The 144,179-nt window shown below is 35.7% G+C and overlaps 2 protein-coding genes across 2 annotated transcripts; one reads left to right on the forward strand and one right to left on the reverse strand.

Annotated features, from left to right (window-relative positions):
• The first annotated feature begins 18,199 nt into the window (after positions 1 to 18,199).
• Positions 18,200 to 82,838, forward strand: LOC145681575 (UNC93-like protein). The gene is made up of 5 exons (XM_081753210.1): positions 18,200 to 18,787; positions 25,363 to 25,570; positions 64,985 to 65,147; positions 67,531 to 67,798; positions 82,283 to 82,838. Exons 1-5 carry the CDS (start codon positions 18,202 to 18,204, stop codon positions 82,501 to 82,503), a joined length of 1,446 nt encoding a protein of 481 aa, XP_081609336.1. The 5' UTR covers positions 18,200 to 18,201; the 3' UTR covers positions 82,504 to 82,838.
• Positions 82,839 to 112,772: 29,934 nt separating this feature from the next.
• LOC145682099 (uncharacterized) lies at positions 112,773 to 113,438 on the reverse strand. The gene has a single exon (XM_081753694.1). It carries the CDS (start codon positions 113,436 to 113,438, stop codon positions 112,773 to 112,775), a length of 666 nt encoding a protein of 221 aa, XP_081609820.1.
• Between the last annotated feature and the right edge of the window lie 30,741 nt (positions 113,439 to 144,179).

Consider the following 144,179-nt stretch of genomic DNA (forward strand, 5'->3'; position numbering starts at 1 on the left):
TGTATTTTTAAGACTTGTTTTAAACATGTTTATTTTTATTTTATTTCATTTTTGTAAAAAAATCTGCCAAAAAAAAGAAAATGATCAAAAAGTGCTTCTCAATCAAAAGATTTCTTTTCATGTGAATGTTTTGATTTCTCGTGGCTACAGCAGGTCAGTGTATTGATCTGCAATTTCTTTTGTCTTTTTTCCCGCTTGTTTTTAACGTTTATTTTGCTGTTTAAATGCTTATCAGTTAACTTGAAAGAAATTGTCGTAGTCGAAGGTTGCACTTTTTATAGAACTGATAAAAAGGGGCCGCGGTGGCTCAGTGGTAGAGCGTTCACCTCCGGTGCTTGGGGTCCCTGGTTCAATCCCAGCTCGCGCCGTGTGGACTTTGTGGTGAACAAACACCGTGCTCGTGGGTTTTCTCGGGGTTCTCCCGTTCCTTCCCACTTTCTTCATTCCACCATTTCACTCACCTCTCATCATCACCGTCTTCTTTAGCCTAACTGGCATAACCGTGGGACGTAAAACTTAAAGATTTCATTTCAAACTTCTGATAAAAAAAAGAATTATCATGGAAACAAATGTTTGTGTTGTATTCAGAAAGCAAAGAGTTCTTTGTTAAATTGTGCTTCTGAAATATCGCAGGCATTCATTGATACAGTACATGTTGGTTCTCAGTCTTCGTACATACATACTTTAGAGCATCGTTTCCCAACCGGTGTACCGCGACACACTGGTGGGCCGTGAATGAGCCGCTGGTGTGCCGCGAGGAAACCGAAACAAAATTATTAATTCTATAGCAATCAAATTGCAAGATATAGCGAAAATGTATATTTGTATTTGACATTACTATAAACCTCTACTACGAATCTACAATTTTAAGTTTCATACCGTGTTACTTTTCTGTACATTTGTAATGTTGCAAAAAGTATTTGTTGTCACTGTTATGGCCATTATTGCTTCTTTATTGTTGCAGACTATTTCGTAATTTGAAATTTTAAATTTACACTCAATCTTTTCAACAAAGCAAACATGCATACAAATTACCTATATTTGTGTTTTAAAAGTAAAAGATATCTGTTTGTTTGTTCGTTATTAGTGATCTTCCTTAGTGAAAGATTGGATGCAGTTTTCGAAAAAGAAAACGTATTTTTAAAAACCTGAGTCCAACATTTCATTGGAATTGTTTTCTATTTTTAAATTAGAATTTAAAAAAATAAGCATAATGGTTTAATTACCACGGGGGAAAACCAGTGATAGAGCTTTCTTCTCTGTGAAAAGATCAGTAATCACAATATATATATTTTTGGTATACCGTGGTCATATATATCACGGTATTTTATATTTACAAATAATAATAATATTTATGAGTGTGCCACGGTAATTCAAGTTACACCTGTAGTGTGCCGTAAGTTGAAAAAGGTTGGGAAACGCTGCTTTAGAGAAAGAAAGAATCCGAAATGAAAGAAAGGAAAACTCATGACAAGGTGCAATCTAGAGTTTTATATGATTGCCGCTAGAGAGATGCGTCCGTTTAGAGGTCATCCGCCCTTAACCTCAATTTCAGATGTTGGGAGCAGTAATGCAGATTTAGAAACCCTTTGCTCAGCAAAGTCCACAGAAAACAATTGAAGTCCTTACACCGAATAAATACGGACCTCGATCACCATTTATATTGATCGTAAGGAATTATAGGCCTAAATTGCTCTCTTGTTTATTTTTTGACCTAGGATTTCAAAAGTGGATCTACTTTCAAGTTTCGGGCCTGCTTAAAATTCTGGAAATTGGGCCTAAGCAACGTTCCAATTTGATCATCTATATTTCCTCCGTATTTATTCGGTGTAAGGACCTTTAACTTGTTCTGTTGGACTTTGCTTATCAAAAGGTTTCTAAAACTGCCTTACTGTCCCCAAAATCTGAGATTCAGGGTGGAGTTGAGGCGGCTGCCCTCCTAGCCGCACTCTTGACTGCGAAGATATTACGTTTTGAAATAGAATCCATTTCCTGAGTAAAACTGAACCTTATTGAAAATGGACTTGGATCCATTGTGCTCGGAACGCCCCAAACATTACTTTTCTTTAATAAATTATTGAGTTGAAAAAAGCAACCAATTACATAGACTTGCAGAAGAAATTTTAAAGTTAACACAACGCGAAGTGTGCTTCAAATATTACTTTTCGAAAATTTATTATTTTAAAATAATTTTATTAGCATCAGTGTTCTGAAATAGTAATCAAATTTTGCAACTAAAATCTCACCCGCCTCCACGAAACGTGAGTTTAGCCCCTAAGGACATAACTAGAAAACTTTCAGAAACAGTAACTCTGAAATGACTTGTCTTAGGGCTAAAATAACCGCACAAGCGTATTTCTAGTAAACATTCTAACCTTAAAACATGTAAAATGATTCCCTTTGCATTTGAAATTTCGAATTGCAATCAAAGATGGCAGCCATGATGCTTGATAGCACCATTTGGTGTGTCAGACCACTTTCAAGTTTCATCATTTTCCCTCAACCCGTTCTCAACACACAAGGGTGGTGAGTACTTTTATTTCACCATGTATATTGATAGATTGTGTGAAATCGCCATAGTAGGTAGATTTTAAAATCTACCTAAAAAGCTTATTACAACTAAGAAAGTACTTATGAGAGTTACTGGCAAGAGGGTTAGTAAAAGGGGGTCGTGATATGAGAAAAGTTGTGAATCTATACTGAAATATTCTGTACCCAATACATTGTAGTCTTAACAGGGATAAAATAAATGAAAAGGTCGGTTACAAGCAGTGGTGCTATTCAGCCAGTTCCGACCGGTTCGCTAGAACCGGTTGTTAAATGTTTCGAGTACGCAGAACCGTTTGTTATAACCAGGCATAACAGTGAAATTTATCAAGTTATACCGAGGAACAGTAAATTTCAGTTTAACTATCTTTGTTTTTAGAAATTCTCAGAACTAAAGCGTTAAACATATGATTCCGAGAAACAATGTATAAGCGATTTATTTCTTAATTTCAAATGCTCAGATGTTAAGAATGAAAACTGGGATCACATGAGTGTACAATAGTGATGAGGGTTATTTAGGTCTACGTATATTTGAAACGCATACATATTATCAACACTTGCTGATCCATTGCTGGATTAAGATCTTTCCAATACTTTTTGACAACAATATATGTTGGGTAATTTGTTTCCTAGATATTTGCAGTAGTACCGAATTTCGTCACACCACCTTGTATTAGAATGCTGTGTAGATCGCTTCTTGTCACTTGTGGTATCCAGTAAAAAATTTGCTTTTGTCTACCTTGTACGGTTTGTTTCCTAAGAGAGTTATATCTATTCATCTATCTATCCTATCCATCTACTCTCTCTCTCTCTCTCTCTCTCTCTCTCTCTCTCTCTCTCTCTCTCTCTATATATATATATATATATATATATATATATATATATATATATATATATATAAACGATATGTATGTATATATACAGAATCAGTTGTTAAAGAATTAGAACAATATATGCTGGTTGCTAGTAAAGAGCAAGAAATCTTAATAAATAAGTTATTATCCGATTTTGAAATGTATGTTTAAAACCATGTTTTAAACTGTTCAAAATGTTTAAAACATGTTTTTTATTTCGTGTGTGTTTTAAAACATGTTTAAATCATTTTAAACGCCTTTTTTATGTTTTAAACACATGTTTTTTTGTTTTTTTTAAACTATTTTTTCCAACCCTGCTAACAAGTAAGACTTCCCAAGTGTAACACTCCGATTTTGATACAATTTGGCATTTAGATACTACACATCAAATAAACGAACACGTGCTTTGCCTCCACTCAACGCATCGGTTCACTCAACATTTTTTTTTCTTTTCAGGAAAATACGAAACACGTGTACCCTCATCTTACTTCTACAATATTTGTACACATTTCATTCACTTCGGTCCAATTGTTGCATTTCAGGCGTAAACTTTCATAATTTTGGGTGGGGGCTTTTGCCCCATAAAACAGTTTTTTCGCAGAAAATAAAAAAAAAACGTAATCGTTTATTTTTTGCCTATTGCCCCTACACAAAGTTTTGCAATTCTTCATGTCCTTTACACACATCTGGCATACTATTATTAGCACTTTTGATATTTCGTGATCAAAGGTTTGGAGGGGTCCGTGCCCCACCTAACCGTTTCTTCCAGGAAAATACGAAACCCGTGTTCCCTCATTTTATGTCTACAATATCTGTGCACAATTTCATTCATTTCGGTTCGCTTCTTCTTGCCTTTCGGGCGTCAAATTCCAAAATTTTGGGTGTGGGATTTTTCCCCCTAAAACCGTTTTTCGGCAGAAAATAATAAAAAACATGTGTTCGTTTATTTTATGTGTAGGATCTACCTGCCAAATTTTATCAAAATCGGAGTGCTACACTTGGAAAGTGTTACTTCTAAGGTGACCTTCTATTTTAATACTACATTTTAAATCATGTATAGGTCGCATTAGTTTAAGGTCACGTGAATAGTGCTAAAGCAAATGGTCAAACAAATCCCAACATAAATTGCTTGATTGTTGTCAAACACAAGAACTCAAATCTCTACATCAATGCAAACTGACATAGTGCTGAACTTCATGAAATGCACTCAAATTTCACATAAAAAAAAGAAGAAGAAGAAGAAACAGCAGTGTTTAGCAGACAGGGTACTTTCAAGTTGCATGACACTATTTAGCCCACATTTTGAGTAAAGGATGATAGTTACAGTATAAAACCCTTTCTTAACCACTGTAGTGACTCGATATCTCTCTCAGTGACTGTACTTATTTTCGAATCTCGAACCGCTATCCCCAGCGCTTTTACTTGAATTTTTAAAAAAATCATAAAGAACCGACGCTCCAAATCAGGCATTTTTACTGTTGGTCCACACAGCTTTGCACTCGCTATTCTCTCAGTTCAAGTATTTAGTGCCAATCGATTGGTAATTAGTTGCTTGACTGCATGTGCACGCTCAGCTCTCCAGCAGTGAACAAAATATACCAAAGTAGATAACTTATTGAATTTCACATACTAAATTTCTTTAGCTCTGCATTTCACACTACACTTTCAGTAAAATTCACCCATATGTTTCGTGTTCATATTTCTAACGCACAATCAGTCCATATTTTCTGTGTGAAAAATAATACTCGTAATAAGTGTTATATCTTATTTCTATTACTTTAAAGTTATTGTATGTACTGTTTTACAAATATCTCTGTTAAAATTTTCTTTGCAATATCTAAATACTTCTGTATGTTTATCCGAGTATGTTATCTCTTATTAAGATATCGTGTATAATGTCAACCATATCTTTGTGTGGTATATTTTACATTTTCTTCTCATTTCAGTTGAAGGGTAAGGGTAAAAAACAAAGAATGTTCATGTGTGTGCCTTAACGAGTGCTTTGGCCTATCTGTTGGTGACTATTTCACTGGGTACAATAACGAATGGACAGTATTTTTTTACTAAGCGATCGTTGTAGTAATTCAACCCTATTCATTTTGTACACTGTTTTCAATATTGAAAAGCCATTTTCTCGAAAATGTAGTTTTGTGACATTCCTTGCTATTCTCCCTTACGCTTCATGTTCATTAAAAGCAAACAGAACAAGACATGTTCATGAGTTTGAACTCCTCCATAAGAGAAGTGTTCGAATTGTACTACTTTTAATTTTTGAAATGACTAAATTTGTCATATTCGCTCAATAATCGTACTAGAGGTAATATTCGTTCTCCTTTGACTGGCTGGTTAATTGATTTTAAGATCCCTTTCCAGCATAAGTATGCTTTTAACATCCTTATATGAGACAATAAGGGCAAGCAACTTCACCGGAAATTGAAGCCAGAATCACACGCACAGAAAGCACGTACATTACCCTTTCGATCACAAATAAGCGATAGTCCCTTTCTCGTGTAAAATATTTTCTTTTGCACTTTTTCTTGCATTTTTGGTATTAGGTTGTAAATAAACTTTTGTTTCTTGGTCAAACGCAGACTAATCTTGTTTATATTTTTAAGTATAATTAGATATAGGATACTAGGCTTGTTAACCTACAGAGAGGCTAGCGATGTTTTTCCGTACACTCTAATGAACCTAATTACTATAGGTATCTCTCAGATGTTTATTTTACTTATTGATTTTATATTTTCTTGAATTTTGTCCTACGTATGATGGCACATAATGTACCTTTCAGATTAAGAGAATTTTTTTGTGGGTTGTATAAAATGGTTGTATTTAATGCAATTCAGAAGGCCTTATTTTATCCTGTTTCCAGAAAATATCTGGATTTAAAAAAAATCTTTATAGTAGCTTCTATATGGGCGTCGCAAACTAACCATAATACTTCGAAACTCTTCTGCAGAGAGTTCTCTCCCCCTTGAAATGATGCGAATTCCTTTCCTACGAGATGCAGAACAAATTCCTCCCACCTTTCTGTTCATCTAATCAGCACAGATTTTAACGTTTCTACCCTATCTTTTCCCTTCCCAATGCTGCAAGGAGGTAGGAAACTTTTATTAAAAAATCATGGTGAGAGCATGGTTACATTATAGGCATACCAAAGCCTTTAAAGGACTGTGCTATAAACCAGACGAAGCTATAAAGGTAACCAAGAAAGTTTTGTCGCTTTTGTGGAGGTCTGTGTTCTATTGGCCCTCACGCCGTGAGTTGAATCCGAATGAAGATAAGGTGAAAGTCAATTGTTGCTGTGGATATATCCAACATACTACCTGGTTGTGAAGATTCAGTTAAACCGTGAACTTGCGTAGGGACAGAATCATAAGGACGTGCATGCTGTACGAGATCAAACTGGGATCAAACGCCGCTTCAGGGGGACGGAAGATATGCCAGGCCTTTCGCGACGGCGTCGTGACTTTGCGGACAGCGCAGCGGTTGGTTAACAAGTTTAAGGACGATGAAGAAAAACTCGAAGACTCACCACGTGCCGGAAAACCAACACATGTATAAAATGAATCTTCAGGCAGCAATTGAGGCCAATAGTACCCAGACATGTGATGAACTGGGACTACAATTCAGTGTGAGTGAAGAAAGCATTCGGCAGCAAGTCCATCAACCTGGGAAGCACTACAAGTTGGGTCGATGAGTCCCACATGATTCGACTCCGAGCCAGAAGACAACCTGAGCAGACACCTGTGTTTCTTTGCTGTCTCGTCTGAGGAAGGAGCCGTTTCTGGACAGGATGTTGACATATGATGAGAAGTGGTCCTGTACCAAGCTACATGGCACCATCATCATTGGTTAGCATCTCATGAACCGGTTTCGAACCAGCCGAAACTAGCACTGCACCAGAAGAAGGTCCTCCTATGTGTTTGGTGGACAGATCGCGACATCGTGCATAGTTCTACCAGCTGGTCAGAGATCAATGCAATGTGTACTGTCAACAGTTGAGCCGTGTTAAAAAAAACTCAAAACTCTGGCGCCAGCAGTTCTTAATCGCAAAGGGGTCTTCCTGTTACAGGACAACGCTAAACTCCACATGGCTAGGATGATACGGGACGTCATTCTTCGACTTGGATGAGAAACATTATTGCATTCGCCATACTCTCCGGACCTTGAACTGTCCGATTATCACCTGTTCGATTCCTTGGTCAATCACCTTAGAGGACGCCAGTTCAAATCCCTAGTAGAGGTACAAAATGCACTTGATACCTACTTCGCTTCAAGTCTCACGAAGTTCTACCGCGATGGAATCCATGGCCTTCCAGAACGTTGGTAGAAGGTCGTCGATGCTGATAGGGACTATTTTTGATCTTCCAGATACATTTTAGATGATATACCGATGTTCGAAGGTGGTGGGTGAAAAAGGGACAGAACCTTCTTAGTTACCTTTATAGAAAGATCCAAGCTAGAACTCGTGGAATGAAGGGAAGGTCAAACACTGTCTCTTGCATTATGTTGCAAATCGTTTCATGAACAATAGTCATGAACATTAGTCATCCATATTGAAATAACTAAAATTTGTTTTTCGGCCGTTCGTCATTCGTGTACAGGAGTACAAATGTCCATTGTTTTTTTTAAAGATATATTTCTTTATATACATTTGAAAGGCACCTGACTGTGTATACATTTTCATAAAGCCGCCCTGAATCTCACTCAAATAAGATTGACTTTTCTTTGTTCTAAATTGTCTAGAATCACATACTGGAGAAAAAGGTTATTGCAATGATGTTTCTTCATTTTATGACTTTATGCTTGTGTTCATTTCTATAGTTTTAATTCTACAACTGAAAATTAATATTTGTACTATATCGATTCATGAGCATTGATGATACATCACTGCAATAGAGATCATTAACTATCAATATTTATTCTGTTTGATTTTTTGTAATTTTCATGAATTTTAAATAGACTTTGCGATTTGCACGGAGGCTCATTGGTAGAGCGCTTACCTCTGGTGCGTTGTATCCCTAGTTCGGTCCTTGGTCAAGTAAATTTGTGGTAGACAAGATCGCGTATGCGGGTTTTCTCGGGGGTACTCCCATTTCTTTCTACTTTCTCAATCGACCAATTCTTCCATCATTATTCACTTGCCTCAATAATCGTCTCCCTTAGCCTAAAAGGCATAATCGTGGCACGATAAACTTCAAGATTTAATTTTTACTATATCCGACATTATTACATAATTTAGCTTTGGCGACATTCTGTAAGATGTAGACAAATCTAGAGATCAGAATATATAACATATCAAATTCTTTCAATTCTTATAAGGAGCATTTGGTTTTATTTGTAAGGAACTACTTTTCCATCATCTGAACGATTAACCATGTACAGAATATGGGCTATATTCATGACCAATTTTACGCGTGATTAAAGTTGTACTAAGGATTTGGCTAACGCGTGATTATAATTTTCCTACTAAGAAGCACGTTTCTGATATTATCCAAGACTTATCGAAAATTGCAAGCCACGAATTTTTCACATGCATTATGAGAAAAAATGTTACACATAAAAGTGTTTAATATTATTTACCTATTTTCTACTGTCTTTGGACAGCCCTACGTAAGGTCATGATCTACCTCTATCGATATAGAATTCAGTCATGGATAACAATTAACATGTTGCACAATATGGAAATTATAATTAGGCTTTAATCAAATTCTTAGTTCGGCGCTAATCACACGAATAATCGTTTCTGAATATGGCATTATAGGTTTTAACCAAGGATGTTAACTGAAACAATTGACTGCAATTGTTACAGTAACTTTCCTTTATTGTCAATCAAAGATTATATCTATGAAAAGGCTGCTTATAATATTCTCTAAAATCGATATTGGAAAACATTATAAAATATTCTCTAATATCAATTCTAGAGCATATTAAATAACGCTAAATTATAAATGACTATAATATTCTATAACATTTAGCATACAAATAAACGGAAGAAAACAATCCTAATGTTTTATACAATACGCAAATTTATTCAAGGAAAAAGAAGCCAATCTCACTTATCAAGTCTGACTGCTACTCTCAAAGTGAAATACTAGTATTCAGTTAATTTATAATCATATTGAATGTTTATTCTACTAGAGATCACACAATGTTTCATGGGAAAGTGCTAACCTAGACGTATGATACAATAATCCATGATGTCAGAAAGGAAAGCAAATATTGCGTGAGATGAATGATGTGACTAGCAAATGATAAAAAGGCAGATATAATTAGATGACCGGAAATTATATTATTATGCTTTGAATACTGTGTTGCTTTCGTGCGTATTTAGTTTGGACTGTTACTTTCTAATGAAATAAGCATTCCAGCCATGTTACACTTTTTTTTTTTTTTAACTTTCGATCAATGAAAGGAGGGAAAAAATATTGTGATCATGAAAAAATTGAATTCCACTTTTCAACTCATTTATATCGGGTCATGAAACGTATTTTTAAATACTTTTCTTGGTCCATAGATACCGAAAACGTGGTTCTTCGATATTAGTCCGTCTCTTTATTTTGACTTACACTAGCCTAGAAGCCGTGTGTACTCGACCTCTTGGCCGTGGCCGTTTCGAATGATATGCATAAAGGCATCGAATGATATGCATAGAGTCATATCATTCGACACAGTTTAACCGAATTTTTAGCTTAAGGTTTTTATGTGATTCTCCAGAGGGGTTTCTTCAATGTTCATCGTACCCCTAAAATATGGGTGGTTTACTGAAGGTTGAAAATTAAAAAAAAAAAAAAATCTCAAAAACAGCTCCCACCATTTTGTTTATTTTCATAAACCATTTTTCAATAACAACTTCATGTTCTGGCAGGCCCGTATCCAGGGGGTTCTAGGGAGCCGCACCCCTAAATTTTTACTGCCCTCCCCAAAATTTTCAGGGAAAGCTTGCAAATGAATTATAATATAGTGATGAACTATAATATAGTTGGATCGGGCCCTCCTACATTTTTGGGCTTGCTACCGGCCTGTGTTCGGGTAATCATTTATCTGAGAAATATCAAGAAGGGGTAGGCCACTCTTGAAGGTTACTTGTTTTAGGAAAAGTATCTTCCTTAAAACGCACGCAATTTTGTTCATATTTCATAAATAAATATTTCATTAATAACCTGCCAATAAGATATAACTCATTCGTCAGTCTGGTCTTTTACCCCTACAGTGTTACAATAAATTTAATAAGAGATTACGGCTTGCTGCACATAAAATTGAATATCTCCGTTAGTTTGAGATACAGCAACATAACTGGACTCGTTGGAAACCTCTTGAAACGACAAATAACGAATACTTCAAGATATGTTCTCCTATATGTACTCCTTTTCAAGTTACTTACAGTTAAGTCTCAAAAAACAGATCAAAAATGCACATTATTTTCATTTTGAGGTCCTCTATTTGAAAGCAGCGACAATGTAAGACACATAGCCATTGCAAATAACAATTTCCAATGTGTTTTCTGCAAAATGAAGCCAGAATAAAGTTCCTATCTTGAAATAGAGAGTAAATATAACCAGTGAGGAAAATTTTCCGATTCATAAAAGCATACTCCACTTATTCCTACATCATTGTTTAGCCGTGATGTGAGGTGGAAAATTTTCTTCTATATTTTTCCGGAAAATTTTCCGTTCTAAACAAATTGTTTAAAAGTTAAAGATCGCTTAAAGAATCTGAAAATTTTCATGGCTCAGACAATTTTCAGTACTATGTAGAAACAAGCGAAAGAATTTTTCATGAATGGAAATATTTTCTGTCTTCTAAGGAAAAATTGAAAAACTTTTTGAGTCGAAAAACTTTCATTATTTTGAATCAAAAAGTGAAACAACTTTTTGTGAATCGGAAACTTTTATTGCTCTGTAGAAATAAGTGAAACTAATTTTCATGGAAAGGAAAATTTTCATTGCGATGCAGAAACAAGTGGAAAAACTTTCATAAGCCGGACAGTTTAGGATATTATGTATAGTGATGTTAGGTGGAAAATTTTCCACTATATTTAACTGCACATTGAGATATAAAATTCAATTCCTCTAGAGGAAAAAATTTTCAGAACAGCAACAAATTATAATTTTCCAATTAGCTTTCGGGAACCAGAAAATCTTCTAATATTTCAAGTTGGCAAGTAAAAATTTTGACAGTGTTTCTCTCTCTCTCTCTCTCTCTCTCTCTCTCTCTCTCTCTCTCTCTCTGTGTGTGTGTGTGTGTGTGTGTGTGTGAAGTGCAGGGAACATACATCGAGTTCGTAGAGAACAAATATCCCATTCCAATATTTAAAATTTAACAAGAAACAGAAAACAAACCTTTATGAATTTATCAATTATTTGAAAAACAGAAAATTCCACTGTTTCTTCACATATAGGCCTGCCTATGTAATGAAATAACTACATAAAATTTCCTTATAAAGATTATTTTTGTAACAGAAAATAAGAAGAAATGCTTTGATTTTATTGTGTTTAACACTCGTAAATCATAATTTCAATATTGGAATTTTGTATAATAAACATCTTAGAGCAGATATTTGTATCGTAAAACTACTATATTATGTATAAAAATGTATTGGAAATAATGACGATTCGATACAACAAGTACATACATATGTAAAAAAGAAACATGTTTTTTTATTTTGTAAATTAAAATGAAATTACTTGTTACTTTTAGAACACAGAGCTAATAGTGCAGTTTTTTTTTGTTTCTTTTATTATTTTATTGGAAGAACAATTACACAAATCAGCTTCCTTATTAGTTATATTTCACTTTCTCTTCTGAATGAATATATGAATAAATAAATGTTTATTTCCAGAACATGGTTAGTATTTGTTTTCATGAGTTACTTAAACTTAAATTTTGGATAGTCAAAAATTTACAGTAGGCACTTTATATTATCTCTACTTATTTATAAATGTTGCAGTATGTAAATCTAGAAAAGTAGTAAAACTATGAGAAAACTTCGTCTTACTCGTATTAAACGGACGAAATATAATTTTGTGAGAGCAAAGGTGGATTCTGAGGGAAGAACGCTTTGAAGGTTTTGAAACCTTTTTGAAGAAATGAAGAATCGTTAGATTTTCACTTCATGAAACTTTTAAGACAATATTTATTACCAATAAATTTTACGGCTAGCCAACGATGTACGAATAAGTGAAGTATGTTTTTATAAATCGGAAAATATTCATCACTTTTAATAAATTTAAATTTTAAATAATACATTGGGATATTTGTACTTTACGAACTCGATGTATTTTCTCGGCACTTTACATATACACACACACTCAGAGAGAGAGAGAGATAGAGGGTTGAATTGAGTTGATTTTGAGTTTAACGTCCCTTTCAGCAACGATGCTATATGAGACGAGACCAACTGATTAACGTGAAATCCAAACTACACGAGCTCCCGCCGAGAATCGAAGCAGGTCTTTCATGCCAAAGGCGCATATGATAACCGCTTAGCAACGAAGGAGCTCGCAGAGGGTGGGGGAAGAGAGAAACACTATGTAAATGTTTACTTCCCAACTTCAAATATTAGAAAATTATCCGGTTCTCGAAAGCTAATTGGAAAATTATAATTTCTTGCTGACTAACTTTCCTGTACAGAAATTCAATTTTGTAGCTCAATGTGCAGTTAAATATAGTGGAAAATTTTCCACCTAGCATCACTATATATAATATCCAAAATTGTCCGGCTTATGAAAAGTTTTTTCCACTTGTTTCTACATCGTAATGAAAATTTTTCGATCTATGAATATTCCTTTCACTTCTTTCTACAGAGCAATAAACCTTTTTGATTTACAAAAAGTTGTTTTACTTCTTGCTTCACAATGATGAAAATTTTCCGACTCAAATAGTTCTTCAATTTTCCTATAGAAGACAGAAAATATACATGAATAGGCCATATTCATGAAAAATTGTTTCGCTTGTTCCTACATAGTACTGAAAATTGTCTGAGCCATAAAAATTTTCAGATTCTTTAAACGATCTTTCAATTTTTAACATTTCTATACATGAATTCAATCAATTTTATAATTACTGAGGAATTGTTACTTGATTACTGATATTTTGTAGAACGGAAAATTTTCCAAAAAAATGTAGCTGAAAGTTTTCCACCTCACATCACTAAATATAACGTTTTAAAATTTAAGGGATGAATTCGCTCGGCGGTCATATTGATGACATCTTATAGTTCTTCCCAAGCTGGATTTTTCTGGACCTTGAGGGGAGTTGGACTTTGAGGAATACATTCTGAACATCTCTACTAATTCTCAGCTTGCTTATCAAATTATTCTGGTTGGGTCAATTTTCTGCCTAATTTTCCTGCACTGTTATAGTTGTTTCCTGTTTGCCAATCTGATTTAGTTTAAGAAATTAGACCGAGAATGTTTAGGGTTATGCCCCGTTGCTTTTATTTGAAATAATGTCTCACGGTTATGTCTCTTACCCTCCGCAGCCCCCTTACACAATTACACAAATCGATTAACAAGTCACGATCACGAAGAATTACAGAGTAAAAACATTTGAGACTCTTACTAAGGGATCAATACATCTTAAAAAAAAAACTAACTAACTAACTAACTCTATGGCCTATGGAACCCGGAGGTTCAATGCCGCGTTCACAAAAGCTCTCCACTGACTTCTATCCTTAGCTAACTGCATCCAGTTTCTACTCTGTATTCCAATCTCTGCGAGATCCATCTTAATATTGTCCTCCCATCTGCGGCTAGGTCTTCCTAATGGTCTTTTCCGATTGGTCTTCCAGTCAAGACTTTGAAAGCGTCTCTACTTTCTTCCATTCTAGCTACATGACCCGCCCATCTAAGCCTCCTAGACTTGACGACCCTAACAATGTTGGGTAAACCATATAAATTATGTAGTTCCTCGTTATGAAGTTTCCGCCATTCCCCATTCCCGTTCCTCTTGGGTCCGAATATTCGTCTCAGGATCTTGTTTTCAAATACTTTCAGTCTATGTTCTTCTCTCAGAGTAAGTGACCATGTTTCGCAGCCATACAGAACCACAGGCATGATTATCGTTTTGTATATTTTAAGTTTCAAATTCCTCGACAGAATTCGCGACGACAAGAGATTTTGAACCGAATAGTAACACGAATTCCCTGCTTTTAGTCGACCTTTAATTTCTCCGTGAATATGATTTTCCTCTGTTAATATTGATCCTAGATATTTGAAAGTATCCACTTTATCAAAAGTATTATTTAGTATTTTAACGCATCCATAATTTGCTGTATTCCGGTCCCGACGCACTTCCATGTATTTAGTTTTCTCTGCATTTACTTCTAAACCCATGTCCCTGCAAGCGTTTAATAAGATCTCTGCATTTCTTTCTATTGTTCTCCTATCATCTCCTATTAAATTTACATCATCAGCATATGCCATAACCTGGTGAATACCGTTCAACTGTAAGCCCTGCTTGCTATCTTTGATTTTCCTTATAGCGTATTCCAAAACGAAGTTAAATAATAATGGCGACAACGCATCTCCTTGTTTCAGGCCATTTTCGACGTGGAAGCTCGTGGACAAAAATTTTCCTACCCGGACTTTACTTTGGGATTCATTTAAACATATCTTAATTAATCTAATTAGCTTTCTCGGTGTTCCAAGTTCTGCAAGAACGTTGTATAATGTTTCTCTCCTAACCGAGTCATACGCCTTTCTAAAATCAATAAATAGTTGATGTACCGGGGTATTGTATTCCCACTTTTTTTTCGAGTATTTGACGAATGGTAAATATTTGGTCGATAGTTGATCGATTTCGTCTAAATCTGCACTGATAATCTCCAATAATTTCATCTGCGTATGGGGTCAGTCTTGCTAACGGAATACTTGAAAGGATTTTATAGGATGTTGACAGAAGAGAAATGCCTCGATAATTATTACAGTCAGTTTTGTCGCCTTTCTTGTGGATTGGAACAATGATTGATTCTTTCCACTCTTGTGGCAATTCTTCCTTGTTCCAGATAAGGAGAATGAGTTTGTGTATCTTGTTCCACAATTTTTCGCCTCCAGCTAAAATTAACTCAGCCGGAATTTCATCTACACCCGGAGATTTGTGTTTCTTTAATTTCTTTATAGCGGTTTCTACTTCTATTCGGTTGGGTTCTGGAATATACGGTTCTGCGGTGTGTATCTCCTTTTCTCCACGAACACTAGTTTTTGGTTGCGTGTTAAGCGTGTTGCGTGTCAATACATCTTAAGTGGTTCAAAAATTGTGAAAATGGTTGCTCGCCTATCTCCGAAAATTATAAAAATTGAAGTGTGACGAATCGTGTGCATGAGAAGGTCAATAACATTATTCACATTGTCGTATGTACAAGTGTTCCTGAATGGCGGCCATCCTTATTTGTCGGTGGGGTGCCAATTTTTGCATTCGCAAGCGTTTACAAAAACTACAGTTGCTCAGGGTGTACGAATCAGACGAACACGAAACAAAAACGAATGTTTAGAGAAAAGAGTGAGGTACACGGAGAATGTAACTTTTGCGTCTAAATAAATATGCAGGGTTGCAAACCAATACATCAAATCACCAGAAAAACTAGAGAAAATTACACTTTTAAGCGGACTGTATTTTGGAATGGCATAAAGTGAGGGTTTCATTTGTTTTGTGCTGAACACTATTGCATGTTAAGAGTCTGTAGAAATGTCCACAGCTATGATACTACTTTCACCATAGATTTATGGGAGTCCGAAAGTTGAAGTTTTTGATACTGATGCCATTTTGGGGGCGTAATATCTCAGGAGCCCCAATGGAAATCTAATCCAACTTACGGAAGTTAATATGTTCACAAAGTTGCGTTACAGCTATCCTAGTTAAATATAAAACTACATGAAATGACACCTTAGTGAATAAAAGGGTACTTTCAGTTGATGTGGAAAGGCTAAATTTAGCATGATTGTAGCTTTCAAGCACTAATCCGCAGAAAAATTGCCAAAAGTTAATATTTTAAATTTTTAGGGGGTCTAAAGGGAGGATGCAGAAATTCTCTCTGTTTTTTTTTAAAATAGACCTTTTTTGGACTTACAATCTCATATTTTAGGTACTTAGAATTGGAATAAAAACTTTAAATTCGGTATGCTTGTATATTTCCGTTAGCGTTATTTAAGTAAATGACCAAAAATAAAGATTTTCAACCGTAGAGTGGTTTTATGGGGAACTGAAAAATCTTCCCAATGTTATTTATATTGGACATCTTCTACATCCCAAAATGTTTAGGCACTTTCGGCAAGAATAGAATAATGAAATTTCTCATGATTGTAGACTTCGGACTAACCCACAGGGAAAATAGCCAAAAGTGAATATCTTTAGTTTTTAAGGTATCTATTGGGGAATGAAGTAATTCCCATGTTATTTAAATGGGTGTTTTCTTGTGATGCAAAATCTTATTTTTTAGATAGTTGAAATACGAAAAAAAAACCTTGACTTTTAGTAGAATTATAGGTTTCAGAGGTTCGAAGCCGTAGACCGACCAAACACGGGGGTCTGGGGGCGGAGTTCCAAGGTAGCCAAAGGCATGTTCATCCTATATAACGCAATCTTGTGAACATATTGACTTCCGTAACTGGGATTGGATTTCAGTATCACTTTGCTGATACACTAAGTGCATTAATACCACGGTCCACATCGACGACGTGTGTTTTGGATGCAAGGAGGAGCTAACTCCTTACTATACAGACGTGGCAATGATCATGGAGCTAGAAAGATGGAACAAACGCCACTAGCAAGCTTTTGCACAACTGAACACAAACAAAAGCGGGCCTAATTGTTGCACAATGCATAGTTTTTCAGCTCTAGCATGAAACATATTCAAACATTTAAAATTTTCCGGGCTACGACCATTGTCACGCAGGTGCTTTCTTCACGTATTTACCATGTGCTCACTGTTTTCTCCATGTAATATCAGTCATGATTTTCTTGCAATAGTTTATTTACATACAGAATTACTTGGTGGCATAAGCAGTAATTTTAGCATTTGCCCTCCTGAGATATTACGCCCCAAAAATGGCATCAAAATCACAAACTTTAACTTTTGGACTCCCTTAAATCTACGGTGAAAGTAATATCATAGCTGTGGATATTTCTACAGACTCTTTACATGCAATAGTATTCAGCACAAAACTTATGAATCCCTCACTATATGCCATTCCAAAATACAGTCCGTTTAAAAGTGTATTTTTTTCTAGTTTTTCTGGTGATTTGATGTATCGGTTTGCAACCCTGCATATTTATTTACACGCAAAAGTTTATATTCCCCGTGTGCCTCAGTTTCTTCTGTAAACATTCGTTTTTGTTTTGTGTTCGTCTGATTCGTACATCCTGAGCAACTGTAGTTTTCGTAAACGCTTGCAAATGTAAAAATTGGCACTCCACCGACAACAAAGATGGCCACCATTTAGGAACACTTGTACATACGATAATGTGAATGATGTTATTGACCTTCTCATATACAAGGTTCATCACACTCAAATTTTTATAATTTTCGGAATTGATCGAGCAACCACCTCTGGACCACTTCATATGGATTGACCCTAAAGGTAACTGTAAACTGTTTCCTTAACTACGAAGATACTTCCGGAAGAAATATCCCCGCCTACAGAACATATAAACAAACGTCATTGCAAAAATAACCAGATGTGTATAGATAGCTGTGCACAAATAGATATTATATTCTACAAATGATTATGTTAGAAAGAAAGAAAGAAAGAAAAATAACTTACACGTTTTCTTCTAGGCTTCTTCAAAAAAGTCAGCTATGTCTGAGAAGAAAGGTGCTGTCAACAAAGGATTTGAAGATGATGACGGGAAAATACTATCAGCACAAGAAAGCGCTCGCGTTACAGCAAGCCAATTTAAGCAAAGTGAAAAATGGCGTATCCTCAAGAACGTTGTTGCCCTTAGCATAGCCTTTATGGTGCAGTTCACTGCATACCAAGGCACAGCTAATCTTCAGAGTTCCATCAACTCAGATGCAGGACTGGGTACAGCATCTTTGTCATGTGTTTATGCTTCTCTAGTGCTAAGTAACATATTTCTTCCGGTCTTAATGGTGAAATGGTTGGGATGCAAGTGGACAGTTTGTGTGTCGTTTTGGTTCTACATTCCATACATCGCAGCTCAATTTCATGCCAATTTCGCTACTTTTATACCAGCTGCTTTACTAGTTGGATTTGGTGGAGGACCTCTTTGGTGTGGAAAGTGTACTTACTTAAGTGTTGCAGCTGACGTCTATGGTGAATTAACTAATGTTCCAGCAGATGTCGTTGTAGTAAGATTCTTTGGAATATTTTTCATGATATTTCAGTGTTCTCAAATCTGGGGAAACTTAATATCATCTTTAGGTAAGTTTTAAAAATGTATTCTTTCCTTTCTTAATGAAATTTTAAATTCAGCAATGAATGTCACTTTACACAAAAGGTTGCAGAACAAATAGGCTAGTTGCAAATATAAAGGAGAAAATAATAATCTATATTTAAGTCTAATCTTTATTATAACTTTTCCTTATATACTGAATGACTTCCTTCGTCTTTTTAGCATTTTCACGTTCCGTTGGAATTTTATTTTATTTCTTATTTTGTTTTAAAGCCTTATGCTGTGGTATTTTTACTTCATTTCCTTTTAGTATTTTTAATGAACAGAACTTTCGGTCGTTAGTCTTATCGCAACTGGGGCAAACAGCCTTGCTGCTGACGTTCCTATCAAATATCAACTAATCAATCAATTTCTCCGTCTTTTATTCCGTGAAACGTTCACATGCATATATCTATTTACTTATTTTGTACATTATCCAAGCTCTACTTCATTTCAAGTTTATTTTGTTGATACTTCGACAAACGTAAACCGTTTCCAACATTGAAAAATGTTAATATTATGTGAACTGATTAAATAATGTACTTGTAAACAAAAACAAGACGTTATAAGTTGCTAGAAATAGAATTGGCTCAGAGCTCACGAACTCTCGGATCATGACGAATTCCTGATATATATTTCCTTCACGCAACAGTGAAGTTATACATACAACATTAATTAATTAATGTTTCTCTGATACGATGAAAATATAGAACACATGAACATAATTTCCATTGTTTTGATTCATATATTATTACATAAAATGTTTTATCACAATCCTCATAATCTATATAAATATAACCGCCAATCAAAACAACATATGGAAGAATTATAACTAGCATTCCTACTTTTTGAATCTATCATTTTTATTATCCTAAAATATAAATTTAAAAGGAGTTTTGGAATGGCGAACGATAATACTATAAAATATGAAACAATGAATACAGATGTACTCATATATTTTTTACTTACTGAAGCTATTCTGTTTGGCGGGTGAAAGTGTTGAGAAAGTGGTGTAACTCACAAAATCATGAGAGATGAATTTTCTGAAAATGGTGTATCTTGAAATGAATACTACGTGAAAATTTATATCACTCTGCTGTAAAATTATATATATATATAAAAAATCAAGATACATCACTTAGCCCCATCATCGCTTTCCCTATGGCGATATTTTCACTCAACATAAAACAAAAAAATTAACAATATAACATATGTATTTATTGCTGTACTGAATTCTTAATGAGATTCAAACGATATTGTATAAGAATTGGCACATTCAAATGACGAATATTGTCCTTTCTCTTTAGAAAGTCATTGTTTTCATCCTTAGTCCCACTAATCGAATGGTGGTGTTCTATCTTAGAACATACGACCGTTGTACAGTCTCTCAAAAATATTTGCCTTTGTTAATACTGTTAATTTACCGCCACTTACGGCATTTTACACTGAATACTTCCAATATAAAATGGATACAGTTGAATCTGGAACTTCGATAATGAAAAGAAATAAATTATTTTCGTTTATTACTTGTTCTCAATTCATTATTGAAACGTACACACTATCGCTGGAGAAGACAACATTGGGATTGTAAGAAATATGCCTTTCTGTTTGAAGAGTTAAACAGAAAATTGACAAATTCATTTGATTGGAAGAGGCTTTATTTTGTCAACATGTGGAAATGAACTTACATCAGTACCGGAACTATTTGAATACAGTGAGAGAAAAATTTATTTTTCTTAAAATAAATGCAATAGACGATTCAACTTAACTTTAAAATATTACTAAATTATCATACCGGTACTATAACATATCAATGAAGTAAAGTTCTACTATAAAACCATTAGTCATACACACACACACAAATTAGGTTTGGGCCTAGAAATGTTTCTTCCACGTTTCTCGATCTTCAGCTTCCTCTTTTAATTTTCAATATTTTCTTCTCTCTTTTTCAAATTATTGATCACTCGTGTTCTCCTTCTTCGTATTCCTAGCTTTCGTTCCACTTTTCCTTCTATGGTGGTTGAAGAAGACAATTTCTTCGCAAGATGTGTCCAGTTCAATTGGCCTTCCTACGAAGGATAGTGGGTAAAAGGGTTCTCTTCTCTCCTATCCGTTTCAAAACATTTTCGTTCGTTACTCTCTGTCCATTTTACCTTCTCCATCTTCCTCCAACACTACATTTCGAAGCTCTCTCTATATTTCTTCTCTAATTTCCGTAATTTCCAAGTTTCTGAACCATACAATCCAATACTCCATATATAGCACTTGACCAACATCTTCCTTAGTCCAATTTAAAGGCTACTAGTTAAGAGTGACCCTTTCTTGTTGAATGCTTCTTTGGCTATGGCAATTGTCGACCTGTTCTGTTTGGTGCAGTCAGCGTCTCTCGTCAAAATACTTTCCAGATATTTGAAAATATTGACATCTTCTAGTTCTCTTTGTTCTACTCTAACTTGTAACGGCGCGTTTCCACGGGATATTCTTCAATGACTTCATGACTTTCCATTTTTCAATGTTGATTTCCATTTCATATCATTTCCCAGTGTTAACTATTTTGTCAATTATCTCCTGTAGTTCTTCGGTTCTAGCTATAATAGCCACATCATCTCCATACCTGTTCTTGTTAATGTTCTGTCCTCCAATCTTTAAATCTCCACTTCCCATTAACGCTTCCTTCGCTGAACATTCACTGTAAATGTTGAATTATTGGGGCGACATATTGCATCCTTGTCTGACTTTTCTTCCAATCTCCAGACTATTGGTTATTTCTTCATTCAAGCGCGAATACACTCATTTCCCTATGTACAGATTGCGAATGAGTCGTCCATCTGTCCCCTTACCCCCGATTTCTTGCTTTCGCCAATCGATGAAGAACAACAACAACTCTTCCTTTACGTCAAGAACTCGCTCTGATATAATTTTCATAAGTTCTATAGTATCTCTGATGCCTTTTCCTTTTCGAAATCCAAATTGATCTTCCTCCAGCATCTCTTTTATCTTACTTTCCAGCCGCCTCTTCAGTATGTGCGCAATAATATTTCCAGTGTGGGAAAGGAGGCTAATAGTTCTGTGATCGCTGCACTTTTTTTTAAACAATTACACAAGAGGACTGGTGTTTGGTCTTAACCGTACAAGGAATCTGTATGGTACCTCCAAGGCAACTTGCCTGGAAGCTTGCAGCCACCTCAAGAGTTAACTCCTCGAAAACCTGTGTTTCGGAAATTCAGAGCGTGTAGTTTCTATGACATGTGCGTTTCATTTAATTAAAAGCACAGAAGGCCTATTTATGATGAAATAAATACAATCAAAGTTGGACTCTAAGCGAATGAAGGAATATGTTTTTTACAGTTGAGTCCAGATTGTTACCACCAAGCGGGACAGGAACAAGGTACTTCAAGAACTTCTTCGAATTTTTAGTCATAATCGGCTCAGATTCTCCCTTATGTGAGACAATGAACCTTCATATCCTGGTGAATGAATTTCTTGAAAGTGAGGATATAAACTTTGTGAACTGGCAAGCGATGTCTCCAGATATGAATCATATACAATATGCCTTAGTTTCATTAGTCAGACGAGTTACTAATTGCCAGTTTCTAGCAAACAATAAAAGCTCACCATGTCGTCATTAACTGAATCAACTGCTCGTATAGTCATGCACCACATTACAGAGAGTATGCACAGGATAATTGGACGTGTATAGCCATTGGGATAGGCACTCCAAAATCAATCCCTTTTTTTTTTTCGTTGAAGAAATGTTCAAATTTTGTTACGTTTTTGATATGTCACTTTTTCAAATGAAAAATGTTAATTTCATTCTTCTACTTCATTGTATACCAGACAGCATTTTGATGTTTCTAAAATGTTTTATATAATGTTACATATTTAGTTACTTATTACGAGTATTATTCTCATGTGAATCAGAACATTCTCAAACATTTGCAGTACTACAAAATATATTAATCCTACAGTTTTTCTCAGTTCACTAATATTTGTTGTATATGAACAAAAACTGGTTTGGAACTGAACGACTGAAACTCACAAAACGTTTATTTTGGTCTTACAAATAGAAAGAACATGAGAAGAAACTATTAATGACATAACCAAGCACATGAAGAATTCACATACTTTACTCTTTGCAGATAACTTAAAATTATGTCCGCAAATTAAATCACTAGAGGACTGCAAAAATCTCCAGGCAGATTTGGAAAATGTAAACCATGGTGTCACTTGAATAAATTTAGTCTAAACATAAGTAAATGCAAAACTATCACATTTACTAGAAAATAAAAATATACAAATTATGTTTGTATTATTGAGAGGGTAAATCTTTGTAGATCGAAAAGTGTTAAAGACCTCGGTGTCACGTTTGATCCAAAACTGTCTTACGGAAATTACATCGCAACTATTGCAAACAATGCATATAAGAAACTTGGCTTTGTTTATCGTGTAAGTAAAGAATTCCGTAGCCACATGACAATTTTTAAATTATATTATACCTATATAAGACCCCAACTAGAATACGCTTCTGTTATTTGGACTCTCCATAATAGAAAATATACCCAAATGATTGAAAGAGTACAATGCAAGTTTTTGAAACTATTAATGCATAAAAAAACTGGATTGTACCCCGCATACATATCATATCTAGAACTAGGAAATAACTTTAATATACTGACATTAGAGCAACATATTTTTGTTAATGGTTTAGTTTTTCTATTAAAAAGAATAAAAATAAAATCAATTGCATAGAACTAACTCCTAATATGTTTCTGCAACTCCGACCTCTAGAACGTGGTTGAGCAATAGTAGCATGCTGTACTATAAGAAAGCACATACTGACATCCTATATAAATTCCATTTATGGAGCATGAGCTATTACAATAATATTTGAAAAAGTGTGAAGTGATAGATGTGTTCAATATGTCTGAAAGAGTGTTTAGGAATACAATTTATATCTGATAAGCTGAATTAGTGAGATAGTAAAACTTTCGGTATTTTTATGTAAAAAATGTCGTTTACCATATATGTAAATGAACACTGTAAATGGGCAGAATGCCTGTTGTGTTGTTATAATAAATAACTATGAAGGCTTATGCTGTAAGAGTTGAGGCATGCACACTTTTGAATAATTTCTGGCCGTAACCTATTTCTCAATACAAAACTGCACTCTATGTATAATTTCATGATGTATTTTATAAGTCAAACATCATAAACATAAATGTCATTTCGTGTGAGAGAGAAAGACAGAACAGACACATTCACACCAAATGTCAGATACACTAGAAGTATTAAAAGTTATTAAACGATTTCTCGAATTCAACAAATGTTTTAAATTGTTTTTTTATTGGATAATTTGTCCATTGGGTGATTTTTTGGGGTATTATTTTTAATCATTTTCACTTTTGGGAATTCGTCAATTGGGCGATCTGTCCTAGACCATTATGTACTTTTTAAAAAAATACTCTTAATAATAATAATAATAATAATAATAATAATAATAATAATAATAATAATAATAATTTAATTTCTATCAGAGATGGGCAAGACCACAGAAGTCGATGAACCTGTGGTCATCAAGGAAACTATGAGATAATTATAAAGTTTGTAAATGAGTAGGTGGGTCCTGAGTTTCTTAGAATTGAGTTGGATTGAGTTCTTGTGTTTTGCTTCTTTATGAAACACCAAAGGTATGAAGGATGGGACGTTTTATTGATCTGACGTAGTCGGAAGCTGCACAGATCATTATATAAGTTCAACTTTCACAGTATATGGCACTTCACACCACGTCATTTTGTCTCTAAGAAAGCTGAATTACAGATCATATCACCATCACCGGCACCTTCTTAAGAGATGAATGATGTGTGCTTTGCATAGAATTTATTATATTTTATTGTTATTAGTTAGCCACATAGATGGTTGCGCGATATTATGGTTGAGAGGTGTATTAGAATAAGAATCTCGTGTTCTTTCACAAAACCAACTGATTTCATTTCATCATAGTCTATTCTTATTATTATCTTAAATGAATGCGATTGGATAGTATTGTAGTATTCCTTTTTATTCATTATCTAATTTGATTTTCGTTAAACGGACTCTCCATCCTTAGCCATAAAGGATTACGTCCTTCTTTGACAGAGCTACAATCTGATTTTTTTTAAGAAAATTAAAACTCACAAATGAATGGCCTAAAATCAGTAGAAAATAACAAGAAAGTTTAAGATATCCTATAGTAAAGAAACAGATGTATAGTTTTAAATAAACGTGTAAGCAGAACATTGGATATCCTGTGTCAATTGCTTGATATTGCTTATAGCTACACTGAAATCGTTTACCAGGTGAATAAATGTAAAAACTAACAATCATGGGAAAATTGTAAGGCGTGTAGTGTAAGTATGGATGTTACGTACTAGTAGACTGCTATTTATGTTATTACTTAAAAAGATTGTCACTATAAATTCGTGCAGTGCGTTGGAAATTAATAACTGCGGATACTGAAGAAAATTGTACATTGTGTTTCTTTAAATATAATTATTCCCATTATAAACTTACATTTTGCATTTTGCAGTTCTTTCGTCTGGACAAACAGATACTGACATCACCAATACTGATATTGACACTATCTGTGGAGCAAACTTTTGTCATCAAAATGTTGGAGGAAATAGTAATCTGGATCGCCCGGATGATGCGAAAATCTATACAATTGCAGGAATTTATATGGCCTGCATGGTTCTTGCATCAGTCATTGTTGCAATATGTGTTGACTCACTGAAGAGGTACGTAGAGTGTAAGGCCTTGTATACATAACTAGGAATATAATACAAATGTACTTTCAAACTACAGTATCAACATAAAACAATGAAGGGTGTAGTCCATAAAGTTGAATTGCCAAAAGAATCAAATTGTTGGATAAAGACGTTTCAAATTTATAAATTGAACAGGTTAAAGTTACTGAGGTGTAAGCACAATTTTCTTTGTTTTCCAGATTATAACGCGAAGGATACTGTAATAAATTCGGAAACATAATAGCTGTTTCCCTTACGGAAAGAACTTCTGTTGTCATTTATTTTCAATTAGATGAAGCTCTGACTTAAGTTTACCGTTAGCAGATTGACTTATCTAGATCTGGTGTCTATTTAAGTATTTATTTTTGAAAAAGTAGCTTATACTATTATAACTTTAACCTCTCCAATGAATGTGAAAAATCTTTTAACACTTGCTAGAGTGCTCCTTATAATTTATCTTTATTCGAAGACTTTTTGCGTTTAACTCGTTAATAATTATTACGATGCTTAAATTATCTTGAGGAATATGCGTTAGGTAAGTTAAAACAAGTTCAGCGTGTGTTGTTAAGTTTTGATTACATCTTTCAAAAGTAGATATAATCATCGAACTTAAGTGATAATTACAGCGTTTGAAATCGTTTAATATCTGTGCAACATAAATTTAGATGAATATGCAAATAATAATAAGAATTTAGTAATCTTCCATGTTTGCCATCGAATCAGGTTACTGTAAAATGTCAAAATGTCAAACCCACTTTTCCCGTGAAATTGGCTTTATAGTTTGAAGTCAATTTCAAGTACCTAAAATATGAGGCTATAGGTCCAAAAAAAAAAAAAAAAAAGGTGGTTTTAAATAACATGGGGAATTTCATCATCTCCCCTTTAGACCCCCTAAAAGTTAAAAATATGAACTTTTGGAAATTTTCCTGTGGGTTTGTCTCGAAAAGCTACAATCATGCCAAATTTAATCACTGTAGCTCTATAAGAACTGCCCAATAGTTTTGAGGTGTAAAAGATATCCCATATAAATAACATGGAAAAGATTTTTCAGTTCCCTATAAAACAACTCTAAAGTTGGAATTTTTTATTTCGACTGATTTACTTAGGTAGTGCTAACGAAAACGTACAAAAAGGTACAAGCATACTGAATTTCAAATTTTTATTCCAATTCCAAGTACCTAAAACATGAGATTATAGGTAAAAAAAAGACTCATTTAAATAACATTGGGGAAATTCTTCATTCCTTTTTAAGACACCCTAAAAATTAAAAGTATTCATTTTTGTCAACTTTCATGTTGGTTAGTTCCGGAAAGCTACAATGATTCCAAATTTCAACCTTTCACGACAACCGGAAGTACCCCTTTAATTTATGTCAGTTCATGTAGTTTTATATATAGTTAAGATTTAGGGGTCTTAGTGATCCAACTGCAGCCCAAATGTATCTCTGAACTCTGCTTTTCCTTTTATCGCATGCAAATATTTTTTTAAACTTAAATTATGTAATGTACTCATGTATTTAAACAAATTTCTTCAAGATCGTTATCTAAAGCAACATCTAACAGATGGTTCAGTCGCTTTTGTGCTGGAAATTTCGATCTGCATCCAAGTTGCTCTTCGCAGTGGGCGACCAACCACAGGAAAAGTGGATGATATTGTCATAAAGCTCGAACAATACCGTCATTGAAATAGTTGTAACATCGAGACGACCATCTCCTAACAGTAATAGACTATTCGGGACTAGGAAAAGATACTCGATGTTTAAGTGCCAATGGTCTGACTATAAAAACATTTACTCGATCGAATTTCTATTTAAGAATCTGTACTGAAACAAGGAACTTGAGTGACTTCGAAGAAATTAGTCATGAGTAATAAAAAGTGGATAATTTACAACAATGTGAGAAAGGACCGAGATTGAAATAAAGAGAAGCTCCAGAATCTGTGACTAAGCCCACACTAACATCCAGGAAGATTACGTTGTGCGTTTAGTGGAATTCGAAAGTCGTGCTGCCGTCGGACAAAACGATAGACTCGAACTTCTACTGTCGGCAACTAGCGCGAGTGCACCTAAGAAATCAAAAGAAACTGCTGGAACTGGTCAACAGACAGTGTGTCGTATACCACGCTGACAACATTAAACCACGTACATTTACGACTCGTCAGAAATGGCGAGAATTTGGCAGGAAGGTTTTAATGCATTCACCGTATAAGTCAAAACTGACACGGTCGTTTCTATCTCTGCAGAATTCACTGAAGAGTGTTATGTTAGTTCCCAAAGAGGCCTGTGAAATCAAGTGTTACAGTTTTTAGACCGAAATCTACAGAAGTTGTATAACGACTGAATTATGATGTTGCCTTGAAAATGGCAGAAGGTCTTCTAACAAAATGGTGCATATATGGTTCCTTCATGTTCGTTTCAAATCGCTAAGCCTATAATCTTAATTGTGACAAGGTTGACTTTTTAGACAACTTCATATAGCTTATGTAACTAACAAGATTATAATTTTGAAAATGTTCTAGCTTACTAACAACACACAAAATATATTTTTAACCTTTAATATTTAGAGGTCATTTTTGAAGAAGTGAGCAAGAACAAATGAGTAAGAAGAAAGTCAAATTGCATCCTCTTTCTCTCCTTATGGTCTCGTTTTCCCTTTACTCTTTCAAACAAGCAATATCAATTAAACCTCTCAGTGACGCACGGATGGACAGGTGTTTAAATTTTACACCTTTCGTTCACATTTCGAAAGTTTCCATTTTAAGATTTTAAAAAAATCCAATCTGGATATAATAAATAAGTTGGAAGTTCTACCGTTTCAATCGTTGCACTGCAAATGTCAATAAAATGTATTGATGTGGGAAGTATGTGAAGAAGGAGGGGATCAATACCACATAAGTAGCTCGAGGCAACACGAAGGATTGAAACAACGGTAATACAGCTGCAAAAAGATCATGGATAGAGATAAGATTATGTTCACTATCTTTCTTATGATTTCAAACCAGCTAGATATACCAAAACGGTTTCATGATACGACAGTTTGTTAGTGTGATTTACTTTCGTTTTCATTGTATCTTAATAACCTATCTAGAACAGACCTATTACATTTGTTGATGTATGTCTTTCTTCGTCTTACTCTGAATCTAACAGTAAGGTCCTTTCTTAAAATATTTTGAACAACTAGATATATTGTTTGTTCAACAATTTTCTGATCTGTTTTTTAGTAGTGTTTGATTGTTTAATACGCAACTATTTTGTGTGTGTCGAGGTTTAAAATTATTACAAGGGATGGATAAAAAGTAATGGCAAAATTGTTATAATTTACAAATGACTGTATTAGAAGGGAAAATACGTTCTACATTCCTTCAATGTAATCACCCCCCATATCCACAACCTTCTGCCACACGTATCGAAGGCACCGTACTCCGTCAGCACGTTGTTCTCTGGCTATGTCTCGCAGCGACCGCCCTACGGCATTGAGGATGGCCTGTCTGGTGTTGTATCGTTGTCCGCGAAGTGGTTGCTTCATCTTGGAAAACAGGTCATAATCGCACGGACTCATATCCGGCGAATATGGTGGATGTTACAGAATCTCCCAGTTCCAGGCACGTAAAAGGTCCGTCACGGCGGTAGCTGCGTGACAGCGTGCATTGTCGTGCAAAATGATTGGTGTCCGTGCCAAAAGATCAGGTCGCTTTCTCCGAAGTGCGGGACGCAGATGGTGTTGCAAGAACGTGCAGTAATATGGCGCATTCACAGTCTGCCCTGCTGGTACAGCATGGTGCAGGATAACCCCTTGGACATCATACGCCACTATCAACATCACCTTCACTGCCCCCTGACTAGGGCGCACAGTCTTTGGCCGAGGGGAACCGGGATGCTTCCATTCGTTGGATTGGCGCTTCAAACATGGTTCGTAGGATCGAACCCAGATTTCATCAATGGTAACGATCCCGCCCAAGAAATTGACACCCTCCCTCTTGTGGCGGTCCAGCAATTCTTGTGCCAGTGCATATCGGTACCATTTCTGCACCTCGGCAATGACATGTGGAACCCAACATGCTGCAATTTTGCAAAAACCCAGGATGTCGTTCAAAAAGTGAAGCACAGTTTTATGGCACACCCCAACCTCTGCCGATAACTCACGCGCAGTCCACCGTCTATCCACGTCCAGCAAGGATGCGAGGAGCTGAATTGTCATGTTGTCCACTGGAGGTCGTCCAGAACGTTGGCGGTCTTCCACGTTCTGTCTGCCTTCACGAAACACTTTAACCCATCGAGCTACGGTGCGGTATGGCAACGCTGCATCACTACAGGCTTCCCGCAGTCCCTGAAAACATTCTCGTGCACTACGACCACGTGCCACTTCATTTTGATCCACGAACGCTGTTCATGTTTAGTGAACATTGTGTTTAGAGCGCTTCCACTCGCGATACCAATTTGACGCCACTGCTCTCGTTGACTGACTGACTCAACAGCGTTCCCACTCACCTAAGTTCCTCAACTGAGATTGTCTTCTCCGGTGCTGCCACCTCGCGGTTCTCCGTCACTAGACTGGCGCGTGCCGGCAAGGTTGCCAGTACTTTTTATCCAACCTATGTAATTGTTCTGCATACGTAAAAACTGTAAAATCGTATTCAGTTTTTAAGTACATATTTCTAAAGTTCTACAATTACTTTCTCAAATTTTGAACATATAGGTGTACCATGTAGATAATGATGTGGTATCCAACTTTAGAATATTTTCTGTCCTGTTCACAACTAAAAGAAAATGAAATGAAATCTTTGAGTTTTACGTGCCACGTTTATGCTAAAGGAGACGGTGATGAGAAATGAATGAATTGGTGGAATGATGAAAGTGGTAGGAAACGGGAGAACCCCGAGAAAACCCACGCACACGGTGTTTAAAGTTCAATTGGCGCGAGGTGGGATCGAACCCGGTACCCCATGCATCAGAGGTGAAAGCTTTACCACTGAGCCACCGCGGCCCCACAACTAAAAGAAAAGGAATATTTTTATGCTAAAAAAATAATAGAATTCTCTTAGTTTGCCAAGGCATCGATTGTATGTAACTGTATTTGCTTGTTCTTTCTCCCCAATATAAGCATATTTTTAAGTCTGATATTAGTTTACCGTGCTATTCTTGATCTCTTAAGCGAAGAAATATGAATAATTTTGAAGTCTCTAAGAAAATATACACCATGTTCCATGAAATTCTGAAATTTTAACTTAAGTTACCACGGAAAACCTTTTCAGTATCAGGATTATTACATATTCATGCAAACTTCCCAACTGCAATTAGGATTTACACTACTTCTACCTAAATGACCATTCATTAATTCGAAGGTCCATAGTGGCTCCGTAGCAAAGCGCTCACCTCTCGCTCACACCTCTCGCTCAGCTCTCTGAACAAACACCATGAGCGTGTTTCTCAAGGTTCTCCCATTTCTTCCTACTTTCGTCGTTTCACCATTTTCATTCATCTTATCATCACTTTCTTCCTTACCTTCGGTGCATAACATGGGACGTTAAACTTTAAGAAAATCAATTTGGAAACAAAGTAATAGAAAATAAATAATTAATTCAAATATAATCAAAGAAAGATAATTTTTACAAAATGTTATTATTCAAGAAATAATAGCATGCAAACATCTCGATCTATCGAATGATAATTCCGCTTTCGATTGCCTGAATAGCTATACAGAGCTCTACCGTTCTTTCGATTACGTAGTTCCCCCCCACCCCCCGCTCCCAAAAAAAAACTGATGAATTGATTAACAATTTTATCTCCAAACTTTAAAATAATCACTTTTGTAAGTTATTATTGTATAGGAGACAAGTTCATATTACTTATTCAAGCACATATATTTTAACATAATTTTGCTTGGACCTTGAGTTGAGGACTTTCATTAAGAAATATATTCTTTGAATCAAAACAATGCAACGATAATCACATTACACTGAGATAGTAGGGTACATACTTCATTCTTATAATGACAGACTGAGTTGATTTCAGATGTAGGAGTGGCTTTTTGACATCTTTGCGTCATTAAATAACAGCGTTATCTTCTGTTTACATTTGATTACTTGCATTGTAGAAAGTTATTTCACAATGTTGTGGTTTTAATAGTCAAGTACTTACATACTTTTTATAAGGAAGTCAACATAGTTTGAAAATGCTACTTCATCACTGATAAATTTGATAACTTATTAATAATGACATTCTAAGATTACTGGTTTCTTAGAGATAAATGATAATTAAAAAACACTGATTACACACCATTGTTCTAATATTCTAAACATTTTTATTCGTCTACCTAATTCCTAATCATCTTCAATCATGTTTTTTTTTTTCAATTAATCCTAGTCATCGCAGAATACGTGCCAAAGAATGAGCTCAATACGTGTTTAAACAAAAGAAATTGCCATACAATATTAAAAAATAAAGAAAATGTTATTGGTTGCAAATTTAGTTTTTCTTCCTTCAAAGTTATTTTCTTAGCCTACATTTTCTTTTCATCCTAGTAGGTTCATTGGCCTCTGTTTGCATAGTACACCCAGTGAGAAATCGAACAAGAGCGTTAAAGAATTATTTTAAAGATAATTAAAATTACATATTAACTAGTAAAAATACTTGAGAGTATTAGGAGAGGGTGGTCGGACTCCTTGACACAGCCCTGCAATATAAAATTACTACAATATAATCGGGTCTGAATCAGTGACGACGGTAAGGGAGAACAAGAGGGCAGATGCGCACCTCCCCCCACTGGGTGACATCGTCCATATCTCCGTCTGCACTCAGACATCTTGTGTTGTAATCTAGATTAAGTAATGTAAAACTCTTATTATCCGTATACAAAAAAATAGCAACCCTCAAAAAATGTTTCTGCTCCTCCAAGAAATAGAAGCTGGCGTTGTCACTGTTCAAATTCCTTACATTTGAAATTTACCAGCACAATTACCGAGATGTGACTATACTCGTGGAGCTAGAACCTCGCCCAAGTTTTTTGTTCAGGATGACCCAAAAATCACTATATGTATAGACACTGCAAGTATGTGAAACCTGCAGTGTGGTCCTGTTATCCAGCTCTCACTCGGAAATGATATACGGTAGTAGAGTACTTGTTCTGTGCGGAGCGATTTTATATTATCTGTGCTGTCACTAACAGCAATTGATTAAAATTCCTGTTAGTTCATACAAATAAATTATGCTATTAGGCGCCTCATAGCCATAGTGCGTATCACTTCCAACCTCAAGACAAGAGATACCTGTTTGTTTTTATATTTCCGTATGACATCTTGGTTACAGAAGCTAATTTATATTTGGCAGACAATCTAGACATTAGGTTTAAACCAATAAATTTAATATTTTACTACACTTTCCAGTTCCTTCATTCAACTCCGAGACTGCCAGTTTAAAATTCCCTGCGCAATCGTATTGTACTACTGCAAAAATCCCTCGAAAGCATGATTGCCAGTATACGCAAAACCGAGCAGAATTTTTTTGCTTATATTTTTATTATTTTATTATATTATTAGGAAATATCTCCTTAGATGGATTGCTTTCTATTATTTCAACTTACTAATAACAGAATAATATCCATAAATGTAAGGAAAATGGAATAAATGCGAAAATTCTTGAGTTACAGTATACGCGTTTTTTTTAAAGCATAGGGGTACTTCAGTCCTTGTCACTGTTTTCATTTATGACCACACAAATGTTGTCGTGATCGAATATTTTTCTCAAAATTTGTGCTGGTTTTGAGATCTTCGACAAATATCTCTCATAGCTCAGGGAATAAATAATGGCTGCAAAATAGGAGCAAGAGCCTACTGTTAGAAAAGCATTTGCACAATCACAACAATACCTAATGAGAGTTTTGTAAAATTCTGTATTTGGTTTTAGATTAAGCATTTGTATGTCTTGATGCGTATGTCTTGAATGCACTGTCGTTTTCAATATTTTGTCGTTGTCTTTAACATACTGCATATTACCTGTTTAATCCAACATTTCGGCCTAAAAACATATTGCTTGCTTATATTGGAAGGGCCCACAAAACAATTATTTCAAATATTTTTCGGTCATTCGAGGAAAATCCTCACGATTCTGTGCAAAAATAGATGTAAACACAAGTTCTCTTGCGTGCAATTTCTTCCATTCAACAAAGGCTGGAAAAGTGTTTTCGTTTCCTGAAGTTTTCGCAGATTTCATGATTGCGGTGATTGCAGAGTGGTTTTCATCTTGTGTCACATGCATGGAGCATTTATTGTGTAGAGAACTAGCAATTTTATCATACGGGTCGATACTAGCTATCATTTCATTGTCAAATATTTCATCCAACAGACGATACTTTTCTTTCAGCATTCCATGTGCAGCTTCAACTGCCCAACGAATTATTGTAGCAAACCTGTATCATTTGCTTCTGAAGTGGACAATTGTGATTTCTTGCCTTTGAATGCAGGCATAGGAACTTCATAACTTTGGTCCTCAATATAAGTTTTACAGGGTCTAAATTTTAATCCGTTGACTACTAATTTACTAATATAAAACATTCAATTCTCATGTAGATGGGGGTATTGCTTCCCTCCCAAAGATAAAATTGCAACAGATGCTTCTGACTGTCAGTATTCCCTTTTTCATGGCAAATTCAAACAACCATAAAGATTCATTGTTTCGTGTTAGTTTTAAAATGATAGGAGTGTTCATTCTTAAATAAACTGTTAAATATCAACAGTTTCACTATATCTCAAACTAGGGATGGGGGAGCAACAGGCCATCAAATGGGGCCTCAGTGAATTTGACACTTCGGGTGTAACGTCTCACTCATTCACGTAGCAAATATGTTAAAGCTACATCAATAGCTGTTCGTTTTGCAATTACTCCCTTATAGGTGTTGTATGGTTAGTTTTTGCTAATTTTGATCACGGCGTACCCGTGATACGATTTTGAAAAAAAATATATGTGATTGTAGGGTTAAAGCGACATCTAAAATTCTTTTTTTTTTATAATTGTGCTCGTAGACCATCATAGGTTAGAAGGGGCTCAAAATATTGAATCGAATTTTTTGAGAGGGGAAAATAGTAGAGGGAGCTGTTAATTTCTTCAGACAGATCCCCTTGTATACACCTATACATACATCGAAGTTTGAACAAAATCGATTGTGCCATTCTTGAGAAATAAATCGATCCCACGTTTACGATTTTGCGTCATTCCTCTTGAACCAATGAGAGTTGAGGTTTGAAACTTGAGGGATTAATGCATCTTGGGGATACCTACATACCACCCACTTGTCCTTCCAAGATTCATGTGGGGCCATTTCACTATACTTATCCACCTATGCCCTTTACAACCCTGAAATTAGTGCACGAATCCATTGAATGATCAATTAACTGTGTCCGCTCACACAGGTTTTCGGGCACGAAGATCATTATTCTTTCTTACCTATTCCAGAGTCTGAAAGTGTTTTACTGTATTACGCACAACAACATACATTATGCTTTCTAAAACAAAGAACATTTCATCCACGTCAAAATTCGCACGCAAGTTAATAAATTGCATTTGTACTCACAGTCATCATCCTACCAATCATACTAATTTGTATTCTTGTTATATTTTCCATTTGTATGCGGAGATGTATCAAGCGCTTAGTAGAAATGCTCTCTTCGCTGATCTAGTAGACTAGCGCACTCGTTTTCGGTGCACTAGTTCCCGTTTTGAAAGAGTTGGAAATAGGGTGCTTCGGATTCCACCTTTAGGGATGCGCTCGAGTCGAGACACACTTTGTAAAATTCGAGACGAGTCGAGACAAACGTATTTCTCGACTCGAAAATTCGAGTCGAGACACGAGTCGAGTCGAGACGGCTCTTAAAAATCTCGACTCGACTCGAATGTCTCGAAAATCTTTCTATAATTTTAATATTATTTTGAAGAAAGTATTCACTCAGAAACAGCCTTGAAACCAATTCCAGCTTTTATTCTTTCAGAAAGGTACAGAACGCATAAAATTAATAGTTAATCTTTAAAAATCAAGATTTAATTTTCAGCTCAATTCAGTTAATTAGAACTAATAGTTAATGTCGTTGTATTTGGTTGTACTGCAAATATAATGATAATAATAATAATAATTGATTATCTAGTTTGTATAAAACTATTATCCGTAGTCTAAATCTAGTTTTTATAAAACTATTGCGATAAAGTGAACTTCATAAATTCTCTGAATGAGCAGTTGGTAGTCTATAGTAATTTAGCATAGTATAATTATTGTGTTTTCGTTCCCATGAACGCAATGGGGTTACGTAACTTCTGGATTATTCGCTTGCCCAACTATTCTGAGGCTTTAATATGTTGCAGCATATCACGAGCTACGGATAATATATCATGTAACATTTTTGTACATCACATATTATGATACGAGACTATTTTACATAGTATATATCTAATATAAATAAAATAAAGAGTTTGTTTGTGTGTTTGTCTGTCTGTCTGTGTGCGACCTGGGGACCAGACGAGTGGACCGAGAGTTCCCAAAATTTGGTCACGGGTACCTTAGTCCAGGCCCCACATCAAGACGAAGCGGTTTTTTTTAAATTTCGAACCAGGGGGTCTCGGGGGGGGGGGACGTTTACTGGGACCGATCTGGGGACCAGACAAGTTGACCGAGAGTTACCAAATTTTGGTCACGGATACCTTGGTCCAGGTCCCAGTCTAAGGCGAAGCATTTTTGTCAAAATTGGAACCAGGGGGTCTCAGGGGGGCGTTTAGCGAGACATGTAGTAAAAGTAATCCAAATTGATCGACATTAGTGTCAAATCCATAGTTTTCACGGTCGCTGAGATCAATGGTGACACTTCCATCAGCGATGACTTGCAAATTCAGCTACTACTGTATGCGGGCCGGGTGTCAGCGGGTGAGTACCGAGACGTGTATAAATAGCCCATATTGATTGATACTAGTGTCAAATCCATAGTTTTCGCGGTCACTGAAATAAATGGTGATACTTCCACAGGTGTTGACTTCCAAATACAGCCCCCATGCGAAGAATGGGTATATTAAGCTAGTATTACAATAAATGGACTGCTTGGATGCCAAGAACTAGTACAGATAAGTACCATTCACTTCTATGAATAGGTATTTTTTAAAAGGATTTTTGTAAACACTAAGTTATAAAACAATGAACTACATACCGTAGTTATGGTTTTGGTTCCTAACATAAAAGAAATATGGATTGTTCATGAGATATTGAACTTCAACTTTCACTCCTGGAAAATTTCAATTTTGGAGTTAGGCCATTTGGCATCAAAGCAGTTCACTGTAAGATAAATACATTCCGCACATTAGTAACATAGTTGTTCAGGGGCCTTCGATTTCCATCCTCTCAAATGAAAGCTGAACGATTGCTTGATACATGCTGACTATATAGGAGAAATAGTGTATTAAGTTTTCGAGCTTTGGTGCGTATCCGTATTTACATTCTTATATTACTTTAAGTTCACACTCAAATCGAGCTAATTGTTTAATGCATTTCGAAAGCTTTTGTTTTTATGCAGCTCATTAAGGAAAATCTATTTCATAATCGTAACATTTATGTACTAAGAAACTATGAAAGTAAAGTAGACTCGACCTAGCCCCGTGGCCGCTGTGACTCAATGGCACAGCTCTCACCCTTAGTGTGTGAGGACTCTGATTCTGTGTGTGTGTGTGTGAACTCCGCGGCTAGTGTATGCGTCTTTGCCGTGGAAGACTCGGGTTCAATTCCCGGCGCGAGCTCATGTAGTTCGGATTCCACGTTAATCAGTAGGTCTACATTTCATATATCCTCGCTGCTGAAAGAGACGGTAATGTCAAAATCAACTCAACAATATATATGTGTGTGTGCTTATGTGAATTTCCTCGTGGCTGTATGGTTAACACATACGCCTTGATCGCGGGAGACTCTGGTTCGATTTACCGTGGAAGCTCATGAAGTTGTTACCGGTATCCCACTTTAAACTGTAGATCCATGCCTCATATAACCATAGATATAATATATATGCCTTTGATACACTTATTTTCCGACTTGGAAGCCATCGAAAATTTCCGGACACAGAGTCCCGTAGACCGAAAATGAGAAACATGGGTACAGAGTAAAACAGCCATAGAAATTTAAGCTTTTTAGGCTAACTTAATCCTTACATATAATGCAACTAGCTTGGCCAAGTTATAATGGAGGAAATGCTATCATTGCAACACTCTGAGAATAGAAAATGTTCGTCAGGTATTACTATCCCCCCTCTCCTGCAGAATGAAAACCCTGACTAAAACTCAATATATATATATATATATATATATATATATATATATATATATATATATATATATATATATATATATATATATAAAACTATTTTGTGTAATGTAACAAACAGTGGCGGATAGTATTCATGTTTCCTTACAGAGGTCCTTACGAGGGTTCGCTTCCATCTTATTCTCCCCAAGAACTAAGATAAATTAATAATTGCTATTACTTGTTAATCTTGTACAAAGGACGCAATTAAAGTCCCAGTGTAACACCCCTTCACATTTAGATTTTTCCCTGGAAGAAAACCAGCTATTATTGTTTCTTGATTTCTCAGTCTCACCTACATAAACATACGAATAGAATTACAGGATAGGACATGTTTAGAGTGCTTGCACGTGACATCTAACTATATTTCTCATCAAATGTGTCACAAATGAAAATTTCCGTTTGTACTGCCTCTATTTTCTGGTACATATGTTTCATTTATGTTATGTTGCTAAAATTCGTTAGGAAACAAGTACAGACTGCGCCTGTGTGCCTGACAAAACGTAAATGTACTGGATAATTATTTCTTCACTTTCTTCAAAAAAAAAAAAAAAAGTAACCCATCTCATGTCGGCTAACAAAAGGAGGTAGCGGACCAAAGATAGCCGTTGTTTACTTAAGGTCGTTACACAGCAGGGGTTTCATTCAGTCAGAGGGAAAAGAAAAAATAATTTAAGGTTTCTACATTTGTTTTGAACTGCAATATACTTCTTCCTTTTATTTTAAGAACCATTTCCTTCTCATTTTTCTGCATCAGAAAAAAAATGCAAAAAAATCACTAGAATGTGCCTATTTGCCCAAAGTACGTACTAGATCACTAGTTCAATAGTAAAATCACTAAATCTAGTACGAAATCATAAATGTGGCATCCCTGGGTTGGAGCGAAAGTAATGGTTGGAGTTAAAACTAGTCCGTATTTATACTGCGTTCTGTTGTTGAATTCAGAGAAATGTTCAAAAATAAATTCAAGAAGTAAAACACGATCCTACAAAAGACTGTTTACTTGCTCACTGGTTTTAGTATTGTGAACTGAAACTCAAGTGCGCAGTAATGTTGAATACTTCTGTCCCTTTCTACTTTACAACTTGAGGTGGGATGAGGGTCAGGATAGGTGATATACCGCTAAAGGAAGTCTTCAGTACAGAGTCGGAAGCGGTATGTACTGTTTATACTACTTACAACGTTACCCCCACATAAAATATAAATTCACCCTTTCTCCCTTCCCTTTTTCGAATACAATAAACCGACTCTTTTGCTGAAGAAAGATGCTAAAAGAAAATTGAAACATCTGTGTCTAAACTTTCTTTGAAGCGCAGTCTTTTGTATTTGTAAGGTTTTGCGAGTGTTTTCGAGATAGCCAAATCTTTTACCATGGACTCCTGCTGCGAACTGACCGTGAGTAAACACCCGATCTCGCTGTGCTCAATTTCTCTCGCACACGTGAAATGGGTTTGTTGTTTCCAAAACAAATAGGAAGTTACCTTTTGCTTTTGCATTTCTGCACGCACTCAGGTACCATTGTTGTTTTAATGATCAGAAGAAATATCAAAACCATCCGATATATATGATACGAAACAGCTAACAGAGGGAGGCAAAGATAAAAGTAGGCCTATACCAAGTTTTCCGCGTGGTACCATTATGGAGAATAAATATTTGATAAAATCACGTAGATGCGCTTAAACCTATTACATCTGTCCTTATAATTTTTCTGGTCTCATCAATTTCTCAGGAGAATACGTACAACATATGTCCAAATTCCATATATACTCTTTCTAAACTAATGAGTAAACTCATTAAGAACACCAACTGATATCAATAAACAGGAAAGAAAACAATACTTTATACTTCTATCATTTGGTACACATCTCTATGAAGCACAGCTTGTTTCTTTTCGAAATAGCTCCTTCGTGTCACAGCTGTGGTTAGTTTTATTTTGTGTTAGGATGAAAGAGAGAAATGCAACATTTGCTTCGCGGTGAAGTTATATATATTATTAAGATGAGCGGTGATAAGCGAGGTTTAACAAAGAGTGCCTTTCGGATGCACAATTTAACGGGTAGTTGCAGTCCGTGTTGAGAATCGAACCAAAGCTATGTAAGACATGTTAATATTGAGCTCTTTTGTGGTAAAAGTGAACTTCAGAAACGCACAAAAGACTTGAAACATCAAGCTAATGTAAAGCAATTGAAAAATAGCCTACCTATCGCTGCATCTTTTCTGTGGCAAGGAGCATGCAGTGCGCAACAACAAGAATCGACTTTTTTTTCGAACATAACATTCCCTCCCACACCATAAAAGACAATATAATGTTTGTTAAAAGAAAGCGCATATCTACCATACGACTTCCCCCCAGGACATATGTATCCATATGGTTTTTCTTCACTTTTCTTCATTAACGCTCCGTTTACAAAGGGTAGTAAGGGACTTCTGTAGTAATCTCTAATAACCACATCACAACTCTTAAAAGTTATTTAAAAAAATAGAAAACATGCACCATGGCAAAAATTTGTCATCACAAGTAATGATGCATACATGCCTTCTATCAGCAAAAAAAGTTTCATTGAAATTGGAGCCGGACATTTGAGTGATGTCCCTTGTGGGATGTGATTGAACGTGACGTCAGAACACATCGCCCCCCTTCCCGGAATTTACTGGAATTAGGTGACCTGAGTGAGCACATGTGGTGCCAGCTCTCTCCAGCGACCTATCAAGGATCATTGCGTGTATGCCAAGACGTGTCGCCGTTTTTATCCATGCCAAAAGTCGACATACTGACAATTAGGTAGGTAGTCATGATGGTTTGGCTGATGTGTGCGTATATTTTAACTCGTACATTTTGTCTCGACTCGAATTTCGAGACGTCTCGACTCGAATTCGAGTCGAGTCGAGACAGAGACTGTCGAGTCGAGACACGAGTCGAGACAGAAACATATTTTCGAGTCGAGACACGAGTCGAGACAACATTTTCTCGAGACGAGTCGAGACAGGCTTAAATCTCGACTCGACTCGACTCGAATGCATCCCTATCCACCTTACACCGAAAGCCCATGTCTCTCATATGCTCGGTGCTCAAAGGAGATGCTAAACTTGAAAAACAAACAAATGCTCTGTAAAAGGTACTTTCGCTTTGCCCTACTAGGTTATCCTATAGGTTTAGTTTAAAAAAAGCACATATAGAATAATAGAATTGACAGAAACACAAATCGTAGCGTTCTGGTAAGTAAACAAGTTTCGATCCTGCTGCTATTCTGAAAAACATTATTACTTCCGTACTTTTAACAATGTAGTACTTTTACATTCGCTTTGTTCGTCATGGTATCCGTAATGTCTATCAGTTTCCGAATCCCGTGACGAACAATGCTACCGATAAATAGTTGTGATGATATTTTGAATCCTTAATCTTGATTTTTTCAATTGCTTGTTATAGTAGTAGCATCGTCACGAATCTGTTTTGAGGGGTTTCGAAGAATGGGCTGAGTAATACGTTCCCAGCAAGATTCCGGATCTTTAGTTAATTCGACTCACAAACTGTGGATATTTGTGTCTACCTACACTGAAAAAAAGAGTTTGGTCAGATTGACCAAAAAATGGTTCTGGTGAATAAATCGTTTGGTCAATATAGTGCCACCCTAACTTTTGGTCACCAGCACAAAACCATTTGGTTACAACAATCTAGTATTTGGTTACCAGTACCAAATATGCATTTGGTACTTCTAATAAAATATATAGGATTTGGTTGGGAATGCCAAAATATTTTGTTCAAATGATCCAAGTTGTTTCTTGGGACTAAATAATTTTGATGTAAAACTAAACCTGCATTTAGTGAATTTAACCAAATGTCCTATATACCACATTTAATTTACCAATACATTGGGTAGCAATTACCAAATACTTTGGTTACAGGTACTAAACTGAAAACAATTAGTACTCCATAAGAAAGGCAGTGTAGAAAGTGATAAAGAAGTGTCGTAAAGCTGAACAACACAAAATGCATAAATTTTATACTATATAAAGTGTTTTCTACTATCCTCGTTTATGCGTATACCCACAGTTGCTGACGCGCCTGCTCCTAACGGACTCACCCCGTCCCTAGCCTCACTTCTGTGTTCCTGCCCTGTCTCGGTTAGCTACTATTCGTGTTTTATGCGCTGTAGTTTTTATGTCATACGTCCACACTGTATTATACTCAGCCCGGGTTAAATGTCGCAGATGGCAGCCCCTAAAGTGAACTTAAAATAGATTATTTTAAAATTTTCGTAGCTTTCATTACACGTTTGGTCGAAAAACAAGCGGGCGATCAACTTCGGAATAAATGCCATGGTTTCATAATACAATTTACGTGCTTGAGTAATGCAAATTTTATTAACGTATTTCTCAAGAAATATCGATCTCATAGATAAGTTTCACATATTTGGATTTCCTATGAAATGTGTTTTTAAAATTATATTTCATACTTCTCCGTAAATTTTAAATTTTGTGCATCTGTAAACTCTGAATCCGCCAATTATTTTGCAAACTTCTGTAGTTAGTATCACTTTATTTACCCTTTTCCGGAAGTGTCTAGTGGCAAAATAGGAATTGTCCCAAACCGCTCCTCCTACAATTTTTCACCCTGCTTTAGCATCGTCACTAGACCTGGGTTCCTTCATCTGTATGGCGGCCTATTTTTACACCAAATTTACGGCTACTAAAATAACCAATGCACATTACCTAATAGTAAAGTAAAGTAATATAAACGAAGAGGTAAGCTTACCTGTAAACAGCTCGATTAGATGTGGTAACAGGTCGATTATCTACAGCCAAACAAATACCCACTTTTTTATATCAAACGGTTTTCTGTTCCTTATGCATTAATCGTTCTACTAGCCAAGTATCCATTTGCATGATTACCGAGAAGTCAAATGATACGCGTGACCTTGTTACTAAATATTTCTGCCAAGTGAACTTTGTGGTGGACAAACACCGTGTGCGTAGGTTTTCTCGGGGTTCTCCCGTTTCCTCCCACTTTCTTCATTCCACCATTTCATTCATTATTCATCATCACCGTCTCCTTTAGCCTAACCGGCATACCGTGGGACGTAAAACTCAAAGATTTCATTTCATTTTCATTTTCATTTTTACTAAATATTTGGTCAGGAAAATCAAATAACTTAAAATTTGGTTGGCATAACAAAATTAATCAACCAAATTTTCTGACCAAAAAATATAGGGTCCTAGAGTACTAATGACCAAAAATGTTTGGTATAACTGGCCAAAGTTTGGTTAAAGTGAACAAATAAAGTGACCAAATGCCCTGACCAACAAAGTTGGTATCCCTGACAAAGTCATTTTTTTCAGTGCAACCACACAGATGTATGATGACGTATGAATAAAACAGATTATATATGAATAACACAAGATTAGATATGCTAGTGATGATTAATTGTAGATTTGGTTAAATATTAAGTGCTTTTTTGTGTATGTTTCCATATTTATATATTTCTTCGCTCCTAAGCTCAGTTATGCTAACAAATGATTAACGTAATTAATAAGGCTCGGATTTTTATGTGCTAAAAGCTGTAAAATATTTATTTTTATGCGCTAAAATGAAAAAATGTTTGTTAAAAATTTTTAAAAATAATAAAAAATAACAAGGAAAAGTATGGGAAAACGCCCAACATAAAAGAATAAATATTGATACTCGCCAATAGCTCCTATTCATCAGATGCCGAAGAAATTCCATGGGCATTGCAATGAATAACTAACGTCTTTTACAAACTGTAAATCGTACAGCCATGACTATTGTCACGGAATAATGCCTTATATTGAGAAAAGGAACCTTCTACATTACATGATGTTAACCTAGTGTATTTGAAAAGGGGCATATCACGATTATTCACACCAACAGCTTCATTTGTGTTTTGGCCTTCCTATACTTCAGATATTATACATAGCGTTTTATAGCCAATATTTTTCTCAAACAAATCCTTAAATTCTTTTTCTTGCGACCAACTTACGAAGCAGAAAGAATATTCAGCTTTCTTTCAATGTACTCTCCTTCTTTACTCGAAGTACTCAATAGGTCTCCCGTAGTTTCTAGTTTCTTTATAGAGCAAGTCAAGAAACCGAAATTGGAAGATATGAAAGCTAAGTCACATTTTAAGCTACTGTCACTCACTAAAAGAATGAACCATCGTCTGGGTTTTGTTTAGCTACTGCAGATACAAATGCTTCGAAATGATCCGCATACTATAGTACTGCGGGTATTGGAGGAAGTGAAAGATCGGGATTTGTATCTTTGAAAAACTCAATTTTAGTTTGCCATTTTACGAAAATGTTCCCCCATGTGACACTATAGAATAAAGGGTTCGAATTTTTTCACACAATCGATGTAGGGCGTGTACGACACATGTCACGTGAACCATGTTAGGGTAGCATATGGAAAGAGCTTTACCAGCTTTCCTTATATAAGGAGCATTATCAGTCAGATAAAGCGAAACATTGTCGTATTTCACACCATTCGGCCACAAAATGAGCAAAGAATCATCGAAACAGTCTGGCAACTGTCACGTGATTCATAACTGAAAGTTCTTTAGAGGCTAGCAGTGCTGTGCCTACGATTACTTCCCCTTCACCTACGGTCACTTGTCTTCCCTCAGTTTTGGCTTCAAAGTGCAAACCGCTCCTTTAGAAGCTCTTTGTTTGGCACAAGTTACTCCAGCACTGATAAACAGAATTTATGAGGACACTGTTTCTACAAGTGGGAAATTGCTTGTAAATACGATGGGTATATTTATGTAGCCTATTCTTATCCCTATGTTAACTTTTTTCAAGCGAAAGAAAAAAATCCTTGTGAAGTTTAGAATAAAATAACGAAAAATTATTAAGAATATGTATTTATAACAAAAATGTCCGAAATATTTATTTACATAACTTTCTAAAAGAAAATATGTATTTTTATGTGAAATGAAATTTAATTTACAGTTGCAGACTCTTAATTGGGATAAAAAACTTTGTTTTGGGCATGTACGTATTTGAAAAAAAAATGTTTTTACCTAAAAATTCGGGCCTTAGTAATTAATTATTAATTTGATAAGTCAGTACTTATAATGATATTTAATTAATTAATTGTAAATGCGTAAATATTGTATCGTATCTATCGATGGTTCTTTCCAGCATCTTTGCTCTTTTATTTTCTCCTCTTCTTATGTTATAAATCTTGTACCTAGCTCTCTGGAACATAAGTACAGGTGTTGAATTATTACGTAGTAACTTGATTGCCTTCAAGGAACGAAAGGAAAGAAGAAAATATGGTGGTCATGAAAATAATCGAAAATGAGATTTTAACGGGTATAAACGTTTCATAGCCTATACACTGAGAAAAGAATTGTAGGTGGCGTACTTAAAATGGTAACTTACATGCGTAATTCCTGTAGTGTTTGGACTCAACGTACAGCAGACGTATAACTGAAACCGCATATTTGATAATCCGTATAAGTGTTCCATCTATACGTACTTTCTGTAAGAAACAATATAGGCTTTCAGGATCTCACATGTAGGCTGTAGTAAGGATGTAGTAAGCAAGGGGATACCTTATATTTGTACAAAATACCGCTGTCCGGAGATACTGAATATTTTCTCAGTATAGATAAAGAAAAATTGTTTTCTCGACCTTTGTCCGTCTGTTCATATACGATCTACAATCACCTAGTGGTCATACTGTTTAATGTATATCAACCAAATTTTAAACTTATTTTTTTTGTCATCTTCCAGGTGTTCTACAATTTTCTTCCTTCCTCTAAAAATAAGTATAATTTACTTAGGGTAAAAATAAGAAAATGTTATTTTTTCAAAAACAGCTCTAACGATTTTGTTTATATTTCGTATGTTATATTTTTCGAAAACAACTGCATTACGTGGTATGTCTTTTCTCTGTTAAAAACCATTCTTCTTGTGAGTTTTCTTTCTTGATGATTTTCTCAAAAACAGCACAGGCAATTTTCGTTCATAGTTCATAAATTAATATTTTATTAATAACATTACAATACAGCATTGCTAATTTGTTTTGAAAATGTATAAGGGATAGCTTATTTAAGGGATAAACTTCTTTCGGACGATTTTCTCGAAGAAGACTCCGGCTATGTTGTTCACATTTCACTAATAACCTCACAATATGGCATAACCCGGAAAGCTCTACATAACGTTTATTTTTGGTTTGAGCATTTTAAGAGCAACTTTCTCAAAAAATAACTGAGGCAATTTTCTTCACATTTGATAAATAAATATTTCGTTAATATTCTGACAACACTGCATAACTCATCTGTTCTTAAAAATCTACTAGGGGTACTTTATTGTTGGGGATAGGTCTTTTTCCAGATGATTTTCTCAGAAACGGAACAAGCCGTTTTCATTTTTATTAATAACTATAAAATTGTGTAAATTATTCCTTACGAAAAAATCACAAGGTGTAGTTCACTCTTGGGGTTGAATTTCTTTCAGACTACTTTCTTGAAAATGGCTCAGGCGATTTTGATCGTATTTTGTAAATAAATATTTCATTTTTTTCTTATAATGTTGCATGAATCATTCCATGGACACATCCATAAGGGCTAGTTTACTCTTGGGTGAGATTCTTTCTTGAGATTTTTGTAAAACACCACTCATGCAATTTTATTATTTTATAAACAAATATTTTATTAATAACCTTAACATATGCCATAAGTTATTTCTTATGGAAAAGTCTGCCAGGGATAGTTTACTTTTGGGGATAAATGTTCTTTTTGTGAAGTTTTCCAAAAATGCCTTATAATTTTATTCCTATTTCACAAGAAAATGTTCCAATAATAACTGCAACACAACATGATTTAGTTTAAGAAATTGGAGCGAGAAAGTTTGGTGTGGTAGTCTGTACACTGAGAAAAAAAAATGTAGGTGGCATACTTAAAAACGTAGGTTACATTCGTAATTCCTGTAGTTTCTGGACTTAACGTACAACCGTATATAGCATCCTGCAGCAAACGTATAGCTGAAAAAGTATGTATTATACGTACTGTCTACATAAGTGCAATGACGTCATTCATGTGACGTCATCTACAGTAACAAGTATATACGGAGGTAATATCTAGCTTTGTGACGTCAGGATCGTATGTAGCATGTGGGTTAATAATGACGACACTCACTGACTATCAGGACGGAGCGTAATTTCAAGAAGTATGCAATATACGTTCTGTACGTGTGTTTCTTGCGTTCAATCCCGAGACAGCATCTATATTGTACTTGTGCCCCGTACGTACGACTAGATACAGTGTACGTATTGTACCTATGTATTATACAGATTTTCCTTATGTCGCACACAGCTTGTCCCGATACAGCATACAGAATATCCGTATGCACCATACAGAGTGCACATATGCAGCTTACAGACTGTCTGCATGCGGCATATAGATTACACGTATGTCGCGTACAGGCTGGCCATATGTAATGTATGGACTGGATGTATGTAGCTTGTAGATTGTCCATATGAAATATACGGATTTTACCTGTATCGCATACGTATTGCCTTGTTGTAATATATGAATTGGACATATTCAGGATCTAGATTGTACGTATAGTGCACCATTATTGAAGTGCTGCAACATACTGAGAAATGCATGATACATTCTTACTGTAATGTTGCCACATATTGTTTTTCTCTGTATGGAAACAAAAATAGCTTAAAATATGGTTGATCTCCTTTGTGCCAATAATAATAAAGATAAAAATACTACACTTTTCAAATTTTAGTTTGGAGCAGTGAAACTGTCCAGAGAAATGTATTTATCTGCAGGGTGTAAGTTTGGACTTCCTGCTAATTCTTTGGAAAGCTACTGCAAAGCCAAGTGTTGAAAAGTGGCACAAGAGTTAATTTTAAAATTATTGGCACAAAGGAGGGTAACCATATGTTAAACTATTTTAGTTTTCATACAGAGTAAATCAATATGTGACAATATTACTGTAAGAATTTATCATACCTTTTGCAATAACTTAGTTGCAGCACTTCAATAATAATGCAAAATTCACAGCCATGTACAATCCTATGTTCAAACTCAAAAAAGACTTACGTACAGTCATTTATTAAGCCGTTATCATCCATTGCTTGTACAGTCACGAAAGAAAATATTCTTCAGTTGACAAAATTTGTTTTCCTAAAAACTCAACAATAAATTAACCTATCAGAGTACCGACTTTGGCAGGTTGTCAAGTTATAACTATTCGAAGAATAACAACAAAAAGATCCAAATTAATTAATTTGTTGCCGACCTATTGGCAAAAGAAAATTTGTCAACTGTCAAATACTTTCTTTTCCGTGTGTACTATATACAGACGACTTTACCTCATTCTTTTCCTTAATAATATCCTCTTCCAAAATGCAGTTGTTACCACAAGAGGCGTGAATAGGATTTTCCAGAAATAACTTCTATGAACATTTTAATTAACAGATAAGTTATTTTTTAAATGAAGCTATAATTAAAAACATGGTGTCAGCTGAAAACGTTTTTCCTCACAAGATGATTCCTAAACAGTACTCCCCATTAAAAATGCAACTTCAAGGAGACAGGGTAGCTACGCCAAAGTTCCCAAGCCGATATCTAATAGTAAGTGTCGAATATGCTTAACCCTTAACATACCAAGCGGGGTACTCTAGGGACCCCAGAGAGTGATATTTGGTGATACTGCCGCAATTATAAGAATCAATTTATTCTCGATTTTTATATGTATCCTGCAACCCTTTGAGATATCAATTACATGATTAGATCAACGATGCGTTTCTTTAAAAAATACAAAAAATAAAAACACACTTCAAAATGTAAAAACTTCATTGTTAAACCTGTGTTTCAGATTTACGAACACACAAGTATGAAATTGTATGAAGAACTGAAAAGTGTTCAAATATACATAATATTTGACGTCAACAATGTTCATTTAACTTAAGTATGCTTCTAGACATCCAAAAAATAATAGTTGGAGTAACCCTCTGCAATACTATGTTGAGAAATTAAAATAATACTTGGGGTCCCCAGAAGACTCCAGCTTGGTAAACAACTTTGACGACTTAGGCTTGCTACGTTAAGGGTTAAACTTACCGCTGTATTCGCTGTGTGACAACGTGGTGATAGCAGAGCAGAACTGACCCAACATTGACAACCAGAACGACTGTAACACAGCGAGACATCGAGAGGATGTTCTCTTCTGGTATGGTAAGCCATGCGTCTTACGATCCAATGCCACAGCTCATCAACTGTAGCTGGCGGAGTTCACAGGTATGAGAAGCTGTGCAGCCATCGACCAAACATATTTATCCTTCCCTGCTCTACACATTCTGCAAATTTGGACTTTCCTGGATGTATCCTTCTTAGTTCAACATTTTAAGTAACGAGCAGTGTAATAGTCTCATACATTATTTAAAGAAAGAGCGATGATTCTCAGAATTACTCGGAAGTTTCTAGTTTACAATTATATACATATATATATATATATATATATATATATATATATATATATATATATATATATATATATATATATATATATAGATAGATAGATAGATAGATAGATAGATAAATAGATAGATATAGATATAGCTATATAGATAGATAGATGTACAATAATTTAAAACGGTTATATCAAAGTTTGCATTCAGAGCACAAAAAGAAGTATAGCTCTCGGAACATTGATTTTAGCCAGATAATACCACTAGTAAACTTAACCACACTCAGTACCGTTAGTTGCTTGGTATTGTCTATGAGGCAGAGATCATCGTATCTCATTGCGTGTAGATTTTTGTATTTGTTTAACACTAAAAATTGTTTGTCGCTAACCGAACCCAGTAACATATATATACCGACAGGACGTACGTTAGTCACAAGGTTACATGAGTGAAACACTAAATTATTCGATTGACACTTGCGGCCTTGTCAACACTAGAGAAAGGTACAAAGTGATTAAATAAATACGAAACATAGTACATACAAAATATAGCGATGTATGAAGTCTCCTTTTCATACGATTTGGAGAAAGGATACATCTGTAGAGAGCAACATAAATGATTTCTCTGGATAATTTGGATTAGTCCAGAATTCGAACAAAAATAATTTTGAAATTCGTTAAGTCCAACATTTTTTCTTTCTTTCTTCGGATTCTCAATAAAGTTGACTACTGAAAAGCTGAGTTACAGATTTTATGTTAAAACATATTCACTATACCATTGCCTTATTCACAGAACAATACATTAGTTATTAATGTATGACTGAAATAATAGTGCTTCGTGCAGATTTACTTTATCCAATCGGAATTGCACAATGATAGAAAAAAATGTTGCAAGGTATAATGTTCTTATTTACAGAGAAAAAGAGTTGAAAAGACCTTTAACTAACAAACATTTTCTTTAAACAGACATACATTTATTCTAATTTATGGAAGAAAGAAATAATTTGCGGAGCAGTATATTTATTAAGGTTACATATTTGTACAAAAGAATGTAAATACAATCGGGTCTGTCTTCAGAAAGGACGTGCTTTTAGCCACAAATTACACTGCTTCTTTTCGCTGTCTTTCATGCAGAATCCTGGTTTTGTTTTGATACATGAAATACCTGAAACAAAAATCCAAAAATATTTAAAATGTTACATTTTAAAATATTTAACATTTTTTAGATTAAATGGACAAAATATGTTCGGTCAGGTATGGACTTTTGGGTTTCTGGTAGAAAAATGATGAATTAAAAAAAAAGTGTTTGTTGATGCTGAACAACTCGAAATGTATTACTATGCAAAAGTAAGTGGGTACCCACTGGCGTTCGAGGTACCATGGGGTACCTAATATGTCTGCATTTTTAGATATGTGGAAATATATGTCTCTAAAATGTAAAGAACTGATATCTGTTTAGTACAGAAAACCGCAACTCGGTAAGCCTTATGGATACCGAGGTATGGGAAAATAAAGGACAACACCATAGAAGTGTGAGTTTTGCGTACTAGATTGTGCAGTTTCGAAAACGTAATTACTGAGGGCTATCAACAACCTCAAAAGTAGTTTCAATTCAATACACTACACACACGTCCTTATGGGGGTTTTCGGGTACTATGGCATTCGCAGACCTCCCATTTCTAAACATTCTAAAATATATCTTAATAAACTTATAAAGAACGTTACAGGTGTGTGTTTACCGAAACCGCAAGTCGGTATGTTTAACAGTTACCGAAATATGGTGAAATAAATAGGAACACCATAGGTATGTGGGGATTCCATACTTGACAGTAGTTTAGAAAATTAATGAAAATATGACTAATGGCTATCAAGATATTGTCAAATAAAGGGAGGACCCACACAGTTATGGGGTTTTCGTGTTAGGTGGTGAAATTTCCGAAATCGTTCATGAAATCTGAATAAGCACCAGTAGCAATTTCATCCTAAAGTAACTGGGTATTTCCATGGGGTTTTAGAACATCATGGGTCTAAAAAGATTAAGTTTTAAAAGCTTTGGAAAATATAATTTGACATTTGTAAAGAGTATTAGAAAAGAGAATAGAGTTACCCAAAACTTCCAGCCAGTACATCTTACAGCTAGAGAGACACCGTGAAATAAAAGAGTATTAGATCTTGAAATTTCATAAAACAACTTTTGATCTTAATAAAAGTTAAATAAGATGGTACTTATATGGGTTAAGTGAGTACCTCACACTCGTCAGGGCAATTCCGATCGAAAGATTAATTCAGCTCGAAGTTTTCTTCGGGTAAATCCAAGCGTGATAATTCCTAGCGTACAAAAAGAATGAAAATTCTTTGTCAATATCTAATATAGCAACCGAGATATAAGTAATTATGTATTTTACGAGGTCGTAAAAATGGAGACCCACATGGATTTGTACTGTTGAGTCTTTGCTGTAAGAAGAAGAAATTTCAGAAAACTACCGTATACACCTTAATAGACAATTAAATGGGTGGAGGCACGGTGGCTTAGTGGTAGAGTGCGTACCTTTGGTGTATTGGGTCCCTGGTTTGATCCGTGTCCAAGTCAGTTTGTAGTCGACATTGTATTCGTGGGTATTCTCGGTGTACTCCTTTCCTCCCACCTTTACACTCCATCAATTCTATCATCAACATTCACTTGCCTTAATTTCATTTTAAAATTAAATGGGCAGTTAAGTGTGATCGTATCTCTGTGGATTAAGAGAATATTCCAGTGTAGTTTCTGCAAAACATACTAGGTACACACCCCACCACTAAGTTACTGTGTCCTCACTGATTTAATTGCATATTAAGGTATATACAGTAGGTTTCTGAATTTCTTTCTTATAGCAAAGACCCAGAAGTACAAATCCTTAAAGATCTCTATTTTTACGTCATAAAATAAATGACTCGTTATATTTTGGTTACTATATTAGATATTCACAGGGAATTTTCACTCTTTTACACAGCTCGATGAACCTTTGGAACTGCCTGAAGAAAACCTAGAACTAATCTTTCCATCGAAATTGTACTGAGGTACTTACTTAACCCATAGAAATACCATCTTATTTAATTTTGTTGGGACCAATAATTTTTCCGAAGTTTCAACATCTCATACTCTTTTATTTCATGGTGTTTCTCTATATGTTAGATGTACTAGCTGCAAGTTTTAGGTAAATACATATTTCTAATACTCTTTACAAATGTCAAGTTATATTTTCAAAAGCTTTTAAAATTTAATCTTGGTAGACTGTAAGATGTTCTAACACCCCATGGAAATATCTAATTACTTGAAGATGGAATTGCTACTGGTGTTTATTAACTTTCCATGACCGGTTTCGGAAATTTTATCATCTAATACGAAAATCCCATACCTGTATTGGTCCTCTCTTTATTTGACAATATCTTGATAGCCGTTAGTCATATTTGAATTCATTTTCCAAATTGTACCTTCAAGTATGCAAGCCCCACATACATATCGTGTCGCTCTTTATTTTCCCATGTCTCGGTATCCGTAAGGCTTACCGAGTTGCAGTTTTCGGTAAACAAATATCAGTTCTTTACATTTTAGACACATGTATTTCCATATATCTAAAATGCAGAAATTAGGTACCGCATAGTACCCCTCTACCCCATTGGGGTACCCACTTACTTTTGCATACCAGGGTAAAAACACCAGTGGTCGTTACTTTAAGGTTGAAAACATACTCTTTTGTCTCTTCTGTGAGCACCGTGAATCGGTCGGAGCTGTACCATAGTTGGAAAGAGACACTGATCCTTCCTATATATGACCATGTAGTCAGAATTCAAAATCGAATAGCCGTTGAAGGAAAAACAATATTTTAAAATCCCTTGTATTGCACCGGTAGTAGTCATCTCAAAATCGAAATGTTCCAGTGGTAGTTAGGGTTTTGTACCAGTGTTCGTCACTCAAATAACTTGACATAATTTATTCAGAAACGCACTGTTTATCAGTTTAAAATTAAGAATAGAGTATAAAGTACTAATCTTAATAACTGTGCATCACTTTTGGCACTCAAGAAAGAAAATAAAAAAGTTTTTACATACTTTTTAAAGCAATTTCAGTAAGAAAAATGTTAACTGAATTCAAAAGTTAACTGTATATTATTTTAACGTTAAGAGTACAATATTAATTACTATGTTTAATAACTATAGTGACTTTAAGCACTCAAGAATGAAAATAAACATGTTTGTACATACATTTTTAATACAATTTGAGAAACAAAATAAGTTAACCGAATTCAAAACTTAATTATATATCACCTTAAGATTAAGAATGGACAATAAAATACTGAGGTTAATAATAATGCATTAGTGAAGAATGAAAACAAAAATGTTTTTAACTACCTATATTGTATTTACATGTTGTTATTTCTCATTAACATGCTTTTTGATAACGCACGATATGGGCTAGGGGTACGCACGAGAAATGATTTGAGACTGTCACCTCTCGCAAAGGTGTCGCGAAAGTTGTCTCGTCTCGAAAACTGTATCTGTTTCTATTGGAAGAGCTATGTCTCGTCTCGAATTTCGTAACAAAAATTCGTTACACATGCAGTTTTGTGTAAAAAGTGAAATGTATAAATACAGGAGAGAAAACATTGCAGACAAACATTATGTTAGTATATTGAACATACTTTTTTGTATGTGGTGCAAAATATCTTCATCTATGGGGTTACTTTGCACCAAAGTTTATATGAAATGAAATCTTTGAGTTTTACGTTCCACGATTTTGCCGGGTATGCTAAAGGAGACTATAATCATGAGAATGAATGAAATAGTAGAAGGAAAACTGTGAGAGAAAAGGGAAAACCCCGAGAAAACCACACACAGTGTTTGTCCAACACAAAGCCCATTTGGCACGTGCTGGGATCGATCCAGGAACTCCACGCAGGAGAGGTGAACGCTCCATCACTGAGCTACCACGTCCCCAAAAACACAACCTCAGAATATACTTCATATAGAGTAGAAATGAAATGAAATCTTTGAGTTTTACGTCCCACGATTATGCCGGTTAGGCTAAAGGAGACGGTGATGATGAGTAATGAATGAAATGGTGGAATGAAGAAAGTGGGAGGAAACGGGACAACCCCGAGAAAACCCACGCACACGGTGTTTGTCCACCACAAAGTTCACTTGGCGGGGATTGGGATCGAACCCAGGACCCCAAGCACCAGAGGTGAACGCTCCACCACTGAGCTACCGCGACCCCTCATATAGAGTAGAAGTAACAAGATGTAAAAAAAAAAAAAAAAAAAAAAAAAAAAAAAATTGGCCCGTCTGGAGGACATGTAAGCTAAACACCAATACAATTGTTACAGATTTATTTACTTGCACTGTTTAGGCTGAACATCGCAACACCAATATCATTATGTCACATCCTTTCAAAAGTATGCTAACTGCAACGTAGACCTGCTTTGCTTCGTAATGTCCAAATAGTTGATTACTGTGCTCGAAAGCAGGCAAGTAGCATACAAATTTATGATGTTGAAGTCGATATTTTTCACAGCTATGGAGAAAAGACATGAAAACGAAAAATAAAAATAAATCTTTGTTTTACTTCCTACGGTTATGCTATGTATGCTGACAGTCACAAATGAGTATTGAAAATTGATGATCTTGGAATACGATTTGGTGGAATAATGAGGGGGGGGGGGGAAATAGACATTGATTAAATATAAAATTGAAAAGAAATAAGGGCCTGACGCTCAAATATTTATCTATCTGGCAGCCATCTTGATCCCTCTAAAATATCATGAAGTACTTGATTGATTCTAAACCCAATAATAGTAATAGTAATTATAACAATAAACACAGAATATACCTAGATATAATTTACGCACCTTGAAGTGTAGAAATTAATGATTGCAATCCTCAGCATTCCAATAGTTCTTTGGTTTCTCCAAATGAAGATTCGGACATCGGTTTTCTTCTCAAGCAATAATGGGGTACAATAATCAGTTGCAGTCTAAAGCCAAGTCACTAAGTTAAGCATGAATATAAAAGATTTTGTGTTAAATATTTCAATGTAAATTTCATGAAATAGAATTCATTAGTTAGTTACATACAAACTCTTACGCATGTAAGTCAGAATCTACTTGTAATAACTTGTAAATTTAAACAAACTAAATTATACTACAGTTATAGGGACATCAAACATATATTCCATAAGATATATAGGGTGTCTCAAAAGTCCCCTGACATTAAGTAACTCGATTATTATCAGAGTTACAACAAAATGTAATTGGGAAACCGTCTCCAAATATGATGTTTCCAATGTAAGTTGAAGGAATTTTCAAAATCGGATGAGCCGTTTGGCTGTACACTCTTTATGCGTCCAATGTTAAATGAAAATGCAACGTTGCCATTTACCTGGACCCACAACATAAGTGAATGAAGTTACTGATTTTTATGCTAACATGTCGATGGCTACCCCCATTTCAAACAGTAACTTCATTCACATATGTTGTGGGTCCAGGTAAATGGTAACATTGCATTTTCATTCCACATTGGGCGCATAAAGAGTACAGCCCAAACGGCTCCTCCGATTTAAAAAGTGTTCACTTTAGAATGAAAACAACATATTTAGAAATGGTTTTTCCTCTTACGTTTTGTTGTAACGTCAGAGGACTTTCGAAACACCCTGTATACATCATACGAAGTTCCTTTCTAAATTCTACACGGGTGTAGTTTAATTGAATGTGAGATGGGTGATACACATTAGGCCGTTTGGAAATACTCTCACAGACGGCCGCCATTTTGGATTAAATTTGTTTGTTATAAACTGGTGGGTAATGTGATATATATATGGCCACAGGCTAGAATTTTCTCAGTATGTCAAATATGCAATCAGATTCCATGGAGCTTAATTTAGTGAAAAGTTATTGCCAATTGAACGTTGTATTTACCTCTTTCTTCTAGATGTAGAACCATACCGTTAGCACGTGAGGAATGCATCGAAATATTCAAACTGTGGAGCGGGAGGAGTGCCTGTACAGTGGTTACCGATTGCAAACAGAATCATCCACAATGTGACTGTGTTACATGTTGCAGTGTCACAGTAATTAACTAAATTTGAGGAGACGGGCACATTCGTGAACATACGTCGTAGCGGACGATCGTAGAGAGCTACAGATGAAGCAACGCCTACGGCAGTGCTGACTTCTTTCTCGATGTGGCCCCAGAGGAGCACACGTCATTTATTAATGCAATGTGGGTTGAGTCATAGGGTCTGCGCGTGTATAAGTGCATCCGTACAAGGTGCAAATGAAGCAACATCTCCACGAGAACGATGTTGATCGCCAAGTGCAGTGAGTAATTATGTTTAACATTTTTATGCAAATACTCTTTTCAGATGAAGCTGACCTCTACGTAAATGGGAAGGTTAATAGGCAGAACATGCACAATTGGTCACCTGACAACCCCGCGTGCAAGACCCCTCCAACATGACCAGCGCAAAGAAAATTAATTATGTTGTTGGCAGACAAATGAGGAATACGTCTAATCAGTCACTTTTTCATTCCATAAAATTAACTGCGGAATAATACCTCACGCTCGTACAGGGATAGATATTGCGAGCTGCGATGCCCGAGGATGGTACATTCTCGCAGTTTTTTCAACACCATGGCGCTTTCTTCATTATGGATTCGTATTGCGTCACTACTTGAACAATTTTCTAGAACATGGGTTGATCGACGAGAGGCAGTTGAATGGCTGCTCGATCACCGGACCTAACGCTGTTCAATTTCTAGCTAAGTGGAAAAGTTAAGGCTATGGTTTGTGCAGTAAATATTCATAATTTTTATCATCTAGAACAAAGTATCGCCATCGTCTGTGCACAAATTTGACCCTATATCCTACTTTGTGTCCACAGCAATTGGAAGAAGCTTCTGCAAATGTTTATTGCTCAGTAGGAACATGTAGAACATATACTATAACCAGGGGTAAAAGTGGACCTGAAAAGGTGGGGGGACGGTAGGTAGCGGCATCACTCCACGCCGTTCCTCCTGCCTATCTCTGCCCATTGTACCATTTTAGGATCTGGGGGACGTCCTACATATTTTTCGAGGTGGGGAACTGCGTCCCCCGCGTTCCCCCTCGCTTTTACCCCTGACTATAACAGGGAAATGTGTTCGAAGTGGGAAAAATCAGAGGCGGTGTGTTTTATTACGATTTTGACTCGACATATCGGCTATCTAAATGTTCAAATGCAGTGAGGTGTGAAGCCTACAAGATTGCATTTCTATTTACATAATGTCTGAAAACCACTGGAAAGCTTCTTTTAGTTACGGAGAAAAAACAGAGAGACTGATCCATCCATCGTGAACAACTTTCTGGAAAAAAATAAATAAAAATAGCCCTTACCTTGTATCAGAGAATTATACACGAAAGTGCTCAAAAACCGACTTTCAATATTAACAATTTCCAGCGGGAAAACTCCTGGACCACACACTCGAATGAGGGGTATTTCAAACTCCCGTAAGATCTGCCCCCACAGCAATCCCCTAAATCCGCCCATGCTCAAAATACGACGCTTATAAGAATTCAGACAAGACGACACATACATACATACGAAAGAAGCAATTCAATACAGCACATCAAAATATAAACTAGATGAACTTCTTTGAAAACACCTCATTTTACAAACAAAAGGTAGAAAAAGGTAAAAATGTCAGTATTGTCAACTTAGAATCTACATAAGAAATAAAATCTTTTTATGTGCAAAGCTATTCGTCAATACGTATAAAAAAGGGATTTATTAATGGTATTTAGCATTTATTCTTCCGTGAAGGTTTATCTTGATCACTAAAAAACCAGAAACGGTATGTCTCTATCACTGGAAAAAAAAAAAGAAGGGTATGACATACCACTACATATAGTCTCACTTGGTTCACTGCCAATAACATTTCACCAGAATAAGTTACATGATATCTGATTGCATATTTGACATCCTCAGAACATTTTAGTGCATGGCCATGTATCACACTACCCACTTATCGTCCGTATTACAATTTCGAATCTAAGATGGCGACCGTCCGCGTGATGTAATCCGAAAGTATCCCTCTGGGCCTAATGTGTATCTCTTATCTCGCAATCAATGTAACTACATCCCTGTAGTTTTCAGAAAGGATGACAAGGGACTTCTGATGCATCCTGTATATAATAGTTGTATCAATAATGACGGGTATACCGGCTAGGCTAAAGGAGACGCTGATGATGATATAATGAATGAAATGGTGGAATGAAGAAAGTGGGAGGAAACGGGAGAACCCCGAGAAAACCCACTCACACGGTGTTTGTCCACCACAAAGTTTACTTGGCGCGAGCTGGGATCAAACCAAAGACCCCAAACACCAGAGGTGAACGCTCTACCACTGAGCCATCGAGGCCCGACAGGAATATTTGTTGAAGTCTACTGTCTTCTTCAGTACCAAGGTTACACAAAAATGAGCCTATGGTTTTGATGGAATTCGAACCAACATTATATGTATACTCTCTCAGCGAGAATCAAAGCTGGCACCAAGTTTACATATGCGCGCGCATTGTATTTTACTTATATAGCTCACAGAGCTATGGGCGAGCAAGCAAGGCACGTGCCCCGGGCGTGTGGTTGGAGGGGCTACTAAAAGAGAGGTTATATATTAGTACTTTTCCATTTTGGTGTTTAATACTTTTCATCAGAGTGCGAAATCATGAAATCAAAGTGTGGGAGACTGAAGGACTGAAGAGAGCGAGAGAGAGGGGAAAAAAAAGCTGCGCAGTCTTACACTTCAAAGAATTGTAGTGAAATGAGGTCAGAATTCAAGATGACATTCGGATGCTTGGCACGAAGAAAAACATTGCAAGCAATTTTGAAAAAAAAAAAAAGAAAGAAAAAAACTTAAATAATGTGATATATTTTGTAGGCTTTGGATATGTATGTTTTAGTTGGCATCAACAATTATTGGTGTGTTTTGTCACAATTGACAGTTTAGCGAGAGACTAGGCTAACTGACAATTTTAACTTTCTGAAAGAAAAGGAAACAAATGAAAACAGCACGTTTCAAAGGATACGACTGATATTCATAGTTTGGTTTAGTATACAACAGGGGTGGATCCAGGATGGACTACTGGGGGGCGGTGGGTTGTAATGCCACTACTTACAAGATAGAGCTACTTTTAAGAGATTCAACTCTGGGTGGGTTTTATTTTATATTAAAATACACAAAGTTTCCTCTTCTTGGGGGAGATAGACCCTCCCTGGATCCGCCCCTGTCTCAGGACAAGCCACACAGACAAGTGGTTGAGGCAAAGGTCAATTAATGACATTAGTATGCTGTTCCGTCAAAATCTCAATCTTGACCTGGATGTAAGTTAGCCTGGTCTCTCACTGAACCCCTCAATTGAATGTTTAATATGTAAATTAGGCACTTCTACATCACAAACAGTAAATATAACCTACCTTATTCTACGTTTTTAAATGCATTTCTACAACTGATTGTAACTTTAAAGGTTCTCGTGAAGATTAGCTGGCGGAGGTTACCTAACATAGCCATGAGTTATCAAATTAACAGTTGTGCTTCGTGGGTGATGATAATGATCCTGAGGTTAGATGTTAAATTGGACTCGAGAGCGGAACAAGGGCTGATCTTATTCGTGTCTCAGACGGGGGGCATGGAATGGAACGAATATGAAAATAAGGTTGCTGTAATAGTTTTTCATAGGGTTTGTAAGATTTTCGAAACACTTGGCATTTTTTTTTTTATCAAGACTTGACATTTTTTAAAGATAAAAATCAAGACTTGGCAATTTCAAGTTTCATCCCCCTCCCAATCTTGTAATGCTCGCTACGCCGCTGTAAGCAATGCATATTTTCGACAATATTCGTTGTTCATCTGTTTCCGCTGGGTTCCAACGTGGTGAGCTGCATATGGGACTTTTAATAGTGTTATTATAATGAGAAAGAATTGTAAATTATGTTGATGTTCCTAAAAGAGGGAAATTGAAAGAGAAATTAAATTAAAAATAAATAAGGGAGAGAAAAGTAATTACTTGAAAATAAAAATAAAGTCTTTGAGTTTAATGTCCCACTATTATGCTGTTAGGCTAAGGGAGTCGGTGATTAAAGCAAGTTAATGATTATGGAATATTTGGTGAAATGAGAAAGTGGGAGGAAACCAAGTCCCCGAGAAAACCTACGAGCACGTATATGAAAATGAAGTAAAACATACACTGGACTATGCTTTCTTTGTCTAGCAGAGTCATAGTTTGGAATCGAAAATGTGTTTTGAATCCTTGTATTTAGAGATTAAGAGTGTAAGTAACGAAATCACTTAATACATCCATTAAGATTTCGGAAAGCGAAATCTAAATTTAGGTAAGCTAACTCCATGTACTAACTGCTTGCATCCGCTTCGTACATTGTTCGAAGGGTCACGAAGCAAATCACCTCATTTAGTCTACACATACCTAGTACTAGCGTTAATTACCTGCTTCGTTGGGTGAAAATAAGAAAACCAGTAATACATGTATGTTACGTTAGTCAGTCACTTTTTTTACTATTACGAAACGCTCTCTCATATCGGTTATTTTCGATCATTTGTAAGATCCGTCTCCCCTCTTTCCCTCCCCAAGTTGCTTGGCTGAATTTTGATTTAAATAGTATCGGAAGTGTCACTGTCCATTTCTGCGCCCCCGAAAACAATGGATTTAGATTAGGATCAGTTCACTTAACTTAGTAAGCCTACAGCTTTGGCGCGGCTCGACTTGTTGGAAAGCAATCCAAAATCTAAACAAATATATCGATGTCATTGGGGTTTACTAAAGTGTGTCGTAAGTCAAGAAGATTGAGAATCACTGCCTCGATTATTCACTTCAATTAATCATCAAACTCCTTTAACCTGAAGTATATAATCGTGGAATGTTCAATTAAAATTATAATTTTATGGCATCTAGAAAATGCACATATCGTACATTACGTTACATTACCATTCAATCGCAATAGGTTATTACAGACATGTGGTTGGCTTGAAGCTTAGCGTCCTATTCAGCGCCAAGACTGTGTACTACCTACACCTACAGCATAATATGGAATCCTACTCGCATGATCTTCGATCAAGATTTGAATCAACGGGAGGATGAAGATTTTCCCTCTCGTCAAGTAATTTCCCCAACTCGCCAAAGAATTTCTCCCTTGCCGGGAAAATATGTTCCCTCATTTCATATTTTACATATTATATACTATATATTATATCTTGCATCACTGAGAAATAAAAGGCTTGGATTGTATATCTGAAAAGTCGCCCCCTCCCCGCAGGCACGTAGCCACGATTTCGCAATACGGAAGGTCTGTGACGAAATACTGTGGTTATCACACCAGGGGTTCAATCAATCTGAACTATTTTACTGACAACATATCCATATTGATTTGTTAGGACAATAAAATGAGGATATGTTAGTAAGTATTTTAATTAAAGAATTATGAAGAAATCTTGCGTAAAAGAATAGAAAAAAGTATTGACAAAGACATAGTCTTCCAAGGTCATTCGAACTCGGTTCTTCTCGTCTTCTTTCTATTTCTCTTATCTTAGTTCAATGCCGTCAAGGATAGCAACGAGATCTCTTTCTGGAGTAAAGACATCCTATAAAATGGATTAGTGTTGCCGCGAAATTCAAAATGGTTCATATTATTGGTAATTCTGGGCATTGCTTAAGTTCTGACAGGCTATCTGAAAGAACCGGTTTATCGATCGTCATTTGTAGTCCATAGGGTTACTGGCGCAAGTCCCGGGGGGATGAGGACATGTCCCCTCCAATCTTAGAACTGGGGGGGGGGACTTTCCCCTCAATAATCCGATTTGAAATGCGTTTTTTGGAGAGAAATGTGATGATTTGTGTCCGATTGCCACAAAGGAAAGTAAGATGAAATTGATGTCCCCACCCCAGAATAAGCCTTAAATCTGCCCACCTCACAATTTTGAAGACAACTCTGCTCCCCTGATCCTCCGCAGCATTGTTTTTCAACTTCATAATTTGAACATCCTTAAAAAAATTATGAGAACTGTCTTACCCGTCCCTCCCAATGTTGAAGACAGATTTGCGCCGCTGCATACGGTTAACATGGAGCTAGATGGAATTCGGAATGTTCCGTTATAAAAATATCCAATTTCAACTTGATCCGCCCCCCCTCCCGTTTCCTCCACACAAAGCTCCTCGTAAGAAAGAGTAACCAAAACGCTTATTGTAGCTTTATATTTTTGAGGCTGATTCATCTGTTTCTTTCTGTTTCATCTTTCCTTAATATTTTTCATTTCTGGATCCGAAGGGGGGGGGTCTGGACCCACCCCTTGGCTACGTGCCTGCTTCCCGTAAAAAGCTTCATTCGAACCCTGAATCAAACAACTCCATCTGTAAAGCAGTGCTGAGTTGATTTTAATATCCTTTTCTGCAACGAGGCTGTATGAGACGTGGACTTACTGATTAACATGGACTCCGAACCACTCCCGCCGGGAATCGAACGCGGGTTTCCCACACCAAAGGCGCGTACGCTAACCGCTTAGCCATGAAGGAGCTCATATCTATAGCAGTGTAAGCAACAACAACAACAACAAAAAGAAAGACACATACATATTAGAAGTTTGCGCAATTGGGGATCAAAACATTCTCAATGAAGTATGAGAAATAGTAAACGGTAATCAAAGTGGGCTTCTGCTTATTCTTTACTTCGTTAATACTTAATTCCTTCTAGAAATAGTGAAACAATACTATGAAGACACAGTACTTAAACATAATCGAAAGAATAAGACAAGGAAACAGAGTAATTTCCGACTAATTAAACTAGTCATATATACTATACCTAACTGTTACATTGTATTTCTTACCATATTACGAAAGCGATATAACTTTTTTACCAGCCATAGAAGCTGGACGCAATCCAATACTGCAATTTAGACGCTGTAACGAAAGCTGCAAGTCAAACGCCTGACACTCAACTGTGTAATAGCTGTTTCAAGCGGCCTATAACTTATGACCTTGAAACTATGTGCTAGTAACCAAATTAATGCCAAGGTACGATACAAACACCCCAACTTGCCACAATGACGTCAACACAAGGAAAAAAAGAAAAACATCTAATTTTTGGTTCCAAAATTATGAAACAATAATAATAATAATGTAATTCTCAGGAACTCAAACATTAGTTAACTAGAGAACATAACAAGCAAAACAAAACAAAACAAAACAAAACAAAAAGAATCTTAAACGTGAGCTCTCCCTGACTGCTGTTTTTAAATTTCAGTGAGGCTGTAAAATATGTTTTGTTTTATTGTTAAAAAGCAAAAAGAAAAAGAAAAATAAAGAAAGAAAGGAAATAAATTTTGTTGCAAATATCCTAGTAAAAATAGGTTTCCTAGACACAAGTGGCTCCGCGTAGCGTAGTTGCTAACGCTCTCGCCTTCGGTACGAGCGGACCCAGGTTCGATTCCGGTAGGGGCACTCGGTCGAAAAAGTATCAAAAGCTTTTAAGTCCAGACATCCTGAATGAGGCTTTCTTGGGTTTTCCTCATTTCATACCAGGCAAATGCCGGGTAGTACCCAACATATAGGTCCCAGGCCGTTTGCTTCCTTCCCTTTCCCCGGATAGTGTGCTCACCGAGGGACGTCATAACTCACATGTGACGGGCTAACAAGGTCATTGATGCCGAAAGCCCAGAAATCTAAATCCTAAATCTTCACTACACAAGAAAATGTTCGCGCTGAAAACGGTTTCTTAGCAATTATGTTAAGCAGTCCTGTAGTAAATCTCCATCAAGTAATAAACCGTCACATATAAAAAGGAAAGAATAAACACATAACATTCATTTTGCGTACCTTGAAATGTAAAAAGTTACAAAACATTAATATTCAAAGATTTCTCAAAATTCAGATTAACCCATTTCTTTCTCCTCAACCATTAACGAGTTACAATAGTAAGAATTGTGGTCATAAATCACATTACTTGTTTAGTACTATATTAAAGCAAGTTATACTAAAGGAATATATAATTAATGGAATATTTAACTAAAGTGATAATTTACTATTGCACTTACCCAGGCTTTTCTTTCCTTCCGCTGTTCTTTTCCGTTTGTAAACAACCTCGTTTATAAACCAGCTCGCAAGCATACGACAGTTGTTTCATGACGTCATCTATGGTGCAAGAAAGAGGTGTCTATAGGCGGTCAGGACCTCACACACAGATGGACGTATATAACATATAGCTGAAGTATTTAACATACGTATACGTATATAAAATACGGAAGATTGTTAGATATCAGACATCCTGCAGCGACATGATATAACATCCAAGCGCGTTAAAGGCAGTAGCTGTGTAGCATATGGATAAAGTACGCTCCGTACAGATTTCCTTAGTAAACATAACGAATCCTTGTATTTGTACAATATACCGCTGTCCGGATAATGGATTTTTCTCAGTGTACCTTTTATTACCTTTTAAGTCACCATAGAATTAAATATTTTACAATATGTTGGTACAGTGAATTCACACTGGCCCTTATCTATGTTCTTAGTACGAAGAAACCCCAAAAGACATTATTCATAATCAGCTGAAGATCATTATTTTCTATAGGTACAATGAAGGAGGAAGAGAAGGAAGTGGAACAGGAATTACTGGATTGCGGCTTCTAGGAGCGACTGTTAAATTAGTCCGCACAAGGAGACAGCTCCTGCTCATTCCTATAACATTTTGGTTGGGATTGGAACAAGCATTTATTGGCGCAGATTTCACGCAGGTAATCGGAGTAACTACTTATTTAGGAATAATACAAATAATTCTATAGGTTAAAAAACAGGTTCATCACTGCAAAATCAAACGTTCGACACTGAACCTTTTGTGTGTGTGTGTGTGTGTGTGTGTGTGTGTGTGTGTGTGTGTGTGTGTGTGTGTGTGTGTGTGTGTGTGTAAAACCAACCAGAATTGTTCTTATCCACTTTTATACTATCCATCATCACAACTTTTATCCCTTCTTTTCTTTGGCCTTCCGAACTGTTCTACAACTACAAATTCAATATCGTATGAGGATTAAAAATTAGGTTTTCACGTCTCTAGAAACGTGTGGAGTTACACAAAGAAAATACATAATATTCAAGATTAGCGGAATAGTCGCTTTTGTTATGCTACTGTAGTGAACGAAAGTTCTAAGTTTAACAGCCCAGCTTAATTAAAAAAGGGAAATTTGGAAGAATGTCTCAAAATTTTTCTCTAAAATGAACTTTTTTTATGTTTTGCTTCCTCTGGAGTGGCTTAAGAGAAGAGTACATAATACTAGTGTACCTTGAAAAATACAAGGTATATTCACAAGTATTGCAGTATTGTAGTACACAACATACTCTATTTATTACAATTGATTAATATTGGAAGTATAGCTTGCCGTGTTGGACTGTCTGCAGCCAGCTTCCTCCCAGTTCTTTGCTTCCATATTTATATTACTTCTTGTCCTTAGAGGCAAAAAAGGCAGTCACTACTGTTTCCACCTTCTCCTTGTTGGTTGTGAACCATCGTGATTTCAGAAAGTGCTTTATGGACTTAATAGGTGTAATCTGAAGGTGCATGGCCAGGACTATATATCGGGTGTTGCATTTGTTCGATCCCAGCTTTTCGTTGGATTTTTCAAACCAAGTGCGACCCTTTCCGACAACCAGTTATGGAAGTTGGCCCTTGCTCAATCACAGTTTTTGCACATTCAGATTTCGGAACAACACTCATCATTCGTCCCACGTGACTATCTGTTTGAGGAAACGCACATCACGTGGATTTTGCTAGAGTTGTCAGCACACATCTCCTCTCCTCTGGGTATGAGCGGAGTCATCTCATGTGATACAATGGGGTAGCTCCTAATGGTTTTTCGTGAGTTCGTGAAAGTGACGCACTACAGTTCACTGGTTCACTGGAACATGCCGAGTTGGTTTGACAATCGTCGTGTGATGGTGGATCAATTTTTCACGTTGTGCAATAGAAGTGTGTATCTACGTTTATTGTTCAGTACGTGTTACGATCATCATCGTCATAGGTATTCTGCCTTTATTGGCAGGTCACTTGCCGCAGCTAAGAAGCTTCCATGCTCCACGGTCCTCCGCTAACCTTTTCGTCTTCGCGTATGATCTTTCTGTGTTAATATCATACATTAATTGTAGTCTCTTTCGCCCCTCTCCCTCTCTTTCCCACCACCATACCCTCTAGGACGTCCCTCATGATACAATCTCTTCTTAGGCAATGTCCCAACCAGTTTCTCTTCCTCTTTCTAATAATGTCTAAAAGTATTCTTTTCTCGTTTACGTGTTACGAGATCATTTATTTTTTCGCGTTTAATGAGATCATGTTCGATCACGAAAACGGCATGCTATTTTATGTAATATTTTCTGCATGATATGCAGCTTTTCATGGAAACAAAGGAATTTTTGGTGAAAACAGAACATGGAAGTAATTTTTCTTAACTCCAAGCCTGCTCTCCATCATCACTTGAAAAGTTATTACTTATAAAGTAACAACCAAAACTACGAATTATTGTTCATTTAAAGTTTGAAAGGGAATAACTGAGTAACTATTAGAGAAAATTACAGCAAATTTAGTCATGTAAAACATTACACTCAAAGCATTTTATTATAGCCCCAAGTATTGTTTAGTGTTTTAAATCTTTACGTTGTGAGGGTGTTTCACTATCCCCATCACTGTTTCAAAAATAGCCTCAAATTCAGGGGCTATTTTGAAACATATGTTTTCATTATTTCCAGAAAAACTAAGTGTGATAACGAAAGGCACCTGAGTTATTTTCAAAGGTGTTTGTGTAAAATATATAATGATATTTTTTCATGTTTTTAACACAAGTAGTTTTTGCTGTACACTCAAAAATATGATTTTTCGTTTCACAATTATGTCACTTGACCCTATGCTCTTGCTTACTTTTGGCCAACTTTAAAGCCTAATTCGAGAGCAAAAGGAGAAGAGAAAGGAAATAAGGCTTAGAACTGCATTACGGATGTATGCCTAAAGTTATACACCCACTTTCTCTGAAACAGTTTTCGATTTATTACTTACATAAGTAATGTTAAAAAATAACTTACATGGAATATTTAAAGCTGGCTATATGCATTATACATATGTTAATCTTATTTCAGTCGTTTGTATCGTGTGCATGGGGCATTTCCAGAGTTGGTTACGTGATGATCTGCTATGGAGTGGTGAACGCAGTTTCAGCAATAGCCCTCGGAGCTCTTGTAAAGGTGACTGGGCGTGTTCCTGTCATTTCCTTCGCTGCCGTGCTTCATATAGCTCTTCTCATTGTGATGCTCACCTGGAAGCCAAATCCAGATCAAAGCTATGTGTTTTTCATTATTTCAGGTTTATGGGGAATGGGAGATGGAGTGTGGTTAGCGCAAATCAATGGTAAGTAAGATGTTTTAGGTTCAGTTTAGTAAAGAGTTTTGTGACGAAGTTTTTAATTCCAACAGTAATAGTAATCTGCGGTCATTGCAGTATTCTAAAAATACAGTTCAACTCAAGGTTACGAAACATTCACTTCGCGAACTAATTGCTTTACTAGCAAGTTTCGTTATAATTTTTACCTTGTCTTACAAAATATATTTCGGGCCTCATTTAGTGCTACTGAGGGTCTTTAAAGAGTATAGGCCTAATGTTATTTTTATTCCACATTTATTATTATAGAAAAACAGTTGAAAATGTAACAAAAATAAATGACTGTGGCTATAACAGATTAATTATGTTTTCATTAATTTTCATGGGAAAAAAATTTCTAGTCACCAACATTTAAATTCACAAACAGCGTCATGGAACGAATTAAGTCTGTAAACCTGTGAGTTCATTGTTTTATTTTTGGTTATACATACTTGTACATTAACAGCCAGATAGTCACATACACAATCTAAATTTATAGTATGCTTTAATATTCCTTAAGCGTACCACGTCACAGTCCTAGTCCAAATTATACCAGTTTCCCGTGTCCAGTTTTCTTTTCAGCCCTAGACTACATTCACCCGCATACAAGGAATTTTCAAATCGATAAGGACATCAATAATAAAATAATATAAAGTCATCTCTTGCGGAAATAATGGGCAGAAATACCGATATTTTAATTTATGCTTTTTATAAAGTCCCACAGCAAAATCGGAACTTATTTTGCTTGCAACGAAATAAGCTATTAGAATTTCTTGAATGCCTACTTCCTTTATCTTAATATATATAACTCAGAGCTCGAAAGAGGGCTCAGTTTCATAGTCATTCCTTAATTACGGCCATGTGTCAAATTGTGTTTAGCAAGAAGCTTCAGTGCTCTATTATGCACGATAACTTTTGAACGGAAGCCAATTTTTAAATTCTGTCTTTTGAGGAAATCTTGCAGTTTAACGTTCAATGATTCTACCGTTTAGGCTAAAGAAAACGGACGATTAAGGCAAGTGAAAATGATGGAAAAATAAATGGAATAAAAATGTGAAAAAATGAGAATGTGGAGTACTCCGAGAGAACCCACGTATACTACACTGTCCACCACAAACTCACTTGGCCGGGGATCGAACCAAAGATCTCACGCACGAGAAGTAAGTGCTCAACAACTGAGCGATCGTGTGCCTTTTGCAATAGATAGGTAGAGTGATTATCTTTGCCTTGTTCGCTAATGAAATGAATCTGTTAACACTCTAATGGATAACGGTGACACGCCCACCTGTTTTACACGATAACCTTTGAACGAAAGCGAATTTTTGAATTACGTTTATTGCAATAGAAAGCTGCGACGATTATTTCGGCCATTTTTTTTAAATGGAGTCAATCTACTAACAGCTTCATAGGTAACGGTGATTTTAACGATAACTATTCATATCTCACTTTCACCTGTTGAAACAAAGGTAATAGAGGCTATACAAGTTCCCTTAGACAGCGGCGCCTTCAACATTGTGGGGGATGGGTAAGACCGTTCCCATATATATATATATATATATATATATATATATATATATATATATATTAGGGATGGCCAATTCCGGAATTTTTACTTTCCGGAATCCGGAAAGTAAAATCGGAAAATTCCGGATTTCGGAAAAATTCCGGAATTCGGAAAAATTCCGGATTTCGGAAAAATTCCGGAATTCGGAAAAAATCCGTATTTCGGAAAAATTCCGGAATTCGGAAAAATTCCGGAATTCGGAGAAAATCCGGAATTCGGAAAAATTCCGGAATTCAGAAAAAATCCGTAATTCGGAAAAATTCCGGAATTCGGAAAAATTCCGGATTTCGGAAAAATTCCGGAATTCGGAAAAAATCCGTATTTCGGAAAAAATCCGGAATTCGGAAAAATTCCGGAATTCAGAAAAAATCCGGAATTCGGAAAAATTCCGGAATTCGGAAAAAATCCGGATTTCGGAAAAATTCCGGAATTCGGAAAAAATCCGGATTTCGGAAAAAATCCGGATTTCGGAAAAATTCCGGAATTCGGAAAAATTATTTTTTCTTTTTGTAATCCTAAGAATTTTGTTCAAATGCAAACGAACAAATTTCCTTTTTGTAATCCTAAGAATGTATGATGCAAGTTAAGCTGAAACTTATATCTTAAAGTATACACTACTCAATCTTCCCATGGTTAATGAGATGTAGTCCAAAAGTACGATGTACTCCTAATATTTAATTTTTGTTTTACTGTGATATTGTCCAGAGGTAAGACATATATTACACTGAGATAAACAACTTGACATAATGAAGATGTTATCATACGTAGTTTTCCAGAAAATCGTGAGAAACGATTTTTTATGAAGTTAAAATATGCGTCGCTTGTTGCCAGTGTAATGCAATTGATAACTTTTATGCTGGAATAGTCTTCTTCTTCTTCTTCTTCTTCTTCTTCTTATTATTATTATTATTATTATTATTATTATTATTAATCGTTTATGTACTGTAAAAGAAAAATATGAACCGTTAAGTAGTATATTTTATCTTGTTTTTTGATATCTTCTAACAGTAATAACAAATTGCTTGTAAATACGCAATGATTATCAAGGACAATGGCATATTAATGTAAGGACTACTCTGCAGACTAGCAATAAACAATAAACAATAACATAAACAATAGTCCCAAAAAAAAAGTAACTAACTTGGGCACGTCAGAATATTCGCGAGAATAATGGGACGCATTGAGACTAGCAAAAAACGTGGTGTTATTATTACTCAAAGGGCCGTACGATGGAGGCTTTAACGTTAATGTTAATGGCACCAATGAGCACTTACTTGCTCTAATGGTTAACCTCACTTTTGAGATGATTCTTAGAAGTGGGCGTGTTGGCATGCAGTTGGAGTACTAACGATTTGCGTCACTATCGAACACTAACGTAGCACTAGCGACGTTTAAAGTCGAAATTGGAGTCTGACATAAGTGGCTTGTCAACTTCACGGACATTATATTTTCCTTGAATGCGAGAATTTTGCGCCCTACCACAAAAATAGGAAAAAATGCACTCGCAATATATTTGCACTGGAATGTTTGCGCCCTACCCCAAAAAGAGGGGAAAATGCGCCGGCTATATATTTGCACTGGGATGTTAGCGCCCTACAATTCAACTTATTATTGTATTGTGTAAAGTAACTTCCACTCGCACTTGAACTAGGCTTGCCTCTCATCGTCTCAGTGAGTTACTCCATCCGTTATAATATTCCGAACAAATGAAAAAAAAATACAATTTTAGTTCACTAAAGGGCAATCCATACAAATACAATTTTTCATTATACTACAAAATTTACAATAAACGTATAAATGACTGATATATAATTATTTATTAATATAATCAAAGAGTATAATTTAATCTACAAAAGGCTGTTTGGCTCTACCCAGATATCTCTGTTCACAATCCTTGAGAGTTGTTTGGCTTTTCAGGACACAAAATATAGAAAAGAAAATGTAAAGTGAATGTAAAATCAGTTCAGTAATATTATCAAGAAAACTATGTACAGTGTGTTTACTTGCTGGAATTACACTTCAAACACACAATTGCGTTCAGTCGTTCTTTCAGGAAAAATGTTCCGGGGGGCACATTTAGTATTCCGGAGGGGGGTCACTGCTGGTACTATTCTATTTATTATTATATTATAGACGTATTATTTTGGTCTCCTCCGAGGGGGCACTCTGAGAGCTCTGGGGAGGCCAGTGTTCCCCCAAAATCATCTCTGGAAGAAGCAGTGATTGCGTTGATCCGTTGTGTTCTTTTGGCTTATATTGAAGTTTATTCTCCCCTTATATAGCCACAATGAAAATAAATCACAAATGGCATGGTTGTGGGGGGAGGATTGTTTATGCTGTAATGTCAGCCCCTCCGAGGAAATGCGTAAGCTCCAATAGGTTCTTTTATTTCGCAGGTCTCAAACTTCCCGGTGGAGGTACATCGCAGGCGCAATTTTCCCTGTTCTTGAGGTAGGGCGCAAATTTCCCAGACGCAAAATTCTCGACACCGTTCGAATGACCTCGGAAGACTATATCTTTTTCAATACTTTTTTATAATTTTTTACTCGAGATTTCTTCATAGCTTCTTATTAAAATACTTACTAATATATCCTCATTTTATTGTCCTAACCAATCAATATGGGTATGTTGTCAGTAAAATATTTAGATTGATCGAGCCTCTGGTGTGTAACCACAGTATCATGCCCCCATTAGAAATCTTGGCTAAACGAATCAATATATGTTGCCAATAAAATAGTTTAGAATGACTGAGCCCCTCATTATTTTCAGCAGATGCACAAACTGGGTAACATGCTATCTACATGAATGTTATATATGTCGATTACTGGAAACCGCTTCTCGCTATCTATTACCATATTTACTATATAATGATTAACGTTAAAACCGGAAATGGTTGATTTGTACCGCTTCCGGTTTGAATATTACATTCATCAGGGAACTCGATTCTTAACTATTGACTCTGTACATCATGGCCAAAATTGATTGGTAATCCATCAGATAGTTCTTGAGACTGTTTGTTTCACTGACGGACAGAATGAATATATGGCTATAGAGTTTTGATAAACTAAATTCGTTAATGAGTGATGATGGAACAAATATAAGAAAGGGAACCAAGAGTACCACCGGGAAAATTTTCGAACACAAAATTAGCCATCGAAAACCCACATGTCCTGGGTTAGAATACCATAGATGAAAACTCTACCACTGAGTCATCAATCACCCGCTTATTAGTTTTGTTAACTATTATATTAATATAAATTAATGAATGCCTGCTTATGTTAATTATTGAACAATTACATTGTATACTTCGTAAAGTCAATTTGTATTTACTGTACATACAGTGAGCGCAGAAAGTGTTCGTACACCTATGCTATTGAAACGAGAATGCCTGCGAAAAAGAAACAGAAAATTTAAGAAGTGTAATAACACACACAATATGAATAATGAAAACTAAGCTTTATGAATATATCAATAAAGAACCACAAAGACAAGTTTAATGGTCAGAAAGTAAATAAATTCCGTAGAAAATATATAGAGTAGACGCAAAAAGTGATCGTACACCTGACGTACGAATACGAAACAAAGATACCACAACTGGGGTTCACTAGTATTCACCTGAGTATACACCTCTGTATAGCATGACGAGTAACAGAATGAGTTTAGTTGTGAATAGGAGTGAAAAAACTGCACGGTGGGCTGTCGAAATGGGAAGCAACCGAACAGAAACAAATGAGGAGACAAGAAAAGTAATTATTAAAGTGCATAAGAAGGGTAAGTCTTTGAGAAAGATAGCAAACCTCAGGGGCAGATCCAGAGGGGGGCGATCGGGGCCATCGCCCCCCCCCCCACATGAGGAAACTTTCTTATTTTATATATAAATAAACCCATCCATAACAAGTTTGGAGCTCTTAAAAGTAGCAGTATTACTGCCGACCGCCCCTTCCCCAGAAGTCCGTCCTGGATCCGCCCCTGTATAGAGTAGCCACAATCGAGTATTTTCCGCTGTATGTTTGGAGTCGTTGTCTTGCTGAACAATAAATTGTTTTCAAGAACCATCTTCTGCCCACTAGTATGGAGATATTCCTTTAATATGTTAATATACACTTTGTAGATCATCACTCCATCGATAAGGTGGAGACGACCCACTCCTGAGGCACTCATACAACCCCAGACGAGCACGGACCCTCCTCCGTGTCTTACTTTAGAGACGAGATTTTGAGGATTCATCTCTGTATTCACCTTGCGCCATACCATACGCCTCCCATTGGACTCGATAAAATTAAATTTATTTTCGTCCGAAAATATGACCCTATTCCAGAAAGAAGCCTGATCCCTTATCTTTATACTCTTTTTCAAACTTTAGTCTCTTTATACGATTTGTCTTGTTCACCCAGAACATTTTCCTGGCTATCCGACCATGATACCCTGCAAATATTCCGCACTGTACTGGCTGATACTTTAACACCGCGTGTTTCCAGATCCGTTGCCAATTGCACAGCACTACTTTTTGGAACCTTTTTTCTTTCCCTAATAATGTAACGTTTAACTTGTTCACTCAACACTCTTGGTCTTCGAGTTCTTTTTTTATTATTTTTTTTATGGTTTCGCACAGTGATAGAAACATTATACATCGCAATTATTGTTTGTACTGTTGAACAAGGCCTGTCTGCAAGGTTTGCCAGGGGCGGATCCAGGACGGACTTCTGGGGGGGGGCGGTCGGCGGTAATACTGCTACTTTTAAGAGCTCCAAACTTGTTATGGATGGGTTTATTTATGTATAAAATAAGAGTTTCCTCTTGTGGGGGGGGGGGCGATTGCCCCCTCTGGACCCGCCCCTGACTCTATAATACCTTGAAACAGCTTCGCACACCTCCCCAATCCCCAGACATGAACCCCATAGAACATCTATGATCTGTTCTGGAGACAAGAATCAGAAGGCACAGCTTGTCTACTAAAGAAGGCCTAAGAAAAGCTATTCAAGAAGAATGGGACATAATCAGTCCCGAAGCTACAGAACTACGAACTACTACAGGTGAAATCAATGCCACGAAGATTACAGACAATCATTAACGCACAGGGTAATCCCACAAAATATTAAATAACGTAATATACTTTATAAGCATTAATTCAAGCATAAGTGTACGGTGACTTTTTGCGTTTACAAAAAAGGAATTCTCTCTTTTCTTCTGAACAAAACAGTGATTGTGTTTGTTTGGCCTTTCTCTTGTATATAGAAATAAAATGTATGAATGTGTAGTCTTAATTCTGGTTATATATATATTTTTCCACCTCCCGTTCTCATGCTAGCTGTTTTCAATATAAACTATGCACGGTGTACGAACACTTTCTGCGCTCACTGTAGGTATGTTGACAATAAGCGAATGTTATTAGAATATTTGTTGAGATTTATTTTCCTTCACTGCCTTTCGCCTGATTAAAAAGTAGTTTGCAGTGCTTTGGAGCAGCTGCAGGTGGGAACGCGATAATGTTTGAGACATACCGGCGACTTTTTTCTGTGTGAAAATAAGATCTTTCTCATAAAGTAGTAAATAACTGCAGTAGCAATTGTCTACGTAAATGATAAAGACATATCCAACTACAAGAAATTAATACAGTATATATAGCCTATTCATTATTGTGTTTCTCTTTTAACAACTACTAGCTAAGGATGGCCAATTCCAGAATTTTTACTTTCCGGAATCCGGAAAGTAAAATCGGAAAAATTCCGGATCTCGGAAAAATTCCGGATTTTTTCTGAATTCCGGAATTTTTCCGAAATCCGGAATTTTTCCGAATTCCGGAATTTTTCTAAATTCCGGATTTTTTCCGAATGTCGGAATTTTTCCGAAATCCGGAATTTTTCCGAATGTCGGAATTTTTCCGAAATCCGGAATTTTTCCGAATTCCGGAATTTTTCCGAAATCCGGAATTTTTCTGAATTCCGGAATTTTTCCGAATTCCGGAATTTTTCTAAATTCCGGATTTTTTCCGAATGTCGGAATTTTTCCGAAATCCGGAATTTTTCCGAATTCCGGAATTTTTCCGAAATCCGGAATTTTTCCGAATTCCGGAATTTTTCCGAATTCCGGAATTTTTCCGAATTCCGGAAAGTAAATTTTCCGATTCCGGAAAACAAAATTTCCGGAATCCGGATTCCGGAAAATTTTGGCCATCCCTAATATATATATATATATATATATATATATATATATATATATATATATAATTTAAGTATTGGGCGTGACTCTTTCTTTATTTCACGGCGGATTTCTCACGTAACTCGTCTACGTGGCAGCATTGTAAATCTGTGAAATGTGGCAACAATGAGATTCCGCGAGCTGTGTATGGGTCTCGTGTCTCAGTGTAGCCTGGCTTACTGTTTGTGTTGTTTCGTGCGACTTACTTCTTATGGTGCTGTTTGATCCCGACGATATTCAGTGCAAGAGCGCGTGTTTCTTGTGAAATAGTATTGGATGAGAGATTTCTTTGACATGTCAGAATACGTGAACTCACAAAACATACGCTTATGGAGTAGTGACAACCAGCATGCAGTCCTTGAAGAACCTCTTCATTCACAGGAAGTAGGTGTATTCCGTGCATTATCACAGTAGCGCATCATCGGGCCAATCTTTTTCATGCTACTGTTACCAGTGAAGTGTACCAGGTGTTGTTTCATGAATTTGTGCAACATGTGATACGTTTAAGGCGAGTATAGCTGCGATGGAATATTTTCTCCTGCCAGAGTGATTTTCAACGAATTTTGGCTCCCAGGTCACCTGACTTGACAGCTGACTTTTTTCTGTCGGATCACCTTAAAAGTAATATGTACAAGAACAAACCACGCACATCGACCAGTTACGTAAGAACATTCACCATAATTTGATTTCATACCGTCTTCTTTTAAAATTTTTATAACACTTTTCCCTTTTACGAGTGGGACACCCAGTATATTAGGTGATGTAGAGAAAGTGGAAGTTGGACAGAAGTCATCACATTTCTTCCCCAAAACACACTTCAAATCGGATTATTTTGAGAGACCGTTCTCCCAGTTACAAGATTGGGGGAGACATGTCCCCCTCATCCCCCTGGGATATGCGCCAGTGCCCTTAGATGGCAGCAAACAACCTTCAACTTTTGACATTTACTGGATAAAGTTAAAACGTCTAATGTGTGATCCTTATTACTATCGACCAGAGTTTATCAACCTCTCTATCTTACTTTCACTTAACACACAATAACTGGTAGTTTTCTCTCTTCACTCAAGTGCTTCTGGATGTTATCTGAATGAATATTGTTGCGAAACCAACACTTTGGCATTCGTGTTTATCTCAATAATTTCCTTATGTGTGGGAAGTGACTCCTTTCACAATCGAAGTCAAGATAAGTTATTGATAACGGGAATTTGTGTTAATAATTACGCTATTAATTTATCGTGATTGAATATATCGTATGAAGACATACTATTTTTATTCCTTATCTTGTATTATATTGTTCTCAGATTATTTTAGAATTGTTAGTAAACATTACTGCGATTTTATGTTTAATAGCTTTGGTAATATCATACAATCATACGTCTTTTATTGACCTATTATCGGCAGAATTAATGATAATTAGAATAATTTTAATTTTTGTCGTTGGTTTTAATTGAAGTACCGTATTTATCCGACTTTTTTTTTTCAAAATATATCCTTCGGCTTTTGGTAAAGTAGACGAAACTTTTTGTGGATGAAATTGGAAAATGTCACCAGAAGCCGCCACAAGTAACTTCTCGTCGTGAGGCAGACACGGTGTTGAGAAATCGGTATATTTTGCAATATGATAGAAGTAGGTTTGAAGATACTTGAGAGAAATTGTTTGTCATGAGTTTAGAATAGAAGTTGGATCTAGACAGTGTTCGTAGTTACAGGGAAATTTCCCTAATGTAGGGAAATTTCACAGTTAAATTTATAAAAATGGGAAAAAGGGAATTTTTCGATAGAACGTGAAAATCCTAGAAAATTCTCCCGCTGACTGAGTGACCAATATACATGTTCAAATTTTCTTTGTTTTTTCAGAGATAAACCAATAAAATAGCAGCAGTTTGTATGTGTGTGTGCTTATGTTCAAAGTACCATAAATTGCACCCATAGATGGCTGGGTGAATTTAAAAAATTGAAGGAAAAAGTGAAAAAGTAGAAGCAGAAAGCTAGTCAATAAAACAAATGTGGTTAGCACTTCCTTTAATACAACTAAATTAATGTTATCATGTAATTTCTGTCATTTGTAGTGAATTCTCAACAAACTAGGGAAAATTTGATAAGAAAAGGGGAAAAAATTGTGTCAGTTGAGGGAAAGTTTCTTCAGGAAACCTGCAAACACTGATCTTAGATCTCGAATGCACATGATAGCACAGCAGACAATACTCTGTACGAAGACAATAGCAAAGAAGCAAGTGTTGATGAATCTGAATACCTGATGCTGATGACGGACCAAACTATTAAATAATAGAAAATGAAATGAAATCTTTAAGTTTTACGTCCCACGGTTATGCCGGTTAGGCTAAAGGAGACGGTGATGATGAGAGATGAGTGAAATGGTGGAATGAAGAAAGTGGGAGGAAACGGGAGTACCCCGAGAAAACCCACGAGCACGATGTTTGTCCACCACAAAGTTCACTTGGCGGGGGCTGGGATCGAACCCGGGACCCCAAGCACCAGAGGTGAACGCTTTACCACTGAGCCACCGCGCCCCCCTATTAAATAATAGAAAAAACGATTTGTTATGCATTGTATGCATTTAATATACCGGCTCGTACAAAGATGCGTGTAACTTACATTTCTTAACCTATCTGTAAATTGGAAAAGAAAATTCAACATTCCCATCCAATTCAATGCAATATAAGATACCAAACAAGACATTCTTGCATGTGAAGTTATATTTCCTAATTTAATCTACCTACATAATATTCTGTGATCTGATTCTAACCCATTCCACCTAAATAATTCAATTTCGATGGAGGTGGCGCTAACCATTATCTTCCCCCGAGAAGTTCATCGGGTGGTCTAAACTCATGCCCATGTTCAGCACTAACGATTCTTTATATTAAATGTAAAATTAAAAAATAAATAAATAAAAAATAAACATGAGTGGAAAAATACCTCTTTCCAGAGTTATAAACGACAGAAAATGCAAAATATCATGTTTTCAAATGCCTTGGGTTGTAAACTATGGACCTTATCGTAAGTGGTTCAAGCAATTATACGGAACAGATATGCACTTTAAATATATATGTTTTACAATCTTCTGGTACCGGCGAAACGAATTGCATAATAGAAGTTAGGGCACGGAAATACACTTTTCACTACTAATTGAGCATTCGTTTCGTCAGTAGCGGATGATTCCGAAACATATCGATGTTTAAATAGAGCGCATCACAGTTCCTGTGTAATTCCTTGCACCGCTTCCGTACCGATAATGGTATGCTGTGTCCTATAAAAAAAAATAATATGAACCATCTTACGTGTACGTTCATATCTAAATTACTCAGTCCGACATGTAGCTTTCTTTTTCTGCATAAATGCATTAGTCCAATTTTCAAATATATACCTAAATATATATATTTAAATATTAATATTTAACGATTGGATTAGTTTTATAACATATGGATTCCATCAACAACGTAACTAAGTTTCCCTCTGCTGATCGAGGTATGTGTTTTATTCTCTATGAAGGCTAAAATATTTTGCATCGCACCCATGTTCTATTTAAAATCCGGAGTAAACAAGGGCGTCTGTATGATTGATTCACGGAACGCAACTGGCAGAAGTCCTATTTGCAGAACATTCATCTTAAACATTAATCTGGCAAAAGTCACTTCACTGCCTTTTACTCAAATGCACATAAACAAGAACTAGCAAACTCTCACGTTCTGCGCAAGCGCAGGACACTATTGTTGTCTGAATGATTGAAATGATACAAAATTAAAAATATTAATGGCTAGCAAAGTAGTTTCAATAACACTTTAATAATATCTTTTAATTAAGAATTTCTCGATAATTACTCAAATTTACGACGTCCTCGAATCTAAGACGCACTCCGATTTCGCTGGGTTAAATTAAGAAAAAATAGTGATATGTTCCGTTTTTACTATTACTAATGCGCTCTTTGATATTGGTCATTTTAGGTGATTTTTATATATTCCTCTCCCTTCCTCATGTATAACCCAATCGTTATATATCCTTTGAACAACTCTCGTATGTGCGGGAGCACTTTTTAGAATCAGTGCGCACCGAGACAAAAATCTTGCAATTACAATGCTGCAAAGTTTCTCGCTCACAAGTTTTCTATGTGTGTCTGTGCTTGCTCGCCCACTTTTCTCTTCGTATGGCCTAATATGGAAGAAGAATTCGGCTCAGCTTAGTTTTATCTCCCTCCTGCGCAAGCTGAATTGCGAGACTAAAAGGTAGCACCGGACTATATGTTATAATGTGCATATTTCGTAACAAATATTGATTATCTATATTGTCATGTGTTTAAATGTGATCAATACACTCTAAATGATGCAATTTCTAATCAATCATTCCTATCAGTGAAACAATTCTCTAAAAACTTAATGTTTTGTGGAAACTACCTTTCGTTGTAATAGTGTATTCATCCGTCTTAATTGTAAAAGAGAAGTGTGACGCTTCAAAAAGCGCGAACAGTGGGAAATGGGAGCTGATGAGAGAACGATGACCGTAATAAGTGTCTTCGACAAACTCCATTCTAACTCATTTTGCACAATGCAAACATAATAAAAGTAGTGTTTTTGATATTGTTAAAAGTAGTGTTCTATTTAATTAGACATTTCCAATTTAAAATTTATATAAAAGAAGATGATTAAACCGAGTTTGATAGTTGAGTTGATCAATTGTAACACCTGCCTGTAGCAGAATCGCCATCTACAAGGAGACACTACCAGAAGAAGAAAGACATCTAAAGTTCTCATGATGAAAGAATAAATGGATTGTGTTTACATTTTAATCGTCAATTCTTCATACCGAAATTATGTGCGTAACGCGGACAGTGCAACCGGTAATCATAATCGTGCGCGGAGTTCGACCGTAACCGTTGGGCCAAGAATTAAATAATAATACCCACATAGTGCAAATTTGTAGTGTAAAATTATATTTGTGCGTACAAGTTAAAAGTGTTATAATAAATCAGTAGTCTTTACATTAGTTAATTTTCCTTTGGTGTCATTATAGTTAAGATTTACGATAAAAATCAATTGAGTTAGATTCATTAAATTGTGTAAATAGTGTTGTTGGTGTATTTGATATGAGATTTATCGTGTGTTTATTATTAATATAAGTTTGTGATGTTTTATTAATCAGAAATATCCCAGGTAAGATTTGAATACAATTATGTAAACTTTACATTGATTTGTGTGTAGAGCAGTTGATGTAGCATAGTACAACTTTGAGCTAGCGTTGTTCCAGACTAACGTCATCTATGTTGAAAATTTGATCGAGATCGGCCAGGTGGTTCAAGAGTCATTACGTTTTATTTATTTTTATATATCTCTCCCCTCCATTCCTCCTACTCTAAGTTCTACCGTCAAAGGGATATAATAAAAAAAATCCCAAGTCCGAATCTCATCTATGTTGATAATTTGATTAAGATCGGTTCGGTGGTTTAAATATGATTAAGTCACAAAGACAGTCACTTTTATTTCTTTTTTACATATATGTCCTCCCTTCTCCTCCCGTATATTGTGTCGTCAAAGTATAATTAAGACATCCCAGGTCCGATCCTTATCTATATTGAAAGTTTGGTTCAAGAGTTATTAAGTTTTATTCATTTTCATATATTTACCCTCCTCTCCTCCCCTCCGCTAACTTCTAGCATCAAAATGAAACAATAAAAAACTTTCCAGGCCCGATCCTCATCTATGTTGAAAATTTGATCGAGATCGGGCGGGTGGTTCAAGAGTTATTAACTCACGAACATGGTCACATTTTTTTTATATTTATTGATTTACGACGAAAAGATATACAAATATCTCCTCCTCCTCTTTATCCCCTACGTTGTTTCGTTAAATTGAAATGGTAAAATCCATCCAAGGCACAAACGTCATTTATGTTGAAAATTTGATCGAGATTGGTCGTTTGGTTCAAGAGTTATTAAGTTTTATTTTTTATAATTTTCCCTCCCCCTCTCCTAAGTTATACCGTCAAAATAAATAGCTATAAACACTCCCAGCCCAGAACTACATGTACGTCAAAAATTTGATCGAGATCGGTTGGGTGGTTCAAGAGATTAAGAGTCACAAACATAGTCACTTTCGATTTGGATCTGAAGTTTTTTGTTCACAGATACCGCTATTAATATATCTAGATTACCAAACATGGATTTATCACAAAGTTACTACTGAAATAATTACAATAAAGGGGGAAATACACAATGGGACAAACGTATAATTGAAGCAAGCGACGTAACTGCCTTTCCATTTCCCACATTGTTAGAAATGATTTTCAGTTTTCTTTGAACAAAAGCCGAAGATTTGTCTCTTTCTGTTGAAACTTATTAATCTCTGCCTTGCACAGTTCCATTGGCTCCTATCTTTCCTGTTTGGAAATTTAGCATGCACAAACTACATAAGAAGTATTGTTGTACTTTAGCTCATGTAAATCAAATGGCCAAGGGATTGGTTTTCAGTAAGTAGGTTCTGATAGGAGCACAACGTTATTACGGTTCCAAAGGAAGTTGTATGCCCATATGAAAATGGAATGTTTATTTTCCTTGTATTGTTCTCATGTCCTTATATGTAAAACAGTTAGTACTTCCAAGGGGGCTATTATCCCTTCTTATGAGCGCCCTTGATAGTGAATGGGAAAATTAATTTCAAACAATTAAACACGACATTTATTTCTTATGTTACTTTTTCCAGCTTTTTGTGGTATTTTATTTCCTGGAGATGAGGAAGCAGCCTACAGCAACTTTCGCCTGTGGGAATCTTTGGGATTCATTGTGGCCTACGCCTACAGTTCCCATCTATGTACAGATGTGAAAATTTACATTTTGATTGTTGTGCTCGTCTTAAGTATGGTTGGCTACTTTTTTGCTGAGTATTTCCATAAACAGAACCAAAGAAACATGGTAAAGAATTAAGACTAAATATTGTATAAATGCCCAAATTTATATGCAGTATTTATTTTAATTAAAATGTACGGAACAGTCGTAGAATAAACTATTCTTTTATGTATTGACTATAATGTCTTGTATCATAAAGAACATCACATTCTCTGAAGGCGTATGACATTATTAAAAATAATAAAACTACAACAACAAGACAGAGATGTGACTCTTAATTTCTAAACTGTGCATTAATATTGAATCTTTTCTAAGTGTACTTTTTTGTTTTATTTTATACAGATGACTAAAAATACATGACAATATTGCAAAACTATTTTTTGTTAAAATGCTGTATTTTGGATATGTTCTTAGAACTTAAGATGAGTTGATAATCAGAGTCAGAATAATAGTTAGAATTGTACAAATAATTTCATAGTTAGTAATCTTATGGTAAATGTTAATTAGTAACATTTTTGTACATAGCTGCATTGCTTATCTATATTTATGCATCTGATTTTTATTTTCTTGGATCTAATAAATATTTCCATAATATTTTTCTTTCATTTTGAATAACATATCTCCTTTGTTTTTTCTTCTATAGAAAAATTCGTATTTATACAATAAAACTAAAGTCCACGACGTTACAGCAAGTCGATGATCAGGTAAATGTATTTTATGTGGGTGATGCATTATCAGCGCATTTTCAACATTGCCATTGATTCTGGTTTTCTAGACCAAAGTTCGATTTTTCTTAGTACAAGTATCTTCTCAATAACCAGAAGATGCTGTATAAAATCTGAGAATTATCTCTACTTAACAGGAATCGTAGGCAGTAACACGTACACGAGAGGCACGCAAGCTAACCAATTTTTAAATTTCACACTAAAAGTATTTACAGCATTTTATAAATTATAGGTATCATTAAAACCGAATATTGAATTTAACTAAGAATTAGTTTTAACGGTAGCAAACAGAATTTACTGTCAGAATGAGTATAGAATATCTTAGCTCGAATATATTGTATGTGAAATGCACGAGCTAATCCTCTCCTGAACAACTGTAGTACAAAATTATGTATAACATACAGTAAAATCTAACAGCCAACAACATTTAATTTCGTATATGGCAACAATCTGGGAACAATATTATTGATTGAAGAAGTGCCTATGGCTTTCTATAAATTTTAGTAAACATATAAATAGCTTTGGCCCCAAAAGAAATGAATGATAGAAATGGGTTTGGCAAACTCTTTCGTGGCTACAGGGTTAGTTACGCGCTTTCGGCATGAGAGACACTGGTCTGACTTGCGATTTTAGCTAATTTGTTTCAGATTCCACGTTAAGCGGTCTTTACTAAGCTGATCTTCACTTTTAAAAAAATGTAGTGAATAGCTTGGAAACAATGAAGAATATCAAGAAGACAAAAAATGGGCCATACAGTGTTTAGAAAATATTATTAATTAAATCAATAACTGATGGAAACCGTTTCGTATAGACAATAAATTTGGGTTTACACTTTATGACGTCATAATTGTTGGGCACCCAAACTTTAACTCTATAAAAATGTTATGAAAACTATTATTAGTTTATATAATAGTGTTTTGTACATGTTAAGTGGCTTACTTTCTAAGATTATGATCTTCCTCATTGTCTTTAAGTTATTCAATAAAATTTAAAAAAGTATGTGGAAATGAGCTTAAGGAAAATTAAGTTAAAGATTTTCATTTCATATAACATTGTTTCTGGAAATGTCAAACTACAAACCCGCAAAGCAACCAATTGGGCTTGGTATTCAGGTCCAGACATTGAGTCAAAGATTCACCCTGTTTATGTGTCGTTTGTGCAGAGGACGAAACAAACTTAAGAACTATTCTATGGATCGACATCAAATTTTGTCAAAATATAGAGGGTCGAAAGTTAGGAGTCCAGTTCGTTTGAAAACAAAATGGACGTCGAGATTGGGAAGACACTCTAAGTTGTCGCCATTTTGAAATATTTAGCCATCAAATATGTCAGTTCGAGAAACAATTAGCCATCAAATATGTCAGTTCGAGAAACAAACTAAGCCAATTGTTAAATCTAATATTTATATGTCTTTCGTTAATGGTTATTCAATATCGGACTTCCGAAGGGAAGACGGATTAAACTTAATGAACGCTCCTGTAGCGACAACTCCCAGTCATGACCTTCCTTCAGTTTTAATTTAAAATAGAGAAAGAATGAGAAAGGATTATAGGGAAGTCAAAGGGAAAGTAAGGAAAGCAGAAGAAAAAAGCGTGGTCACAAGATCTTTTAATATTATCTTAGAGATAGTGGAGGACAAAAACAATTTTATAGGATAGGTATATTGGATGATCCATGGTGAAAGCAGAAGATAAATAGGCGGCTGCAGATATGAAAAAAACCTACCTAACCCTCAAAAAATTCCTACAAAAGGTTTCTCAACGGTTTTTTGTAGTATCAAATGTGCTGAATAACATATTAAAAGTTTACCAAAATTTGACCACGGGAAAGGCCCAATTTTCAAGATTGCGTCCAAAATGGTTGTTAACCCTTTTACAATTTCAGGCTTTCATTCAAGTAGCTACTGAATCATCACTATTTATCCTAGGATTATGGTTCGTGCATCATTCTCTTCAGAATAAAACAAGCTTTCAAGTGGTGCCATCCAAATGTGTGCATGGCCTACGTGGAAAGGGAAATTTAGAATAATTCGAGAAATTTCCCTCTTAAAAATCCCTTTTCTTAAGTTTTGTGGCCTCTGAAGCGGCTCCGGGTAAGAATATACGACCCAAACCTTCCTAGAGAAGTAATATGAGATATAGACTATGTACGTGCCAAATTACATTGTGAAATATTTAGTAGTTACGACAGAATAAAATATTTACCAATATCCTACTGTTTGAATATATCTAACCAAATATATTAGTAGACAATAAATAACAAAACAACAAAAAAGACTTAAACCACCAAAGAGAAGTGCTAGATAATCTTAAGGTCCTTCTAACAGACAAATAAATTGTATCTTCTGCGGTATTACAGTCACACCAGGAAGTGCTGGTATTAGTTATGTGAAAACAGAAGTAATTGTGAACAGTATTATTGAATGTTGTAATAGTCATTCAGATGAACGGGTGAGTTTCGTGAAAGGAAGAATAGAATATTATGGACATTACCTGCACGTCGCTGGCTGTGTTTACCATCACTCTTGTAGCAGTAATTTTCGTTCTGAGCTTTGCATACTGCTACAGTTCCATAAATACTAAGAGGTGAAACGCAGTATATCTGGCCGACCCAAAAGCAAACATTAAGAGCAAGCATTCATCAAAGTTCGATCTTATCTAGAAAATAATGACGATGAACCCTTTCTTTCATACCTGATTTCCTGTAAAGATTGTTAAATGGTATTTTGTAGGTAAAATATAAAGTATGATGACCGGGAAACCAGTACAGAGGGCTTTACGTGGACATCTCTTGTTAGACAGATGTCTCAACTTTCTAATTGTCTCAGATCTAGAAAAAACAGCGCATAATTTGTCACTAGTGAATGAAGCAGAAACGCTATATTCATCAATGATATTGAAACAGATTACAATCGAAAGTGACATAAAGTCGGATACGCTGATCGAAATAAAGAAAATTATTGACACAAGAAAGACAGAATTTGGCGACATATCAGAAACAAGTTTACTTTGGGCAAACTATCAGAAAATGTTCCAGGTTGCCCGATCACTCGTCAAAGCAGATCGCACAGGGTCCTGGATGATGCACCTGCAAGCGGTGTTAGACTGTCTGCCAATATGCTGCTGCTGAACACTATAACTACCTAAAATCTGCATATATCTATGTGCAAGGAATGAGTCAACTGCAGAGCCGAATCCTGATGTCCGCATTTGCCAAGGAATTCCATGTGATTCGCCGCAATAACCAGTTCTGGGCAGGCCTTAGTCCAGACCTAGTAATCGAGCAGACATTAATGTGATCCTTAAAGAGCAGTGGCAGGTTGATCTACTGAAGTGGCATGACTGAAGAAATGCGTGCTTTGTGGACAATGTCCACACCTATCTCATCTCAATATCACGATGCCATGCAGGAATTCAATAGTCTTACATACACAACCAGTCATCAGCATCGAGAAACAACATTGTCAAGGATGAAAAGAGATCACTGAGACTTGGAGAAGATTAAAGAAAAACTTGTAACCTTTATGTCATTCTCACCAGACTCTTCTTTGAGAAATATTGTTACGGGTGTAATTGAAAAAGAGGATGTCAATGTGCATAATTCACAGATGATCAGGAAAAATATTGTACAAAATATAATTGGAAAACCAATTTTAATGTATCATTTAAAAGAAAAGACCAAGCAAAAACCCTTGCCAACGAGTCCAGCATTAAAATTGACAAAGACAGAACCATTGATCCTGCTTTTCTCTATCAACGATTTTTGGTTGTCAAAAACTTGAGAACTTTCTTTAGAACGTGTATTGAGCTATGAGCTCAGTCCATTTGCAGTAGCCATGTTTGACGCCAAATAAATTTCGTAAAACTGACAAAACTCAACTGGCTCATACGATTGAGGTGTATATTACTAAGCAATCTAAACAAGCTATTATGGATTCGGTTTCAGCAACTGAACATTATGTGTTAGATGGTAGTTCACTTTTTCATCGGCTGCCTTGGATAAAGAGCAAGAGTTATGGTGGCATTGCACGTTCATAGGTAGAATTTACCATAAAACATAATGGTAAAGCAAATGTTATTTTTGACTTTTACGAAGCTAGTCCTTCCTTCAAGGATAATACACATCATCGAGGAGGCCAATCACCCATTTCGCTATCAGCTTCAATGAAGCAACAAAGTTTCTAGGGGGAAAAAGATGATTTTCCTGCTACAACTAGCAACAAACAGGAACTTTTCACATGATGGCACAAGAACTGCAGAAAAGTGGCTGCAGTGTTATCAATGCATCAGGAGATGCAAACGTAGACATCGTCAAAGCATCTGTCAAGTCATCAGAGCAACATTCAACAACATTGATTGGGGAGGATACAGATTTACTCATCCTCCTTCTTTATTGTGCTCAGTTTGATAATAAAGGCCTATATTTTCGTTCGGACAAGTCTACACTTCATAAGATATATGACATCAATGAAATGAAACGTGTTCTGGGTGGTAATGTATATTCGCAACTGTTGTTCATTATGCTTAAACAGGATGTGATTCAACTTCGCACATATTTGGTGTAGGCAAGAAGTCAGTATTCCAAAGATTCATAAGCAGTGAAAAAAAATCAGAACTGTGGAAATGTGTTCCTGGTGCCACATGAAACAAAATCTGTTGTAGCATCGTTAGGGGTAAAGGTAATGGCTATCTTGTTTATACGCAGAAGTACTGACCTCTTTGCGCTACCAACTCTTCAGTAAAAGAAAAACTGTTTCTTCCATGTCACCCATCACTCCAGAGTGCCTTCCTCCTATTGAGTCCTCTACAAAATACCACAGCTTTAAAGTTTATTACCAAATCAAGGTTTGGATCAGAAATGACAGTGATATGAATGCAGTTGGTTGGAGATGGAAACTATGGCACAATCAGTATATACCTGTTATGACAGATACATCTGTTGCTCCAGAAAGTCTTCTTCATATGCTTCACTGTAATTGTTCAACTGCCTGCTTAACAAAACGGTGCAGTTGCAAGAGATATGGACTACCATGCACATCTGTTTGCAGACCTTGCCAAACAGAAAACTGAAAATAATTTCAATGAATCTGTTTGGGATGAAGAATGTAAAAAGGACTATTCGTAAATATGTTAATGTTTAATAAAACTTATATTAATTTTGTGTAAACTAAGGACAAAGAAACTATTCTTTACCATTTAGATGTAACAAATGTATTTTAAGACTATAAAAAATACACATCAAAAAAATTAGAATGAAAACTGAGGAAACAAAATATTTTGAATGAAATAGTATGGGGAAAAAATCTTACAATGATTGTTTGTAAATATGTTAAAGAATAATTCTGTTATTTTTTGCTAAAATAAGAATAAAGAAAGTACTGTTTAGAATTTCGGTGTAGCAGATGTGTGTTAAGTCCATAAAATTATGAGTACACACTAGAATAACTTTTGTACGATGAAAACTGTAGGATGTGCTATTTATTGCCTACTTATAGGTTCGGTTAGGTATATTCATAGAGTAGGATATTGGTAAATGCTTTGTTTTCTCGTAACTATTGAAGACTTCAGAATTTAATTTCTCACACATATTGTGTATTCATCATAGTAATTTTCTAGAAACGTTAAGGTAGTGTATTTTATCTGGGGCCGCTACAAAAGATGCAAAACTTCTGAAAAGGGAATTTTTAGGGCAATTTTTTTCGAATTATCCACAATTTCCCTTTTCACGTGTATCATGGACGCATAGAGATGATACCATAGGAAAGCTTGCTTCATTCTAAAAATAATGAGTTACGAATAACAATACCCGAATTAATAGTACTGTGTTAGAAACTTTTATGTTCTGTCGTATTTATTGTCTACTTGTATATTTGGTTAGATGCATTCAAAGAGTAGGATATTGGTAACGTAACTACTAAAGATTTCACAATGTAATTTGGCACGTACATAGCCTATATCTCATAGTACTTCTCTAGGAAGGTTTGGGTCGTATATTCTTACCCGGGGCCGCTTCAGAGGGCGCAAAACTTTAGAAAAGGGATTTTTAAGAGGGAAATTTCTCAAATTATTCTCAATTTCCCTTTCCACGTAGGCCATGCACATATTTGGATGGCACCACTTGAAAGCTTGTTTTATTCCGAAGAGAATGATGCACGAACCATAATCCTAGGATAAATAGTGATGACCCAGTAGCTACTTGAATGAAAGTCTAAGATTGTAAAAGAGTTAACAACCATTTGGACGCCATCTTGAAAATTGGGTCTTTCTGGTGGTCAAATTTTGGTAAACTTTTAATATGTTATTCAGCAGATTTGATACTACAGAAAACCGTTGAGAAACCTTTTGTAGGAATTTTTGGGGGGTTAAACCGTATTTTCAGCCGCCTAAAAAGAGGAAAAAGAAGAAATACAAACAACAGAAAAAGTTCGGGATAATTATCGAAATACAGTAGAGTGATTCAAATGAGTACTAAAGGTACTTCATATATCAATTCTATTACTTGAGAATAGAGTTTGAACTGTTCATGTTGAGACACATGTTCCCTCATACAACTCTGACCTGCATTCAGGTAACTGCACAAGTTGGAGGTACCCTAACCCAGTCCAGATGATAAGTGCTAAGCTAATTGTTTGGTTTGTTGTTTCTGATCATTAAATAATTTTCAACCATTTACTGACTTATGCAGCGACAGTCAGGGGAAAATATCTAGGTGATAAACGTGTCTTATATAAATCGGAGTTCTTGAAGTTTGAACAAACTGTTATTATATCTAGTTTCATTCCGTTGCTTTGGCTTGCCTTTCAGAGCCGATTTGAATTTATCAGAGATTAGTTACCTTCGTGATCTCGATCATGACTCAAATGGAAACACATTTTCCAATTAAACGTATACATAACAAAGATTATTAATTTAGAATAAACTTTAGAATTTACTACTTAAAACTAGAAGTACCATTCACTCAGTCACTCATTCATACCATATTTGACAATGTATTGATACAAGTAAATGGGTTAAATATTGCTTTGAAAGGAAACTATCACCTAGCTACAGTTTCGTAACATTTATTCATTTACTAATGATTTGAACACAAGAAAAAATGTTACACACACACACACACACACACACACACACACACATATATATATATATATATATATATATATATATTAGTATACATTAGAAAAAATAACATCTCCATACATAGTGGTAGAATTAAACAATTCACCCACGACAACTGAATTGAGTATTCATAACTACAGATCGAATCTTGTTAGTTTTTTAAAGGGTAAATAAAAGGAAAGAAAATATTTCCCTTCGCGAGTATATTTTCTCGACGTGCTAAATAATATCATTTGTTTTGCGTCTTCATATTTCACTGATTAAGCGTCCATGCACGCAGTATCTCCTTTTCAATGTCCACATACGATAATACTTATTCACTTTAAGGTAACATATACTAGATTTACATAGTCATTAAATTATATCGTATTCGTCTTCAAATCACTTAATTTTCCACTATTCATTTCTGAATGAACTAAATCTTTATTCTTATCACTTAAATAGGTGCATAGTCCAGATTGAGATTTATTGAATATATCAAAATTGGACTATACTGATACAATTTAGAAGCACGGTGAATTAGTAGAATTTTTTATTATGATCGATGTCGTGGGTGGATTGTCATAGAAACTTGGAACTATATTGCAAACATTGCTTATCATTGTTGCGATGTGGTTACGGTCACTTAGATGAATACTATTCGAAGTTGGAGATTCATAAGCAGCGGAAAGAGGAAATAGGGATACAAGTGTATAGGAGAATTCTGGGTCCACAATGTTTATGAATACATTTGGTATTAGTCATGAGTCACGATAACCTGCCTCTTCATTACATGCACCATGCAATTAATAAGGTGATACATAGATGTTAGATACACACACACACACACACACACACACACACATATATATATATATATATATATATATATATATATATATATATATATATATATATATATATATATATATATATATATAGGTTGAATTATATCACAAAGAAAAGAATGATATTTAAATACAAGGCGGTCGAAGTCATGAAAACTATAGAAACAAACATATTGGTTATTATTGCAATCGATCGGGGAAAGCAATGAAACCCTTCATCTGAATCAAAACGACGTATTTTAATATCATACTATACTCTTCAGCATAAAATATAGATATATTACATATTAATAATTCAAAATACATATATTTACTCATCTTTTACAATTTACAGTTAAGTATCCCGTTCACTATACTCTTAAGGTTGCGCAAATAAATCACACACAACAAAGAAACTCGACAAATGTAATGAGTAGCCGCACGAAATCACAGAATCATATGTAGGCCCTATATCTTGCTTAATCCTTAATGATTCAAGAATAGCAGGTATTAAAAGTTGCAGGCAGGCATGACCGAGAAATATTATACACTGTGCAAAGTAAAACAAGTAAGTAGTGCAAATCGATTTATAGTATTAAAAGTTTGGCAGTTTACAGTACAGAACAAACAATTTAAAAGACTTTAGCAATAATTTCGTGGACTCACACACATATAATCAGTAGGTATTCATTTCTAATTCGGTATCGAACAAAATTGAACGCAATGATCGTGATTGTGGTGAAGCCCGAGATATGTCATATTTATATGTCATGGTTAAGAAGTAATTGCGTGAAGTATTTTAATGTTATTTCACTGTTGAGAAAGTGAAAGTATAATTAAATCATCCACCGGACAATCGTCCACGACATATTTATAAGGGGCGATCAACGTTCGTTCCATGAATTATTGGTATAGTGTGTAGGAGGATATTGTTTGTTTAATAGTGTGTAATGGCTAATGTCCCTGTGTGTTGGTGTAGCAATGTTGTTGATACATGTTTCCGTTTTGCGGTATAACGAGTGAAAGATGGCGTTCTAGATCCCCAATTCGTCCAAACAGGACAAGAGTGCCGTCATCCACTTTCTGAGTGCCGAAGGTCGTCAACCAGCTGAAGCGTTCCGGCGTATGAAAGACATGTATGGTGATGCATGCGTCTCCAAAACAACAGTGGTGTATTGGGCCAGAATGTTTCGGAAGGGGCGTAATCAACCGGTGCCACAGAATAGGAGGGTGCCACAGAAGACCCGAGTGAAAAAGTGAATGCGGGTATAGCTTCGGATAGATGCATTAATATTCAATTCATAGTGAACGCGTTAAACATGACTTATTGTAGTCCTCAGAAAATTGTGAAAGATCTGGGGTAGCATAAAGTGTGCGCGAAGTGGATCCCCAGGGTTTTGGAAGACCAAAAGTTGGAGCGTATGGATTGCGCCGTTGAACATTTGTCACGTTATCATTTGGAAGGTAATTACTTTTAGCTGCACATTGTTGCTGAGGATGAAACTTGGTGCCATCATTTTGAACCGAGTTCAAAGTCTTTCAATGTGCAGTGGAAACACCCTTCATCTCCACGTCCCAAAAAGTTTAATACGCAACAGTCTGTGGGGAAGTTATGCTGTCTGTGTTCTTTGATTGCCATGGATCATTATTGTTCGACCTCAAGGAACCAGGACAGTCCATTAACGCCGCACGCTACTGTCAGACCTTGACACATGTACGGAGAGCCATCAAAAACAAAAGGCCTGGTTTATTGACCGTTACAGTCATCGTGTTACATGACAGGGCGCGTCCACACGTTGCAAACCAAGTGTAGGATTCGTTTCAACGATTCAAGTGGGAAATGTTGCGACACCCACTCTACAGCCCTGACCTTTCACCTTGGGACTTTTTCAGAGATTTCAGTCTGACGCTGAGGCTCAGGACGGTGTGCGTGATTGGTTTGATAGTCAGCTGTCCAAATTTTACATGGACGGCATTTGTAAGTTAGTGACACAGTGTGACAAGCGTCTCAACGCTCATGGGGACTTCTTCTGAACAATATTTTTACTGCACGCTAACCATAGACACCTCTAGATAGTGTACAAGCTTTCGCTCGAAATAAAATTTATTTCATGAATTATGACTACTGAATGGGTTTCAGTTGATCGCCCCTTATGTATATAACCCTTAGAATTATAACTTACAACATCTCGTGGAAATAAAAACAAATATCTAGATAATATCTCTAAGTTTGCATCAGTCACGCTAAGTAGTTATAAAAATTGTCAAGTTAAAGAAAGGGAGGGGAGAAGGTTTTAAAAAATCTTGTCAGAAGATAAAAGGATAGACAGACAGAAAGAAGATAAAGATATACAGAGGAAGATAGAACAAGAAGAGTAGTCGGACTATAAAAAATGTACAACCATTGTGTTGATTTCAAACCAAAAATATTTCTAGGCCGAAAAATTGGCGACCTTCACCATACAAGCCTAAAATGTCCACTCGGAGCCCACAACTATTCTGTGTCCTGGGATATGTTACAAAGAGAGTAGTTATAAAAATTCCCCTTTCCAACATGCCCTACTGTCGCCGTATCCGGTTGAACGTCTTCCGATGTCCAGGTTTACACCAGAGTGGTCTTAGTGCTCTTAATTTAGAGATTTCTAGCAAAAAGAATCAGACTCCTGAGAAAACTAAGAAGATTTTGATCAGAATATAGAGAAAAATAGTTTAAAGTTAGATAGTATAAACAATCCTAAACGGGATAGCCAAAAAATAAAGTATAAATAAAAATAATTTTGTACTAGCGAGTTGCTTTGACGAAACCTTACTAGCGCTCCCAATCCCGCAAAGGCGCGAACCTTGGACGCCTGGTTGCAAATAATTTCATACCTAGGTAAATAGAAAACAGTAATACTTCCACAATAAAGAGGGGAGGAGGTATAATGGCGTCTGGTAGAGGAAAATAAACTTCTACCAAGGGCGCCCATCAGGGGGAAAGGTGGGTCGCTCGCCCCTCCTAGAGGAAATTGTACTTCAGAATATCGAAAATCCAACAGAATTTTTACATTAGTTACAGCAAAATTTGAAACTATTTTTGAAACGTCGCTTATACTTTCCCCCCTGGAAATCACAACATGGGCGCCCTTGACTTCTACCATAATAAAAATAATATATTATTCACTTTTATCCATCCCGTTACTTATGTAAACAGTAACCGACTTAATTCCGTAAAGATAACATTGAAGAAAGAGAAAAAAGTTTAACAGCACACCAGTACTATCACGAGTCAAAAATTAAAGGCACACGCATACTTTAACTGCACAGCCAATTCATTCACTAGATTATACGTTTTGTAATTTCCTTTAAAATGTACAAAAATATTTAATAAACAAACACTACTCACATCGTCAGACTTAGTATACTGTTCATGCATACAAACATTACAGATCAGATTCACTTGAGTCACTAAAATGCGTACATGGGGCTAAATGTAAGACAATTTACGAAATACTAGTCGTTTCTAGCAACACTATTCCTTTTATCACTCGACCAGTTCATTTCACTCGCATTAAATAATTACGATTACACAGACAAGTTACAAGGTGTAAACATAGCCAACCATGTAGACAACGTTAACTTCCATACGAATTTCTCAATGTCGGGGTCACTGCTCGAATATTTACTACTATGCACAAACAGTCACACAGCTGTTATTAAATCATGACCCTAACCCAGCGTTTCCCAACCTTTTTCAACTTGCGGCACACTACAGGTGTAACTTGAATTCTCGCGGCGCACCCATATATATATATATATATATATATATATATATATATATATATAATTACCGTGGTATTTTAATGTGATTACTAATTTCCTTCTTACAGAGAAGAAAGCTCGATCACTGATTTTCCCCCGTGCTAAATCATTATACTTATTTTTCATTCTAATTTTAAAATAGAAAACAATAGCAATGAAATATAGGACTCGGGTTTTTAAAAATCCACTTTCTCTTTCGAAAACTGTATCTAACCTCTAACTAAAAGGGAAGATCACTAAATAACGAACAAATAAACAAATCTCCTATACTTTTAAAACACAAATGTAGGTAATTTGTATGCATGCTTGCTTTGTTGAATTTATTGAATGATATGTTAAAATTTCAAGTTACGAAATAGTCTGCAACAATAAAGAAGTAATAATGGTCATGACAATGATAAATACGTTTTTCAACATTAAAAATGTACAGAAAAGTAACACAGTATGAAATTTAAAATTGTAGATTTATAGTAGAGGTTCATAGTAATGTGAAATATAAATATACATTTTCCCCTGTCTTGCAATTTGGTTCGTATAGAATTAATAATTTGTTTCGATTTTCTCGCGGCACACCAGCGGCCCATTCGCGGCACACCAGTGTGCCGCGGCACACCGGTTGGGAAACGCTGCCCTAACCAGTGGCAAGAAGAGTAAACTGGGCTCACATCTACTACAAGGTGTCTTATTATTCAACTACACTTACTATATCTTATCTTAACTATATATAAAACTATATGAGCTGACATAAATTATTGAGCACTTCCTCTAGGGTTACAATAATTAAATTTGGCATGATTGTAGCTTTCCGGAACTAACCGACAGGAAAATTACCAAAAGTGAATAGTTTAATTTTGGGGGGTTTAAGAGGGGATAAAAATTTTCCCATGTTATTTAAATGGGCCTTTTTGGACTTATAATCTCATGTTTTAGGTACTTAGAATTGGTATAAAAACTTGAAATTCGGTATGCTTGCACGTTTTCGTTAGCTATACCTAAGTGAATCATCAGAAATAAAAGTTTGCAACCATACAGTGGTTTTATGGGGAACTGAAAAATCTTTCCCATGTTATTTATATGGGACGTCTTCTACACCCCAAAATGTTTAGGCATGGCATGATTGTAGCCTTCGAGGACTAACCGTCAGAAAAATTGCCAAAAGTGAATATTTTCAATTTTTTAGGGGTGTAAAGGGGAATGAAGACATTCCCATGCTATTTAAATTGGCGTTTTCTTGGGATACAAAATCTTTTGTTTTAGATAGTTGAAATAGGAAAAGAAACGATAGAATTGTGGGTTTAAGGGGTGTGAGGCCGTAGGCCGAGCAAACACAGTGTGTGGGGGCGAAGCCCCCGGATGCACAGATTCAGGAAATATGGAAGGCAAGTTCACGAAATTCACTGTTGATTGAAAGGCCGGTAGATAAGAAATTCGAGGCCATAGGCCGAACAGACTCGGGGGTCTGGGGCGGAGCCCCCAGCTAGGCGAAGGCTAGTTTTCAAATATAATTACTTATTTATATTTATTTATTTACGTTTCGTATCGTAGAAACTCATACTCAAGACACCCGATTCTTAAGATGGATCACCACCCAGAAGTCAGTACACATTTTAGCTCATTCCCTTAACTACTGCGCATTAAAATGTTACATAATATAAATATTGCAGTATAAGATAATTATGTTTCAGTTTCAACACAAGACAATAATTCATTTGGTTGTGTCTTCTGATATCGAAAAAGCTAACAAATAAAAGAAAATATTTGATTCGTTTTACAATGAGCACACAAATGGCACTTGCTGTTAGATCTTACTAGAAATGTTCAATTTTATGAAATGTTTATTTGAGTGTGTAAAGTACTTTAAAGTAACGATCTTATTACAAAATAGATATATTGCTTGACCATTTTTCGTGTTGTGTTTCACATTTTATTTAAATATTAATTTACATTTAAGGAAATAGATTTTGAGAAGAAGATTGCGCAGAACGCCATAAAGCGTTCTTGCCAAATTTGTACGTTTAATTCCTGGATTCTAGCGTTGCAGTTCGAGAAACGGAACTTAGCTGTGAATTGCGGTAAGGGTCGAAAATAATTTCACCAGTAAGAATCCAAGCAGTATTCCATGATTTCCTCCTTTATTATCTAGCACCAGTAAACACTTGACACTACCTGGCAATGCCATACTATTCAAGCAATGTTTAGCATAGCACTGAGAATACCTAGTGATCCACCTTAAATATGTCCAAAAACTATATACGTCACTTCAAATAAATACTTTAGCCACTTGTTATAACAAATATTCACATTATTCAATAAGAATGATGGAATAGGGGCTATAAACTTAAATAAAAATTCTAGAGCACTGACCACTACACAGGAAATTTGCACGAACCAAAATTAATTTCTGCCAATATGAACGAGACCATACATTTACACGCTGCAGCTTGATAAATGAATATATGCAAACAAAATTTAGTATTATTTACTAATCTACACTTCTAACATGCACATTGCCGTATGAAACGATTCATATTTCTAAACCGTACTCATTTATAAATGTATATATTCTGAAAATCAAGCAGTTGAGTATTCTCAGAAAGAAAAAAAATATTTAAATCTATGAAATAGCAATAATTCCGGTATTCGACGACGGGAGTAGAGTTCTGAATAACCAATCCTAGTTAAAAATATAAGCAAAGTTTAATTTTATTCGTTATTAGTTTATTTGACTACTGAACGTATAAAAATTTTTAGGATAGGTCATCAATAGGGTACTTTATCGATTTAATTACTCACGGAAATTGTAGCCATCGAATAATCCCTGATATACTTAAAAAATAGTAATTTTTGACATTGTCCAGCTTCTTAACTATTTTAGTAAACAAAATACCCGCGTTGTGCTATTGTTTCACCGCATCAGATGGCACTGTCAAGTGAAAATAAATATTTGTCTTGGGAAAATGCGCTGTGTACTATTAACGACAAGCTACGTACAAGGGCGCCATTAGGCTACGTAAATTTCTCTGTAAATTTAGGGGGGAGCATTCAGATGCAGAAGGTATATATAAGGATTTTAAGACAAATTGCATTCAAATTATGCCAAATATTGTATATTCATAAATACAATAGGGGGCCAGATGAGCCTTGGGGGCAGGGCTCCCGGCCCCCCAGGATCGGCGCCCTTGGCTACGTATTGTATATTATGAAATAAATATGCAGAATCACGACAGATGTGATTTATAAATTAACTAGCAGCGTTCACCCCGCTTCGCTGCGGTCACCCCGGAACGCAATAAACTTTGTTACTTAGATAATTTTTACTTTTTCGCTTTCAAATTGCAGTAAATGTTAACATTATAGCGCCTGTCATTTATGTTAACCCGCCGAGTGACCCGCTTCGCTGCGGTCACCCCGGAACGCAATAAACTTTGTTACTTAGATAATTTTTACTTTTTCGCTTTCAAATTGCAGTAAATGTTAACATTATAGCGCCTGTCATTTATGTTAACCCGCCGAGTGACACGGTCATGCGGGTTGCATATAAATACGTTTATTTTTATACCTATGATGAACTAACAAAGGATTTGTACGTTATGGACACTTGAATGGTCAATTATCTCAAGACACTGGTAATTAAAAATTAAAGTGATATGATAAAAACCATCTAGGGTCCAAATCCTAATAACCCCCCAAAAATAAAAGAAATTGGTTCAGCCGTATTAGCGTGATGAGGGAACAAAGGATTTGTACGTTCTCTTTTATAATATAGATTGTTGTTGTTGTTGGATATCCAGTGTAAAATGGCCTCTGAGCTGTATCTGGTGATTGTTAAATAAATAAATAAAAAGAAATAAAAGAATTACTTATTAGGTTAAGTCGAAAAAGATGAATAATTTTGAATTCAGTAATAGATTGTCATTAAATAAGTTAGACCTACTAAATATTCTCACACATACCATACATCTACATATCACAAGTACACACATATAAATACATATTACTACACGAAATAAAAATCTACATATCTACAATAACTACGGATACACTTTTGTGAAAATCAGGGGTTAAAGTTGGGCGTCCGTTTCCAGCGAAATTTTTAAAATTTACAGGAAAGATATGAATAATTTGATCGTTTGTGTGCTTGATAATATATAAGAGTCTCAAAAAATATGTTTATTTGTTATATATAAGCGGTTATAAACATGGGATATACGGCGAGCGGAGGAAACTACTTGGCGCAAGGTAACCGAACAGTTGCATTGTGGGAAAGAAACGAGCATTTATGTTAGCAACATGGCGAATTTACAAGGGCAATGAACTAGCAGTTTTAACATTTGTGAAGCAATACGTTGATAACGAGCAAAATCTTTTAAAAGTTTGTGAAGAGCACGGATTAATGAACCTAATAACAAATTGCAGAAAGTGTGGAAAGGAGATAACAGCGAAAAAACTTGACGAAAACGGACGCCCAACTTCGGAATAAATGCCAAAATGAGCACACCTTTTAATCGGCTGTGATGTAAAAGGAGTGATAATTAAGACTAGGTGCTCCTTGTACCTAACTAACCCATTTTCTAAATTATTTTGCTGAAATTAATCACAGTGGGATAGGTTATAGAAGATCCTCTTCTGAAGTGAAAGGAATCTTTACGTCCTTATTCAACCCATACCGAGTTTTGGAAGCTAGGCCAAATGAGAGTAAATAGGAGTCCCTAGTGGAGTTTACTCGGACATTTTAATGTTTAGTTTCAGGAATTCAAAAATTAAGTACACTGCAATGTTTCCCTAGATTACAAATATACTACACACATACAAAACTTTACATGGAGAGGTTACCGGATCTGATCTGCAATAAAAGAAAAAGGGAAAATTCTGAAGTGACTTTTGAATCTCCAAAAATTTAGTCTGAAAGCTACACAACCGTAAAAATAAATCCCTTTAATGCCAATCCTATTCAGAACTATTTGTATCCCTTAACATTGTGTCTGTTATATGGGACTCCAATATGATATATTTTCCTTTTTATTTTCAGAATAAATCCAATTGTTTAAGACTTCATAAGCTTCCAAATGGTTCATTTTCTGATTTAGACTAGTGTTACCTGTATATTCAGCGGTTTTCCTGCAAAATTTAGAGAATTTTCACAGCGGCGATGTGAAGGCTGATTATTCCACGATGACTCTCAAACAAACATGAGATAAAGACGCGCCAATTTGCTGAGGTTGCATCTAGTTCCCAATCACAACGCAGGAAATTCGCTCGGCGGGATTATAAAACGAATAAAAAATTGTAAAACCCGGATCAAAGCAGATTTTAGCAGGATATGGGTATCTCATCGGGGCGAAGGGGATATAAGGTAACCCACAGAATATCGGATTTGTGAAAAAGTTCAGAAAATTCTATCCAAGTACTGACCTATGAATTACATTGAGATAATAATGTATACTGTATTTTCTAATTATCCAAATGAGATGCCCATACACGAAAAGTTACGGAGAAAAATAATATATAAATAAAAGAAATTATTTCCCAAAAACCTATTTTTTAAAAATTATTCTGCAACTTCTAAATTATTTCTAAATTAAGTCCATTTAAAAATTTCAAAATTAATCTATTTAATATAAACGTACAAAACATTTTGCTTCAAACAGCTTGTTAAATGACAAACCATTGAATGTTTCTTCCACTATTGTTTTTTAAAGTATCTACATTATCAGTATTTTCACCTTCCTAAGACTGAAATTCAGAGCGAAAACGATCAAACATATTAAAGAAAAAGAATCGGTAACATTAACAACTTTAAGTTCAGAAGAATAATTTAAGGCAAATATTAATAAACTAACTTAGGCTATAGTATGTAGAGAATCCTAGGAACAGATTCAATACTAAAGCAACATTTAAAGATTAATATTAATATTCTACATACTCCTGTCGAGGCTCAATACTCTTTCTTGCACGGTGCTCCAATTGTAGCAGACCAGATTTAAAAATCCGGAAAACTGTTCCTCGGACCATTGTTCTGTAACACTAGTCACCTCCTTATCAGATCCAAACAGTGTCCTTTCAACTGTTCTTTAAATTTGGAGAGTAAGTAATAGTCTGAAGGAGCCAGATATGGGAAATAAGGAAGATGATCTAGACATTGATTCCCTAGATCATTGAACGTTAGTTGTGTTCACAGTGTTCAATAGACAGGGATATTGTCCTGAAGGAACAGAATTCCGTTCTTCAATTTTGCACGGCGTTACACTTGTGAGTAATGCAGAGTGATACTCTGTCTCAAATATCTGACCCTAGGACAAGCAGTATATGAGTACGACTCCATCTTTTTCCCAGAAGATGATGAGAATGAATGAAATTGTGGAATGAAGAAAGTAAGAGAAAATCCAGAGAAAACAAACGCACATGGCAGTTCTCCACTATAAAACCCACTTGGTTTATATAACATAAACACGAAAAATACAATTTTTCCTTAAACCAAATATAATATTTTCAGAAAGGTAAATATCACAGGTTCATGTTTTTGTTGTTTCTTTCTAGGTTTTTCTCGTTAAACGCGGAAACGTAAAATCTGGGTTTAAAAAAACATTCAATTAGCAAGTCTATTTGCTTCACCCGCCATTTGGTAAAATATATGCTCCGTACAATAATTCGTAGCAGACAAATAAACAGATAAACAAACTTAATTATGTCAAATATTAAAAATAAGCAATTTGTAAAGAATAATGTACCGTATTAAACGGTCAAAGAACCCAAAGAGAAGAAAGTTTCTTCTCCATCTTCTTCTTCTTCTGTGTTCCAGTATTGTAGATGAACATAGAAGTCATAAGAGCTTTCTTAATTCTTGCTAGTATGTAGTGTAGCGAAGATTCTAAAAGGGTTAATTTCAGCAATTGAAACTGTCTTAATGCATCTTAGTGTTTCAAGTATGACTTAGTAAAGCCGGAATAGCGATTTTAACCAATGAACATCGTGGAGAACAAAAAGCATATTAATCAATAGTATCATGTTTGTGCTGCTCGGTGCTACCTGTATAATCAATGTTAGTGCTCCTATAGCCCTATATAATAAGAGAAAGTCATGAAAGATTACGTGGGACGGGAGTTCGTGCAGGGAAAGAAACTTTGGCAAGCTGAAACCACAGAGGAATTAGCAACTTTGTTGCAAATAGTGTCACCACTTAAATCAATGTGTCAATAGAAGTTGTTCGCTCAAAATTACGTTCTACGTTTTACATGAATGATGCAAAGTAAGTGGGAACGTTTCCTCAATCGTTCAGTCTAAATTCATAGGAAGGTTGAAGTGTCAAATAATCATAAGGTGATGCGTATTTCAGTTAGTTCATTGTCGAAACTAGCGTTGTATGTAGTTTACTTCCAATCTGGAAAATTCCACGGAAACTATGCGGGTTCGTTTTACCCTACCCACATATGACTGTTCGGGCAATTATGAAGTAGGAGTATTGGCACTCATTAATTGACCGCAATGATAGAAGAGATCGCTCATGCGGGATTAGTAACATATTGTTCGTAAACGACACTATAGAGAGTAATGAGATAATATGCAATAACTACAGCTGTTTTCTTAGGTACGGTAAGGGACACTTCTGGATGGTACACCCATATGGAAATTTACGGCAAAAGTGTCAAACACGAGTTCTTGATGGTACACCCATATGGAAATTTACGGCAAAAGTGTCAAACACGAGCTCCTAATTTTGTACTAAGCTGTTTGGTATTTCACTATCGATCAAAGAAGGTATCACTCGCCCTATGTTGCCATTTGAAAATTCCAACTACACCCCTCCCTCTAAAATAGGGGCGGGAACCTCGTTTTTAACCCATACTTTAGGCCGTCTGTATTTTACATTGACTCTTAATATTTTTCTTATTTGCTGCATAGTTCATGGGATATTGGCGTGTAACACTCAATTTGAACACTGCGCTTTGTATCTGAATGTGAAACCATTTTCAGTGGGCATTTTCAAACAGGCTTGCCCGGAATTAAAACAAATTTTGTACTAAGCTGTTTGGTTTATCACGATCTATCAAACAAGATATCACTCGACCTATATTCCAATTTGAAACTTTCAAATTGGTCCCGGGGCCCCATGATGAGGCCCTGGGGAAACCGCAAAAATACCATTCCACGTTGCCTATGGCTTTTTCTTTTATCTTTTTTGTTTCACCGTTTTCTACTCAGCCGTTTATGATTTATAAGTACTGGAAATTTTATCTGATGCAAGGCCATTTTGGGGGCGCGATCTTGAAAACTGTGCCCCATAAATAAAATTGTTTCCTACAAAAATTGTTCAATTCTCTAAGCTCTTTCGAACGAGGTATCACTCGACCTACGTTCCCATTTGAAGATTTCCCGTACACCCTCCGCTGACGAAAATGAGGCGGGGAACCTTGTGTTTCACTCATTTTTAGGCCCCTCCGTATTGTACATTGACTCTTAATATTTTTCTTATTTGATGTATAGTTCGCGAGATATTGGCATGTAACACTTATTTTGACTGACCTTGTATATAATGATGTTTCGAGCACAGACCATTACGTTAGGATTTCGTGTAAGGAAGTGTGTCGTGTGAAAATGACGGATTATGTCTCCACTTCGTGGTTTGGCATTTACTAGTAACCGTACATACTAACTGTTTATCTGGTCGGATGACGTGAGTAGTGTTCATGTAGCAAATGATTTCGAATAATTTCCATGTAACTACAGAACAGAGAAACCTCTTCCATAATTAATACAATTAAAATATACGCCTTCAGCCTTACACTTGTGTTAGTACTTTGTGACTGAACTTTTTTCCATGTCACCTGATTAAGCCAAGTTCATCACTGTTCGCAGAGGCGACGAAGTGGAGACGAGTGAATAACATAGTAAATTTATTACAGTAGAATCTCGTTATTTCCATACTAAGGTGTCGATCCTCCCCTAAATATTTTCATTTTCCTTACTTTTTAAACTATGTGGTGATTGAAATTAAATAACACCTCAAGGTTGGCGCCCTTGTGAAGTTGGGAGCTACTAGTAAGATTTGGCATACAACTTGTTAGTAGAACATTTATTTTATTTAAAAATGTTTTAATTTTTGCGAATCCCAGTTAGAATTTTCTCTATTTTATCGACTTTATTCTAGTTTTCCATACTTTACTCGGAACTTGTCTCAGTTTCTGAAGGGTCGGATATTTTTTTATTGGTAATTCTAAATAAGAGACCACACTGACCTTCCGGTAGGGCAGGAGTCTCCAAGAGCTCGGCCGGATACAGCGCGAAGTAGGATTTTCATAAAGCCCCTGTCTTTGTGGAAATCCTGCTCTCGACACGGACTCGCTCGTGAGCTTGGACATATATTTATTTAGCTGAAATATTTAATAGGCCACCTGTTTCGGCATATGAAGAGTATATTTTGGCTCTGAAGTTGACGATTGTCATATATAAAATTGGACCTCTTATCTATATAGTTTTAGTGTCCTAGCTTATTTCCTTTGGCGCGCCGCTGTTTCTCTTCTCTAGCTATCCTTCTATTTTCTATTCTCTAAGAATTTCTTTATAATTTTTCAACCTCCTCCCAAGTTTTAACTTGACAAATTTTTACCATTTAACATACATAATTTGAACCTGAATTTGCGACCGAGATGTTTTGAGACTCAATTCGTGTAGATATTATTTACGTCAAATATCGAGGGATCGTTTTCGTCACAATTTCACCCACTGCAGTAGCGAGGGTATACAATCAAACTTTTGCTTTCGTCTGTTTATCATTATCGGTTTGAAATTCTACGTTGTACTATTCGTTATTTCCGCTTTTATTTCTATTGATCACCATAGAGATGAATGCTATGTGAATGTTTGGGCCTATAAGTATTATTAACATTTTAAGATTTCATTATCCGGATAGTAAATTGTAAAAATATATTTATAATTTCTGTGTTTACGTGCCTGCCTTGCACTTCAAATGTCCACTCTTTTAAAATTGTTTGAGAATATAAATTTATGATTATGCGCGGTTAATCAGTTGTTATATCGTGATCTTGTGTGAAGTATTGCAACCTCAGAAGTTTACTAATCAGGGTCAGTGATTTGAAGGATTAAATGATAACTGATTTATGTATGTTGAAATATAAATACCTGTCGAATATAAATGTGATATTGAAGTAAAATGTATAATGTTGAATTATGTAGATAAATATGTGTAAAGGGTCTTGGTACCTACCCCGAACGGTTGTTGGTTACCATAGTTTCGGAAACTTCGACTAATATAAAATGTGAATTTAAAGTATAACGCCTCCTGTTAGATATTATTTTTTGTGGTTAACTAAGATATGTATATATTAACATCTTCTGTTGTTATACTAACTACATGTGGCTTGATATTAAGGAAGGTCGTTGTAACAGAAATGTATCATTAAGTTTACCCTCAAGCCCATAAACCTGTAACCTTCCTCTACAGTTACATTTCAGTTTCATTCATCATGTACGAATCCTCGAACCTGAACACTTTTCCGCTGCAGTAATCGTGGTCTTGATACAAAATCAAAATCTCTTTGAACCTAGAAAAATGTCGCTTTTTCTCTGCATTGTGCTAATATAACTATAAATGTGTGTACCTAATGTGGTACAATGTAATTTATTTAAAACTAGTAAATGGACGGAATAGCAAATGGAATGACGAAATGAGTGACGTAGTGATTGTGAAATTAGTGGCTAAACTTTGTTTCCTAATCTCGGAAATTGGAAAAATGTATGAAAAAATAAGTCTACAAACTGAATGTGTGTTGTTCACAATCTATAAATATTATTTCATGCGTGCATATCTAAATAAAGTGAAATTAAGTACATGGACACCAAAAGGGTGCTTTACGAACACGTGACATAAAAAGTCATCTGAAAGTTCGAGAAAGGACTCGTTTAATCATCTCTTTAAGTCTTTTCTTTCCTTTCATATGAAATATGGACTCGTTTAACCACTATCTTAAGGTTTTTTCTTTCCTTTCCTATGAGATATAATACAATGTAATTAGAGTTTCCAATTTACGTTTTATTTTATCAAAATTTATTTTTTTGTGTTTCTCTTTAATTCATCCTTCTGTTAATATCAAATCTATATTGATGTAATCCAAGATTCTATGTGGAATGATACATTTACATATGCATTCAATTGCATGTCAAATATTTTCTTTGTGTTTAAATCGTTAATAGATGTAATAAATGTTGAAAAACTGTAGTTAGATAATAGTTTCTTTAAAACTGATTTAACCTATATGAATACATTGTCCTGTATGTATGTGTGTGTGTGTGTGAATGAATGACAAATTTAGCTTTAAGTGGTAGCCTTTAATCTTGATATACGACGATAATCTTTACAATATGTGTGTAATACTATATTATATGTGTATTGGTGCATGGCCGAGGTCGTAAAAGATAACTAAATTATTCTAAATCGGCTCTGAAAGGAAAGCCGAAACAGCAGGATGAGCTTGCATAACGACAATCTTTTTTCAGAATCTCGAAAACTTCTGTTTGTGGAAAATATGTAAATCACTTTGATTTTTCTTTCCGTGGCTAATTCAACCGTGTGTCCTACCTCCACTATGGAAATTCAGCTACTGGATAAAGGTTATTCAACGTTCGGAAATAACAGACAAACGATTAAATTGATACTTCTCATCACCTGGGCTGGGTCAGGGCAACTCCCACTTCTGCAGTTGCCTGGATCCAAGTAGGGTAGTATGAGGGAACATATGTCCCTTCAGGATTAATTCAGAATTGATTCTCAACGAGTAAAATTCGGATATAAATCTTCTTTTTAATAACTATTCAAGCTTTTTTAACACAATTCGTCATTATCCAGTAATTCTTCATCTCTAGTTCCTTCTTCCTTTCTTCTATTGTTCTTCTTTTCCTTCTTTTCTCGTACCTTATTCTTCTTCCTCAATTTTCCTATTTCTAATAAAACTGAAGAGGAGCCGTGACTGCGAGTTGTGGCTATAAACACGGACATTAAATTCTATTGATGTTTCTCTTCGGAAGTCCGATATAAATTAACTAGTAACAAAACATACGTATAAAGCGACAATACTGAAACTTATTTATTTATTTAAAATTATTTGATTGAAGATGAAATTTGGAATTTAGCGACTACCAATCACGAGAATCTTATTTCAACCCTGATCTGGTAAGAGCACAAGTTGATCACGTGCAATTCGTAACAGCTTTTTGCCACAGAAAGAACTAGGTGTAACTGTTCAAGAATTTATACGCATATTTTTGTGGGAAGAGGGAAAACCTGACAGAAATACTACAAAATACTCAATGCTTTTTGTTTGAGAAATAAATTCCTACTAATCAAGTTCTTATTGCGAGGCTTATGCGGTATTAGAAGGCCACGTATGTTGTTTGCAATTATGTCAGAATTGTAGTTAACGGTTTGTTTGGTGTTTTTGAACCATTCAATACCTAGGATTTTAACTGAGTCAGCAATCGTACCGTACGAACTGTATCTAGTCCGGTATACGGGGTATATAAATAGCAGCTTTGACTTTTCTTTATTTAAAATCGCTCCAGAAATTTGTTGATACCTGTGTAGAAGGCTCTGAATATCTTCTAAGGCAGAAATGCTGTTGACATAAAAATGAACGTCATCAAGATACTTCGCGACAGAAATGGAAGCTTGATAAACTTGTATGCCAGCAAGTCTGGTTTGTGCCGCGTATACGAGAGGTGTAATCGAGAAACTAAATAAAAGTAAAGAGTCAATACCACTATATTTACCACGTTTTCTTTAATTGAATTGATCTCTAGACTTCATCAAGTGTAAAGGGACTGTTGAGATATTCTTGAGCATTTACATCGAGGTTTAGAGGAATAAAGTCCAAAAGAGATTCATCTTTATTATTTACATTAGGTTTTGCATACAATTGTTTATAATACTGAACAAATCGGGGAGTACCTGCTGTTTATGCTTATGTTCTTAAATGTCCGCGATCAACTTAACTGGAAATGGACTGTCTTCTAACAATGGAAACTTCCAATACTTGTTTTTAGTTTTTATTTTAACTTACTAATCGCAGGTTACCAACTAACACTTCAAATAAACCACAAAGTACATATAATAACTGCACTAGTGTTCAATGCACTTAAATAACAACTTTAAAATTCTGGAAGAAATGTTCGTGGCTCGTGCCTTATGCACCGTCTCTCTTCAACACGTTCCATCTTGAATAACAAATGAAATCTAAATTCCGTAGAAACAGTGTTTCCAGCTCTTAAAAATATTACTACATAATATAACACTCAACATGCCGCCCGCCAAAAAAGGGCTAGTGACCTTTTTTAAAAAAAAGAAAAGAGAAGAAACTTTACATAACAGCAAACAAATTATACTAAAACAGGAAATAAATATACTTTAACATGAATGACATTACGATTCATCATTATTTGGTAAAACACAAAAGTCCTCTAATTGAGCGTTTATATAAACCATGAGAAGTTTTAACAGTAGAGACTCGAACCAAACCGTCAGGTCCAGAATGCACTTCAATGATGACTTCCAATTTCAACGATAGAGGATGTAGCTTTTCTTCTTTGAAAACCACCAATTGACCTGGCTGTATGTTGGCACAGCTTCTCTACCACATTTCTTCCTTGTAGTTGTGACAAAAATTCCATATACGATCTTCTCCAAAACTGTCGAAATTGTTGTTGGATCCTTTGCCATCTTTTAATTGAACTAATCTTCTCCTGATGTAAGTCACGTTCTGGTAGTGCTGTCAATGGTTGACCAATAAGAAAATGACAGGAGTTAATGCTACTGGATCATTAGGATCTTTGGATAATGGTACAAGAGGTCTCGAATTTAAGCAAGCTTCCATTTGTGTGATTAATGTTGTTAATCCTTCAAACGTGAGATATGACATTCCCATGACTCTTCTTAAGTGTTATTTAAAGGACTTAACTGCGGCCTCCCAAAGACTACCGAAGTTGGGCGAATATGGCGGAATAAAATACCATTGGATTCCTTCAGTAGTTGCAAAATTCTTAATCCTCTCTTGATGGTCAGCTGTATGCAACAACTTTGCGACTTCTTGAAGTTCCTTGTTGGCACCAATGAACGTAGTTCCATTGTCGCTATAGATATGCTCGACGAGATATGAATCTTCTCAAAGCAGCTAAAATGCCTGACTAGTAAGATCCCTCAGAATTTCGAGATGGATAGCCTTTGTTGCTAAACACACAAACACTGCAAATGTAGCACTTCACCTTTGTTTCTGACTTTCTGGTACCAGTTTTGATGTAAATAGGACCCGCAAAGTTAATTCCAGAATTTGTGAAATGTCTTGTTAGTTCTACTCTATGTTTTGGTAATTGTCCCATTAATTGTTCTGGTCTAGACGCATTTAATCATTGACATGTAATACACCTTCTAATAACTTGCTTGATGGCATTTTTACCATTAGGTATCCAATACCTTTGCTTAGTGATGCTAGCATTAACTGACATCCAGAATATAGCAATCTCCTGTGTTCATGTTCTATAATTAATCTTGTTAGGTGATGGTCTGGTGTAGAATAATTTTATGTTTAGCATCAAATTCAAGTTCAGACATCTTTAATCTTCAACCAACTCTTAGTAATTGTTGATCACATATGAAAGGATTGAGAGACAAGAGTTTGCTCTTATTGCTAACTCTTCCACTTTCTTTAAGTCAGCCATTTCCTTAGCATAAGCTGAGTTTTGGACTTCTCGTATTAGTCGGATTAAAACGTCTTCAATTTATTCCAAAGCAAGAGCGTCTACATTTCTTCTTGATGCTTCTACTTAAGCATTCTTGGAAAACCGCATGCAATAAGCCAAGATTCTCTGATGTTTGTTCAAAGTAGAGAATCTTTCGATCATACTATTATCTTGAGTTGTCACTAAGTAACTTGATTTTAATTTCTTCTGTTCAGGAATCTCTCTGAGTGGGGCAGGCTCCGTCTTAGGCCAATCAAGTAAAGAACACTGTAGCCATTGAGGACCGTTCCACCACAAATTATTATGGATTAACTTGTCAGGACTTGTTTCTCTTGATATAATATCTGCAGGATTTTCACTTAAAGCGACGTGTCTCTATTCTCCTCCCACTTCTTGTACGTCAGCAACTCGATTGCCAACAAATGTTTTCCATCTATTTGGACTTGCTCTTAACCATGCTAATAGAATCTTTCTACATGTATACCTGGGATATCCGTTGTTTTAATGCCTTAGTTACCTTCTTGTCAACTTTTGATTATAACACTGTTGCACAAAACTCTAAGCGAGGCAGAGAAATCTTAATCGGCGCCACTTTGGACTTACCACATAATAGCTTCGAAGTAACTTGACCATCCTTGTTGATGGATCTTAAATACACACATGTCACATAAGCCTTTTCTGAAGCGTCTGAGAAAGCGTGAACTTGAATGTCTATCAAGGTACCCGATTGAAGGACCATTCTGTCTACACTGATATCTGATAATGAAGGAATGAATTCAAGTACTGTCTTGCATCTTTGCTGTAGTTCTTTAGAAAGTGTTTCATCCCACTCCAATCCTGCTTGCCACAGATCTTGAAGAATTATCTTTCATACGATTGTTATTGGACTAACAATTCCCAACGGATCAAAGAATGAAGCAATAATACCCAACATCTTGCGTTTTGTTAAATTATTATTCGACCTTTGATTTAGAGTGAATCCATTCATCACTTGAAGTTGATCAATTGCTGGATGCCAAAGTAATCCTAACGTTTTAACTTGACCCTTATCGTCTAAGAATAATGGAAGTTCTGTTTCTCTCAATTCTTCAGAGATGGATTTCAATAACTTAGTACTGTTGGAACACCACTTTCTTAGAAAAAAACATCCTTGTGTAGCATTTGTATTAATTCGTCCTTTATCTTTAAACCTTCCTCCAAACTTTCAGCCCCTGAAATACAATCGTCAATATAAAACTCATTCTTGAGAACTTGTGCTGCCTTCGGATATTCACAAGTTTCTTCTGCACTTAATTGCTGGAGACAGCGAGTAGAAAGGAAAGGCGCTGAAGCTGTTCCGTATGTAACAGTCTTTAATTCATATACCTTAATGGGTTCTTCTGATCTCCACAAGATCTTCTGGAATTTACAGTCACGCTCATCAATCAAAATCTGTCGATACATCTTCTCTATATCTGCAGTAAAAGCTATAGGGTAGGTGCGAAATCTTAATATAATTGACTACAAATCGTCTTGAACAGTTGGACCAACTTTGAGAACATTATTCAGTGAAATGCTACTAGTTGAGCATGCGGATGCATCAAATACTACTCTAGTCTTCGAAGGAGTACTAGCTTCCTTAATAACTGGATAATGTCGCAAGTAATATCCTTGAGTAATATTAGAGTTGTCTTCCACTTCCTTCATATGTTCCAAAGCCTCATACTCTTCAAGGAATGCCACATAATCTTTGCGGAACTTGGGGCATCTATTTAACCTTTCCTCTAGTTGTTGTAAACGCTGAACAGCTGTCTGATAAAAATCACCTAACTGGATCACTTCTTGTTTGAATTGCAATCTCACTATGAAGCGTCCTGTTGAGTCTACTAGTCATTGCGATAAAATGTTCTTCGCACTCCCTTTCTTCCTTGAAGATAGAGGAGCTTCTTGAATATCTTCTATTTTCCGAAACTTCTGCAGCTAATGGCTTAAATCATCGTTGTTGTGCAAAAGGAATGTTCGATGTTCTGGCGTGAAGTTGTTGTGTTTGGGCATCTGGTATTGTCCTGAAACTATCCATCCTAACTCTGTATTTTGGAGAACTGGAAATGCTCCCGGACGCACTTGTTGTCCTGCTTTAAGTAAACTAAAGAAAATTCCAGCACCTAACAACAAATCAATCTTTCCACACTTGTTGAAATTAGGATCTGCTAACTGTAAATTCGGTGGAAAGTTCCATTCGTTAAGGTCAATATCAGTATCAGGTAAATTTCCCGATATTTTGGGCAATACAAAACACTCGACATCTACACTAAAATCACTTATAGCAAAGAATACTTGTAACTTACTTCCATATTTAACGTTGCAACTTACATTATTAATAACTTGTACAGGAACATTGATAGGATATTTCTTTAATTTTATCTTTTGAGTGAGAGATTCGGTTGCAAAATGAGATTGGGAACAACTATCAAGCAAAGCCCTAACCATATGTAATTTACCATTGCAATCTTTAACAACTGCAGTTGAAAGTAAAACACGCACATTACTTTTAGGCTTCACAGAGCAATAAGTACTACTATTAACAACTTCCTGTCCTTGAGATGTTGGCTTTTCCCCTACAGGTTCAATAACAGAATCATTTTCAACACTTGCAGCATGATTAGGCTGTGATTTCTTAAAATCACAATGCAATAACATGTGACGCTTGGGATTACAGATTTTGCATGCACTTAGCGAACAATCTTTCGCTATATGGTTGAAAACTTTCAAACAATTAAAACAAAGTTTGTTCTGTTTCGCAGAACTTAATCTTTTGGATACACTTAATTTCTGAAACTCATTACACTTGTGTAACGCTTGACTTTGTTGACAAAACGAACGCAAGACATCAGTACTCACATAAGATTGTCTAGCATTTCTTACTTCCTTGAAAATATTAGATTTACTGAGATGCGACTTTGATTATGTAAACGTTACCAATTCTAAGGCCTCGCAATTATTTTCTAAAAGGACATAAAGTTCTTCTAAACTAGCAAACTGTTTGTTTGATTTTCAAAGTCTTTACGTGTTTGTTCATCTTGCTTTTCCAAAACTAGGTGCGATAACAATATATCCTCCAAAGGAGTATCTAACTGTAGCACCTTAGGTGCATTTACGTTACTTATAGTTTGATTTCATAATATCCTTAAGTCCTCCACTGAATTTTTACTGACAGTCGGTAATGAAAACAATGCCTTTACATGAGCAGTTGCTATTAGCTTTGGATTATTATACCCTTTGCATATCATTTCCCAAGCAAGTTTGAAATTTTCACCTACCACTGGTATATTCTCAACTAATTTGCTTGCTTCACCTGATAATGAGGACAATAAATAATGAAATCTTTGAATATCGTCTAAACTCGGATTGTTTACAACCAAACTACTGAAAGTATCATGAAAATATCTGAAATCTATAACTTGACCTTTAAATGTAGGTACCCTTATGACTGGTAATTTTAGACATCCTGTATTAGCGGTTGAATCACCTGAGGAACTTCTATTGCTACTACTAGCCTTCTCAGCTGTTTCAACAATTAACGTCATTTTTGCAAGAGTATCGTAGTAAATAACTTCAAACAACTCTCTATCCTGTGTGTATTCATTGTTTTCGTCTTTTAGTTCAAGCTGTTTTTGCACTTCATCATATTCTTTGAATATATAGGGTAAACGTGCACACCTAACTTTAATTTGCATTACATCACCGTCTGCTCCAAATTGTTCAACAAATGTTTTCATTCTTGTAAGGGAAGCTTTAGCTAGGCCTCTTGCCTTTATAAGAGAATTTGTATTTGAATCCATTGCTTGTGATATTTCTACCTGAAGTCCTTATAACAATAGACCTTTACACAAGTAAAAAGAAACAAAACATATACTTAGCTACATGACTGCTATATGTCGCCTTTGTTTTTCTTCAGATTGCAATGTACAGCTGAATACGTAGGCACTTACGTGATAAGTCCACTAGGTCAATTTTGCTTGTTTCTTAACACTCACTGTCTTTACACACATATAGTCAATATGAATGTTTGAATGATTCACTTATTCCCTTTCTTGGCACAACACTTCCTCCATCGAACCAGAGGACCAAAAGACTGTTTATGCTTATGTTCTTAAATGTTCGCGATTAACTTAACTGGTAATCGACTGTCTTCTAACAATGGAAACTTGCAAAACTTGTTTTTAGTTTTTATTTTAACTTACTAATCGCAGGTTACAAACTAACAATTCAAATAAACCACAAAGTGCATATAATAACTGCACTAGTGTTCAATGCACTTAAATAACAAACTTAACTTTAAAATTCTGGAAGAAATGTTCGAGCCTCGTGCCTTATGCACCGTTTCTCTTCAACACTTTCCGTCTTGAATAACAAATGAAATCTAAATTTCGTAGAAACAGTGTTTCCAGTTCTTAAAAAATATTACTACATAATATAAGACTTAACACCTGCAAATCTTCATAAATTTGGCCATCCTTGTCCTTAATAGAAGAAATTAACTTTTCTTTGCCTCTCAGTCGTTCTTTTTGAACTTGTACGATGTTAGCTTGTTCCGTGTCATCGGCCTGGACAAGTTTGCTTCTAATTAAAAAGCCGCGAATTCGTTGTTTATGCAATGACAATAAATGTGCCTTGATTTCTTGAATTTGAGGCCTGACCGGATGGCCTCGCAATTCTTCTTGCATGTATTCTTTGAGAAGACTCGAATTGTTGTATTAAGTATTGTATGCCTGGTTCCATTGAATACAACATTGTTTACTTATGGAGTGAAATCTCGGTTTAACTCGCTTGTCCCAAAAATACATAAGTTTGCCATGATAGCGTGATATTAATTGAAACAATCCGTCATTAATCTCGAATTAATAGTGGGGTGCGCTTTGTCTGAAATTACACATCCGTGTGCATTTCTTGTTAAATTGAACTAACATTTGAGTTTTTTCCTTTCGGTGATGCTTTAAAATTCTGACACGGTTGCCATTTTTTCGTTCATCCGAATACAATATGGCGGCTATCAAGATGGCTGCCTTCGTGAATGCACAGCGCTGTTTCTAAAATCCTATATCTCCTAAACTAATTGACCAATCCTCATGCAACAAACACCAAACGACGTAGAAAATAATAAATGTTTAAAAATTGACAAGAAGTATTACTTATCAATACAAATAATAACGTGAGAAATAATTTTATTTCAAATTTTGTACATTTTATCATGTGTTTATATTTTTTTAAATCACAAGTAAACGCCAAAAAACTGAGAACAACGTTATGTACCTTTAAAAGAGTAATAAATTGACCTTAAATTGTCATGTATATAATTCAGTTTGGTTAATAAACAACGTAATTATAAGAAATTAATATTTCTTTTTTTTGCTTGATTTTCCCTCATAGGTAGAGGGAGACCGAGACCTATAGGAAAACCAACAATGAATCCGTTATCTACTCTCCAAGAGAAGTAGTTTGATATGTCGCATGCTATATCCTGACAGACATTCCTATTAGCACATCTCAAGTGTATCACCATTTATGCAAAACGTCTAGAAAGTTCCAGAAAAAGCCATAAAAATTTAATGGAAAGTTCTAGGAGGCTCTAGAGGTTTCCATGGCATTTTATTAAAACTTTCTAGAACTTTCTGTACTTTTTCTAACATTATAAAACTTTCTAGAACTTACCCGAACATTCTAGAACTTACCCAAAAATTCAAGAAAATTTTAGACCTTTCTTGAAAATCCTTTGTGTTAGAGAAGAAACATCTCATCTAGTTCTTTTCCATGTGGTATGGTGCCAAGAACCGACGACACGTCGCCACGTTGGATAGAAATAGATATGCGTTGAATTAGGAAAGATGTTGAACGAATATCTCCAGTAACGATAGAAATGCGTCTGCCTACTTCTCTAATAAAATCAAGGCTTGCAGATCCCCAAGCACCACTAGTCTCGATGGCAATTGGAGCAAAAATAAATTTATCACGGAGGTTGTTATATTTCCTTTGCTTTTCTACTTCTCTACGACCAGCAACAGCTCCAGCATTCATAACAGGGAGACTTGAATGGGCAAATGTATCTGAACACGTAGAGTCCCATACTAGTGATTTGCCTTTCAACCAAGAAATTAGTGTCATGCCATCAGGTCGTTTACCATCTGAGCGACAACATCCTGAAGGTTCACGTATGGAAGGAATTTCAGCTGTGGTAAGGGCTCGTAAAATGATATCATTCACAGAGGAGTGTCTAGCGTGTCTACCCATGCTCTTCATGCATGAAAGGCCATGCAGGCACGTTGGTTAACTTGATCCCCGCAAACTGGACAGCGATGTGGCTCCCAAATATCTGAACCTAATCTTAGGGCGACAGATATTCGAAATGCCTCATTAGTCATATGAAGACATAATGGGGGGAGGTATTGCATTCAACCATGCCCCAGCATGTAGGGATGAGGCAGCACGAATCCTGGCTTTATCCTCTGGAACAATAACTGACTGTAAGAGAAGTTCGTGAAAATGCGCTGCAATTGGTGTGTACCTAGATGCCTGAGAACCTCTTCACGGATCGCCGAATACCAAGACCCCCTAATCTCACAGGTAAGGATGCTTGAATCCAAGATTTGTCGCATAAGGAGCAGTTTAAAATTGACTCCAGACCCATTTTAAGGATATGATCATATTTCTTCAGTAGTGGAGTCTCATTCGAAGATGGAAAGCATCGTAAGAACTTAAGAAGTAGTTTAAACGAAGGATCGACAAAGAGGCACGTAGAAGAAAGAAAGCTGCATGGACAGAAATCGAGAGTGTCGAGTCGAGACAAAAAATATTCTAGCTTCTATATTTTGCTTAACAGGACATTGGTAAAAGCTTCCTTTGTGTGAGCGGCGCCTAGAAGACAAGCATCCTGGCTAGTTAGGAGACTTATTCCTGGGGCAGTTTCGTCAATTTTTTTAAACAATAGGTCGAACTTGGCTTCGTTTGACCCAAGAAAACCAACTTCACACTTTGAATATTTCAAATATAGACCAAGTGCAGATGCATTCTCATTTATTTGTGCTAGAGTTGAAAGAACTACTTCAGGTTCATCAGCGATAGTTCCATCATCATCCAAATACCAAATGTTTAATTCAGTTTGATTGATTTCACTAAGGAATGAATGGTTATAGCAAAAAGTGCTGGGCCCAGGGATCGCCTTGTTGTACTCCTCTCTGGGATGAAATAGTGTCTTGACCTAAGAATAGATCACTAGGTTGAGCGTAACATTGGTAAACATATGGATAGATTAAAGGAAATTCATTGAACACTGTAGTGAGCATGGAGTCCCGGTGAAGCTCGTTAACTGCGTTGCGAAAATCCAGCTTTAAAATTATGAATGGAGGAAAAATAAACCCGGGTTGCATGTACAGCTGCTTCGGCTCCGTTGGGAGTACAGACACCAAGTTGATGGGTAGACAAAAAGTTCTTAAAATGCTACCGTGTTCTGAAGCCTATAATTTTTGCTCATATTCTGCGCCAGACGTTACCAACGGTAATAGGTCTAATTCTCCCAGATTACTTTTTTAGAGCAGTAAGTTTGGCTCCGAATAACAATGGCCGAACTTTCAAGGGAACTTTTCCTGAAATAATTAAATTGAACAGATCGCATAATGATTTTACGAGCTTTTCCTTCGATTCAATTACTTGACAGGATAGGAGATCTTTGAGAATCGAAGAGCGAGGACCATCGAGACCTCCCTCGCTACCAGATGGAAAAGAATTAATAGCTACCTTAACTTCATTAATGGAAACTCCTTGACAGTTGTTTGTGTGATCTGGAAGATTTGGTAAAGTAAATTTACCGGGGTGGGCTGGATGCTTCTCCAATAGCGTCTCAAACACAGAAATGTCGGGGGCTGCAACAGAATCATCTGACATTAGTTGGTGGACTGCTCCATGGATGACCTCATCTGCAAGACTGTTTTCTACAATCTTAAGATTGGAAACATTCTGTTTTGGAAGAGATTTCCTTATCTTTGTTGGATGCCAGGTTAAGGCGTCAATACCTACATCACACCAAAGAAAATTATAAAATGTTCTGGAACTTTCTCCAAGATTCTAGAACTTTCCATTAGAATTCAATGGGGTTTTAGAAAGTTCCATTAGAATTCAATGGAGATTTCTGGAACTTTCTAGTACACGGACAAAGTTTATAAGTGCGGCGGAAAGTGGAACTACTCACAGTTAACAGGGGAAACTGTGCGGTTACTTGCCAAATTTCAATTGCAACGTAAGTTCTGTATCTTATCACTTTACATTACCTTTAGTCCTCTTGTGACTTATTTTTCGTTTCTAAAGTGTTTCCCCAATTCTTTCTTGTATTTTCAGAAATGAAACTGTGTAATTAACTTACAAGATTGAGTCACCAAATCCGAAAGAACTTCATTATATTCGCTGTATCGTGTGCCAGGATCAGAAAAGAGAGACGTAACTCGAAATCCATCTCTTGGATCACTAGAAAAGCTAATAACAATTGCAGTGGACAGAAGCAAATTTGGTGATTTTCAGTATTCGGCGGTCGCATCTCTTCTTAAACCGTTATCTCCTGAACATCTGCAGGAAAAGGCAGCAGTCTTCCACAAAGTCTGTTACTCTAGTTTAGTTCACAATGGACACTATGATAAATCGAAGCAGAGAAATGAGGAGGCTTTAAAACATGGATCCATAGTGCGTACGGTTGAGAAAAGAGAACGTCCATCGAAATTAACAGTGAATAGTGCAAGTTCGGAGACAACAGTGGATGCTCCAAGTTCAACAAGGTCTTCTACCTTTCCATTTGACAAAAACAAATGCATATTTTGTCAAGATGCTGAGGGTGAACTTCATTTAGTACAGACGTTGTCCATGGGGCAAAAAATTAAGAACATTGTTGAAAACAGTTCTGGTGAATTGAAGTGCCGCCTTCTCGCCTTTTTGAACGAACCCATGAAATACCATTTAAAATGCTTGGTGTATGCAGAATGAAGAAAATCTTTATCAGAACCACATGAAACTCGATTGTTAACATCTTCGGCAGACGTTTTGGCTGACAACGTTACTAAATATCTTGCAATGCACATTTTATCGGGATAAAGATGCTATAATAAATATTTGGGATGTCAATACAACTTATCTTAATCTTCTCTCTGAGAAAAGTGGAAAGATAGTTGATAGCAACTATAAGCGTCATCTGAAATCACAAATAGAGAAGAAGTTACCAAATGTGAACTTTGTCTGTCCACCACAAATGAACGCTCCCGTGAATCTCTGCACTTCCAAGACGATTGAAAAGGCCGTTCATAGCTTCGAAAACATTTCTCATGCTGACGCAACTGCAGTACACAAAGCATCACAAATAATTCGTGACGAAATCCTTGCCAGTGAACTCTGGAAATTTGATGAATCTTTTGACTGATATAGCTCTCCGGCAATCCTCCAACAATTCATGCGTTGGCTGATACAAGGCTGTAAGTCAGAGATTCAAACAACACGACGAGCTAAAGAAGTTAATAAAGCCGTGAACAAGTTATGCCAATTGGTTGTCGCTAGCTGTAGATCTGATCGTCAAATTAACTATCATCCAAAACATGACGATAGTAATTTCCGACAAGCTGATACACCATTAACCATTGGGCTTCCACTACTCATTCATCATAAAACAAGAAGCAAACACCTCGTAAATGCATTGGAGAGCTATGGAATTATAGTTAATTATAAAAAAATAGAGGACTTTGAAGTTAGATTTGCCCATGCAATGCAGACAGAAGTGAGTCAGTATGATAATGTTCATGTACCTCCATTCACAGTTAAAGAGAAGCCAGTGTGGTTTGCAATTGATATCATCGACTTTAACGAAGATACAGCCACAGGGAAAGACACTTTACACGGAACTTGCACCGAAATGTATCAAAAGCAGTATTCCAATGAAGTAACGATGGTTCAGAAGTTGCGCTTCAATTCTGAAGGTAAGATCGGTCACAAAAAACTTGCTCCAAGTGTGTGCATTCGTCAATTTTCAGCTCCAGTTCCTCAGCCACAGACTCACAAAGATGATTGTATTTCTAAACCAAGTGACGAACTACAGATGTGCAATGACAAAGACATTGTGTGGATTATGCCATCAGGTGCATGCATAGCAAATTCAAGCACATGTGATTCACAACAAGAAAATGAACGTTATGGGCCAAAACCTGTTGCGAAGTTTATGACTCCTTGGACATTATACAACGCTTTTCTGTCCGAACCAGTTAACAAGACCAACATTTCCACTATTACACCCATTTTAAGAATTCCACCCACAGAATGTTCAGGACTATTTAGCACCTTGATAAATGCACGACGCATCTGTGATTTAATTATGAGCTTCAATTGGCCATGTGTTATAACCCTTGATATTAGGGTGGGTCGAAAAGAATCGAATTCTAATAGTGCGGAAAAGTTGGACCATCTATCGAAACGTGTAAGTGTAATTTTTTTAATCGCGTAATATCTTCGGTTCGCGCATCCAGGTTAAAATTTTACCAAATTGTCAAAAATCGTACTTTTTGGAACACCCTGTATAGAACACAGGTTGCTTCTGATAGTTGTAATAGAGCGCTAATTCTTAAGTAGGCATGTAACCATACACAGAAGAAAAGAAAATCAACATCGGATAATATCTTCAGTTCTTGCTCTAAGGTCAAAATCTCGTGAAATTGTAAAAAATCGTACTTTTTTGAAGCACTCTGTATAAAATAGTTTATGCTGTTAAAGAGATCGAATGTGCCCTAAAACTATATACTTTGATGGTAGGAAGGATGAAACTCTGGTACAAGGAAAGATAAGCAATAAAATGTATCGCAGAATAAGAAAAGAAGATTATATATCCTTACTTCAGGAGTCTGATAGTCAGTTCATTGGTCATATAACGCCTAGAACTGGATCTGTAAAGGATATATCTGAAAACGAGAGTATACTTTCTTATTTAAATGACAAAGACGTGGACCTAAATGATCTTGTTGCTATCGGCTGTGATGGGACAGTGGTTAATACTGGATGGAAAAGTGAGATTATTCATAATATTGAGGTCAAACTTGGAAGACCACTCCAGTGGTTCATTTGTTTATTACATTTTAATGAGTTACCTTTCAGACATGTTTTCGAGTACCTAGATGGTGACACTTCATTCCCTAAGTCAGTTTCCGGAACTATCGGCAAACAATTGAAACACTGTGAGCAGCTTCCTGTTGTTGGTTATGAGAATATTGAGACCGAAGATATCTCCGTAAAAGATAATGCCCGAGCAAAGACCAAAAATATCTTCTTGATATTGTTAGAGCTATAAACAGCGGCGATTGTCCAAGTGATCTTGCAGTAAAGGATCCAGGCTCAATAGGTCATTCAAGGTGGCTTACTATAGCGAATCGTATTTTAAGTTTATATATTTCGACGGAAGATCCTTCATTTGAGCTGAAGACACTGGCGACTTACATTGTAAAAACATATGCACCAGCTTGTTTTGCTATTAAACACAATTCGTTTGTAAAAGATGGTGCAAAACATGTGTTTAAATTGATTCAGACATCACGATACCTACCGGAAAGTTTACTAGAAATTATCGATCCGGTAATACAGCGAAACGCCTTTTTTTGCGCACCCTGAAAACCTTATTTTGGCATGGCGATGGATGAACGGAAACACATAAGAGAATTAGCTTTCAGAAGATTGTTGAAATCGAGGAATCAACCACCATCAGATAAAAGTGTGAGAATTTTTTTTTACGACCTGATCTCAGTTTTGAAGCAACTGACTATACCGAATTGATAGATTGGTCAACGTGTAAACTTTCATCACCACCACCGTAGAAAGATGTGTTAAACTTGTAACAGAGGGTGCTAGAAAAGTGTGTGGATTCTTAAACAGAAAATGGTTTATTCGGACCACACTTTTGTCAAGCTCTATAATGCCAGATTTTTAGTAAGAAGTCTGATTTTAAAGTTACGGGCCCGAAATACAAAGAAATAAAAATTTGAAACTTCTACAATGGTAAAATTTTCGATTTTTAAGTTCCAGTACACGAACTGAAGATACTATCCAATTTCTATTTTTTTCTGAATATTCCCGCTTGGTTGGGAAAAATATAACCGCCATATTAAAACTATAACAACATAAACTATGTTATACAGAGTGGTCCAAAAAAGTACGATTTTTCTACAATTTCACGAGATTTTGACCTTAGAGAAAGAACTGAAGATATTATCCGATGTTGATTTTCTTTTCTTCTGTGTATTGTTACATGCCTAAGTAGAATAGAGGGGGTTCATCCCCGTGGGAAAATTTTGGCCGTGGGAATGTTCCCACGGGGGCTTAAACCGGTGTAAACCAGTATGTTGCTATGCTAGTATAAGGAAGTATACTCTTGGACGCCTACCAGATGTAGAAACAAGATGAAACATGCCTTTTTCGTGTTCTTGTCGTGTATTGGCTAATAATTTGAATCCCCAAACCCCCACCCCTCCTGCGAAGAGCGTAAGCGGAACGTATGTGCTTGTGTAGATCATTCTGTTAGCAGCTGTTGCAAAGGAAGAAACGTCAAAATTTAAAAATGTCATCGTCAATGAGTTTATTAGATAAGCTTAATAAGCCATCAACGGTACCCTTTACAAAAATGCGAGATTTGGAGATTGGAGTACCATTTTGTATTGTAAATTGTGAGATAATTACAACGGTATATGGTAGGAAGGCATGTGTGACATTTGAAGGAGGCAAAAAAGTTATTTTACCAGGACGTTGTACTGAAAAATTGGAAGCAGATAATGGTGCATTATTAACGTATTTACAAAGTGGAAATGTCTGTTTAATATATAAAGGAATGAAGATTAATGTATCTGGGCGTAACATGTACGATCTTGAATTTACTGAACTGGTATACTCATCTTAAGTGTATGACATCATGTACAAACAAGATGAAACATGAATTTTCCTCTTCGCCCCTCCTCTTCATGCATGCGCAGTCATCTGTATGCATAGTGTCGTTATTCTGTGTTGGCCAGCGACTGGAGTAACATGTCTTTGAGTGCTTGTGCATCAACTATGGATATCAAAAAAGAGTACTTGTTAAATGTTGAATATGGACTTAATTCAATGAAAACCAAATTAATTTGTATTGGACTGGATAGTGATACTTTTGAACCAGTGATTCGCGTTGGCAAAGGACTTGTGTTTGGAGTGGAGTTAAATTTGGCAGAGTGGTAGAAACTTGTACATTTGACCCCATTTGTTACGGACTATTTAAATTCTCAAGTGGAAATTACATTTATAAAATCTCTTGGTCGAAAAAACGAACTGGTGGTGCGAAAACTAATGGGTGAAAAAATAGTGATGTTAGAGAAGAAAGGAACACTTCATGCTTCTCGGAACACTGTGTACTTAACTTCAAGTGATTGGCTTTATTTCTTGGAAATATTGCCGTGTATTGAACATGCTGTGAAAAATAGTAAAGTTTGTAGTGTTTTGCTACGTGAATATTTTGACTTGTGTACAGATACTATTCGTAATCATGTACAATTGCAGCGTCTTACATGCAGAGGACTTGCCAAAATCCATACCTGTGTAGATGAACAGAGTATTATTAATGGTATGAACATCAGTTCTCCAAGTGTCTCTCTTGATAAGAACAGTGATGTGAACATTGATGGTGAACGATTAAAATTGGAAATGAAAGTATTTTGCAAACAAAAACTCATAGATTCAATTATGGCTGATTTATTTGATAGTGTTTCGACTCAGCCATGGTGGGGAAAAACCGATACTCAACCTTCGGAGGGTATCAATGAAGTGAACGTCTCTTCATAAAGAAGAAGAACATTGATTTGTTTTTACATGTATACTAAACAACGTAATATCAAATGTAATAAAATATATAGTGAAAGTGAAACGTTTTATTTGTGTGTTTTGTGTTCGTTTCATACACCTCAATATGATAGGATTTTTATTTAGTATACTAATTATTATAAGAAAAAATCCTAACATATTTTTTCCTCGTATACTATAAGTGATACGTATAATAATAATAATAATAATAATAATAATAATAATAATGAATTCAAATTCTGGAAAGGAATGTTGAAATTAGTATTTGAAATTATTATTATTATACAACTTTTTCTTAAGTATGATAGGATTTTTTTATTTTTTAAAAAAAGGAACTAAAATAATTAATATTAAAATTTTAAAAACAAAAGTCCTATCATAATAATATTGAATTCACATACGTGATTTAATTTACGAAGAATAACTGATTAAGTATTTGAATTCATTATTATTATGTAGTTATGTGATTACATCATTGAATTAAAAAAATCTTTTTTTAAAAACCACTATGAAATTCTTTAATTCAATGACTTACAAATATGTTTTATGATATGTGTATTTAATTACATAATTGATCATAAAACATATTTATTTATTAAGAAACGGAGAAAACAAGGAATAAAACATTTATTTTCAAGGAGAAAAAAGAATACAAAGTATTTATTGCTGATGAAACTATTTACACAATTAAAACGACGGTAAGTATAGTACATTTTTAAAAGAACGTTAAATTCTTTTCATTGTTCAGGTGATGATAACTTCACAGCTGCCATATACGGGTCAGTGATGCTGTCTTTTTTTTCAAAGTTCAATTAATGATACTAACTTCACAGATGATACTACTGCTGTTGATGATGGTGATGAAACGCAGATAGAAGTCATACTGTACAATGATGATGTCCATACACACGATGACAATCTTTTACTCTCTGAAATAAAAAAAAAATGAAAAACATAACTTAAAATTTATTTTATCTATAATCATGAACAAATAAAACAACAAATGATAATATATACAAACACATTATAATAAATAAGAAGAAGAAGAAGAAGAAATGATTACCTGCAATAATATGACAAAAGTAATCAAAACAAACAAAGAAGAAAAATGAAGACATGATTACCTGTAAAAGTAAATACAACAAGCGACGATCATTTTTTCCTGGAGTTGATGAGAAAGAGTAATGAAATTCATTTAAGGACTTCCCTGTAGCTTTGAAGCATAGGAAAAGATATGAATAATGCCCATATAGGGACGATTTCACACTTTGAATTTGTTTATTATTAAATGTATAAGAAGTGGAATTTCTACGTCGAAATTGAATATGTTGCATTACATATAGAGGAAATCCAAATGTATCGAAGTAGTGGGCACGTCCATCAGTATGAATATATACGGAAATCCAGTGTGTGCCAAGTTTGTTCGAGGGATCTGTATTTATGATGATAGCTGCAGGTAGTGGAACATGTGTTGGTAATTGATTTTCTGCATATACGCCAACGAAATGATTGTGAAATAAAGAATTTGTTTGCTAAGCATTCAATAAATCTAGTGTGTGCCAAGTTTGTTCGAGGGATCTGTATTTATGATGATAGCTGCAGGTAGTGGAACATGTGTTGGTAATTGATTGGCTGCATATACGCCAACGAAATGATTGTGAAATAAAGAATTTGTTTGCAAAGCATTCAATAAATCTACTGTAGAGGACATCATGTATAAAAATGCAGACATATACATATATGATACGGTATTTAAATAACGTACCTTTAAAAATCCATGATGATGTTCCTCTGATGATTCACTTCTAAGAGAGATTGGAACTCTCCATACGTAATGCATGAAACAGGTGCTGGTAGAGGATTCTTAAAATGAACTTCCAGACGAACACATCCATGTTTGATTAGATTCCAATGCTGCACAGCGCTGGCTTCTCCATCTTGAGTAATGTCGAAAACAAAGATAGTGTATCCTTGAGGAAAGGCAAGGCGACGAATATTGTTGCCATGATTGGAAAAGTGAATACCTGATCCACAGAATAAGGTATGATATGAGGAAACATAGAGGGTGTTTTCGAAATTTGGTTGTAAAGGTTTTGAAGATACAGGTTGTCCATCAATGTATAGAGAGAAGAAATTGATGTCAAAATGTTTGAAATGAAATGGATTTGAAGTTATTGTTCCTGTATAGGCATCATTTTGTGTAAACGCCACAATCACTCGAGTTGGTAATACTCCCATAAATAAATTATCAATTGTTTTTGATTGAAGATCCTTTGGAATGATGAATGACTTCATTTGCACTCTTGTGAGAGGATATTTGGCTGTTGTTGATTGTAGAAGCTTGTTATGTGCTACTTTTATTGTAGGACTAACATTAATCTTTTTAATATGTAAAGCAGCGTCTAAAATATTCACTTTTGCCTCAACAGACGAATCACTAGCGATGAGACAAAAGTTTGGCTTTGCAGGAATTAACTTGAGACGTAATTCTACAACTTGGATTAAAAATTTATCTTGATTAAAAATATCACAATGAAGATGTCGAAGCATGTCAAATTTTGCACTTTTTTTTGTTAATTCATAACGTTGTTGAAATCCTCTGTTACCACTAGATGTTGCATCCATATGTCCAGCAGTATCTTGAAACCAGAATGCACATTGAAGATGAGTATTTTTAGCAGAATCATCATAATTTAACAGTTTTTCAATGTATGATCGATATGGATGATTATGAGATGGAAATGAAATCAGTTTGTTATTTAAATACACTTCCACTTCACTGAACATAGAATTTAAAAAGTCATTAATAGGAGCCACAGCTTTATCACTTTCACCAATGCTGATCCATCAGGCTTAACGATTTAAGCTTCGATGTAAAGAAGAGCATGTGGTAGATCTATGTATTCATCACTTGTTCCTGGGATGACAAACTCTATAGGAGCATTATCAACTACTGAACTGATTGGTTTGTATGTAACAACATGATTATCCAATATACTGGTTTGCGTTGGTTTTGTAGAAAAAATATCTAGTTCACTTTTTACACACTCGCAGGATTGATGATGTAAGAAAGCCATGATGGTGATGATTTAATCAAAGATCTCGTGTGATAACCTCCTCTTCTTATAAGACTGATTTTTCTTTGTTTTCTGTGTACGTTTCCTCTTTCCCTTCTTCTTTTTGCGCTTGATGATGTGTAATGATGAAGGGTTAAAGATGGAATGATGTGTAATTCTTCTTTTCCTTCGTTGATATCCAGATCCTAGCATAGATTTCAGTTTATTTTTTGCTTTGTCTTGCAAGACGGATCTCGCTTCACCCATTCGTTGATGAAAGGATTCGTTAATAGGTTGATTATCGATGATGACATCATTAATAACGTTTGCTCCAGATTTTAATAATTCCTTTCCTACAGTTTTAGCTTCTTGTTTTACTAGTGGCATGACAGAATGAAGTAATCCTCCAAGGAAACTGCCAATACCATGTCCAACTTGATAAGGGGATCCAACATAAACGATTCCAGTTCCAGAAAGAGCTTGTTTTTGATAATATTGTAAATATGGATTATTCATATTTGTCGATGTTGATGCACTGGTCGAAAATGTAGTTTAACGCATACAGTTCCGAAAGTGAATGCCAGTGGAGAGCCGGTACTATCTCTTATATCTATTTTGATGTGTTCAAAATGCATCTTCTCTATAGGCACATAATGTGGAGGATTAAAAATTTATATAACACTACTTCCAAATGTATGATTCACAGGATTCATATTTATGATACGTAATAATGGTGCTACTGTATCTCCAACAAATACAGATTGAATTATATCACAATACACATACATTGTAGATGGAAGTCCTAAACGTAAATTTGGAATGCTTTGGCCTTGTTGCATATCCTTTAAATCAACGTTTGGATCAAACCCCAACATCGCACTAACATTTGGTGATAATCCAACGTCTACATCTATGCTTTTATGAAGACGTCGTATAAAACAGGTATTACTCTCACAAGTATAAAAATATGTAAATTTGTGAATCTGTTGTACGTATTTATTATCTTTATCAATTCTGAAATATCAGTGTAATAACGTACAGGAATAGTTATAAATTTCCATTCATCACATTTTGCAGGTTTGTAAAAAATTATTATTTTCTTCATTAATATTTAATATTGAATAAGGATAATGAATTTCAACAATAGCCACTTCCCACTTTTCATGGAATTCCATTCTTTGATGAAGTTTCGTAGGTATGATGTTAAGGTGTTGTCAGGAAAATATTCCATAGAACTATTACTGGGAAGCGTAACGAAAAATCTCCATCAGGTTCCATTGTACTTCTCGATCTTCCTTACGGATGATGCAGGTATCCAGGAATCGAAAGAAGAAGGATATCCTTTCGAATGAACAAGATATTCTCTTCTGCTGGCTTTTCTTCTTGTACGTATGATTATATCTATGTAAAATGTCTTTGATAACGTCACAGGTTGTAATTCCTCTCTGTAAAATAATCCATCCAGTGGTTCCTTGTTTAAATCTTCAATTTCATAAACAGGTGGATCTCTTGGTATTATCTTCTTCACTTTAAATATTTCCCAAGTCCAATTTTCATATATCCTTTATCAAATGTACGTTTAGTTTTACTAATTCGTACTGTATCACCAATCTTAAGATGTTTTGAGAAATTTGGATTCTTCTTCTTCTTCTTTATTTCATTATCATATTGATTATGCCATACTTGTAATAGGTTATTTTGAGAAACATTTGCAGGTGACATCTTTATGCTTGAATGATAACCTTCATTGTATGATTTCACAAGAAGAGGTAATACATTTAAATAATTATACGTTTGATACTTTGTAAAAATACTTCCACATTTTTTCTTTTAGAGTTCTGTTAGTTTAGAATCTACAATACTAGCTTTTACTAGAGTTTAGTTTAGAGTCTACAATACTAGCTTTTATATCAGAATTTTTAGTTGTAATATGCTTTATTTTGTTGTCCTCTAAGTATTTCTGTATTGTTTTATTAGTAAACTCACTTCCTTTATCTGTTCGGAATGTAATTGGTTTTCTGTCTTTCAACACAATTTTCAATGCTTTTAAGACATCATTTGTACTTTTAGATTTTAATGGCACAGCCCATGCATATCGACTGAATACGTCTATCACTGTAAGAATATAACGATATCCATCATTAAATTTATGAAGAGATTGAAGATCATTAATATCACTTTCCCACTCATCATCAATGTTATTCACTACATAGAAATCTCTTTTAAAACGACGACGTACAGGTTTGTGTAACGTACATGTTGTTTGTTGCAGTAACCATCTTCTTATACAATGTATAGGAATTTTTTTCTTTGTAGCTATCCACAATTTTTTAACGGTTGAAAACGAGGCAGGATGTGAAGAGTTGTAGTAAATCTTGCTTAACTGTTTGTTTACGGTTTCTATCTTGACCATACAGGCACGTTTCCTTTTCCTTATAAGAGATACTACTTTTTCCTTTTCTTCTTCTTCTTCTTCTTCTGCTTCTTCGTCGTCTTCTGGAAACGATTTCAGAGATTTTTTCCCTTGACGATGATGCTGTTGGTGATGCTTTAGTTCGTCGTAAAATATATGACAAACGTTTTGGATTTCCAGTAAGTTCTTGAGGTGTGTTATTAGAAGATAAATAATTACAAAATTTCTCCCATCCCGGTGGATTTCTGTGTTTCCGGGGTCGCGACACATCAGAAATTAAGTCTACAATGTGAGATCCTTCTAGCTTATCACCTCTGATGTAAACAGTTCCTTTATTATCGCACGTGATATTATCATCATGTTTCATTCTATGTAGTAGTAATTCAGCTCTTTTACGAAACATTTTGGGTATAGATAATAATATTTCTTCTTCTACTTCAGGCTTCTCTGATTTAGTTGACGTAATTGAAAGTGTCACAGGTTCTTGTTTTCGTATTAAATGTAAATATTTTTGAAGAATATTATTATATTGATTCCACTTTAGGATTTGTTTTGCTCAGCGTACGAAGAAGATCGCCGTGTGTTACTCTTGGAGACATATTGTCAGAATGAACAAACACTGTTTAAAACAAACGTTATAAACACATCTTCTTCTATTTCGTTGGAACGTAAACGTAATGATAAATATCATCAGGAAAGATATTTGTTTGAAAACGAAGTTCATCTGACGTATCCTGTTTTAAATCAATAAACAAATATCCACATGGTAACTTTGTTGCGTCGTTGAAACTTTCTTGAAGAAATTTTGGATTCTCAGGAGTTAGTTGATAACTCAAATGTTTAATTTGTGATTTATCTCTTGGATTTTTAAATAATACGAGATAAGAACAATTCAAGCTCATATCTCCGTTTCCTTTTCCCTGATGAAATATGTTTTGTGTAATAAATAGTACACTAAGATTTCTACGATGAGAACCCTTTGTAAAGAAATCAACTATATTGCGGTTCACTTCACACATTTGGTCATCAATAATAATAAGATGTCCAGTTTCAGGTAAAAAGTCTTTTGTTCGAGGTAATCCTTCAATAAATTGTACTTTTGTCGAAATTTCTTTGTATGCATTTTGCCATTCTGCATAGTACCAATAAATATGACGAAACTGTATTAACCATACGTGATAAATTGGACAGGAATCGTATTACAAAGGAAGTTTTTCCACATCCACTTGGTCCGGCAACAATACGTGAAAACGGATGTTTCCACGTCGTGTCCATGTGAAAGAGTATGATCATTCTTTCTTCATACGTATATTTATAAAGGGCCTTATTACATTTCTCTTCTTCTTTTTTTGGAAGTAGTGTAGCCATATGGAAGAGTATCATATGAATTTGGTATTCTACATCGTTTATTATAATGTATCTTATAAATTTTTGTTTCGGGCATGCTGACAATAGTATGGTCTTTCCTGCGGCAATTTTTTTTTCTAATTGGTAATTTTGATTTCCGTGGGACGAGCTTCTTCTTTTTCTTCTTCTTCTTCCTCATCCTCTTCATTAGCTACTATCATTTTCTTCATTACATCAAAATTTAGGTGTTTTGAAGATTCATAGTTTAAAGAAAAGCCCCGCATCTTACATACTTGAAACTCCTTCTTCGTACTGGGATCAAAAACACGTAATCCATAGTTCTGAAATATAGGCCTCTTTACCATACTCCAGTACTTCATTCGTTAAATCGCCTAAAAAGTCACCAGTTGGGATTGTAGTTTCACCAGGTTTTTGCGTATAAATGACTGAGTCTGTATCAAAATACAGTACTCTTTCTTGCAGTTGATCTAAATACTTGTACAATTCTAATCTTGCTTGTGCTGTTGTGTATGCGGCTATGACGACGTTTACTGTTGGTAGTGAAACAGGAACTTCATCTGTGTATTGCCAATATACATATATCATATCATCATTTACTGGAAATGTTTGATGAACGTCTATATCATGAGATGTTAAATTCTCATATAATTCCTTTGAATCATTAATAATGATTACATGACCCATGTTCTCACGTTGTACAAATTTTCCCCAAAATGAATTTAACATTAATTTAGCTAAACTCCTAAGTACTAGATTATGTTGAATTTTATTTTACCTTCCTTTTCATAACACTGCTGAATGTACTTCTCCTTTAGCTCATCTGTTTCACACCATGTTGACCATCCACTAGCTTCCGTTTTTGCTTTCAGCAAGGTGTTTATGTACTCTGCAAATAAGCCGCCACTTTTTGTTTCTTCATCATATTGAACAACATCATATGCCCAAATTTCATGAATATCTATTGTTTTGTATTTTTTTTCTAATGCTTTTCTTACTTCATCTGCTACCCATGTACCATGTAGAACTCGGTCTTCATCGCTGTGATTACAAGATGACTTGTTTAATTCATCATTACATGTACGACAAAGTGGAAACATCAATCTATCATTTGATTTGTAAGGCAGTACTGCGTGTAAGAGATTTTTTGGAGGTAGAATACTTAGTTTAACTAACCCTTCTACTACTTCAATGGTGGAAATGTTTGAATCTCCAGGCAGATAGATAGTAGGATGACAAAATGGAAACTTCTTAGTCTTAGAGATATATGGATAAAGTGATATAACATCTTTATATTGAATTGTTTCTCTTTCAGATTCTTGTGCTTTATGATACAAACGTATGGCATTCACACGTCCTCCATAAAAAGCGTCACGAGGATTTAATGGTGATTTCTTTGTATACGGATGATTACTAACATATTTCTTCATCTCTTCATTTCCTGCCAATTGTTTTTTAAATTCACAGCCCCATATTTCATGCACTTCACAGCCAAAATCTTTTAATTTTTGAATTTTCTTCTTTGTTGCTTCATATCGAAATTCTATGGTATCTGTAGCATTGTTATAGATGGATTTATCTCTGTCGTTAGGGTAACAGTAGATACATCCATGTGTGATATCGCCTTCATATTCCCAAACGTGTATTCTTCTTGTGTTGGGATTTGTCCATATACCATCTACTTTCATTGACGCAATTCGTTTTTCCTTACTAAGAGCAGCATTGGTAATTTGTATGTTTCTTGTTTTTCTTCCCAAGCTATCCATTGTACTGCTTCAACTGATTGGACATCTCTCCATCGATACCCGTTGTTTGGTATGATACGAATCGTATTTTCCTTTAAGAAATTTCTACGATATATCAAATTACATGCACTGGCGATTGTAATGCATTCAAGTAAGGGATTTACATTTGTTTCAGATTCAAATGTATTCATAAAGGAAATACATGCTTGGCGTAATACTCTAACATCCTGTACACAATATTTGATGAGTTCTTCTTTCATTTTAAAGGTATCGTTTCGATGTTCAGTATACCATTGGTGAAACTTGCGTCTTTCGTCTACTTTCATGGTATCTGCTCCATAATATCTAATGTTTGGAAGTGTACCTTCATATGTTTGGTTCTCACGTCGATTGAAAAAGTATGGGTAATATCCTTTGCACGATTGAAGACCAAATGCACCACTTAATTTATTTAAGGGCATAGGAAGAAAGCTTAGTGAATCAATGAATATTACGTTCCCTATTTTAAGAGATAGAATTTTCGCTCCATTCATGATTACATCTGGAGTCCAATTTATCTTCTCAACCATGGTCTTAATGATGAAATGTGCATCATAGCCCTTAGAATTATGGGCTACACATGTTACTGATTTAATATTTGGACGTCGCTGTTGAAGGTGCTTTAGAAAGTCTTCTATTACATTTTCTCCGTCAAATATATTTTCTCATTTTCCACAAACGATACAATTATTTTTGATGTCGTTGTCTTCATAACAATGGTAACATGTATGTTGACTAACCAAGACATTAGGTATGTGTTCATATATGTTTGCGTCTTCCTCTTCTATTTTTGTGTCTTGTGTACATTCAATATCATAAAATACAATCATAGCTTTCTTCTCCATGATAATTTTTTCATTGGCTTTTTTTGGTTTTCTTCTTTCATTCACTTTCATGTAACATTCATGATTGGGTGGTACTATAGCATAGCAAATGTTGCAATAAGTTTCTCCACATACGTGAGAACCTTTTTCTTTTACTACATAAATTTTCAAACACTGGGCACAACATTTCACAATGGAACATAAAGGCTTTCCATTTTGATACGGAGCTGACTTGTGATAGTCATAGCATGACTGGCCATAAAATTCTCGATTACAATCATTGCAAGTAATATGGGTTTCTTTAAAGTCACATTGTGGCTTTTGATGACAACGATAACCTACAGCTGAACAATGTTTCAAATGTGCATGCTTGTTTTCATATTTCTTATGACAGCTTTCGCAATAATAACTACAGCTAAAACATGCTGTCAAGTTTTCAATGACGTTATAATGGTTATCTACGAAGAGTAAGTTTAAAGGTGTTCTTTCATTATCACTTCGTGGTGCTTCAAACATAACAACACTTCCTGAAAAGCCTCTATACACTGTAATTTTATAATCCTTTAAATATTACTGAAGTCTACGAATTTCAGGAATTCCACTACCATCACTGAGATCTACATCAGTAGATTCACATAGGTCTTCTGCTTCTTTTTCAATTATATATTTATATTGTTTTACATATCTTCTGTATTCGGCTTGATTTCTTCCCTTGTATTTTTTAATCCAATGGCAACGACGATTGCATGTGCTAAACACCTTGTACCTTTGTTCTTAATTGTAACAATACCACGTTTTGCCTTTACATATCCCTCGGTACTCATAATATGTTGTTTCAATCCACCTTGTCCTCTCGGCATGCGTACATGATGAAAATTCACGATGCAATCTTCATTTATAAGAAAAGCTGCATTACTTTGCAGTATTTTTTCATAACTTGTCCATAGAACTTGTGCTGAGAGATTTCTTGCTTCTCTAAACGATAACCAAAATGGGCGATGTCCTTCTCTCTCATTTGTGATTGTTATTCCTACGTAATCATGCTGGTCCACATTACGTAGCAAATAATCTATTAAAGCCCGTAGACTTGTTTCAATTGCAGTAAAAGGATTTTTACCTGCACACACGGGGGATAGACGGAATCTTAACATTGTACCCTCCATATTGTATCTTCTGTATTGTCTTCTACGTTCTTCTATTATATGAAATCTATTGTTTCCATCATTACGTCTGTTATTTCCAAATTCTACTTGCACATTTGAGTTTCGTTCTGCTTCAAATACGGATACCAACTCGTCCATTCTTTTTCTATTTCCTCTAAATCGATTTCTATTTCTGTATGTTCTGTATTAGCCTCTGATATTATTTCCATAATTGATGGATATATTACTTCTTGTTGTTGTTCTTCTTCTTTTTCAGGATTAGGAAATAAATTGGTAATCCATTTTTCTAGTTCAGTTTCGTAGAACTCATCTTCTTCTGTCTTCTTCTTCTCTTCCTCATTGTAAGTCTCTCCTATTATTTGGGAGAATGTTAGATTTAGTAATTCTTCTTCTCCTTCTTTTGTCCTTTCTTCGATGTCTTCTTCTTCTTTTGCTCCTTCTTGTAACCATTTTTTAATTTGGGCAATACGGTCGGATGCTTCCTCTTCTTCTTCTGTTATCATTCTATTACTGCACTTTCCAATATTTCTAATAGTTCTTCATATTCTTCTTTTTCTTCTGCAATTTAATTTCACTAGCTGCATCTCTTTCTTCCTCTTCTGCATCTCTTTCTTCAGTATTGATATTCATCTCTTCTTCTTTTTCTATGAGTTCTTCTTCTTCTTTTTGTGTACCTTTCTTCATTTCATCTTCTTATTCCTTCCTTTCATGATGATCATCTTCTTCTTCTATTCCGATTACGGCATCTATTTCTTTTAGAAGAACTTGCGTCTCTTTATTTACTACAATCTCCTCCTCTTCTTCTTCTATGTCGTTAATAAATGCAGTAATCTCTTTTAATAGCTCTTGCGTACACTTGTTTTCCATTTTTCTCCCCGGATGTATATACGTAATGCAAAACAAAAATTTCCCAATATGTATATGTAAATAGTGGATATATAAGTATTATTTCAAATAGAATATAAAGAAAAGCGCTTTAAAAGAATATACGAATAAATAAAAAGGGTTATATATATGTGTATATAAGTAATGATTAGAAAAGGATTACATGTATTTTTTATTTGTATTTAACCTAAAATAAAAAAGAAATGCATCTCGTTACTTATAAATATAAACAGTATATTTATATATATACACACATAGATTTCAATTCGGTATATGGAAAAAGTGGAAATTTCAAGGGAAAAAATAGCAAAACTTTTAAGTAGTTAAAATGAATTGTAACTTTTTTTCGTATTCCACGGGAGTGAAACAAATGTATGTTCACAGTTTGCTTCAAGTGTGTTGTCTAATGTATAAACGTTCTGTACACGAATTTTATACTTATTCTTTCAGAGATTCAGCGACCACGAAAAATATGTATTTGACACTAATATTGTTCACTTTAAATTATTTTTACGTGTCTCGATATCAACCCTGAAGATCCCCCAACTTCAATCCCCTTAGATGATGTGTTATTGAGTTCAGAGTATCATCATTGAACACAGCGACCCGGAAAACTATGTATTTGACACTAATATCGTTCATTTTAAATTATTTTTACGTGTCTCGATATCAACCCTGGAGACCCCCAACTTCAACCCCCTTAGATGATGTGTTATTGAGTTCAGAGTATTATCATTGAACACAGCGACCCAGAAAACTATGTATTTGACACTAATATCGTTCATTTTAAAATATTTTTACGTGTCTCGATATCAACCCTGGAGACTCCCACCTTCAACTCCCTTAGATGATGTGTTATTGAGTTCAGAGTATCATCATTGAACACAGCGACCCGGAAAACTATGTATTTGACACTAATATCGTTCATTTTAAAATATTTTTACGTGTCTCGATATCAACCCTGAAGATCCCCCAACTTCAATCCCCTTAGATGATGTGTTATTGAGTTTAGAGTATCATCATTGAACACAGCGACCCCGAAAACTATGTATTTGGCAGTAATATCGTTCATTTTAAATTATTTTTACGTGTCTCGATATCAACCCTGGAGACCCCCAACTTCAACCCCCTTAGATGATGTGTTATTGAGTTCACCAAATTTTGATAACTTTTTGGCTCCCTTGTCTGACTCCCCCAGATCACAGACATTAGTTGTGAACAAACGCCGTGTACGTGGAGGGTCATAGGTTCAAAATCCTGTTCCAATCAAGTGAACTTTGTGGTGGACAAACACCGTGTACGTGAATTTCCTCCAACTATCTTTTTTCCAACATTTCATTCATTTCTCATCATCACCGTCTCTATTAGCATAGCCGACATAACTGTGAGACGTAAAACTTAAAGATTTCCCATTAGCCTAATCGTCATAAGAGTGGGACGTCACCTCTGGTGTATGGGGGTCACAGGTTCAAAATCCTGTCCCCATCAAGTAAACTTTGTGGTGGACAAACACCGTATACATGGAAGGTCGCAGGTTCAAAATCCTGTTCCAATCAAATGAACTTTACGGTGGACAAACACCGTGTACGGGAATTTCCTCCCACTTTCTCCGTTCCAACATTTCATTCATTTCTCATCATCACCGTCTCCATTAGCATAACCGACATAACTGTGAGACGTAAAACTCAAAGATTTCCCATTAACCTTGTTGGCTTTATTGTGGGACGTAAAACTCAAAGATTTCATTTCATTGTTCTAAGATTTCATTTACAGACAGAAAGACAGACAGGTATGCATGATATTATCAAAATTAAAACACATAACATACCTCTTCTTTTTATAATATTTTAACGTTAAATTATAAGTGATACGGCTTTACCAGCACATTTACTATCAGCTTCATACAAGTCTACAGACATTTCTTGCGTCAGCTGATATCTAATTGCAATGCGAGTCAGAAAACATTCAAGAATTCCATCTTATCATTTTCTCAGAAATCAACGTGCAGCGAACAGAAGCATCAACATCATACAAACTCGCTTATATGTATGTGTTTTTAACGTTAGAATTTTATCTCTATCAAACACGGAAACGCAAAGTAAATACAACACTTACATTTATAGTTAAATAAAGACCTAACATATTGTTTTATTCTTTCAGGAATAATCATAGACCGTAATATTTTTAATAATATATTTTTTTACTTACCTATTTTAATAAAATCATCTGAGAACACTTATTCACAGCTCTAGTCATCCAACGGATCAACCACGCACAAAGACACATACTCACTATTACAAATATGAAGTGAAAGTTTTTACGCCTAAGAGGATCCACACACACGTTTACTCTTCTAACTCTGAATCACAAATGTTCTCTGTATACAAACACACACACACACACACACACACACACATACCAACGTGTTTGCCTTAGAGAAACATGTCATAACAAGTTCGATCATGCCTACCACAATCGAAAACATATCTCGTTACGATTTCAATACATAAGATATCTTTCACATCAAGACTTGGGAAAGTCATGTATCATTTTGTTTATACAGGTATCTATATGGGACTGTATTTCAATTCTAAATTTCGTTGACGTAGTTTTTTGTGCTATGGGAATATGTTATCTTGCAATTTCTCGTCAGGGCTTTAACATAAGCAGCAAATTCATTTGGCATAATCTGATCTTTAATTTCTCTACATAATTGATTTTAATTACTTGTCATAACAGACATCATCATGTGAATATCCATATAACACATTTCACATCCTACGTTTTTAAACAATATGATATGCTATGAGAAGCTTCCGCGATTAGAACATGCTCAATCAATGGAATCTATTCGCAGGAGGTCTGGAGGGAGGAGTGTATGGGTATGTGTTTCGTTATGAGACTCATATAGTGTTTCTTATCCCACGTTTTTTTTAAAAAAATCGTGAAATAAATATTTACCTTAGCAACTAAGTCCACTTTCGTGCAATCTGCTGAGAAGCTTTGATCATTTGAATATCACGTCTTCGGTTCATAACCTACAGGCACTTCGTGGGAATAGGACCAAGGGGCTAAGCAACACGATTTTGCATGGGCATGTGTTTCGTTATGAGACTCATATATTGTTTCTAATCCCACGTTTTAAAAAAATCATGAAATATAATATTTACCTTAGCAACTAAGACCAATGTCATACAATCTGCTGAGAAGCTTCGATCATTTGAATATCATGCCTTCAGTTCATAATCTACAGACATTTCGTGGGAATAGGACCAAGGGGCTAAATCGCTTATGCTCTTTGGCTTTCCAGGAGGAGTAGGGGGTGGCGGGGGTGTCGATCCCAGCTCCCTACCTACGCTAAAATCAATACGTGAAATTCTTTTTTTTTTTCATGCAAGGATTAATTCAACTCTAAATCGTGAAGTACTGGTCTTGCGCGGGGAAGATGAAGACCAATCAAATTAGAGTGCTTCGATCACTGAATATCAAAGGATTGGGGTAAAGCTCTAAAATAGCTATTCAATACATAACGAAAAGACGAAAATCAATCAATCAATTGGGAAGCTTCGATCGTGATAACTGATAGGACTCTGATGAAGATCCGATAGCCGTCCAAGAGTATGAGAATCCAAGACTATGAGCATAGCAACAGCTGGCTCTCACAAATCAACATTTTCCCGCGGGTTCCTGTGGTAGCCGTAAAAGGCTATGAACATAACAACTAAAGGCTTGTCGAAACTTGCCTCCGACATATTCGGCTTTCCAGGAGGAGCAGGGTGTGGCGGGGGTTCAAATAACTAAACAATATAAGATGAGGAGACGAAAAAAGGCATGTTTTATCTTGTTTTTTACATCTGGTAGGCGTCGAAGAGTATACTTCCTTATTCCAGCATAGCAACATACTGGTTTAGGCCAGTTTAGGGCCAAAATTTTCCCACGGGGATGAACCCCCTCTATTCTACTGCCTACTTGAAAATTAGCGCTCTATTACAACTATCAGAAGCAAGCTGTATTCTATACAGGGTGAAGTACGATTTTTTACAATTTCACGAGATTTTGACCTTAGAGAAAGAACTGAAGATATTATCCGATGTTGATTTTCTTTTCTTCTGTGTATTGTTACATGCCTACTTGAGAATTAGCGCTCTATTACAACTATCAGAAGCAACCTGTATTCTATACAGGGTGTACCAAAGAAAGTACGATTTAGACAAGTTGGTAAAATTTTAACCCGGATGCGCGAACTGAAGATATTACGCGATTTAAAAAAAATTACACTTACACATTTCGATAGATGGCCCAACTTTTCCGCACTATTAGAATTCAATTTGAAACAAATCGATTTTTTCCACCCACCCTACTTGATATGCCTTTGTACGAGAAAGCACAAAAACTCATGACCCGCGAGGATATAAGAGGAAATTTCGTACTGCGTTTGGGTGAACTCCACACTGTCTTGGCATGCTTGTGTTCTCCAGGATCCTATATTGAACGTAGTGAGCTTGATGACTGTTGGGTTGCTGCTGGAATTTACAGCTCCACTACCGTCCGTCAATTATTCAGGGAAAATATTTATACAGAGGAATAGAAGCACACACGTCTATGGTGCTCGCTCTATATTCCCTATATCTAGACTGCATGTGCCAAAAATATCCAAAGAAGACAGAAATATATCCAACCTTGTGCAAACTTCTTACTGCGGTATCTTCTGATCCAACATGCGCACAGGAAATTAGAGAAGAACATAACAATGTTATGTGCACTATTCAGGAGGAAAAATTTGGAAGCACTTTAGAAGAGGAAAATGGACAATTGAGTGATATGGGGAAGTTTGTAAGGAACATATGAAACAATTTGAAGCTATGCTGTGCTACATTAGGACCACAAGGGAGGTCAACTGGTCCCTTCATCTTTCTGCTCAAGAAGACCTCATTAAATATTTCTTTCCAAATGATCAACTAAGCTACGCCAGAATGACCACTCTGTATTGTGCAGAAATGCGAGATCTGCAGAAAAGCATGCCTGAAGTATTTGAAATCCTAAAAGAAGGAACCTTTTGCTTCAACAAGTTCGGTTATCCTTTTAAATCGATTGGCTCATACCACGGGATAGAACATCAGATTCGATCACTGAAAGTAACAGGAGGCATCACTGGATTGACGCAGAATGAGTCAGCTCTAGATCGCTATCTTTGGTCGGCACCCGTTTAACTCAAGTCCTCCAAGAATTTGAAATGTTATATGGTTCAAAGGAACACGTGCAGTCAGGTAACCATTATCGTCTCTTTGAAACTTCAAACATTCGAGTGCTGCAAAATGCAGACGAGTTTAGAAAGATTTTAATTCACATTGGTAATCCTTTTGCTGGAACAGGAGAGCTTGTAAACATCACAACCAAAGCAGTTGTTCCCGAGAATATAAAAACAGATATTCTTCTCCGTGATGACAAGGGGACAGAGCAAGCAGACCAGTTCGTGAAATCTCGACTACACAGTTCTACGCAGACAGTGTTTGATAAAATGAGGAAGCTTAATTTTGGGTCCTTCAAACATCTGGCAAAAATCTAACAAAAACTGTAGCCGGTAAAATCATCAAATTGAAGGAAGAGAGAAGTTTGTTAGCGCGTTTTGTAATCGTCTGTCGTATACGCAATGACTTAGACATAAAATGTGATTGGAGAGTTTGAGCTATCTACGATCCCTCGAGTAGCAACAGTACCGAACCAGAAATTGATGAAAACTCGAACAGGGGTGTTCAAAGTAAAAACATCATCATAATTGATGGAATGTCAATTGTACAAAGCTTGAAGAAGACCCCGACGGTGAAAACATGCGGTGATTTTGCAACCGAATTTGTGAAAAACATAGTTGTTCTTACTATCGTCAGACGAAATTCGCATTATATTCGATAAGTACATCGAAAATTACTTGAAAGAAATGATGCGAGCTAAGCGAACTGGAGGTACATCACTCGAGTTCAATGTGGATGCTTCCACAAACATCAGTAATGTATCTATGAGCTATTTTAAATTCACATTCTATGAAATGAAATGAAATGAAATCTGTAAGTTTTACGTCTCACGCTTATGCCGGTTAGGCTAAAGGAGACGGTGATGATGAGAGATGAATAAAATGGTTGAATGATGAAAGTTTGAGGAAACGGGGGAACCCCGAGAAAACCCACGAGCACAGTGTTTGTTCACCACAAAGTCCACACGGTGCGAGCTGGGATCGAACCCAGGACCCCAAGCACCGGAGGTGAACCCTCTACCACTTTTTTTTCTTTTTTTTTATTTCACATGAATGTTAATAGTACAATGTACAATCCGCGGCAAAAAACCTGCAACATGAGCATATAAGTTTATTGTGAAATGACGAAGTCTTTTGCTCCAAAATAAGTGTGCACGGGAGGAGGCCGAGGTTTATCCTGGCGTGATTCGTTCCACTTAGACGTTATGTTCATTCCCTGTGCTGTTAAGCGTAGTTTCACAATAAACTTACATCCTCATGTTGCAGGTTTTTTGCCGCGGATTGTACAACACAGCATATCAGGAGAAGTAAATCACTTCAGAGAGAAAAATAAAAATACTACATTATTGTTGGACAAGCAATATGCGTAAGAAATTTGCAAACTTTTTTGTCTCTATTTGAGTAGTTTCATTAAACAAATGCAATCTGCGAGTTTGTAAGTACCAAATAAAATCCAAATATGACAACTTAGTAGGATATTGTAACATATAGTATATATAATGTCCATTCAACCAATTAATCGCATTTAGTTTGGTCTGCGGGTACCAGCAATAGTCTGGAAATCGTAAGATGGAGGGAGAGAATGTAGATGGTGGCTGTCGACAAATAAGTCCCAGCATTCGACACAAGGTATCCCAAATTTGTCTTGTGGAAATACAGGAAGTGATGCGATGGAGTAAAGTATCAAGCTGACCACATAAAGAACACTCCTCTTTCACTACACGATGGATAGCAAATAATTTCTCATTTGTAGGCAATAAGTCATAAATAAGGTAGTACCATGCACTTCTAACATCGGCTGTGAGACACTCTGAATTACAGTTTTTCCATATACGTGACCAATTATACTGCGGAAATTTGTGACACACTATTGGACTAGTACTCGCATACACTGGTTTTATTAACAGCGAATACAGTTGTTTGGAAGACAAATCACTGGGATTAGCTTCAATACCACTGTAAGCCCAGTATTGAATAAGAGTACGTGCATAATCTGGGATCAATTTATAAAAACGAATTAAAGGCGGATTATTCGGAAATATATTTTCTGCCCAAAAGTGAAACCACAGATACGTATGAGTCGTTTGGTCCATGTAATAGCGATAGGTTGTTCGCATATACAGTGTCTGACATTTTTTTCTAATATTCACTAAATTGAATCCACCCGCAGAACATGGAAGATAAAGAGTATCTCTATGAATTCGAAAGAACATGTTCCACCATAGAAAAAAACCACATAAAGAATCCAGTTTTTTTGCATACAGTTCTGGTAACGGGTATATATGTGCGACATACCAAAGTTTGGAGTAAATATACGTATTCAGGAACCAAGTTTTCTGCAGTAAATTCAGTCGACGATACTTATGTTCTTTAGTTAATAAGCGAATCTGCTGTACGATTGGATCCCATATTAAATTGTAAGAGCACTGTAAATTACAAGAGAAACGTAGTCCCAATATTTTAACACTATCGGCTATAGTATAAGTATCCATTAAAGGAAAATAGTCCAGGTGGGCATCTACATAATAAAACATAACCGTTGATTTCATATAATTAATCTTAGCTCCACTCACATTTTGGTAGTCGCGTAAGCAGTCTTGGAGATAACAAAATTGCTTCGGTGTCGTGCCCATTAAACTCACATCGTCGGCAAAAGCTTGCACATTTAGTACTTGAAAATCATGTAACTGAGGTTCATGGAGTTGCATCAGTTTTCGTAGTAAAACGTCTAGAGCAAAACAATATAATCCCGTAGATAACGGAGATCCTTGTTGAATGCCACAATTAATATGGAGAGGGGAGGTGAGATGCCCATTTATTTGCACTTTTGCCGTAGCATGTGTATACATTGACTGTACAACCTGGACAAATGAAGGAGGAAAACCATATGCACGAAGGACCGCAAATAAGTAGTCATGAGATAGACAATCAAAAGCCTGTTTAAAATCAACGGATAAGAGAAAAGCAGGATTCCGTTTAAACTTATAGTATGCTGAGATATCACGAATTTTACTAAGCGCTGCAAACACATTATACTTCGGATTTAATGCGGCTTGGTAGTCACTAATAAGCAAAGGGTAGATCGCTTTAAGGCGATTATCAAGAACTTTTTGGAAAATTTTGATATCTGTGTTAAGTAGCGTGATGGGACGATAATCATTAACAGTAACTGCTTTCGCTTTCTTTGGAATTAGTATTATTATTCCTGGATTATCGGGTATGTTACGTTGACAGAGCATTTCATTATATAATTCGCATAAAATATCCTGTAAAATCCCCCAATATTGCTTGTAAAGCTCATAAGGGATGCCATCAGGCCCTGCGCATTTGCGATCTTTGCAACTGTTAAGCACACAATAAATCTCTTCTTTCTGTATAGGTGCCATAAGGGTATTAAATAAATGTGCAGGTACTTGAGGGAGTGACACTTGTAAATATTCACTAATAGTGCGCTGATCCTTGGTAATTGGTCCATACATGTCACTAAAATGATTAAAAATAGTCTGATGAATACGATGAGTGTCTGTCAAAATCCTACCATCTTCTGTCTGAAGAGAGTTCACATATTGAGAAAGTCGCTGTTTTTGGTGACGCACATAATGGTAAAGAGACGGTTGATCATTGGGAAGTACATGACTCGTGTCCATTGTGACATAATATTTCTGAAGTAATTGTGATTGGACACTGAGAATGCGTGCTTTAATATGATTGATCTGTTGACGATTGGTAGGGCTACTAGGATGATTCCAGAAGTCATTTAAAACACGATAATAATATTCCAGGGTATTGTGTACATCCTGCTTTCGTTCACGACCTTTGGACCTGAAAAAACCACCTATTTTCGGTTTAACATAACGATTCCACCATTGAATGATATTTGAAAAGTATTTTCTTTGCTTTTGCCAATATGTCCAACGCATATGAAAGTCGGTACGCACATCACTATGTTGTAAAA

Source organism: Thermobia domestica, chromosome 3 (genome assembly GCF_964235325.1).
Source record: "Thermobia domestica chromosome 3, izTheDome1.hap1.1, whole genome shotgun sequence".
Taxonomy (NCBI): domain Eukaryota; kingdom Metazoa; phylum Arthropoda; class Insecta; order Zygentoma; family Lepismatidae; genus Thermobia; species Thermobia domestica.

Excerpts from the sequence above, each read along its gene's own strand:
- LOC145681575 (XM_081753210.1), top strand. The coding sequence starts at position 18,202 with ATGTCTGAGAAGAAAGGTGCTGTCAACAAAGGATTTGAAGATGATGAC. Across the intron at positions 25,571-64,984 it reads TGTGTTGACTCACTGAAGAG|GTACAATGAAGGAGGAAGAG; the intron begins GTACGTAGAGTG and ends TATTTTCTATAG. Across the intron at positions 65,148-67,530 it reads TTGGCGCAGATTTCACGCAG|TCGTTTGTATCGTGTGCATG; the intron begins GTAATCGGAGTA and ends ATCTTATTTCAG.
- LOC145682099 (XM_081753694.1), bottom strand. The coding sequence starts at position 113,438 with ATGGATTCAAATACAAATTCTCTTATAAAGGCAAGAGGCCTAGCTAAA.